Source organism: Rhinolophus ferrumequinum, chromosome 24 (genome assembly GCF_004115265.2).
Source record: "Rhinolophus ferrumequinum isolate MPI-CBG mRhiFer1 chromosome 24, mRhiFer1_v1.p, whole genome shotgun sequence".
Lineage (NCBI taxonomy): Eukaryota > Metazoa > Chordata > Mammalia > Chiroptera > Rhinolophidae > Rhinolophus > Rhinolophus ferrumequinum.
The window spans coordinates 14,164,635-14,294,958 of NC_046307.1; the positions used below are offsets into that span (position 1 = coordinate 14,164,635).

The 130,324-nt window shown below is 45.9% G+C and overlaps 9 protein-coding genes across 13 annotated transcripts; 2 read left to right on the forward strand and 7 right to left on the reverse strand.

The window, feature by feature from the left end:
• Positions 1-313: 313 nt before the first annotated feature.
• Positions 314-17,891, forward strand: PAIP2 (poly(A) binding protein interacting protein 2). The gene is made up of 4 exons (XM_033096114.1): positions 314-454; positions 12,925-13,088; positions 14,325-14,504; positions 16,879-17,891. Exons 2-4 carry the CDS (start codon positions 12,951-12,953, stop codon positions 16,933-16,935), a joined length of 375 nt encoding a protein of 124 aa, XP_032952005.1. The 5' UTR covers positions 314-454; positions 12,925-12,950; the 3' UTR covers positions 16,936-17,891.
• SLC23A1 (solute carrier family 23 member 1) lies at positions 17,891-29,935 on the reverse strand. 2 transcript variants are annotated; one of them, XM_033096111.1, is made up of 16 exons: positions 29,764-29,935; positions 28,596-28,657; positions 27,816-27,950; positions 27,200-27,357; positions 26,402-26,490; positions 26,175-26,242; positions 25,840-26,021; positions 25,587-25,707; positions 25,151-25,307; positions 24,683-24,830; positions 24,019-24,124; positions 23,657-23,786; positions 23,415-23,558; positions 22,827-22,922; positions 19,715-19,981; positions 17,891-17,992 (listed from the first exon to the last, which is right to left on the reverse strand). In XM_033096111.1, exons 1-15 carry the CDS (start codon positions 29,846-29,848, stop codon positions 19,734-19,736), a joined length of 1,929 nt encoding a protein of 642 aa, XP_032952002.1. In that variant the 5' UTR covers positions 29,849-29,935; the 3' UTR covers positions 17,891-17,992; positions 19,715-19,733. The 2 variants fall into 2 exon arrangements, with proteins under 2 accessions (XP_032952002.1, XP_032952003.1); XM_033096112.1 differs by lacking the exon at positions 29,764-29,935 and having other exon boundaries at positions 27,816-28,008; positions 28,596-28,674.
• A 1,259-nt stretch (positions 29,936-31,194) lies between these two features.
• Positions 31,195-33,241, reverse strand: MZB1 (marginal zone B and B1 cell specific protein). Its single transcript, XM_033096574.1, has 4 exons — positions 33,029-33,241; positions 32,118-32,242; positions 31,636-31,746; positions 31,195-31,539 (listed from the first exon to the last, which is right to left on the reverse strand). The coding sequence occupies exons 1-4, from the start codon at positions 33,203-33,205 to the stop codon at positions 31,383-31,385; spliced, it is 570 nt and encodes a 189-aa protein (XP_032952465.1). The 5' UTR covers positions 33,206-33,241; the 3' UTR covers positions 31,195-31,382.
• A 663-nt stretch (positions 33,242-33,904) lies between these two features.
• Positions 33,905-38,500, reverse strand: PROB1 (proline rich basic protein 1). The gene has a single exon (XM_033095626.1). It carries the CDS (start codon positions 38,445-38,447, stop codon positions 35,400-35,402), a length of 3,048 nt encoding a protein of 1,015 aa, XP_032951517.1. The 5' UTR covers positions 38,448-38,500; the 3' UTR covers positions 33,905-35,399.
• A 1,781-nt stretch (positions 38,501-40,281) lies between these two features.
• On the reverse strand, positions 40,282-45,816 carry SPATA24 (spermatogenesis associated 24). 3 transcript variants are annotated; one of them, XM_033096459.1, is made up of 6 exons: positions 45,655-45,816; positions 43,998-44,063; positions 43,638-43,768; positions 43,482-43,552; positions 40,604-40,706; positions 40,288-40,511 (listed from the first exon to the last, which is right to left on the reverse strand). In XM_033096459.1, the coding sequence occupies exons 1-6, from the start codon at positions 45,769-45,771 to the stop codon at positions 40,367-40,369; spliced, it is 633 nt and encodes a 210-aa protein (XP_032952350.1). In that variant the 5' UTR covers positions 45,772-45,816; the 3' UTR covers positions 40,288-40,366. The 3 variants fall into 3 exon arrangements, with proteins under 3 accessions (XP_032952352.1, XP_032952350.1, XP_032952351.1); XM_033096460.1 differs by having other exon boundaries at positions 40,334-40,496; XM_033096461.1 differs by lacking the exon at positions 43,998-44,063 and having other exon boundaries at positions 40,282-40,511.
• Positions 45,817-51,958: 6,142 nt separating this feature from the next.
• Positions 51,959-73,737, reverse strand: DNAJC18 (DnaJ heat shock protein family (Hsp40) member C18). Its single transcript, XM_033096752.1, has 8 exons — positions 73,600-73,737; positions 71,729-71,915; positions 66,487-66,632; positions 64,097-64,282; positions 63,263-63,372; positions 62,190-62,299; positions 60,165-60,337; positions 51,959-55,350 (listed from the first exon to the last, which is right to left on the reverse strand). Exons 1-8 carry the CDS (start codon positions 73,637-73,639, stop codon positions 55,226-55,228), a joined length of 1,077 nt encoding a protein of 358 aa, XP_032952643.1. The 5' UTR covers positions 73,640-73,737; the 3' UTR covers positions 51,959-55,225.
• A 5,373-nt stretch (positions 73,738-79,110) lies between these two features.
• ECSCR (endothelial cell surface expressed chemotaxis and apoptosis regulator) lies at positions 79,111-87,647 on the reverse strand. The gene is made up of 9 exons (XM_033096397.1): positions 87,211-87,647; positions 84,015-84,056; positions 83,424-83,483; positions 82,821-82,958; positions 81,151-81,264; positions 80,656-80,754; positions 80,401-80,437; positions 79,629-79,725; positions 79,111-79,455 (listed from the first exon to the last, which is right to left on the reverse strand). The coding sequence occupies exons 1-9, from the start codon at positions 87,566-87,568 to the stop codon at positions 79,447-79,449; spliced, it is 954 nt and encodes a 317-aa protein (XP_032952288.1). The 5' UTR covers positions 87,569-87,647; the 3' UTR covers positions 79,111-79,446.
• Positions 87,648-93,776: 6,129 nt separating this feature from the next.
• On the forward strand, positions 93,777-96,010 carry SMIM33 (small integral membrane protein 33). The gene is made up of 2 exons (XM_033095594.1): positions 93,777-93,919; positions 95,308-96,010. The coding sequence occupies exons 1-2, from the start codon at positions 93,911-93,913 to the stop codon at positions 95,683-95,685; spliced, it is 387 nt and encodes a 128-aa protein (XP_032951485.1). The 5' UTR covers positions 93,777-93,910; the 3' UTR covers positions 95,686-96,010.
• Positions 96,011-96,182: 172 nt separating this feature from the next.
• On the reverse strand, positions 96,183-102,906 carry STING1 (stimulator of interferon response cGAMP interactor 1). Of its 2 annotated transcripts, XM_033095595.1 has the most exons (8): positions 102,765-102,891; positions 102,261-102,360; positions 101,509-101,735; positions 101,202-101,385; positions 100,846-100,954; positions 99,734-99,972; positions 98,801-98,984; positions 96,188-98,250 (listed from the first exon to the last, which is right to left on the reverse strand). In XM_033095595.1, the coding sequence occupies exons 3-8, from the start codon at positions 101,733-101,735 to the stop codon at positions 98,057-98,059; spliced, it is 1,137 nt and encodes a 378-aa protein (XP_032951486.1). In that variant the 5' UTR covers positions 102,261-102,360; positions 102,765-102,891; the 3' UTR covers positions 96,188-98,056. The 2 variants fall into 2 exon arrangements, with proteins under 2 accessions (XP_032951488.1, XP_032951486.1); XM_033095597.1 differs by lacking the exon at positions 101,509-101,735 and having other exon boundaries at positions 96,183-98,250; positions 102,775-102,906.
• Positions 102,907-130,324: the final 27,418 nt, after the last annotated feature.

Genomic DNA, 130,324 nt, shown 5'->3' on the forward strand with positions numbered 1-130,324 from the left:
GACAACCATTGCTGTCTATGGGTCCGAGTCCGTGTATCTTGTCAGGGACTTCTTTGGTGCACAGCTTCCCATCATTCTTGAAAGATGAGCGGGTGTAGGGACACTGGCCCAGCCCCACTCTGGTCTCCCAGAGAGAATGCGACAGGATTCCCAGTATAACCCGCGGCCGCTAGGGTACACTGAAAGGGCCGTTACGCATGCACACTTGTGCCACCTGGCAGACGAGCACTTTGAGGTCGCGCGCTCTCTAGTGGCCTCGGACAGCAGCGCGTCTGAACGAGGGGGCGGGGCCGACGGCGGAAGTGAAGTCACTTCCGGCCTGGGGTGTTTGTTTGGACTGGAGAAGGGAGGCGGCGGGTGAAGCGCGCGTCGAGCGGGGGAGCGGCGCTGCCTGTGGAGATCCGCGGAGGACGACCAGGATTCGTTGGCTGCCGTCCCCGCTGCCGTGCACTGGGTGAGGGGTTACCTCGGGCGGAGCGGCGAGAAGGGTGCCACGGCCCAGGCGGTCGAGAGACAGCACCTCGACGGCTGAGGGGCCTAGAGGGTCCCCCGGGTTGTTGGCCATCTAGCCCCGTGAGGCCTTTATTCCCTGCCTCTTTCAGCCAAGTCTGAGAGATGAGCTTGGACCGATTTTGTTTCTTTATTCTCTGAGAAATGGCCGTCTTTTTTTTCTCATTGTCATTATTATTTATGATTTGGATCTCGCAGCACTTTATCCGGGTCCTCGGTGGCGCGCGAGGGTTGCCGGGATGGCACTTTCTCGCGTCACCCCCTCCCTCCAGTCCCTTCACACACACCCCTCCGGTACCCTTTTCCCTTGCCCCCTACTGCTGCCTCGGCAACAAAGCTCATTGTTTCTCCCCACTTTACGCTTGCGCGTCGCCACGCGCAGCTCCTGCTTGCTGCGCTTGCGCGCTCCTCCCGAAGCTGGGATGGGGAAGAGAAAGGGGCGGAGGGACTGGCGGAGGGAGCGTACTAGGGGCGCTTTCTGCAACCGACCATGGGCCTGTATCTTGCTGATTCCCTTTCTCCCGTTTCTTCGCTTTCCGATACCCGCCCCCCCGCCCTTTTTTAGTTATATTGCATCCCATGCTCCGGATAGGAGAGCCTTTGGGTTACTGGGAATCCCTACTTCCCAGGAGGGTTTTGAGCCAGATGAACTTGAAGGGTCCATCCAATTCACATTGTTTGATTCTGGTCACCTTACTTTTAATTTCTCTCTTTGTGCTTACTCCCCTCCCCACCACCAAAAATATATGGTTTGTGGTGATGGTTGTTTCTCAAAACCTTTGTTGAAGCAGTCAGCAATAATATTTTTTAGTGACTCCAAAAAAGAGACCTCTGCTTACTTTTGTTGTCCCTGCTTTTGCAGCCCCATCACCTCGCAGAAACCGCAAACTCTAGAAAGAATTTGGCTTTCATTTTTGCCGTGGGAGAAGGTCTAACAGCTGACGGCTTTTGGCATTTATTTTAACAAGACAAATTCCCATTTTGCGAGTGCTAATTTTGTTTTGTACCTCGGTGGCATGATTTTTCACAAATTGCATTTGAGCAGTTGGTCAGGTATTGGTTTGAGTTTTCTTTAAATAGCCTTTGAAATTTCATCTGCTGCAATTTATGACAGCAAATGAAATGAACAAAATGAAAGAAAATGATTTTTAATGCGACTCCCAGCGTTTGCTGTTTTGTGCTTGTTTCCGGTTATGAAAAAGGATATTTGGGTCATATTAGTCTGTCTATGCTTCTTGTTAATTGTGAACTTGGACATAACTTGTTTTCCCCAAATAAATGTATGACAAAAATAGGTAACTTTACAAAAGTTATAGCGCATTTATCTGTCTCTTCAAGGGATGGGAATTAGGCGATGGAGACTCACTAATGGTTAAAAGCTTGGAAGCTTGGCCGTTTTTATTATAGTATGTTGCATATTGTTCTTTAAGAGCTCAAATTGAGGTAGGTAATCTCTACCCTATTTGGGACAGAATGAGTTTATAGTAGGCTTCCCCACTCCCCCCAATAAGCATTCTGCACCTTATTCGGGTTTACCACTTTATGACTCTAGAGAGTGATGTTCCAGTTTTAATAGGAAATATAAACATTTATAAAATGCCCATTAGTTGTTTGCACAGCAACTTCGTGGATATTGTGCAAGATGAAAGAAGATGGAAAATAAAGCCCCTGCCCCTTTCCTTTTGTGCTTTTACATATTCTTATAATTTACAAACTATTTTCACATCCATTATCATAACAACCTTGAAATAGGCAGAGCAGGTTTTATCTTGCCCGTTTTGAAATTGAGGAAATAGAAGCTTGAGATGATTTTTCTTTTATTAGACACATACTTCTGTAGCACTTAAAAATGCCAGGTATTGTTCTAAATCCTTTTATAAGTATTTAATCTCCGTCCTGTCTCAGTGGTAAGTACTACCTACTAAAGACAGCAAGTGAGAGATGTGAAGTAGCTTGCCCAGTGTTACACAGCTAGTAAGAACTGGAACTCAATTCCATGTAGTCCAGAGATTATGCGCTCTTAACCATTATACCGTGCTGCCTGTGATTTAGTGACATGTCCAGGATCCTGTAGGTGGTTAGTAGCTATTTAGGATTTGAACCCAGTCCAAGATTAAAGTGACCCAAGTTACTGCCTTTGTGATCTGGACCACCCTGTTGCACAGGTGCCTTAATAGTTTTCATTTGATACAGCCTAAGGTTCAGCTCTAGTAATTCAATCTTTTTTCCCCTTAATTTTCTCATTGTTTAGAGCAGTTGCTGCCTGATAAGATAGCTACTAAGCAACTGTATCTATTGAACACTTGGAATGTGGCAGGTGCAACTGAAGAACTAAATTTTTAATTGTATTGAATTTTAGTTCATTTAAATTTAAATAGTCACATGTAGCTAGTGGTTACATTGGATGGTATGGTTTAGAGGTTTGAATTGCCCCTGCTGCTTATATTTTGTACCAGTTTTTATAAATAAGGATGGTGTTTCTGATGGGCTTTGGGTTTTTATCAGTAGTGATGATAGGCAGTGGTGAGCCATCCTTACTCTCACTTGATCACCTTGTTACAATAGCTGAGATTAGGGTATATAGTCTGGGATTTTTCTGTGACATCGTTTCACTCCTGTAGGTTTTTGGACATGTGATTTTTTTACCTAATACCTTGCTTTAACAACGTTTTAATTGCTCTAAATGTTTAATAAGCACTGAGATAGGTAATACTATTATGTGCCAGGGTCTCTGCTCAGCTACTATTCTCTGTTTTACAGATGGAGAACCTGAGACACAGGGGTTAAACAACTTGCCCATGAGGTCCAGAGCTCATGCTTTTAATCATTATTTTATACTGTAAAACATTAAAACAAAAAATTCAGTGCTGCTTACAAACTTCTGAGTGGAAAATAAGCTGTCTTTATCTTTTCTCACTAATTGCTAAAGAGACAGCTAGTGCGCTAAAATGTGTGTATATATATGTGAATAAGGTTAATGAGTCAGTTCAAAGTGGAATCCAGTGGAGTAAGAAAAGATGGTGTCTTTGGAGTCAGATTAATGAAAGAGACAGAAGAAAACTTTATTTGAATTTTAATGAGAATTCTTAAGAGGTGAAACTGAGGGGAAAGTTTCTAAAACTTAAAAAAGATTTCCATATTTTAAAATTTCATAGAGAATATAAAAGAACGGACACTGCTGGAAACCAGTATGTGTAAGAGGCATTTCAGGAGGGGGAAAAACAGATTTGAAAGTGCCAGGCAACATTAATAGTAAAAAAACTGCTCTCACCTAACCAAAATCTGGTGAAATTTCTGAATTTAAGTGTTAAGCTCTCATATTAGACTTTCAGCTAAATAGGATGTTTACCCAAAAAAAAGAAAATTAATTTTCTACAACATTGAAAGCTGAAGTATTTGTAGATAATTGACAGAAGTCTAAATCTGTCCAACTTAATTATTCAAATATAAAGGCAAAAGGCATTTAATATATGCATTGGCTTAGAAACAGATATTCTCAGGTAACCTATGGGAGAACTATTAAACCAAAACAGAGTTGTCAAGTTAGGGGAAGATGATGAATAAAAGAAACAATAATGAGCAATAAATCTTGTAAAACAGATGATAATGTGAATTATTAAGTGTTCAATTTTTAAATTCTTTAAAAAGATATATATATATATATATATATATATATATATATATATATATATATACACACACACACACACATACTGTAAGGGAAAACCTAATAGTGTAGGTCCAACCATGCTAAGTTATTTCCATAAAACTCAGGAGATGGTGTGGGGGAGGAAGCTGGTAATCAAATCATTCTAAAGGTCTTGCCTTGTCTGAGAGCAAGGACTGGGTTCGTATACTAAAGAAGGAAAAGTGTTTTGAACGTCTTGCATTGGTTAGGGGTGTACAGAGTTTTTTTTTAATTGACAGGAAAGTATTTAAATCTATTTAACCTCACAATAGATGTAAATAAATCATTATGCTTACACCTTAAACTTACACAGTGCTGATGTCAATTGTATCTCAAACGGGGTGGGGACTGCAATTCTCCGTAGTTTGTAAATCACAGAAAATAAATAAAATATTTTAAAAATCCATTTAAAATAGGAAAATAAACACTACAGAAATAGAATGTAAAAAGAAAATAAACATGAAATTACGATGGAAGACATAAAATCAAACATCAGTTATCAAAAATGTTAATTCCCTATGAGACAGGTTGTTTTGTGTCAAATAATTTAACTTATAGTAGAAGACTTGAATATATCACTTTCAGAATTCATTTTTGTACATAGAAATAGAAGTAACACTTTTTTCCCTTTAGGCTCAAAGAACTTTTGCAAAAATCAATTATAGATGTCTGCAACAAAACTCTAATAAATCCCAAAAAGTAAAGTTTTTTTCTGGCATTTTATAGCACAATAAAAGTAGATAGCACAACAAAAGTAGAAATCAGGGCATCAAAGATAAGCCAAAGAACTTTAACCACTTGGAAATTAAGAAAAATATTCCTCCAAGTCTGTAGCTCATTATAAATCAAATAATTTGTAATTACCTACAGTTGATAAGAACTATATTTTATATAAAAACTTCTAGGGAAAATTTATAGGTACAAAATTTTTATTAAGTCAAAGGTTGAAAATAAACATGTTTGTCAACTTGAAAAACAAAGCAACAAATAGGCTGAAATTAAAGAGAAAAGGAAAATAAAGTGAAAACTGACATTAATAAGTAGAAAAGATCAATAAAACAATGCAGGGGTTTTGTTTGTTAAAGTTGAAATTTTTAATAGGTAATTCATTCAAAACTCAAAAGATACGACAAAAATATCTCTTAGCCGCCTAGTTCTCCCTGTGGGTAACCAGTGTTCTCAGGTGTTTTTTTTCCAGATTTTTTTAATAGCTCTTATTGAACTATAATTCACAAACCATGCAATTTACCCATGTAAAGTGTACTGTATTTTTTAGTATATTCACACTTGTGCATCCATCACAACAGTCAATTTTAGAACATTTTCATTACCCGTAAAAAGAAACCACGTACCCTTTTGTTGTCATGCCATATGTGGTCTTTTGTGACTGACTTCTTTCACTTACCATAATGTTTTCATTGTTCATCAATTATATAACGTATTGAGTATTTTTTATTGTGTAATATTCCATTGTATAGACATACCACAGTGTATTTTTCCATTTGTCAGCTGGGGGACCTTTGGGTTGTATTCACCTTTTGGCTATTAAAATAATACTGCTATGAACAGTGTGTATAAGTTTTTGTGTAGATAAATATTTTCTAGCCATTCTAATGTGGTGTCTCATTGTGGTTTTGATTTACATTTCTCTGGTAGTTAATGATGATGAACATCTCTTCCTGTGGTTATTGGCCATTCGTACAAGGTGTGACCCAAAAACATGGGAATGTTTAAATAAAAAATGTATTCCAGTAAAAGACACATTGCCATTAATTTCCCTCAAAATACCCGCCCCCTTGCTTCGAACACACCTATCCCATCGTTCTTGCCACTTTCTGAAGCAGTTCTGGAAGTCCTCTTTTTGTTGAGTGTCTTCATCAAGGTATGGCTGCCTTGATGTCCTGAATCGATTTAAAACTTTTTCCTTCCACGGTCATTTTGACTTTGGAGAAGAGCCAGAAGCACAGTGCCAGGTCCGGTGAATAAGGTGGATGAGGACATACTGTAATGTTTTTATTTGACTGAAATTGCCATATCAGAAGCATTGTCATGATGTGGAAGATGAAGTAAAGACACTTATGAAAGAGGACTTCAGGAACTGCTTCAGAAAGTGGCAAGCACGATGGTGTAAGTGTGTTCAAAACAAGGGGAAGTATTTTGAGGGGGATTAATGGCAATGTGTCTTTTATTGTAATAAATTTTTTATTTAAATATTCACCATATTTTTCAGTCACACATCATCTGTCCTTTGGAGAACTGCCTATTCATTCAGGTCCTTTGCCCATTTTTAAATTGTATCGTTTGTGTTTTTATTATTGAGTTGTAATAGTTCTTTATATATTCTAGACACAAGTCTCTAATCAGATATGATTTGTTTTTTAGTTTCTTGTATGTCTTTTCAGAGATATTATGCTTTGTAAATTGTGAACACATACAGATCCCCCTTTTTTACATATATGAATTCATTACACTCACTGTTCTGCAAATTGCAAAGTTCAATTTTTTTTTTCCTAAGATAAATTCCTGGTAGGCCTAATCAAGAAAAAGGAATGTAAAATCAAATTTCCTACGAAACAGAAGAGATTAGAATAGTTACATAATGTGCAAATTACATTCTTTGTCATTTTATAACAAAATTGAAATTCTGGAGAAAATAAAATTTTAGTGAAATATAAATTACCATAATTAACAAAAGACGTAGAAAACCTGAACAGACCAATACAAAAAAACAAAATTAAAGCTTATTAAAGGTGTACTGGTTTAAATAGTACCAAGCCTGTATAAGTTTAGATTAATTTACCTTCAGGAATCACCTAGTTCTTGTAATTCAAACTATTCCTGAATGTAAGAATGGAAATTTTCTAGTTTATTTATGTTTGAAAGCTATTATCTCCAGGAGTCTAGCTTTCTGGGGTTGCAGTTATTTTCTTTGCTTTTCATTGTTGAAAAGCAGCTGCTTTTTCTTGTCACTTATTAAAAAATATATTTTTGTTGGATTTTTTTTTCTTTTTTGCTTTTAAGAATTCTTTGATATTCTGCGGTTTGACAATAATGTTTCTTGGTTTCTATCAACTTATCATACTTTGAGAATCTTAGGCTTCTTAAACATGTTGGTTGATATCTTTCATCAGATCTGGAATATTCAGATCCTGCCTCTGCCCCATTTTTTTCCTTCTTCTGGAACTTGGTAATTCTCACTCTGCCCCTTACATTACTTGAATCCTATGTTCTATCTTCTTGTCTTTGACGTTTTCTAGATAATCTTTATCTTCCATTTCTTCTGTTGTTTCTAATCTGCTTGAAAACCTATTACATTTTTATTTGTGTTGTGATTTTTATATATATCTAGAAATTTTCTCTCTTTCAATGCTATGCACTTTTTATACTTTGCTCCAAAGATATAGTCAAGCTTAATACGTAGTAATCATTTGTTTTGTTTATCGTCTATGTTACATAATCCCAATATTTGATGAAGTCTGGTATGTGTCTGATTATGCTTTCTGTAAAATGTGCTGTTTCTTGCTCATTGTGTCTTGTTTTCTCCTTCTGGGTTTTGTTCTCTTTAATCATTTACTGTTCATTGCCCCTAAAAAATTATTTGTGGAGGTCCCCAAGGCCTAGAATGAAGATGCCTTCATCCCAAGGAGTTTGACATTTGCTTTTACTAGGTACCGGCAGTAGGGACACTACCAGTTCCTGACCACTTCATACTCAGTTTGCGACTTGGGGTGTTCTGGACCTCCCAGGTGATGACTTTATTCCTTCTGTCCACAGTGGAACCAGCCATAGTCACTGGGTTTGTGTTCCCTCCCACCTTTTCCTCTTGATTTGCTTGATGAAGAGTGGGGGCTACTTTTTGTTTACCCTTACCTTGGACATAATAGCCCTTAATAGGGTCCCAGCTTAGAATGGGGAGTATTTTCTATCCATTTTTCCATTTTGAGTTCTGTGCCTCTTGCCCCATAGCGCATCCAAGGAGTCAACTCAAAGAAGCCTAAGGGTCAAAAGCCCTCAGCTCAAAGGCAGCTTCAGTGTTTAAAAGTTCCACTTTACTCTCTGAATTCTCACTTTACTTTTTTGTCAACACTTTAGTGTTTTTAAGGATTTCTGATAAAATATGTCCCTCCAACACTTCTAGTTTTCAATAGAAATACTGGTCCAAATAATATAGCCCACCATTATTGGTAAAAAGAAGTCCTGATATATTTGGTTTTAGGAATTAAAACAATTCCAAGTAAATAGATATACTGTCTTCCTGGCCAGAAGGCTTAATGTAAAAATATCCTGATTAAGTTGCAAAATATAATAAAATTCTAGTCAGATTATAATGGACAAAATTATTCTAAAGTTCATATGAAGAATAAATATTCAAGCTTTCGCCCCCAAAGAAAGATGGAGAAGGGAATTGTGCTACTAGATATTAAAACTTATTGACAGGCTACTGTAAACCCTCTAGTAACTTCTCATTTTAGTTATTGTAGTTTTCAACTCCAGAATTCCTATTTGGTTTCTTTTTTATAATTTCTCTCTGTTGACATTCTCTATTTGATGAAATATCATCCTTATGGTTTCCTTTAGTTCTTTGTTCATGGTTTCTTTTAGCTCTTTGAACAGATTCAAAATACCTGATTTAAAGCCTTTGTTTAATAAGTCCAATGTCTGAGACAGTTTCTAATTTTTTTTCCTGTGTATAGGTCATACTTTCCTATTTCTTTGCATGCCTCATAATTTTTATTGAAAACTGGACATTTTGAATATTATAATGTGGCAGCTCTGGAAATCAGATTCTCCCCTCTCCCCCGGGTTGTTGTTCTGCTTGTTGTAGTTTATGGCTTTTCTAAACTAATTTTGTAAAACTTTATAAATTTTTTTGTGTGTGGCCATTGAAGTCTGTTCCATTATCTTAGTGGTCAGCTAGTTATTTAAAAGAGATTTCCTTAAATACCTGTAAATAAAAAACAAAACTCTTCCAGTCTTTGCAGATGGGCTCTTGTGTGTGCTGAGGCACACCTTCAACACTCAGGCAGTTTACAACTCTTTCTTAGCCTTCCCTTTATGTGCAGAGCCTGACGGTCAGCCGGAGGTGAGAATATAGGGTCTTCTCAGGCCTTTTCTGAGGGCACTCCCAGCACTGGGCATAGGCATGGTGTAGGTTTCCTAGAATATGCAGGAGCTTTTCAAAGGAGCTTTTCAAAGCCCTTAGTCCCAAAGCATCTCCTCTTTACCAGCCTTTCCTCCTAGGCTTTCTGTTTTTCTGTTGTTTGCTCCAACTCTTATTTCTTGGCCCTAGGCAATATTGGCTATTACATTTGTCTCTGTTTTCAACATACGCCAATCAAACACTTTAAATCGTAAACTTTATGGTATTTGAACTGGTTTGGTATTCAATTTTAAAAATGGCAAACACACAAAGGACACACTATTAATAGTGTGTTCCAAGAACAGGCCATAGGAAAAAATTTTAAATCCAATACTTGATATTAGAACACCTTGTGTTCAATAATTTTTAATTTGTCAATGTTCTAAAAGTAAATGACCCTTACCCGTCTAGCTTTCACTTGACTGGCTGTAGCCAGAAATCTGGTCAGCAGTTGTTCCTTCCCTTAGCTGTATGAGATTAGTGCCGGGGCTCCAGTTCATTCTTTTTTGCTTCAGTTATGATTTGTTTCCCAAATATTGTTTGACAAAGTAATTTCATTTACTGTCCTTCATAGACTTTCACTAGGATTTATACCAAATCCACAGGTTGTTTGATGACATAACTGGCAAAAAGGTGGTCTCTAGGGCATTGTCAAATGCAGGGTTTGGGCCCTGTTTGCTAAGCAGTGTATGTTTTATTACTGGTTAGCATCAAACAAGGAGGGAGTCCCTTGGGATTCCCAGCCTGTAGAATTTGCTGAAGCAGATTTTTCATTGTTTTACACAAGCTTGTTCTCATAAAATGTGTGGGAACCACGTTTTAAAAAAACAAAAATTGCATGGAGTTGCTGGTTAGCTCAGTTGGTTAGAGCATGGTAACACCAAGGTTGCCAGTTCGATCCCCACATGGGCCACTGTGAGCTATGCCCTCCTTGAATTAATTAATTAGTTAAAAAAATAAAATAAATTAAAAAATTGCATTTATATATTGATCTATTGAAAGCATATTAAAAACAAGTTGGAAGTATTATAGTCAATGATATTGTAATAGCTACGCACAATGTCAGGGGTTTGTAGACTTGGGGGAGTTAATCACTTTGTGAAGGGTGTAAATATCTAATCATTATGTTGTTTTGTACACCTGAAACTAATAAAAAAATTTTTTATAAAGTTAGAAGTGTTTCTAGGTGGACATGTCTCACATAAAGAGTTGCTACTACTTTTCAATTGCATTTGAATATTGAATATCCTATACTCTACTAAATACGATTTTTGCTGTTTTTAACTGAGTGTAAGTCACTTGATAATATTGTGGTTTTTAACTGAGTATAAGTCACTTGATAATATCTGAAAGGTAGGATTTAATGGGTACAAATTGACATAGGATACATGTTGGGAAAATAATAATGAAAAGCTGTTATAAATTGGAGTGTCTTTGAACATAGTTTAATGATTGTTTCATACACTGAGTAAACAAAGTTCCATCTGATTGCAAAGCAGGATTGTTCCCTGCTTTTCTTAATATTGGGCTAATCTAAAATGTAATTCGTTTAAAGATGAGCATATAAATGTTTGATAGCCTGACATAAAAATGAGTAATTTTCTTTAGAGGAACTGATTGCTTTTTAGTCAGAACTTGTTATCAAAATAAAGGGTTTATTTCATCCAAGATTAATGATAAATAAAAATATCAAAGATACCCATTGTCTGTTTTCTGTCTTCGTCTGTTTTCACAGTGCCTCAAATTCCTAACCCAAATCATGTTTTCTTTCTACCCACACCCTAACACATAAATTTCAGAATCTGTCTCTGCTTCTTTCGTATATATACAGCAATAACTAGGGCAGAAGTGCTCAGTAATTTTTAGTTTGAGGACCTCTCCTCTTAACAACTAAAAATGTCACCACCAGATGCTATTGTCATAAGCATTCAGTATTTGAGAAAACACATGTATGTCATAATAGGACCCCTACCTGCAGTTTAGCCACTAAATTCATATTATATAAACAGCTCTGAATTTTTATTATACTATTTCCCCTTAAGGGTAAGTCCATAAAATGAATTTAAAGGGCCAGGCAACTCCCATAGAGCAAATCTCTCCCTGAACCTTAACCCAAGGAAAATACTATTTCTAGTAGGAGACTAGTTTCTGTGTTTTGCTTGATTTTGATAACTTCGGAGTAAGAAAGCCTGAAGAGGTTTTCTTTTTTTCTTTTTCTTTTTTTCCACTTTATCCTCATTTAGGTATGCTGTTTTCTTCCTTTAGCACAAGTCACACTACTGTTTGAATTTATGTACAAGTAACTTATGTTGTAGACCCGTTTTCAGCAGTTTCAGGCATAATGAATTGGTAGACTATTGTAGAATCTTAAATTTCATGCTTTGAACTTTTAGCCGGCAATATATCAGTTAGGTTAGATCATGTTATCACTTACAGGCATACCTCAGAGATACTGAAGTTTCATTTCCAGACCACAATAAAAGCACGTCTTGAAATAGAGCCAGGCATAAACTTTTTGCTGGTGGAGGGTCTTGCCTTCAGTTTGTAAAAAACCGCAACATCTGTGAAGCACAATAAAACGAGGTATGCCTGTATTGAGTGTAAGAAATCAGACCTACTGTATTAGATACTACTTTTACTCACATAAAAAGAGGTTAGGTGATACAGAGGTGGTTGTACAACATGATGAATGTACTAAAAAAAATTCATTGTACAAGGGGTAAATTCAGACGTTAAGGAGCTTGACATGGACCTAGAGATAAGCAAACACAGTGACCTTTGAACAACACAGGGTTTAGAGGCGCCCACCTTCCTTCCACACTAACTACATTCAGCCCTCTGCATACATGGATTCTCAGCCGCAGAGTTGACCCTTGAACAATGGAGGTTTGAACTGCGTTGGCCAATTAAACTGCAGTCAATTGAAAAAAACTGTGTATAAGTTTGAACCCATGTTGTTCAAGGGTCAACTGTACATGGAGTGGGCTACAAAGTTGAGACTGAGGAACTAAGCGGTTATTAAAAATTTGTTTTCACTTTGGGCTTTTTAATATTTTCTTAAAACAATTTGCTTTTTGTAAAATCACTTAAGTCTTGCAGGCCATCCATTTAAGCAATTAATTACCTTCACTGTTATCTGAAAACATTAGATGAATCTAAGCTGTTCTCAGCTGTTTTTGTTTGTTTGTTTGTTTGTTTGATTGGGGAACAGTATGTTTCTCCAGGGCCCATCAGCTCCAAATCATTGTCCTTCAGTCTAGTTGTGAAGGGCACAGCTCAGCTCCAAGTCCAGTCAGTTTTCAATCTTTGTTGCAGCGGGTGCAGCCCACCATCCCATGTGGGAATTGAACCAGCAACCTTGTTGAGAGCCTGCACTCTAACCAGTTGAGCCATCCAGCTGCCCTCAGCTGTTTTTTAGTTTTTTTTCCCCCTCTTCCGCTTCCCCCCCGCCCCACTCCGTTTATTAAACATTAAAATCATTTGGGGGGGAAAATGGAGACTTCTGATTGCTCAATGTATCATGTACGTAGTGGTAATAATTGCTCACTAAGAGAGAATGACTGATTAACTGTATTGTTCTTTTAAGGTTAAAAACTACAACTAACGCCAGCCATGAAAGATCCAAGTCGCAGCAGTACTAGCCCAAGCATCATCAATGAAGATGTGATTATTAACGGTCATTCTCACGAAGATGACAATCCATTTGCAGAGTACATGTGGATGGAAAATGAAGAGGAATTCAACAGACAAGTTAGTTTTGTGTACAGACATGTTCTTTTTCGTACCCCATGAGAGCCCTCAAATAATGTACTTGTCCCGAAATGTGTTTTTTATCTGGTCCCTCATACAGAGGGTGCCAAAAAAATGTATGCACATTTTAAGAAAGGAAAAACTATATTAAGATTACACTGATGGTAAACACTTTAAGCACCTCTTGTAATTGCAGAAATCAAATGTGACTCATACCCATCTTTTGTTATTGGTATATATTGAGTATTACAAGTTTAATACAGTTTTTTCCTTTCTTCAAATGTGTATACATTTTTTTGGCAATTTCTGTCTTTGAAATATATGAATGTATGTGCCACCACTCCTGTTTTACCTGGATGCTGATTACTACCAGGTTAGGGAGCTATTTTCATGGTTCCACCCCAGAGATTAAGCTTCAGGAGGACTAGGTAGAGCCTGGGAAACTTGTTTTTTAAAAGTTCCCAGATGGTTCCAGTGAGCAATCAGGTTTGGAAACTACTGCCCTAACACCAGTCATACTGCTCTGTTGCAGTGAAAGTCAGAATAAGAATCAAGAGCAGATGGGCACAAGCGCTAGGGTGCAGAATTGTTCTGTTTTTCACATTAGATTTTCTCAATCTAATCAGCCTCAAAAATCTGATATCGCTATTCTCTTTAGAGAATTCTCCTACATTGATAAATGTTGTCTTTTATTCCTGTACTTCTGGCATCTGTTCCCATCTTCCATCAGTTCCTCCCTGATTATGGCTTTGGTAATAAGTAGCCAGCTTGATTTTACCATACCAGTCAAGAATAGTCGAGGGTAAAACAGTGAAGTCTTATTTCAATGAGAGTCAGTTGGGTTTTTGTTTGTTTGTTTGTTTTTTAATTACCTGTATCCTGACCGACCCTCTAAAAATATTTTTCAGGCATTTTTGGTAGGCTTAGGGTTTTACAATTTTAAAGTATCACAAGTAATTCTGGCATGCATTCCTCAATGAGAGCACTCCTTTATTTGTTACTTCTTCCCCTGTACCCTCAATGGAAGAAAGTATATTCTGCTAAGACAAGTGAAGACTTAGCAAAACCCTAAACAGATCTTCTCAAGTCTTATGGTAAACATTTTCTTTCCTTAGGACACAAGCAGAAGAGGAAATACAACAGTATTTTTTTAAATGGTTCAAGATAATTTAAGCTGTTCTTAATGCTGTCTTACCAAGTATGCTATAAATTATCCTTTATTTATTATAAATCTAGATAGAAGAGGAGTTATGGGAAGAAGAATTTATTGAACGCTGTTTCCAGGAAATGCTGGAAGAGGAAGAAGAACATGAATGGTTCATTCCAGCACGAGATCTCCCACAAACTATGGACCAAATCCAAGACCAGTTTAATGACCTTGTCATCAGTGATGGCTCTTCTCTGGAAGATCTTGTGGTAAAAAGTTATTTTTCATCTTTTTTAAACCTAGCTCATCTTTCCCATAAGTGGAAAAGCCAGCAACCATCTGTTTAAGAAGAGTTCTACATCTCTTCCCCTTCAGAAATTGTACTGCTTTTTACTGTGGAAGCAGAGCCTCCCAGTCTCACTTATGACATGGAGTGACTTCTGGCCACACTCTGGAGTTAGTCTGAGACTAACCAACTTCTTTTCACTGCCTTTAGGTTTGGTAACTATGTTGCCCTAGGATATGTAAATGTCTTAAAGTATTGGGCCAAAAGACGTACACAGTATGTCTATGTGCCTATACTAAAGTAGCTTGATGGAGAGGTGTTGTTCTTCAATTTTGTCTTACACATTTGGTGAAATTTGCAAAATTTTATCTGAAAGGTAAAATTTTGGAGATTATTTTTTTCCTGAATTCAGGATTTTCATTAACTCCTTTTGGAACTATGATTTAATAAGGACTTTTACAAGCCCTTTGCAGAAAAGGAAAAAAACCTGTTTTCACTTTTAATTATCTGAGTGTCTCGTTGTATATTTGTAGTAAAAAGTTTTCTTAGGAATTGTGTGATAACTTAGCATCAGCACTAGAGTAGAAACTAATGAGTTCCTTCACTAAATTTAAGATAAAATAATTTAAAATCAGAATGTTAACCTGTCCATATTGACAGTCTAGTTGCTTCTACCAGGTCTCTGGAATTTACCCCTTAAACTCGGAAGTACTTTTTGCAGTTGTCTTCTATTCACTGTTCAGTGGTTTCCTAACCTGGCTGTGCATCATAATTACCTATGTAGCATTAAAAACAAAAAAAGTTCCTTAGCTACATCTCAGACCTACAGAATCAATCGTTGAGGCAAGTTTATTTTTAGAAAGTACTCCCAGAGGATACTGCCAGCCTGCCCTATTAGGCATTTGGAAATTATTCTTGTAAAGGACTGTATAGAAAACACTGAAATTTACATCGTGCTATAGTGTGTGTTGCAGTGAAGGACAGTAACCCACAGAGCAGATGTGTCATCTGAATAGTCTGTTGGGATATGCTTGCTATGGCTACATAAGTCACTCCACAAATCCTGATTGCTCTGATGAGTAAAGCCTTTTGCTAGGTATGATGTATAACTTAAATCTGGAACCAGTATAAATCCATTGTCTAGAAACTGGTTTTTTCAACTTGGTCTATTTGAGATTACTTTAATTCATTCTCATTATTTTGTAGCTGCCAAAGATTGCACATTCAGGAACACTGCTTTTTTTATTTAAACCTCACACTTTTGGGAGTGGGGGTTGACACAGTGTGAGGGATATAAATGATAAACGTCTAAGTATTACTTTGTCTTGTGCACTTGAAACTAATATAAATAAATAAATAAATAAAATTTTTAAAAAACCTCGCACTTTTAAAGTTTATATCTTTCCCTTGAGAGAAGGGAGACTGTCCTGTACAAAGAAATGGTGTGTATAGATGATGAAACTAAGATTAAAGTATTGCTCCAATATGTTGTTTAATGTGCTTTGGTCTTAAAGTAAGTGACACAGGGGACTCAGAATCAGTCTAAAAACCTGCCAGCATGCCTACATTTCCGGCCCTGGATTCCATCCTGGTTTCTTTTTGTCTTTTTCAACTTGCATTCCAAGATGCGGTAGAGGAAAATCTTCAGTTATTCCCTATATGCTGACATGTCTGCTTAGGAAAGTAAAGATTTAGAGATACAGAATAATCGTGGTACAAGTCTCAAAGACTCTTAGAACTTTAGCCCGTACTTCCCCAAACTGATGCAAAAATGGAGAGAAAGTGACTTTGCCAGGCTCACTTAGGAAGTTAGGAGGAGAACTGGGGTTCCAACTTAGGTCTTCTGACTTCCCATGTTTTCTTTTCCTATTATATACCATGCTTCCTGTGGGAATTAGAATACAGCAATTGTAGAAAGACAACTCTGTGTTTTCAGTAAGGATCATAAAGTAAAATTAATCCATAAACAATTCCTTGTTTAATATTTTAGCATACTATGAGACTTTAAAGAAAGTTAATATCATAGTTAAATGAACAGAATTCTTTGTTCTGTGACACCTGTTTTAGTTCATGTGAAGTTAGTGGGTTTCTAGTTACGCTTAAGTAAATTTAATTTCAATTCCTACTTTCTCTTTAGAAAGTTGATAACATTTGATACCATACAAATAGGTTACATCCGGTTTCTGCTTTCCCTGCCATAGATTTCTTAGGGTTAAGTTTGACAATCTGAGTTCTTGCTTTTTTATTTTTTGGAAGATGTTTTTGCATGTTGGTCTGGGTTGAATGCTTCTGAGTATCTGAAGCCATCTATTAATGAACTTGCTTTTTTTTTTTTTTTCCATGTACTTATTTTCCAGGTCAAGAGCAATCTGAATCCAAATGCAAAGGAGTTTGTTCCTGGGGTGAAGTACTAAAATATTTGAGTAGAACGGGGCCCTCTTTTGGTGGATGTAGCACAATTTCCACACTGTGAAGGCAGTATTAGAAGACTTAATTGTAAAAGCTCTCTCTTGTCACTGTGTTACACTTATGCATTGCCAAAGTTTTGTTAGTCTTGCATGCTTAATAAAAGTGCTGGGACTGTTATTATGTAAAAAGCTGTCAAACATTTACTGAAAATAGAATTGGCCCCATGGCTTGATGTGAAGACAGCGAGGAAAGAAGCACCAGTCAAGTTATGACAAAGCACCAAATTAAGAGACCTCTAAATCTTAGTGAATTTTCTTTTTTGAGGCTGAACTGGTCCCTTAGGGTTAATTAACACTTGTTAATGCCTAAACTTTTTTTAAATGAGTAAATTTAAATTAAATTCTGGTTGTTAAGCAAATTTCTCAGTTCAGACTTAAATTTGCATTTGTGCCCATCAAAAAGAATCTTCTGAGGAAGGCTTTAGTTAATTTGAAATAATACATTGTAGACAAGTATGTCTGGTTTCTGAGGTTACAAACTAGTGATCAGATTAGAACTAGTCCTGGCTTCTATGGTATGCTATCATGTGAGAAATACTGAATTCTCCTAATGTTACATCTGAGGAAGTATGTGATTTGAGAATTGCATCTTCCTGAGGAGTCAGTGCATCGTAGCTATGCCTGTGTGAAGTCTAACATTTGACCAATCCATAATCCAATTGAACTAAGAAATTGTACCGTGATTTGAGTGGTGCTTTTCCTTGCTTTGTTAACCATCACTACAATAGTCTGCAGCACAACTTTTCCTTTAACAAAGCTAGAACAGTTTTGGCTTCTTAAACTTCATATTTGGGTAGATTAAGCTGCCATACGTGTTCAGTGTGAATAGTGTTTAAGTTGAAAATATTGTAAAAAAATTATATTTTTTCAAAAATATTTAAAAAAATAAATAATAGTAGAACCGAGCTGATGGTTGTGTTTATTGGTGCTGAATGCAGACTCTCCAGTGGTGATACTCCAGTGTGGGCTCAGTGCCTCAGGACAACCCTGCTGGCAAGATGTGCTGAGAGAGCAGACTTTATTAGATCCCATTTTGTCAAGTATGTTGTTATGCAAGTATCTGTCCAAAATACAGCAGTCAAATAAACCCCATAGCTCCTTCCATAACCCATTTTGATCACCTCAGAATACAATGTGAGGGCAATTGTAGATATCCATGTTAAGAAACTTTGGCTGACCAATATAGTGGTAATCTTACTACTGTAACCTTAATTGGCTTCTACCCCTCACATTGCTGGTCTAATTGGACTGGTTTGCTATCTTCATTCATCTGGATCTTCCCCTTTTCCCCCTCACAAGCTTAGTTATAATATGTTTATGACTAATCTTTATTTGGGATAGGCTGTCGGTCAACAAGCAATTTCCCGGTTCCACACAATTCTGCCTCATGGCCCTACTCAGTTGTTGATAATGCCCTCTGTGCTTTTATTGAGCTTATTGGGCTCAAGATTAAGAAAGCCAGGTAATCAGTTCTTGCTCACCTTCTCCCTGGAGTGGGTGTGTGTGTGGGGGTGGGGGGCACCTGTGCCCCAGTGGTTTTTAATAGCTACTGCAACAAACTAATAAACAGGTTTTTAAAGAAACTCTAAAGCAGAGATGATCCTGCTTGGTTCTCGTTCTTTTTGGAGCCATGATACAACCAGTCCCCTTTGTTCTCTTAACAGCTCAGTATCACAAGTGGCACAGCAGGCTGCCAAATACACGAGGCTAACAGATCCTTTCTGAGCTCAGATGGGGGCAAATAAGTTCATTTCTACATACTGCCAAATTACCATAGTGCAGTATAATTAGAGATTATAAACTTAGGCATTGTAACCTAATGATTAAGAGCAAAGACTAGCCAGACTTCCTGGATGGGAATCCAGTGATCCTGGGGAAGTCACTTAACCTTTCTGTGACTTAGTTTCCACCTCTTTAAAATGTAATAACAGTATCTATTTCAGGATTGTGTAATTAATGTACATTAAACGCTTAAGATAGTCCCTGGCACATAGAAAGTTCTATTTAAGTGATTGTTGTTGTTATTGCTGTTAAGGAGTCATCTAGGCTAAACTCTCATTTTGTTGGAACTTTTCTTGTCTGTCTGAGGGAACATGCACATTAAAACTACTTTGATGTTTGGCTAGAGAGCCAGGCTTCTGCATTACAGGTAGAAATGGAAAGTTTCAGAGCATCGCTAACTCCATTTTGAAGTCCTTGAGATAAATGATCACCCCATCAGGGCCTCTTATGGCATAGTTTTAGGGTAACTGAAGTCATTCTGTTTTTGTTATGACGATTATTGAAACAAGGTATATGAGAGGATTTTTCCTGTTCTTGTGCTATGTCAGTATTTGTCAACCTTTTCCATGTCATAAAATGTTATTTGTTTAGCATACTGGAGTACAGAGGTGAAGCTGGCTGTCTGTGGCTGGAGTTTATGGCTCATGGGCTCCAGTTGATCCAGCTTCTGCCCAGATACCCAGAAGGCTAAAGGGATCATATGTCAGCATACTTGTAACCTCTCAGTGGCCCACTTGTTGGGAAGTTCTCTCACTATAAAATAGCTAAGGAGTTCTACTCAAAATCCATATATTGACTTTTTACCGTCTACCTTCCCTTTGAAGACACTCAAATAGGTCACAAAAACGGAAACTGAGTAGTTTGCTTTTTCTATGATTAAAGCATAAGAATGTTGTAATTTTTTTCAGCCCTCCCACAAGAGCCATAGACTAACATATCCTACCTTTCCTAGTAGTAATTTTTTAGACTTTGGTGCTCGCGGGCCCAGTGTCTCTACTTTCTGGAGTATCTTCTGGAACTGGAAGCTGGTCTTTTGACCTTGAAGAAAATCCTTTGAAGACTGGGCAAATAGGAATGTATTTCAGAAAGGCAATCCTTTTTACCACGTTCATCCCAATAGGGAAGTCATAGCTCTTGAGGCCAGTAGACATCTCACTGTTGGCGTGGGCTCCGGCTTTCCACTGGATCAGACCTCGTTCCTCTGGGCTCCCTGCAAGAGGGTAGTGGTGTCACTTAGCAGGTCCAGCCACCCTCTGTTACTTCCCCTTCCCATTACCTAGTCGGCAGGCAGACTTCTGGAATCGAGTGTCTTTTTTTTTCCTCCCCCCTTCTTCCGCCAGCTCTTGCTGCCTGCCGGCCACTCACGGTGGCACACAGTAGCCCATGGCAGTATTCCGCAGCCCACGCCAACCTTCAGCTGCTCACCGCAGCCCAGCTCCAGGGAGAGCTGTTCACAATCTTAGCTGTAGAGGGCGTAGCTCCCTGGCCCATGTGGGAATCGAGCCAGCGACCTCTGCATTAGGAACAGTGCTCCAACCACCTGAGCCACCGAGCCAGCCCCATCGAATGTTTTCATTCTCAAATATCTTCTGGTTCTAAAAAGTTGTTGAATCCATGATTTTCCAGCTCCTAACTTGACCAGAGCTCTAGGGAACCCTAGAGGATACTGGTTATAATTAGTATTTATTGCATATCTGCAGTGTGCCAGGCTCTACACTAAGTGCTTTAATTTTATTATCTCATTTCTTCAAAATACACCTTTAGTGGTGCGGCCGGTTAGCTCAATTGGTTAGAGCAAGGTGCTAATAACACCAAGATTGCTGGTTCGATCCCTGCATGGGCCAGTGTGAGCTGTGCCCTCCTTAAAAAAAAAAATACACCTTTAAGAGGTAGGTGTAAAGGCACTATTATACAAAATTTTATGATGAAGAAACAGGGACAAAGGTTAAGTAATTGTCATCTTACATCTTGAGTATGGGACTAGTCTGTGCTGGACTGATGGGCACCAAATAGTAAAACACTACTAATTAGTACTATTATGATTTCATATTTTGGAAATAAATTCTTGTTTTTATACTACAAATAATCAAGCTAAGTAAAGTCTTTGGTGATGGTAGGAATACACGAGATTTTTTACAGCTCGGGGAATTCGCTGTTAGGAAGTAGAGGAGGAGTGCATGATATTTGTGAGGTTTTCACAAGAGGGCTGGGGTTAACAAGACTGGCACAGTGTAAAGCTAGTGGCGAGAATAAGATTTCTACATGTTGGCAGCCCAGGCCAAACTGCTTTTAACCCAGTTGTATTTCCTGTCTTATGCTAGCATCTCCTCAAAACAAACTGTGACTTAACACTTTTTTGTTGTTCAGCCCTTTCAGTGTCTAACCCAGGGCCAAGTTGGTAAGTTGCTGTAGCATTTGGGGAACTAAATTGACTGGATGCGTAAAGGGAAAGAGTAAATGCAAAGTGGTATGTCAGCAAAGTGTGCCCCTCAGTTGTGTGAGTCCATGGTTAAGGACTGAGTTCTGAGCCAGCCAGACCTCGGTTTGAGTACAGGTTGTGTGACCTTAAGCAAATGATTTAACCACTCGGCTTCAGATTCCTCATCAATGCACTCTGAAGGACTGTTGAAGATTATGTGGCATAACATAAGATCCTTGGCAGAGATGGTTCCTGCAGGCAGTGGGTTGAAGGATGGGGATATGAGGAACTCAGTGAGAGTCTGAGACTGTTAACACCATCTCATTAGCTTAATCCATCTACTCAAATCACAGAGAAGCCCCTCAGTTTATAGCTGCCCACCTGATGCCCTCCATCTCCCCAGATTTCCTTGGCATTGAGGCTGCCAATTTCCTGTCTCAGGTCCACAGGATGGGCTGTTCTAGCCTCCAGCCCTGCTTCCTCTAAATGGGGAGAGGTGGGTACCATGATCGCGTACCACCCATCTGTTCAAGGAGTAGCTGCTACCAAGAGCTCCCTCATTATCTGTTGCTGTCTAAAATCCCTAAAAGTGCCAGGGATCCCTGGCCCTTCCCCGCCCGCACTCCAACCCACCAGCTGTGCACAGCCAACCTCTTTTTACTCCTGTGCTCTGAATAGACACTTGTATCGTCAAAGGGAAGCAAGTGGGGTCTATAGCTATGTTCAGCCTGATAAGTGGTGGGGAATGAAGGGCCATTGTCCTGCTACTCCCATCCCTCATCTCCCTGGACTGATGCAGTCTTTAGCCCCTGTCTCCACGGAGCTCTGTCTGATCTTCCAGTTACCCTGAAATCTGCCAGCAGAGGCAGGCAGTGTGCAATCCTGGGACACAGGCCATAGACTGCATCAGATGGACTTTGTTAAAATCCCAGATTTGCAACGTTTTAAATTTGCAAATATGACCTTCAGTGAGTCACTTAATTTCTCTGACTCTGTTTCCTCATACAAAATTGTATTGATAGTCTCCGCCTCACAGGATAGTTTCTGAGGATGAAATGAGATATTCAACTGTATGCCTGACCCATAGATGTTTGGTAAATGTTACTTACGCTTGATATTAGTTAGAGAATCTGGTAACATTTAGTTTTTATATATTTACTGGGCACATAAATGTGGTCCAGCAGGGAACATTCTCGGGGACCCTCACAAAATATCCTCCATAATTCCTGCAAAAAGCCCTAATAGCAAAGAGAAATATTAGGGACTCTTCCAGTAGCCAGTGCATATTAGGAGTGGGTTTTGCCAACAAACTGATCCTACATTTGTATCTGTCCTACTCTAAGAAAGCAAAGGCACCCCTCACCTTAGTGGCTATCAAGAAATGGAGAGGAAACAACTCACAGGGCCCAGAATGAGCCCTGACCCCACCCCTTCCAGACCTGTGAGGTATGTCTGTGTCTCTGGCCAGTGGACTCCCTCCAGCCAGTGGGCACTTCACCAGCCCATCTGTTCCTGCTTCTCCCTGCAGGGGCTGCATCACATCAGACCTGGCCACAGCTCTGGTTCAGGGGCCAGGTGTTGGAGTGCAGATGAGCCCAGCCTAGTTACGTGTTTCCCTCACAGGTCTGATCCATACCTGGCACTGTATTGTCCAATATGAAAGCGAGGCACCCACCCACAAACATCTCCGTGGTCAGCAGCACAGTCAGAATCTGGTCCATTTCAGGGATGCCTGTGGAATAGGCCAAGGGCCAATGGGTGTCATGGCCCCATCTGGAGAGCAGAGCACAGGGACATTCTCCCAACTTGTGGAGCTTGCTGACTTCCTTGAGCAGGTATGGAGCTGGCATGGTACAGACCTCGACTTTCAAGCCTGTCTGCACCTCTGTCTCACCTACCCTTGGATTCAAATCCAGTTTTGCCAGTTGCTCCTTGTCTTGGGACAAAATCATTTAAGCCTCACTTTCCTCATCTACGACATGGAGGTGATAATGGTATCTGTCTCGGGAAGCTGTTGTGAAAATTAAATGAGCACATGTAAAGCTCAATACCTGTCCACAGAAAGGACACCTGCGAATTAATTAGCCTCTCAGTTGCTGATTAACATCCAGAGCTGGGCAGGAATTATGGCTCTCGCTGTATGGAGCCTTTGAGGGAGGGGGCTGTGCTCAGAGTCGGGCCCACCATACCTCCCCCACCCCTGGTGACAGACAGGTGGGGGCACCTGTGTTGATGGCGCCGGGGTTGGACTCCAGGTAATTTGGCAGCGTGAGCCCGAAGAACATGGAAAATCCGAGCACGAAGAGGTTGCGGGAGGAGTTCATGTCCACGAACTGCAGATTGGACAGCCCCACGGCGGTAATCATGCCTGAGGGCGCAGGAGACCGCTGGAGGCGCTGCGCGGGCCGGGCGGGCTCCACTGCTCTGCGGCAGCGCTGAGACCCGGCGCTCGCGCGCGGCACTCACCGAATAGGGTGCAGAACATGCCTCCCAAGATGGGGTCAGGGAGCGAAGCGAAGAGGGCCGTGAATTTGCCAATGGTGCCCAGGACCAGCATGATGCCAGCACCGTACTGCACTACACGCCGGCTGCCGACCTGCCAGGGAGCCAGGGGGCGGGGCTAGAGCCAGGGGGCGGGGCCGAGAGGGTGAGTTCCAGGGGAGGGTGGGGCTTGGGACAAGAGCGAGACACAAATGAGCCAGGGCTTGATGCAAGGCAGGGCCTCTCAAAGAGGGTGAAACTGGGCCAAACTCGGGACTGGCTTGGGGCGGGGCGTGCAGCACAGGAGTGGGAGTGGGGTTCTGTGCTGCTCGGACTCGGCGCAGCACCTTGGTTATACCCAGGACGCCAATGTTGGGGCTGGACGAGGTGGACCCGTTGCCCGTGCCCAACAGCCCTGCGATAATGCAGCAGATGCCTTCGGTGAAGATACCCCTGTAAAGAAAGGGAGTGTGAGGGGTCGGGTTGTGGGGGTTGGTCCAACCTCAGCCCTGGCTTGTGTCCTCTCATCACCCTGGCCCAGCTGCTTGCCTTCTGGGGGCTATGAAAGCTGCAACTATCTGTCTGCAGTACTGCCCACTCCAGGCCAGAGGTAGGTCTGGGAACCAGGAGCTCAGGTCTGAGCACTAGTCCCATTACCACTTACTCCCTTAGGCAATTCTGGGCTTCAATTTCGTCATCTGTAAAATGGGAATAAGGGTACGTGTCTCACAGAGTCATTAGTGGATTGCATAAGAGAATGCACACTGACGACTAGGTACATGGAAGGTTGTCAATGACCGTGTAGTTTCCCTCAGACTTCATAATCTCCTCAGCTAGTCCCGACACAGACTGAATGATGAGAATATCCCCATTTCATAAGTAAGAAGAATGAGGTCTGGAGAGCATAGTGACTTGGCTTAGTCCACACTTTGGGACTCAACCTTGTCCCTACATTTGCTTCCTGAGTGGCCCCAGAGAGGATCAGATACTGGGGAGAGCAGATGGGCATACCTGTTGATAGCATGTACTGGAGGGGGTGGCGCACCAGCCAGGCGGGCACAAGCATAGTAATCTCCAATGGACTCAATGATGCCTGCCAGAGTGGCACTGAACATTCCCAGGACAGCAGCGGCAGTCACCGTGGGCAGGCCCCACTGACCTGGGTGGGGGTGGGGGGAGACAGGAGGATGGATGCCAGGCCCCTGGGTGAGCTGGGGAGTGGACTAGGCAGTTTTGGGGTGGGTGGGTGTGGATAAGGGGATCTCAAGCTAGGGTGGGAGCTGTACAGTTGTGGAGCTTATTTGGCATCACTCCGAGTCAAGAAGCTGGAGTGAGGCTTTGTCTGAGTTTACAGCACTCAGCCCAGCACACGATACAGAGGCAGCTAATGCTAGTTTTATCATCAGCTGGATTGGGATCAGCAGGGGCTTCATAGATGGTCTCAGTTAGAGGCAGAGTGGCCCAGGTAAGGTCACTCACATGGGTAGGGGATTCGGATCCAGGGTGCAATAGCCATGATGTCCCCTCGGGCATCTGTTCGTGCCTGGAAGCCATAGGCTGTAGGGTCTGTGGGCAGCACATCCGTCAGGGTCAGGACATAGCAGAGCAGCCACATGGTCATGATGGCCAGCACAATCTGAAGTGGGGAGGGGCGAGGGGCACACCAAGGGCGCTGGAGGTCGTGTTCCCAGCTAACCAGCCCCTACCTTAGCTCCAGCCCCAGCTCCAGCCTTTGCCCCAGGCCTAGATCCCAACCCCAACACCTGCTCCAGCCCCTGGCTGGGACCTCATCTCTATTCTGGCTCTACCAGTAGCACCCCTGCTGTTCCAGCCCTCGCCCCACCTTGACCCCCGACACAGGTCCAGCCCCTGCCCTAGGCCCAGCCCCAGCCCCAGCTGCGTGTCAGCAACTCACCGGAAACATCTTGAATATCTGGATGCGGAAGAGAGTGAGGCCCTTGCCCCAGCGGTAGACAGGCAGCAGGAAGGTGAGGTTGCGCAGGTACTGGGAGAAGAGGACGATCAGGAGAATGGAGCTGGGGGCAGAGGCACATGCGAGAGATGGCTGGTAGGCTGGGCTGGGAGCAGGAGCCAGGACTAAGGGGGAAGGACATGGAGGAGGTGAGGGGGCTGGGGCTGGGCAAAGATCAGTCCTGGTGCCCACTTACCAAGCTGAGATGCCCCAGTGGGAACCAGCTCTGTCACCAGCAGCTTGGAAGACAGAGAGACCAATAAGGGAGACAGTGGGGGTGACTGTGAGAGGCCCAATGTAGCTGAGCAGGGCCCCAGGCAGCCCCATCAGCCCGATCACCACTTCCACTGTGCTGGACACCATGATTGCACCCTGGACCTGGAAGAGCCAAGATCAATGTAGAAGCTATGATCTCTACATAAAAACACGCTCTTGGACCACCCCCTCGCATACCCCAATTCAGCAGTGGCTCTCACTCCCATCTAGTTCCCTCCTCAGGTACAGGTCTCTTCTACCCATGTGCAAGCCCACCTCTCGTATCCTTGGGTGCCAGATATGAGAGGTGTTCAGGGGCAGACTCCAGTTTCCGTAGATCTCCTCTGGGGGCAGAGATAGGGACACACACACATATGAACAGGGAACAGACACAGAGGGAGAGAAGATGCTGCCATGAATGCACCCTGGTGTCTGGAACAGTTGCCCAGACCTCCAGGTTCCTGGGCCCTCCTCTCCACCACAGACCCCAGAAGTGTGCCCACCTTCTGGGGGGCATTTCCATCTCTCCAGGGCCAGGATGGCTTTGGCTGGAACCAGAAATGCAAAGGCACTAGCCTGGAACAGCGGCAGCCTGGAAGGAGAAGCACAGAGCAGCAGAGTGGGGGGCAGGGGCAAGGAGACGGGAAGGGGGGAGGGGCATAGGGAGAGACAGAGAACCTCTCACAGGTACAGACACACAGAGGAGCAAGGGCAGACGCACAGCAGAGGGAAGGCATTGAGGCCACAGGCAGGAGTCTAACATTTTGGGGAACCAAGGAAAAAAACAAATGGAGAACCTAGCCCTACAACCCGCCCCTTTCCTTCTCAACACCAGCTCCTGCACTGTGAGGGGCCACATACACAGAAGTGGATAGCTCCATTCTTGATTCCAAGCTCCACTCACAACCTTCCTCCCTCCTCTCACCACATAAATAACCATGCTTTGGCCACCCTGGCCTAGGGCTGTATACACAGGGCAGGGTGTCCCCAGGAGGATGGACCATTGAAGAGGCCCACACAGGCCCAGGAAGCAGGGAAGCAGGTGGTCCTGATTACCCCAAGTAAGGCTTAATGAGGGGCACGGTCCCTTAAACCCACAGACTGCTCGTCTTTGAGGAGCACCAGGGGCCCAGGGCAGGATCCCAGCTGCCTGGCTCTAAGGCTGGCTCGGGAAAAGAAGCAACAGGTGGGGGCGGATAGCAGCTCTTTTTGTCCCATGAGTCCTCTGAGAGAGACCACCTGTTCTGCTGTGTGGACTGCTGTGGGGAGGGGGGCGGGAGAGGGGAGGCAGGGCAGCTCACCGGATGCCCAGTGTGGTCTGGATGAGGGTGGTGATGCCTACGCAGGTGAAGATGGTGCCAATGAGCTGGCTGACCATGTGTTGGTCACGGCCCACACACAGCGCCTCAGCCAGGAGGAAGGGCACAGCGATGGTGCCACTGAAGCATGTCAGGTAATGCTAGGAGGTGGGGGGAGTGCATGAGGCATGGCCCGTGGAGCTCAGAGGGAAACAGGGCCCCAAACAGTCCTCAAGCCTGCCTCAGTGGGCCTGTATCCATGCCACCCTTAGCAATGTACCCACCAGGACTGACTCTCCCATAGGGGATTCCAGAAGTCTACTGCTCACCTCTCTGGGGATTACTAATCTGCCCCCAAATAATTCCTGCGTCATCTGTGGAATGGGCCCTCTTCCCTGTCTCTGTCACTCTGCCGAGCAGGTGATACTTGCTCCCAGGCGGTTAATTCTCTCTCAGATCCCATAGAGCCTCTTCCCCACCCCTGTTTGGTGACAGTCACTGTAGGCTGACCTTAGGTTTCTCTTCCTGTTACCCAAGATAACCTTGGTGGCCAGGGAGGGGGCTGGGATCCCAGGGAGCCTACAGAGTGGTGGTGGGGAGTCCCTGGGGGGAAGCCCACCTGGAAGCCCAGCAGGATGCACAGGTACCAGGGTGGCACATCTTCGATCTTGTACAACATGTCAGACTTTGGCTCTGTAGGCAGGGGCACCGGTGGGTCCCTTGTGGAGGTCCCTGCTAAGCCCAGGGCCACATGCTGGGGACAGCAGAGAACAGTAACTCAGGGTGAAGTGTAGACAGTGGTAAAGTCGATTCTGTCACGGAATCAATCAGGTGCCTGAGTGGCCTGTCAGCTCCTCAGAATGGGGTCTGATTCTGGGGTCCTCACCTTCCTCATGGTTCATCTACCCAGCTGTCTCTTGGCCAGGCTATACCTGGCTCCCACTTCACACTGCTCTGTGCAGGGGTGAGTTCACTGTACTGGCCTCTGGAGTCCTCAGGACCTGGGCATTCTAGCCAAAGGAATGGGCCCCTAAGTCAGGAGGCCTAGGGGGACATCAGGAGAGGGGACCAAGAGGGCTGGAGACTGGACAAACCCTCTTGGGCCCACTCTGGTCCCACATCTGCCCTCTGGAAGTCCTTTGGGTGTTACTGCAGGGAAAGGGTAGTTTGGGCCCCTACTGGCCCCCAAGCTGGAGTCAGCCGGTCCTCAAGCTGAAGTCTTCTTCACCCCCACTGCCACCCCTATCCTATCCCCCAATTGCCGCGTTCAACCTGAGATGGTCAGTCTTGATCAAGTTCATCAGAAGCTTTGTCTCTGCCCTCCCAGGGAGAAGGTCTATGCAGTCCCTCCAGCCCCCACCCTGCCTGCCGCCACCCAGCTCCCACCCATCCCCAGCACCTGTGTCTGGCCCTCAGGTTCCTCCTGGGCCCTCATCGTTGGGGCATAGGTGTCAGCAGTTCCTGAGGAGAAGAGGGGATGGCTATACGAAGGCAAAGGAGGACTTTACTCCACATATCAGATACTGTTCGAAGTAAATCTGTAACCAGATCCCCAGCTCCAATCGCGATTGCGAAAACAAGATCCTGGGTGGAGGTAATGTATTAACTCTGGCCGTAGTGGAGTGGTAAAAGGCCGCCAAAGCCTCTGCCAGGTACACCTCCTGCACACACCTCAGCCTGGGCATGGGACCTGTTCTTGGCTTCTAAGAAAGGGCCATAGTAGGAGGTGAAGTGTAAACAGTCTTGGAAGATTACCAAGCCCTGGATGAGGAGTAGAAACAGGCACTTACTATGTCACCCTCTGAAGGAGGCTTTTCCGCACTGATTAATAACAAGTTAATCATTGTCATCATCATAAATACTCTCATTATCGAGAGATGACTGCATACCAGGCAATATATGCACTGTCACGTTTAACCCCAGATGCTGGGCGCTGTCAACCTCTTTTACAGCTGAGGAAACAGATTAGATGTGATGTGACCAAGTCCAAACAGGTAGCAAGATTGTAGAAAACCGTTCCTAAAATTCAGGCTGGCCTGAATTCCCACATGCTGTAAATCATATATTAAATGTGATGAGGCACTGCCGTCCCCACCACCGCGGCTCAGCCCTCAGCGTCCCTGAGGCACACAACAGATGAGCTGCTGGAGAAGAAGCTGCGAAGGCTGGCTCAGCCTCGCAAGTCCCTCATGTCAGGACGAGGATTGCCTTCCCCTCCTAGCCAGGACAGGCTACGTAATCTGTGGGACCCAGTGCAAAATAAGAATGCAGGGCTCCTGTTCCAAAAGGATGATGAATTTTAACACAGCAACAGCAGATCATTAAACCAAATGTGGAGTCTCTCTAAGCACTGGGCCCTGTGTGGCGGCATGTCACACAGCCCCAGAAGCCCAGTCTCTTTCCCTCCTGGCAGGTCCAGCCCAGCCTAGCCATGGGGCCTGGAGCTGGCTGAGAGGGCCTGGGAGGTGCCCAGGAACTGAGGCTCTTCAGCTGGTGGGGGCTGGACCTGCGGTCTCCGGTTCTGCTCCCCTCAGTGCTGCCCCAACCCCACCACCCCTAGGGCCCACCTACTCTGGGTTGCTCTGCCCAGGGCCAGGCCCTGCTCAGAGGGCCCACAGACAGCACCACTGTCCAGCTGGGCAGGAGCTTCATGCCACAGCCCTGAATCCGTCAGCCTGTCCAGCTTCCAGCCTGTTCCTCTGTCTGCCTGTCCTTTCCTCTCCCTTCTTGGCTTCTGCTTCCAGGTCCCCAAAGTTGTCTGACCAGTTCGAGGCTGTAGAGCTGCTTCTCAGCACTTTCCTCTCCACCCTCTCCTCCCCAGCACTCCTCAGGCAGAGCCCCACCCCTTCCACTCCCCTGGACATTCAATTCAACCCAAACCACACACTATACACAAAGACAAGGTTGCCCATGGTCTCAGGTGTAGTCACACAAAGGACCCACAACACGCAGACTCAGATACAGAGTCTCTAAATCACTCTACATAAACACAGGGCCATATCATGTTCTCTCAGCTCTGCACCTGAAACTGCCAAACCGCCAGTGGCTCAGCCGTTCCTTAAGCACTGGCTCCCCTCTAGGAGAGAACCTCCAGGTTCTCTCCTGGAGCCGGGGCAAGAGAGGAGGGGCATCACGCAGATCCGGAACAGGTGATGGAATGTAGGAGGCTGGGCTGCAGTTCAGCTCAGGGAAGCTAGAGTGGTCAGGGCATGTCTGGGATACCCTCGTTCCTCCGGCAATGACCTTCCCCCACCTCAACATCTGAATCCCCTCCCAGCCCCACCACTACTCAGCCTGGGACTTGTGCTGAGCCTCCTTTGTTGTCTAAGCCTTGGTTTCTGTGTGTGTCATCTGGGGATTAGAGTATCTGTTCTGTCCACCTCCCAGGGCTTCGGGGGATCAGAGAGATACTCATAAAGGAAACTGCAAGTTGTAATACCACCTGACTCCAGGTTCCCAGACCCAAGTGGGCCCCAAATAGGGCCCTTGTCTCTATTGCTAAAGGAAGAGCCCCAGGACAAAAGAATTTCTGGAGGGAGTAGAACTTAGAGCCAAGAGGCTGAATCGAGCCTTTTCCAAGAACCCTGCCCCATCCTGTCCCAGATGGGCATGCAGAGCCCAACTATGTCAGCTGGGGTCCGATACAGAATCTAGAAAGTGATCAGCCTCTGGGCGTAGACCCAGTGAGACTAGTGTTTTGGGAGGTGCCCCAATAGCACCATGTGGTCCAGTAGGTGTGTCCACAAGGTGGCCTGCTTCTGGAGGTTTCCATGGTTTTTCTTTCTCTCTCCTGACAGATCTGTGGTTTCACCGTTCTCATAACTGGATCCATATGTCTTTGACTGCTCGTTGACATTTCCAACCATGACAGATCTCATTTACCTCTGGAAAATTGTGAGGGTGTGTATTTGGCTCTCTAGGAGCGACATGAGCAGAAACACCAATGTCTGTCCTTTCAACCGCCAAGCACCTTTTGCAGAGAAGGAATGGAGGTCATTGGGTTTTATTTGAGTCCTGTGGGGAAGGCCTCCCCGCTCCTAGAGCTGGAGAAGGGAGGGAGAGTGACAACACAGAAGAGCAAGGCCTCTCTGCCCTGGGGCAGCCTGCAGAAAGGAATGGGGCAAATCCAGAAGCCCATCCTTCTCCCCTCTTCAGGGGCGACGACAAAGGGGAAAGCGGAGTTAGACTAGAGCTCTGCCCTTGTGACTGGTGCCTCTTCTGAGCAGGGCCCCTGGAAGCCTTCACACAGCAATGCCTTCAGAGCCCCTTGGCCTTGTTGGTGGGCTTCATAGATCTGGTCTTCTCCAAACTCCCCCAGGTAGTGCAAACACATCACGGAGAGCCTAGAGGAGCCCAGCAGGAGCCTCAGATCTGGCCAGCCTACAGGGGGCAGACTAAGGCTCCAAGGGCTCCATCCCACTCCCACCCTCCTGTCATACCTGGTGGGCCAGGGGCCCCCCGTGATCATCACACTGATGCTTGGCTCCTGCCCATTGCTAAGTCCTGGACCCGTGAGACGTTTTACCTGGTTCACTTCTCGGACTCCATAGCTGGAGGCAGTGGGGAGGAGAGCAACACAGCGTTAGTGAGAGCTCTGCCAGCAGGGGACTCATTTCCATAGGAAGCTGTGCACACCGGGCATTTGCTGAATGTAGCGCCCAGATTCTGATCTTCCCTTATGGAAAACTGAGGACCAGAGAGGGGAAGATCCTGGCCCACAATCACACAACGACCTTGTCCCCTGGCCACCTGCCCTTCTAGTTGCTCCCAGCTCCAGAGCTCAGAGTTGGTCCCAGCCTGTCCCCTACCTTGCACCAGAGCCCTAGTGGAGTGTGTGTGGAGTGTGAGTGTGAGAGTGGGAACCTCCACCCGACAGCCCTGCCCCTGGAGGAAGGAGGTGGGGACCAGATTTTCAACTCACTCTTGCCAGGTCTGGGAGCAGCTCCGGTCCAGGACGTCTGTGTATTCTGACTCACTCAGCTCCCGACGACCCCCAGAGTCTGGGGTATGAAGCTTGGCCTCTGCCTTTGCCAGATGTTGCCACATCTGGAACAAGGAGGGGCTAAGAGCCAGGGCTTTGGGATGGCTCGGTGTGGGGGAGGGGAGGATAGGAGCCTGGGTCTCTGGGGGAGAATGAGGTGACAGGGAGCCTTTTGAGCAGGAAGCACCTGTGAGGCAGGCTTCATGACCCTCTCCTAGGTTCCAAAGCTGGGACTGAGCCAGCTGAGGCAGGATTCACTTTCCTGGGGTGGGGTAGATGGATGGGAAATGCTGAGGTGGAAGGTTAGGCCTGGGCACTGGGGCCTCTACCCCAGTTTCTAAGTGTCCATCAGTGCATGCTATTTTAAACCACAAGAACAAGGAAAGAAAAAACTATATATACCCATCTTCAATGACACGTGTACTCATAGGCCCCTTCCCTCCCACCGATATACTCAGGCACGCTTGATAGGCTGTGTGTGAACTCAGACACACACATACTCATATACATGCACTTGGCACACATGCACACATACACCAGTGCTCCTCAGTCAGGTTTCAGGAAGGAGTCCAGACCTGAGGATGGGCCTGGAAAAGAAGGTGACTCCCTGGGGTCTCAAGGTACTGTGGGTTGTCCCAGATTGTTTGGTCTCTTTGGGCAGACAGATGGGTCAACTGAGGCTTGGAGGCTCTGGTGAGGTGAAGATGGCAATATCATGGAAGTCTGAGTCTAGCTGGATGACTGGGGGTGGGGGTTTGGGGCTCAAAGGCCAGTGGTACAATCTGAGGTAGATGGAGGGGTCTGGCTTGAGGAGGCGCCTGGGCAGGGGAACTGCTGGGGGAGGAACTCACCTGGTAGGAGACCGCCTTGCAGGCATCACAACGCAGATGAGCTGGCATATGAGCTGAATACTTCTCCTCATCATCCAGCTCTGGGGCAGTGGCTGTGAACGGGGCACTGTCCCCCAGGCCTTCTGGGATAGCCCAGGCTCCCAGCAACAGCAGTAGCAGCGGCAGTGACAGCCTCATGGTCCGTGGAGCAGCTCAGTGAGCATGGGCTGTGGCTGGGATGCAGGTGTACGCATGAGTGCAGCAGGGGCTGTCCCGGAAAACCTGACCCAGACCAATGGGGAAACGACACTTCACCCCTCTCATTTTCTCCCTTCCCCCAGGAAATGCCACGTGTGCACCTCCTCTAGTGGGACTGTGGTGCCAGCCAGCTCAGCTCCATTTCACAGATAGGGAACAATGAGGCAAGGAGAGGGCCTGAGCCTGGCAAGGACACATGTGGGCTAATACCTCCCACATCCTGGGATCAGGCCACGTGGCAGGCACCTTAGGGGAGGAGGTGGTTGGTAACTGTCATATTTATTCTACCCTTGAGGACACAAAGTCTTGAAGAGAAATGACAAATCCAAGGCCATACAGCTTGAGGGGCCTTGCTGATATTGGAACCCAAGCCTGATTGACCCCAAAGGCCACTGGCCAGTGGCCACCAGGAGGAATGAGGCCACAGGCATGGTTACTAGCCTAGGGCTCCCTCCTTGAGAAGCAAATTCACTGAGGCAGGGACAACCCAGTGTATAAAAGACATACATAATCTCCTCCCCTGAGCCCTAGGGTCCCCTTCCCCCCAAGGTTGTACCCAGGCATGGAAGGGTACTGACTGTGGGTTGTTAAGGGGCAATGGCAGTAAATCAGACACCTTACACCAGTTGTTCCATCCATCATAGCTCATTAGGGCAGTGATTTATTGCATACCAGGATGAGGTGAGGGGCCCAGGAGTGGCCTAGGGCCCTCAATGTTAGCAGATCACACGAGAAGATGTCCAGATTTTTCTAATTCATTGTTCTTCCAGTTATCTTCCGGTTGAAGACAGTGGGAAAAGAACTCGAAGGGACCTGGGCCCCCAGGGCCTCCCAGGGGCCTGGAACTTAAGGAAGGCATCAATCTCCATCCCTAACACTGCTTCTTCTTCCCCAAACTCATCATATCACATATCTGTCCAGCAAGGCCTAGACACTTCAAGCTCAGAACTACAGACTCACAGGCAGAATACCTCCCACCCCATGCATCTCCCTCTGCCCTCAGAAGCTCCTGGAATCTCAGGGCAACTGGAACACAGGCTCTGGGTCTTGTCCTTTCCTATGCTGTGACCAGCCTGCAGAACCAGCACCTCTTGGCATGGTTGCCACATCTGTTACTAGGGGAGTGGAGTCAGCTGAGGGCTCCAAGTCTCTCTGGCTTGCCCCACACAGGGGCATCCTTTCTATTGCCAGCCCAGACCCACCCTTCACCCCACCCAAAGGGGTCAAGAGTCTCCTCTGGGACAACAGCTCAATTTCCCCTGCTCATGAGTCCTTCCTGAGGTCTCACTTCATCTGCCCCCCACAATGGGTGGGAATGGCTGAAGCCCCCACTCCTGGTCCCAGGATGAGCCAGCTCAGCTCTGAGGACTTCGAGAAGCCAAGTCAGAGGCTGAGGTTAAGGGGAGAAGAATGGGTGAAGCTCCTGGCTGAGGACTATAGCCACCTCCCCCCAGCACTCCCACCACAAACCCCAGGCTGACTCTCCACAGCCTCTCCCATGTTACTTCCCTGCTCCATCTCCACCTGCTCTCCCTACAGATCCTTCTCAGACTCAGCCCGGCCTGGCTGCACTAGCCACTTCCCCCCACAGCCTCCCAGGTCAAGGTTCAGATCCTCTTCTAAAGAATAACAGATTTGATAGCCAGAGTCCTTCTCCCGCCATCCTGCTGGCGCTTGGCGCTCACTAGCCTGCTCCACCTCAGCTGGGCCCACCTTCAGGGAGGGACAGACAACTCACTACCTGAGGGGAGACCTATCCCCTGCTGCTCCCAATTTCTGCTGCCCCAACACCCCCTCAGGTCAGCTCCTGGGGAAAGTCCTGAGACATCTCACTTTTACATACACACACACAGACACATACACAGACAAACACACCACACTTCGCCCTGGGAATGCTTGGGAAAGGGGTATACAATTTTCTTGGGGAAGGAAGTACGCAGCCACTTCCTGAGCTCCAGCTCCATCAGCCCTGGGGTTCTCTGATACATTCTCTTAAGGTAACTTCCGTTCTGAAGACTGGATAAGATGGGTAAAAGTAAAAGGTGACAGAAGGAAAGAAGGGCAGGGGACTGGATGCCAGAACCTTCAAGGCCATTAACAGGCCCCAACATTATGGGGATCAGGCCCTGAGGCCTCACACAGGGAACAAGGAGCTCTTGCAGGGCTGGGTAGGACCCGAGCTTGTGGGTGGAGCACAGAGGAGCAGAGGAGGTGCGGGACTGGGGGTCCCACTCACAGGCAAGTAATACATCCCGTCCACGGGCCCTGCCTCAGAGGCCCAGGGTAGCTGGGTGCCGCTGAAGGCCGGAGGGCCCGGGGATGGAGGCAGTGAGAGGCCAGGGATAGGCCCATAGGAGGGCGGGAAGAGGCTGGGGCCCAAGGCCAGCGAGGTATAGACACGTCGGGGTGGCCCCAGGGGCGAGGGCGGCAGCAGCACCTCCACGTACTGCCCGCTCTCGGGGTCGAAGAGCAGCCTTAGCCGAGGCTGCCGCGGCGCTTCCACAAAGTAGTAGCGGCCGCTCTCGGGGTCCACCAGGACCTTCCCCGGGTGCGCGGCCCCGGGCGGCCTGCGCACCCCCTGGGAGGGGCCTTCCGCGGACCGGTCCATAGGAGGCGCTGAAGCAGCGCGGGGCTGGGGCGGGGCGGTTCTGCTCGCCAACGCCTGGGACTCCCGCGGGAGAGGAGACTGGACTGCAGTCGCAGGCTCGGGGGCCGATGGGGGCGTCTCCAACTTGGGTGCTATCCCAGGACTCAAGCTAGGGTGTTCCTGAGGGGAGCTGGGGCGGGATGATCCGGGTGGTTGGGCCCCTGCTGGCCCTATGGGCGACAGCTGGGGTAAAGTGCGAGCGCCGCCTAGAGGGCTGGTCCGACCCTCGCCGTCGGGGACAAGGCGCTGGGGCTCCGCAACCCTGTTCTCTCCTCCAGGACCGCGCACCAGGACTCGTCGGATTCCCTCCGGCTGGCGGCCCAAGGCCAGGGCACCAGGCAGGCGGATCTCAGTGCGCGCGAAGGGTTTCGCCGTGCTGTTCTCGGCCCTCCGCCGCAGGACCCCGTTGGGCTGCGAAGCGTCCCGGGGGACTGTTTTAGGGGACGGCTCTGGGGGCTCGTAGGGGTGCGACACGACGGGCAGAAAGTCCTTGAGATAAACGGAGGTGTAGTGAGCCGGGGCGGGGGTCCCCAGCGCCTGGAGCTCTAGCGTCTCAGATGCACCGCCCTCCTCCCGGCGGGGGTCCTCAAGAGGCGCAGGCCCTGAGCCTGGGGTTCCCGCAGGGAAGCTCGGCGCGTAGGTGGTCTTCACCATCTTGCGCACGTCGCGGGGCCGCGGAATAGCCACGCGCAGGCGTCCGGAGGCCGCTTCTCCAGGGCCCAAAGCTTCCGGGAGCGCACTGGCATCCACCGGGCCCACGAGGCGACTGAGGGGCAGCTCAGGTGCAACCACATCTGGCGACGGCTGACTGCCTCGGAAGGTAAGATCCGGCATCTCTCTCGTAGACCGACCCTGCGCCTCGGTTAGCTCTGGATTCCGGGGTGCAGGTGGCGTGGGCGGCACCAGCTTCTCCTGGCCTAGACCATTCAGAGCTTCCCGCGTAGAGACTATCGATGAGCCCGGTACTGTGGGATCCCACGTCTCTTGGGGCGATGGGCTCCACGTCTCAATAGGACGATTTGGAGCCTCCCAAGAGGACAAGGCCAGAGGTGATGGGCTCCTACTCCCCTGTATTGTATCCCCGACTACCGGATGCGGAACCTCCCACTGGGAAGGAGCTTCGGGGGATGGGCTTTTTGCCTTGGCAATACCCAGATTCCACTGGGAAAGGGTCGGAGGGGAAGGGCTTCTTCTGCTGACAGATTCCTCGACGATGGGCTCCTGATTTTCCCATGCGGAGGATACCTCGGGGAAGGACGGGCTACTCACCCTTGGAATAGCCCGATTCCACAGGGACAGGTTCTGGGCGGACGGGCAGTGAAAACCTCGTACTGTCCCATTTGGAGCTTGCCCCGGCGGGGACGGGTTCCTTGGCTTCACGGCCTTACTCAGAGCTTCCCAGGAGTCCCTGGACTCGAAAGGCGGACTCTGTGGCCTCAGGACGGTTTGACCCGGAGTTTCTCTTGGGAACCTAGTCTTGAGATCCTTATTGTGCGTCTCCTGGGTCTTCTCCCCTGACTGCAGGAAGATGCTGGAACTAACCGGACCCAGCGGCTCAGTCCCGGGCGCGGGCTTGTCGCGCCGAATCGCGCGTTCGCGGAGGCTGGGCCACGGTCGTGGGGCCCTAGCGGGGGCTGAACTATAATGCACGCGAGGTGGCCGAGACCGGGTATCTTCCTGGATCATTCGGGTACTGAGAGCTGTTTTCCGGGTCTCAGGCTCTGGCCGCTCCGTGAGCTCCGAGGTGACGCTGCTTGGGGCAGGGGCCGCGGGGCTCAGTTTTCTGGCCAGTGCGGTCTGCACGAGGCCTGCGGCGGCCTGCAGGCGGCCCAGAGACTCATCCAGGGAGCCGGTGCGCAGGAGCAGTCGGGGGCGCGGCGCGCCGGCCTCCCGTGGGGGACTCCGGTGCCGGGGGCGCAACTGGATCTGACGCTTGGGCACCGTCCGAGGCCTGGCGGGCGCGGCACGCTCCTCCAGTGCCACCTCCACACACTCGAACTGCGCTGGACTCGGACCACCGGGCCGCAGCTCCAGGTAAGTGGCCCAGCGGGAGCCACCGTCTGTGGCCTGGGGCTGCGATGCGGCGGGGGCGGGAGACGCGGGCCGAGGCGGAGAGAAGCTACGGAAAGTCCTCGCGGTGACCTGTTGCACCTCACTATCCGCCGAGTCCGAGGGGCTGAACAGGGCCCCGGCGCCGAAGATGACTTCCATCTCCCCCGACGGCAGCATGCGCAGCTGGGGCTGGGGTGGGCGCGAGCCCGGGCCTCGCGGGAAACCCGAGCCGGGCCGGAGCTGCTGGCGGCTATTCTGGGCGCTGACGGACAGGCAAGGCTGTGCGCCCGCCCCCAGCACAGAGGCCACCCGGGGCCAATTCGCCCGGCCCTCTACGACCGGCCCAATGTCTGGGGGCTCTGGAGAACCCGGAGCTGTGTGGTAGGAGCCTGACGAACTGGAGGAGTCCTGGCGCCGCGCGGGGGCCGCGGGCAGCTGAGCTGAGAGCCCGGGGAGGGCTGGCGGGGCGAGCGCGTTCAGCATGGTGGGCCCGGACGCCGCGCACTACCTCCCTCGCATCGCCTCCGCTGGTGCCGCGGGCGCCCGCACTGTCCCCGCCCCGCCCGCGGATGCCGTGGGATCACCGCTCCTTAAAGCGGCCGCGTCTACTCCCGAGCCAGCGGCGTTACCAGGAGAGACCTGGGTCCTGGGCCTTACCCTCCCAAGCCCCTTCTCAGGAGCTGGCTGGAGAGCCTGGGGTACTCAGGCTTTGGCTGACAGGAAGGTGAGGGGAAGACAGGTGTCCAACTTGGAGCCAGGAGCTAGGCCCACCCAACTCTTCTCATCACAGGTGAGGAAACTAAGGCTGCGTGGGGACCTGAGGTCAAGCACTATGGCGTGTGGATCAGAGTGAGCTGGGGAATCAGACCTTCAGGCCAAGGAGCTCAGGTCTCGTTAGCAATTTCATTTCCTTCTCAGCCCTCAGCACCTTTCCTTTCCACCACCGCAGGGCACCCCTCCTCCCTGGCCCTGTCATCCCATCCTGGCTGGAACTCATAAGAGTGCACCCATTTTCCTAAACCGTCATGCCACCATCTTTGATAAAGCAGCATAGATTGGAGGGCTCCCCCTATTCCAGAGTTGTGCTGTGGCCTCAGGAAGCTGCTGTCTCTGGCTGGACCCATTGCCTGTAGTGGGAGCCTATTAGAAGGGGCTGCAGTAAGCAACTCTTTTACAGGTTGCCTTGGCAACCAGAACAAACCCTGGATGCTGATGTGGGAGTCTTTTAGGAACCTTTGGGGTAGCAGTGATCCCCTCTTTAAAGTCCCTCTGAAGCAGAATCGAGTCCTGTGTCCCCTCAGGCACTCACAGGGCACTCATTCCAGCCCCCACCACCACCTCAGTGCTAGCCCTGGGGACAGGTGCTGGTGCAGAAGTAGATGCAGTCACCACCTGTCATTGTCCTGGGATAATGACAATGGGTATCATTTGCCCTTAAACTTCTGACTTCAAGGTCTTGCTATGACTCAGTCCCCAGTTGGCCTTGGAGCAAGAGCACAGGCCCCTCCTGTGCACTCCCCTTCACACTGACCCAGGGAAGGCTGGACTTGACAAATCTGACTCAGCCTCCCGAGTGTGTCCCCATGATCACCTACCCATCATCAGTGATGACTTCTGAGGGGATGAAGCCTGTCCATCACATCTACCCCTAATATTAGTGCAACGTCAGCAAGTCATAGCCCCACTCAGTTTTCCCACCTTAAAAATAGACATGGCATTGTCCCTTTTCCCTTCCTCCCATTGGTGAAGACTGATGAGCTTATGTTTGGGGGGGAAGTGTAAGAGGGTACACATGTGATTCCCAGGTATAACATTCTTGCTTTGTGATGGAAACTGATTTTCCAAATTTATTGTGGTCCTAGAACCCACTGTCTTTGAAGTCTTTGATAAGGGCCTCTCTCTTTCTGTCTCTCTCTCTCACTCACACACACACACACACACACACACACAACACAGCTTTTTATATAGGCAGGGATTAAATATTGAGTAAGAAGGGACAGAGCCTACTAGACAACAAAGTAGTTCTTCCCCTGAGCCACAACCCCTATACCCTCATGGACCCCCACTACTAACCAAGGTAGGGAGGGAAGTAGCAGGGTCTGGCGACTTGAGCAGCATCCATTTCCAAGCCCAGAAGTGGCCTGGAAGGTGGTGGTCCAAGGTCTGTCGACCACCCAGTCCCTGGTCATTTGATCCTCACTTAGGTCACCAGACCCAGGAAGCAGGTGGGGAGGAAGGAAGGAGTGCCTTCTACTTTACCCTGCCCCTTCCTGAGGAGTCAGGCCATTGGTGAGGCCTGATGGGGTACCCACAGGCATAAGAAGGATCGGGATGAGGACCCCCACAGCAGAGAAGGCAGAGGTCGGGCATTACAGCCAGAGAACAGAAAGGCGATAACCATTTTATTTTTCTCTGGGACTCTGGTGGCTCCGGGCCTGACGCGTCCCCGAGGCTTTCTTATGCTTCTGGTCCAGCACCTGGGCCATGTAGTTCTCCTGCTGCTTCTGGATCCGGAAGTCAGACATGTGATTCCTGCAACGGAGCCGGCTGGGCGTAGGCTAGGGACAGCCCAAGGTAGGGGCCAGAGGTCTGGCTCCCCACTTCCATCAACATCCCCCAGCCTGGCCCGGACCCCTCACCTGAAGATCTGTTTCTGCTGGCTGATAACTTGCTGCAATTCCTTAATCTCATTCTCTTTGCCATTAAGTATATCTTCTTGCTTTATAATGTGAGACTCAATTTCTGTGGGGGAGAGAGGTAGGGAGGAGGTGTTTCCATCCCACGGGCTCCTTCCTGAGTTAAGGCATTCCCTCATGGGTCTTTTCAGAACTCGGTGCCCCCCACCCAGAGGTTCTTCATGAGTAGTTGCTAATGCCTTAGTAAGAATGAGTTTATTATGGAGTCTTGATGGGGTGGTGAGGCTACAATGTCTGATGAATGTGTCGGTGACTTCACAACTCTATTCTGGACTAGATGACTCACATGAGGGCAGGCAAAGGCCCTTGGCGAGAGGTGGGCAGCCCTACCCAGAGGCAGGAGGATGAACGGCTTCTGGCCTCAACTCCTGCAGATCCTTATAGATATCACCTCTTGGGTGAGACCCTTTCTAGTCTAAAATTATAACCCTTCCCAATACTTCCTGTCCCTTTTCCCTGCTTCATTTTCCTCCTTGGCACTTAGAAGTATAATAACATACCACATATTTTACTCATTTGTCTTCTCTTCTACTAGTGTGTAAGGACAGGATTTTTGTTTTATTCACTGTTTTAACCCTAAGGCATAAAATAGTACCTGACATATAGTAGGTGCACAATAAATTTATTTGTGGAATGAATGAACAGGATGTCCCCTGGGGGGTTTAGGACTTAGAAACATCACCTAGTCAGTGATCTCAATCCAACCAGACCTACTGAGGGCCAACTGGATGCCCAACCCTGTGTAGGGTCCCTGCCCGCAAAGAGTCAGCTCCTGATAGGAGAGTTAAGACTCAGGAACTGATGAGAGAACAGAGCAAGGTGACATTCCATGAAGTTAATATTGGTGAGACAGTATTACCACTTTGGGCAAGTTGCCTCCTTTTTCAGACCTGTTTCCTCACCTGTAAAATGGGGATAAAGACAGTCCCTATTCCACAAGGGGAGGGGAGTACCCAGGGAAATTTGTGGTGGCAAAACTTATCCCCTAATTAAGTTGCTCATTAGATATCAGGATGATTTCTGTGACTTGGGTCAGAATCCAATGAGTCTGTAGGAATCTGGGATGCTTCACTTACATAACTATCCCTCTCTCAGGGAGCTCTGGAAAATTCTGATCCTCACAGAAAGAAAATCCCACTGCCTTTAAAGGTTGGACAAAGATGAACTAGAATACCAGCTCTGAAATTGCAAAAATGCTGGAGCATTTAAGGTTTCAGAAGAGACAATCTGGTAAAAAGTTAAGACACAGCATGGGAAAGAGGAGACATAGGTGAAGGAAGAGAAGGAACACATGAGCTCACTGGGTCATAGGACCAGGACAATCAAAACTCCTTCCGCAGGTCAATCAGCTAATCTAGACTAATTGTTTGTGAATTCTTTTGGGGAAAAAAACATCAGAAATTTGTGGAAATATTTTAAAACAAAAGAAAGTTAAAATAAATGGCGACTAATGAGAGAATAGTTAGAAAGCCCCTTGAAAAGATTAAGGAACTACGTAAGTAAAACCAAACTGAAACCACACAAGGGGAGGTGGCGCGGGGGAGGCTGGGGGAAGTTTCAGGTCATCAGAATTTGCTCAGGTGAGGGCTTGTGTCCTACTGAAGGGGTTCAGGACATTTTGGGGGGAGGCAGCCAGGCTCTGTCCCCCGACTTATACACACCTTGCACAGGCAGACGCAGAGCCCTGTGGCCTTGGCTGATCTCTAGGAAATGCATGTCTTCCTAGCACCACCAGGAAAGATCCCTAGGTTCTTTTTAGGGAAGTGGGGGGAATGTCCAGAGAGAAAGGAAGGACTAGGGAACAACCATGAGGCCTGTCAGCCCACCTGGACAGATCAAGATGGCAGCCTGCTGGCAACTTACAAGGGAGAGAGAAGCCTAGGTTGGAGGGCAGAGGGTGCCCAAGGCTCGGGGGCGGGGGGGGCGGCCATCAGGAAAAGACCCTGAACCTCTTTTGGTCTTGAGCTTTGGGCTCTGGCCTACTCAAAATCTGTAGCAGTGAATGAAGCAGAGGTTGCATGTGGAATTCATAGCCACTTCTTAAATTAAGTATGGGAAGTTTAGAATTCTGGGGAAGTGAAAGGGAGTCCTGAGGTCTAGGGATACTGGGTAGCTGACTGAAAGTGCCCCGCAACTCACAGCACCAATTGAGCCAGCAAAGGGACACAGCAATCTTCATGGAACCGAGTTGAAAATGAATGGCCCACAGACATATTTTACTTGGCCCATACAATAATTTTTAAATGTCTAAATTAGTTGCCAACACTAAAAAGTCAGAAAAGCTTCCACTAAAACCTGGCTTCCAGTTTCTTTTTTAAAGATCTGACAACAGGGGACCCCCATTCCCACAGCAGAGGCGCTAAGCCCTTGAGAGCGGGGCCTGGCTCTCCACATCACCACTGTCCCCACTCCTCCCTATTGGATCCCACACCTTGAAAATAAAGGTCAGCTCCCAAATAGGACTGTGCTTGCCATGTTGTTCCTCTTGTAACACAGTTATGAGTAAAGCACACTATTTCTAATATCCATCAAAAGTGGGATAACAAAAGGTGGACTAAGAAGGTTGTACGTTTCAAGAAAAATGGGAGCGAGCCTGTTCCTTTATGGCCATGAAGAATATTGTACATCAACTGCTTCCCTCATTTCCGTGGCCTGCCTGGTCCCTGAAGGCCTTTGCGAAGGTGTGGCCCACCTGGGCCTGCCTGTATCCTCAGCCGGGGACAGAAGTTGGGGTGAAACCCTGCCCTGCACGTGGGCACTAGGCTGTTAGGGAAGAATCCATGTATGTAAGCGTGGGAAGGAGCACGGGCCTCCCGCCTACCATTGCATTTGGTGATGAGCTGGTCCTTCTTGCTGGAATCTCGTAGGGCTCTGCTCTTGACAGTGGAGAGCCTGGGTGGAGAAGACAAGAAAGAGTGGGAAGACTGACAGGCAGACAGGATCCCCAGTCCTTCCCTCCATACCGAGGCTCACTCACGCGTTTTCAAAGGCCATCTTCTCTTTCTCCAGCTGTTTAGATAGCACCTCCACCTCTCCAAGGGCAAACTGCAATTTCTCCTCTTCCTTGGCCAGGAGGACCTTGGTCTTAGCATGGGCAGCTTTCTCTTCCTGTAGGAGCAGCAGCAGTGACCTCAGTACCCCAAGCCACCTTGGGTTTCCTAGGCTCCCTTAATCAGCTCCATGCTCAGAGGGCCACACAGAAGCCAGGGCACAGGAAGATTCTGTCCTCACTACTGGGGCTGGAGGCTCTCAGAGGCCAATACTCAAGGACTCTACTCAACCACAGGGATGCTGGGAAATAGGGTAAGATTAGGAGCCTGTATCGGCCATTACTTACCACCAGCTCCTTCTCCACTGCCTGGAACTCTTCTTTACTGACAAAATTTTCATCCTGGAGAACCATCTGTAACAGAGCCTGGCTCAGGGAGGGTCGGGGACGGGGGTGGGAAGGGTGTCCTCTAGGGACCAGGAGCAAGGATGGATAATGGGATGATGCTCAGGGCACCTAGGATAAGATTGGGGCCCTGGGAAGGGAGAATTAGGTTCCACGAGACTCACTGAGGCTCAACTCTAGGTCCTGCCCTCAAGAAGCAACCAGTCTCGTGGAGGACACAGCCCATAGTCAGCACTTCTAACACGGTGTGTGCTATAATGGAGAAGTACAAAGTGATGTCCAGAGGGGGGCCCCTGACCCAGCCTGGGGAAAGGTCAGAACTGCTTCTGAAGATGGGACATCAGATCAGACCTGAGACCTGATTGCTAGATAGGGGTGGGCCAAAAAAGGGGTGGAGAGAAGTGTTCCAGACAGTGAGAAAAAGGCCAGAGATGGAGCCTGCAATTAAAGTAGCCAAAAGGTAGAGCTGGTTACCTTCAGGGAATTGAAGGTAATTCAATGCCTAGAGCTGCATGCATACAGCTATTAGAGTGAGAAAGAAATGTAAAGTCGTCTTATTTCTGAGATGGAGGTATCTCCTGGCTTTCTAATCAAGATGGAAAACAAAAATCAGGGGCTGGCCCGGTGGCTCAGGCGGTTGGAGCTCCGTGCTCCTAACTCCTAACTCCAAAGGCTGCCGGTTCGATTCCCACATGGGCCAGTGGGCTCTCAACCACAAGGTTGCCAGTTCGATTCCTCGACTCCCGCAAGGGATGGTGGGCTGTGTCCCCTGCAACTAGCAACGGCAACTGGACCTGGAGCTGAGCTGTGCCCTCCACAACTAAGACTGAAAGGACAACAACTTGAAGCTGAACGGCACCCTCCACAACTAAGACTGAAAGGACAGCAACTTGAAGCTGAACGGCACCCTCCACAACTAAGACTGAAAGGACAGCAACTTGACTTGGGGAAAAAAAAAAAGTCCTGCAAGTACACACTGTTCCCCAATAAAGTCCTGTTCCCCGTCCCCAGTAAAATCTTAAAAAAAACCCAAAACAAAACAAAACCAGAAAAACCATGAACTCCACCTGGCCAGGATTCTACCATACCTGTCCAGATAATCTGTGGCTCCACTGCTTTGCACCCATGAACTGGGGTTTGATTGAGAAAGCAGAAATCAAAAGCAAAGGGACATAAAAAGTCCTTAAGTTGTGGTATGCAAAGGCCAACTCTGTGCTTACTGCACTCAGTGCGGCACTGCATTAGGCACTGGGAAGGGAATGTCCCTAACAGAAAAGATGTTATAGTTTCTCTGCCCCCATGCAAGGGCCTTGGAAAGTCAATGAAGTCATCTCCAATTACAAACGGGGAAACTGAGGCGCAGTGAATAGATGGGGATATATCTACCAGGCTCTGCACAACCAGGCGGAGTAGAGAACAATTTGATTTTGATTAAAATTCCCTGGTAAATATTCATGAGATCCTGCCCCTTTTTGGTTCCACCTCCAGTCATAACACGAGGCCCCGCCTTCTGATTACGCCATTGGCAATGTGCTTTCTGCACGCCCCGCCCATTTAAGCATCCAGTTCGATCTCAACCCCAGCTCTTCTGGCTGCATACCACGTTCCTCAGTTGGTGGATCAGATCCTCCTGAGACTCAATAACGTCCCGCAGTTGATCGAAGGCGAGACACACCGACCCTGACCCCCCCTGCGACCACCCAACGGGCGTCGCCATCTTTCGCTCCCGCCAGCTCGTTGGAAATGGCTGCCGCTGGGTGGCTCACCACGTCGCCAATGAGAATGCGACGCCACAGAGCACCCTGGCAACCGGGGGCGGAGACTTCCTTTGTTAGCAGAGATGGGGCCCTCTTAAAGGAGCCGTAGGGGGAATTTAACAACGCTTAGGAATTTAAGTTTATAGAGAATTTACACACCTATTTTATCTTGTGTTTCTCACCAGTCCTGAGGAGCAGGCAGTTCCCGGCTCATACTTCCTTTAAGGGCCAGCGAACAGGCAACACTCAGGCACCCGCCCTCAGCCTTCTCCCAGGGCTGTAAAACAGTGAAGCAAGTGCCTTCTAAGGCATCACCTGCATCTTTAGCTTCACGTGTCTCTTCCTCCCACCCTAATCTCTAAATTTCCTTCAGGGTGTGCGAATCCAGCCTCTTGTGATCTCTCTTCCTCCAAGAACAAACTTAATACTTGGGGGACATGAGCCTAAGCAATGAAGGGAGGCTCAAGAATAGAAAAGGAGAGTGATCTCGCCCAAGATAACAGTCCTCATACACTGGTATTAAGCTCTGGGCAGCTACACTGGAGTCAAAGTGTGACCAGGTCAGGGTGCTGGGGAGGGCCCTGAAGAGCCTGATGAGATTAGGAGAACTGAAGTGGGACCTGAAGGAGACTTCTAAAAAGGAGATGGGGAAGGATAAGGTGATTACACATCTTCACCAAATCCCCATTGAGGGTTTTTTTGAAACCCAAAGAATATAAGCTTGGGGACTATCAGAGCTAATAATGATCAAGTATTCACTATTTCATGACACCATTATGCCATATTAGTAGTATTTCACGTGATCCTCATAATAACCTTGGGAAGTAGGATTTAATATCCCCATTTTCCTGATGAGGAAATGCAGGTTCTATGGGAGTGAACAACTTGCCCAAGGTCACCCAAGCTACTAAGCCTCCAAACAGGGTTTTTTTTTTTTTTTTTTTTTTTTTAACAGGACTTTATTGGGGAACAGTGTGTACTTCCAGGATTTTTTCCAAGTCAAGTTGTAGTCCTTTCAATCTTAGTTGTGGAGGGTGTGGTTCAGCTTCAAGTTATTGTCCTTTCAGTCTTAGTTGTGGAGGGCGCAGCTCAGCTCCAGGTCCAGCTGCCGTTGCTAGTTGCAGGGGGCGCAGCCCACCATCCCTTGCGGGACTCGAGGAATTGAACTGGCAACCTTGTGGTTGAGAGCCCACTGGCCCATGTGGGAATCGAACCGGCAGCCTTCGGAGTCAGGAGCACGGAGCTCTAACCGCCTGAGCCACCGGGCCGGCCCCAAACAGGGTTTTGACGTGGGCAGTTTGATTCCAGAGTCCATGTTCTTAACCAGGAACATTTTTGTTGACCATAATGGATACTTAAAGTTATGGAAATTGATACCCCCAGGCAGGTAATGACTATATTAAGGAGTTAGCCAAAAAATGTTATTAGTGACCAGGAAGGGAAGCTGAAAGATTAGGTAAGCCACTCAGGCTGCTCCCCATAGCTCCCTCCTTAGGGGCCTGTTTTTCAGCGGGATGGTGTGGTCTGACAAACGTGGCCACTCCTGTGGGTCTCCCTTGTTTTATTTTTCCTTTTTTTTTATTTTTTTATTTTTTTATTTTATTGGGAACAGTGTGTTTTTCCAGGACTTATCAGCTCCAGGTCAAGTCGTTGTTTTCAGTCTAGTTGTGGAGGGTGCAGCTCACTGGCCCATGTGGTAATCGAACTGGCGACCTTGGTGTTATGAGCACTACGCTCTAACCACTGAGCCAACTGGCCGCCCCTTTCCTTGTTTCTTGTGTCTGTTCTCATGTCCTTGAGGGCAAGGCCATTTCTGTTGGCCAATCTTAAAGGGTCCTGAACAGTACAGGTCAGTAGGACTTCTGTGGTGGAAATGCTCTACACCTGCACTGTCCAGCACTGCAGCCACTGGCCACAGGTGGGCTACTCAGCACTTGAAATGTTGCTCATGTGACTGATGAATTGCTTTTTAAATTTTTACAAATTTTGATTAGTTACAATTTGCATTTAAATAGCCTTATGTGGCTAGTGGCTGCAGTATTGGACAGTGTGGGCCTGGAGGATGCTGTATCTATCAGTTGTGTGCCTTAGCACCGTGCCTTCCTGGAACTTCGTCTGTCAAGTGTGAATGTTCACCTGAATCACCCTGGACAAAGCTGCACATTCCTCTGGGGCATCGATCCCTGAATCTTCCCCTTGAACTGTATCGCCTCTCTAAGGTTTTGTGAGGTGCTGCTCAATATCCCTTGCCATGCGACATTCACTAGAATAGGCTGCCTTGTTCATTTCAGGCAGAACCCAGTTCCTTGGGGATGTGAGGTCATGAGCAAGAGAGAACCCTGGGTCTTGGTCCTCACCCTGCATACCAGCATGGACATAAGGGATGGGTACCCTGGTCGGGGACTGCCACAGATTTCTACTCTCTCTGTCAATAAACACTATGGGTTTCTGGCCAGTCAGGGCTCAGTGGGGCTTGAGATGACAGGACATCACAATAGCTCTGTGATCCTGCCCCAGGAACGCCACTTTTCTGCCGAGTTGTTGTCCTGGCCATCTATTGCTGTATAACACACCACCCAAATTTTACAGCTTAAAAAATTTTTTTCATTTTCCTCAGGAATCTTCAATTTGGGCAAGGTTCAAGAGTGAAAGCTTATCTCTGCTCTATGTAGTATCAGCTGGGATGATTGGTGGGGGGAGGAAAGGCTAGAAGTTCCACTACCAAGATGACTCAGTCATGTAAAAGGCAAGGTGATGCTGTCAGGTAGGAACTCATCTGAGGCTGAGGACCAAAGGTCTTGTTCCTTTCCATGGACTGCTCGGGCTTTCTCATAGCGTGGTGACTGGGTTCAAGAGAAAGTATCCAAAGTGATAGGAAAGAGACGATGCCAGTTTTTTAAGGCCTGGGCCTAAAAAGCAGCATAGTCTAATTTCTGCTTATTCTACTGGTCAAGGAGTCAGAGTCCAGCTTCAAGGAGAGGGTACGAATCCCACATTTTTTTTTTTAAAGATTTTATTGGGAAAGGGGAATAGTGTATATTTCCAGGACTTTATTGGGGAACAGTGTGTTTTTCCCAGGATCCATCAGCTCCAAGTCAAGTTGTTGTCATTCAATCTTAGTTGTGGAAGGCGCAGCTCAGCTCCAAGTTCAGTCGCCGTTTTCAATCTAGTTGAGGGAGGCACAGCCCACCATTCCATGCGGGAGTCGAACTTTTTTTTTTTTAAGTGTTTTTCCCAGGATCCATCAACTCCAAGTCAAGTAGTTGTTTCCATCTAGTTGTGGAGGACGCAGCTCACAGTGGCCCATGTGGGGTTCAAACCAGCAACCTTGTTGTTAAGAGCACCTTGCTCTAACCCTGAGCCAACCTGCCGGCCCCACATCCCACATTTTGATGGGAGTAGTTTCCAAGAAGTTGGGCTGCAATTCCAGAGGAAGTCCTGACAGATGGCATGTCATTCCCTTCAGGGTTCAGCTCAGATAAAACCAGACTGGAACTCAGTCGAGTGGGGGAGACAGACCATAATCAAATAAACACAAATAAATCTCAAATTAAGTCTATTCAGATAGCATTATCACCATGGCAGGTGCCCAGAAAGAAAGGAATGAGTACTTTAAAGGGAGGCTTAGCTCCATCTGGGGTGTCAGGGAAGATTTCTGTGAGGAAGTGATGTGTGAGCTGAAACCTAGTAGGCACTTAGCAAATGGGGATGGGCCGGGTAAATGGGGAAAGGTTCCAGAAAGGAGGACCAGTATACAAAGTCCCTGGGGCAAAAGGGGTTGGCAGAGTGTAGTAATTAAAAGGCTAGTATGGCAGAAAAGAAAAAAGATCTACCGGGCAAACAGAGGTAGAGTCTTGTTAAGCTTTAGGCCATGCTAAGGACTTTGGTGATTTTTATTCTGGGGACAAAAGAAGTTATTGAAACATTTTAAGCAAGAGGGTGACATGATATTTTGCTTTGAAAAGATCTCTCTGGTTGTAGCAAGGTGGGCAGATTGGAGAGACTAGTTATACTTGTGAGGCTACTGCAGTAGTTTTTTATCAAAGGAAGTGGATGGTAGTTTGGGAATCAGATGGTTTCAGAGTTGATAAAGAGAGTAGATGGATTTAGGATGTTCTGGAGGTAAAACTGTTCGGGCTTAACAATGATGGGGGGATGTGGGAAAAAGGGAGCCAAGGTGTTTTGGTTGTGTACTGCTGCAAACAAACTACCACAAAATGTAATTAACGGCTTAAAACAGCAACCATTTTACTATTTGCTCTGATTTTGCAACTTGAAGAGAACTTGGTGGAGCAGATCATTTCTGCTCTGCCTATCAACTGGCATAAACAGCTAAGGTGTCTGGATTCTCAGTTCCTGCTGCCAGCTTGGTTCTCCTCTGTATACCTTCTTTATGTGGCTAGCTTAGTGGTCTCAGGTTAGTTGGTATAACATGACACCTGGCTAAACTGGAAGCTTCTAGTTTTGCCACATCCTATGGATTAAAGGTCAAAGGCCAGCCCAGATCAGAAAGAGGGACTAGCCAAGGGCATGAATGTTAGGTGTGGTCCATTGGAGGACTCCAAATCAAGTCTACTGCACAAAGTTTCCTGGGTTTCTGACTTTTGTACTTGGATGGATAGTGCTTCTATTCATTGAAATAGGAGTACTTAGTGTTGCTTTCATCTCCTCCATTAAAAAAAAAATTCACTGTCCTCTAGGAAGGGTGATTGTATTTCAGATCTCTTCATCAGTTGCTTTAACAGATCCCTCATACTGGATAAAATTCCTTTGTTATATATTCCCAAGTTCCCCTTCGTCTCCCCTTTGGCATTCACCCCACTCGGGAACATTTTCTAAAGATGGGTTCCCCATAAGATTTGACCTCCAGGAAACTTGGTGATGGGTCTCACATGCTCCTGACCCCCATCCCAAAAACTCAGCTCACCTGGGACATAGTGAATTCTCCATCTTTGTTGAATTGAATCTCATCGCAGTCTTTTTCCAAATGAGAGGGTTTATTATGACCAGTTGGGCTCTGGAGGACCCAACTGAACCATTTTTAAACCCAAATTTTCCTAAATGTGGGCCATTGGGAACAAAGCCAGCAAGGAACTGGGATAACACCTGATTTCAGATGCTCAGTAGTTTTGATCTGTACACTGGCTATAATATGCTGTAGTTGCAGTTATCTGATAGAAAACAAATACAGAATTGGTGATGCCACCAATGCTATTTATTGTTCTAAACACCAATAATTCCACTGATGGATGAGGGAAGACTGGAACAGAGGTCAATAGCTTCTCTAGTCTTCAGTGGCTCCGAGGGAGTCAGGCAATATGCAGTGCCCAGTGTTACCATAGACTCAGAGTCTGCTTGCCTGCGGGCATCAAGGCCGAAAAAAAAAAAAAAGACACAAGCAGGAGTTTGCAGCAAAGAAAGTAAAGGTTTATTTAGGGAGTTGGCACCTGTGTTCGTCACCCATCGGGTGAGTCCACAGAGGGCGGTGGTGATTTTGTCTGGCGAGTGATTATCACTCTGGACTGGGGTACGGGGTCCACAGGCACCAATCCCAGAGACACAGGCGAGCCTGTGCTCTCAAAAACCTGACTCTCTGATGGCTTCTGGTAGCCAGGTTATAAAAGAGAAAAATTACTAATCATGGTTACTATGGGAGTTGGGATTGTGGGCTGTACTGATTGGTCGGGGCTAAGGCAGGGAGCAATTGATCATGGCTTCAGGTCCTGGTGTCAGTCATGGCCTTGTTTAGTCTGGGCTCCAGGGGATGCGATCCATGGTCATGAGTCTGGAGCTGAAACATAACTGAGGCTAACACGTTATCTTTATTCAACTAAAACCTTATTCTGATTTGAGGTTTGGTTATTGTATCTTGATCATGGTTGATAGACCTGAAGCCTTATTCTTGAGTTTGACACTGACCAGAACCTAAAGTCCTAAAGGCTTAATGCTTAAAAAGAGTGGATCTACAGTACATGTGCAGTAGGGGGGTCCGGGGGAAAGAATGCAGGTGAGTTATAGTTCTCTCAGGCTACACAAAGCTAACTTGGACTAAAGCAGAATGAATGCTGAAGAAGTTCACGTGCGGTTCCACAAGGATGCTATGGGCAAAGGTAAAAGAACAAAGGAAAAACATAAAGCAGTTTTTTATATAAAATCATTTAATTTCTTTCTCTGTTAAAATACACTCAGTCCAGATGCAGTAGATCAAGTGACCAGATTTTTCAGGGTTTACACTTCACCCAGAGCTGATTCCATTTATGTCAAACCTGGCTCTGGTCACAGAACATTCACATCTTTAATTCCAAATACTGAGTGGGATGCAAATGATGTAATCAGTATCTAACACATGGGTATATAGTTACTTGGTGGTCACTGCACGAGGTATCAACAATGCAGGGTCAAAAAATATGTATAGTAACTTGGCCCTTTCCCAAAACAAATATATCAGGAAACTAAGCTTACACCTAAATGAATCTAAAATAAATACGAATTAAGTGCTAGCTCCTGTGAGGAACAGTGCATGCAGAGACTACTTGCATGTGTTGGCCAGTTGGAACAGAAAGCTTCTGGAATCCCGGCAGTGCCTCCTTCCAGAACCAGTCCTGAGTGTGAGGATGGAAATGAGAAGAACACATAGCTTGGCCAGGCTGCTGGACCCCCTGTTCCAGTGAGATTTGGAGCTCAGTGTAATTTCTAATAGTTCCCAATAGGAAGCATAGCAATGGCATTTTCCCTCGGGTCACTTCTTCCAAGCTGGAGGTGATCAAGGAAGTTCAGAAGTTTTCTGGTTTGAGATGAACCCCAGAGTTGCTAATCTGGGGGCACGGATTCCTTCAAGCTGCAGTGTTCTTTGTGGTGAGGCTTTTCATGCTTCCCTCCTCACTGCTGATCCTGCAGTGCAGAAAGCACTTTCATTCTAATGACTGAGAGCTTCAGTTTCCACTTGAGCCTCAAGCCCCATTTCTCAGCCCCACTCCGATATCACGCCTCCGATTTGTACTGACGTTCATAGATACAGTCTAGAGCTGCAGCCAAGTTCTGACAGCAAGAAAAAGCCTTACCACAAGAGTTTATATATGACCAGGAAACCTTCCAAAGGATGTAGGCAAGAGGAAGACGCTTATTTTTTACCACCATGCAGACAACCCATCTAAAATATAACCCAGGAAATTATAGTTTAACAATATTCTGGTCCATACCAAATAGATTAAACTATCCTTCAACCGAATGCAAATACCGTTCCCTTGAGGAAAACAAGATGTGAATGTTGTGGTCTATTAGGTAATAAATAAAACAGTACCATCAGTGCTACAAAAACAGACAATAGACCTGACATTTATTGGAGTTAGTTAGTATTGCCTCTATTTACTATCATCACAGATAACTCATGTCTGCCATGAAATCCATAAAATATGTCACTACACTATTCATGGGCAGCTAGAGCAGGGTCTTTTAACTTGTCAAGTCAGTTTAATTATGGCCCATTTTCTAGCAGGGGCTGGGGAGAGGAGAGCTTTGATTTTTATGTACACAGGAAAATCTTCCAGTCTGTCTGGCTCACAGGCACATTTTACCATGTAAATCCCCTCAGTCACTCAGAGGGGATCAAGGAAGCCCCCAAAACCCTGGAGGATAGACATGGGTGGGCAGCAAATCTCGCTATCTCTGGAGCTGCTCCCCCACTCCATAGCTGAGTAGTTGTCCCCTACCAGCCACCAAAGCCCCACTCTTTACCTCTGGACGCATATCCTGACCTGTAGAATGCCCACATGTTGAATCATGCTAGACACATCTGCCTGAATCATGGCTATGCATCCAAAGGAGAAATTCTACTTTGGAAATCAGTTTTCATGTAGACTCTCCTTCCAACAGGAACTTTACTTCCATTCTGAGAAAAATATGGAGTGTAGACTACAGTCACCAGTAGGTGACTCTCCTTCCAGGTTCAGTTTCATGACAATCTGGGCCACTCAATCCTGGTAGCTCGTCTTTGCAGGAAGGCCCAGAACCACATGGTCCAGGTAACAACTTATGCCCTTTCTTGTCACCAGTGGGAAGGGCTGCCTGTCTTTGAGGGACCTCATGTTTTGTATACAGAATTGGTGTAGGGAGGGGCTTGCTTTCTAAAGACCAGGAAAGTGTCCTGAGTGGATGCAGGACTGCCATAGAAAGGATACAGGGTCACAGGGCCGGGGGGCCAGGGGTATCCTTGGGAAATATTCTGCTTTACCAACCTGGCCAGAATCGTCTGAGAATTGGGGATGATCTCACACTTTCTACCTGATAATCAGCCTAGCATCTAGCTCTGCCATTACCAGTGTGTGACCCAGGTCAACCATTCATCCTATCTGGGCGCATGTTCTCATTCATAGAAGCAGGGATAAGATGTCTACTTCGCAGAGCTGTGAGGAGACTAACATAAGAAAATATATGTGAGAGCCCCTGCTTCACGCTAGGCACTCAATAAATGTTGACTACATGAAAAAGCATCTCATATCACAAACTACAGGGCGCCGGGTTAGACAGTGACTGCTGGGGCCAACTCCAGACCCTCATAGCCCGGTTGGCTGGCAGTTCTTCTTCTTAGGGCTGACCCCTGTACCTCTGTGGGGTGTAGGGACTAGCTAATGTGGGCGGCTGAAAAGGGAAATGACAAAAAGAACATTCTCTGGGTTCTCTGATGGACTGGTGAACTTGCACTAATTATTACATTTTACCTTCAGCCCTGGCCCCTGCTTCCTTCTTCTAAATTGTCCATTGAATTGTTCCACTCAATAGCTTTTAATTTCTGGACCCTCTGCAAGGGAGAGAGGAAGTAAAAGAAACTGAAATCAGGCAGTTTGCTAATGCTAGTAACTCTGAATACAGATCAGGCAAACAGAAAACTATTGATTATAATAGCTTACATTTCTGCACATTCGCCTTAGAACATGGAACTAGGAGTAGGAACATGTTCCAAAGGCAGAATCCTAGGGGAGGTGACAGCTCTCATGAAGGGAGAGGTATAATTCTTGGTGCACGTCGTAAACAACGAGTATTAAGCTGCTTTGGCTATGCCTAGGAATGACGGGGTATTGAGACTTACGTAAAGAAGGGAAGAAAGAAAACATGGATGTGCTCTGGGATGGCCTACATTCCTAGAGGCAGGGCAGGTGTGGAGCAGGGGGGTTGAATCCAATGCTTTGCCATTAATTCAACTTAGATGAACTGTTCCTGACCCCTGGAGCCGATGCCAAGGAAGAAGTCTGTGATGACAAGTATGGCTCCATGCTCAAGTGCCTTCAACGCTGCCCACCAAACAAAGTTAGCAAATTGTAAAATGTTCATTTACTAATATTGTATTATAAAATGGAATTAGGAACATAAATAGTAATAAGTAGCAAAACCCCAACCCTGTGTAGGACTATCATCCTCTCAGCCACCTCTGCGTAGGCCAATAAGTTTGGAAAGTTTTTCACAGTTTTCAAGTTTCAGCGACTCTGCTTTCTGTTTCAGTCGTTCATCTCTGTATAATCCTGCCAAATTTGTTAACTCCGACTCTGAAAGATAAAAGAGGTAACCGATGAATCAAGAGTTGAGCTCCTTTGCTTCAGTTCAACATTTCTAGACTCAAAGCTCCTTTATTTAATGCTTTTTCTTTCAATTAAATTTAAGGAACTCATTTATTCAAGAAACACGTATCAGGCAGCTACACCAGGTGCTAAGGATTAAAGGACACCTGTGGTCCTGGGGTCCTACACTATCTGCGCTCTATTCTAAAAGCACCAGCCTTATTTAGTTCTTATCAATAGAACATTTGGCACCAGACTTAGGAAGCCCCGCACATGTGCAGTAAGAGGAGACTGTTCCACAGTCTTCCTACGAATGGTATTCAGATGGCAGTTGGGAAAGAATGGAGTCCAATCGCCTGTTCCCGTCATCCGAAACAAAGACAGCTGCTTCCTTCTTTCCCGTGTTGCTGGATCATAGCTCATACATGCTACGTGACACAGAGCCTACTTCCGGTGGGTATGCCTTCCGCAGAAGGCCAAGTTGCTGGCGGCTTTCTTCATTCCCTTCCCACATGTGGGGTCCTTAACTCAAAGGCCAAAGGTAGCTGGGCTCTTTTAAAAGTGGTTATCTGGATCCGGTGACCTTTGTCTCCTTGACTAAATGAATTTCATTCTCTCTTCATGGTGGAGACGATCATTCTATTTTTAACCAGAATGTAATCTCTGCTGTCTTCCCCGACTCAACGCCGGTTGGCTGCCTCTATTTTTTATTCTTCTGTAAAGTTTCAGGGACAGTCTTAGGGGGGAAGGCCTGACAAGCACCTCCAGAGACGTGTTGTGTATGCTTGGATGGGCTGTGTGGCTTCTGAAAGCCTCCGACAGCCGGCAGCAACTCGTTGTTTAAAGGACCATACTTGTGAAAATGCTATTTTAATCATTTAGAAACGTGTCTACTTGTTCTTAATCATCTTGCTGACAGATTTTGTTTCTCTTGGTGGAATGAGAGGCACCTGTCAGATTAATCACCAAACTGCCTGGAAACGAACTAAAATGGGGACAATGGGCATGGGTTTCTGAATACGTTTCTGTCAACACAAAGCACTGTCTGGCATTTCTGCTCACAATGATTCTATTTACACCAAGTAAGGCCCAAAGTGCAGATTAAGTGCAGGACTCGAGGGTGAGGGGTGGGTATGCATGAAAACGCTCCCTCTACAATGGGGGCTCAGAGCCTGCGCCCTAGCCCAGCAGTTGCTTGGCAAGCAGCAGGTCTCCTAGGCTCCAGAACAATGTGCTCTCTTCTCTTGGCATGGGTGCCTGCAGTGCCTGCTAGCCAGAGCTGGCCTTGGCACGGTCATCCTTGCAGGGGACGGGACTTCATGGAGGATCATGTGCCACACCCCAGTGAAAGCCCTCTGCTCCTGTGTCCTACCCAGTGTCCCACTAACTCCATTTCTCTGGCCCCTTTGGCATGTGAGAAAGCTGTGCAGGAGGCCTCGACAAAATCAGTTTATCCCTTTGGTCCTCTGGAATCATAGTTATGGATCAGATTCTGTGGCTTTGCTTTTCCTTGAAATGATTTCTTTAGGGTTGTTTTTTTTTTTTTCCTTCTCATTCTTTTATTTTATTTTTTTATTTCTTTAGGTTTTTTTTTTTTTTTTTGCTTACCAAGCTTATCTTAATGCCTCATTGACTGAAATCTCATTCCAGAAAACATTAAGGATAGTGATTCTTACTATTTTCTACATTGAAGACCACTGTAATAAGCTGATGAAAGATAACTGCACATATATTAATGCTTTTCTCAAAATATAACATTGCTTTTCATAAAGTTCATTGAAACCAGGTTTCAATGCTCTAGAGACTGAGACCCCTGCTTCCGAGCAATGACCTTGCACAAGGTCACTATTTCAAGGAACCGTGGCCCACACCTCCATGACCATGCTTAGAGAAACTTCTTTCCCAACTGCCAATGAATCCTTTTGCTCTTCAGTAAAGCAAAAGGTTAACTCAATGAAAATGTTACTTTTGACAAGTTCTGTTAATATTCAATAACTTCTAAGAGAAAAAAAAAATCTTTGGGAGGGCAGGATCCAGAGAACATCTTTTCTTCTTTGCAAAATGTTTCTTTTGCCCTGATTTCCACTATAACAAATAGACAGAGAATTGAGCTTTCAAGGTAAACTGACTCAGGCAAATTGTCAAGAGAAGCAAGTCCCAGAGCCTCTCCCAAGAACACTGCACAAAAGCCCGGTTCAGAGTCTTGACATTCGTAAGACCCCAACAGATCCCAGCACCCGTACGATCCAGCCCCATGAGACAGTGCTGCATCTGGTCTAGCAAGGCCTGGACTCCCCCAGGTACTAGGCACTTACTGTGTGCCAGGCACCTTGCTAAGCGTTATACCCATACCATCTTCTATAATCCAACAACCTTTCTAGAAGGAAGTGCATTTATCCCCATTTCAAAGTTTAAGCTTCTACCCACTCTGCTACCCTGCTCAAGGCCATGGAAAGAAGTGCTCCTCTGTCAGGCAGGGCGAGGATCCCAGCTTAGCTCGCCAGGCCCAGCTGCCCATTACTTTTCTCCAGCCCAGCCCACTTTCCCTGGCATCAGGTTTATTATCTAGATGTAGCTAGGAAGGCGAAAACAGGGCAATTAGTGTTCATAGGAAGGGATCACTCACAGAAGCTCACACACAATAAGCATTCTAAGGAAGAGCAGAGAAAAGAAATGAACAAAAGATTTTGAAAGACAATAGCTAACTTTGCTAAAATCAGTTTCCATTCGGTATTGTGCCAAGAGTGAACTTTGTTCTCAAGTGGGTTTATTTTTACAACCTCCAAGTGCTAAATTTAACCTTGTTGGCTGCACTTGCTGTTGGATCCGGAGGGCAGATGCTGCTTGTTCTCAAATGGCACTTGGGTTGTGTGGAGGCTCCGGGCAGCCACCATCCTTAAATGCCAGAAATAGACTTTTAAGGGGTGTGTGCTGATAACCCACCATTTGGAACTTGTGGGTACATGCACCAAGTTTACTCACTGGATTTTTATTTATACCTGGAGAGTGCCAAAGCCCTGAAACTAGGCCTCATGGGGATGGGACATAAGCCACATTAGGTGCAATCCTTACCATGAGCTCTTTGCATAGTTCTAGTGGGGGTATGTGTGTGGGTGGGTGTGTGTCTGAAGAATGTGAAATGCAGATCATACAGTTCTTGTAGAAGGCAACAAATTCAAAACCCTCCCAGTGGCCAAAACAACGGGGGACTTTTAGGACACACACTGTGGCCTTTACCTGATTTGAATCCACGAATATACTGCCTTTTAGTCTAAGGCCTTTATCTTGCTCCAAATTCTTTCCTAATTTTTGCAAACTTACAAAACCTAGTTTAACATGCGGTAGTGTACTTCCAATAAAAAAGCGACTTCCTCCTCCTGCTTAATTCCCTTTACACCCCAGAGCCCTTGCCCACCACGCTCCTAATGCACCCGAGAGTTCAGGTGGGCTTTGCCCTACAGAAGTAGAGAGCAGGGAGAAGGCCGCCAAGGGCTCGGGTTAGGACAGTAACCCTGCTCTGTGATTACTAATCCTCAGCATTTCCATTGTTTCCCAGTCCTGAGAATCCTCTCTTCAAAAGATTTGTTGAGCACCTGTTCTGAGGCAAGAACTACGCCAGGTGCCTGGGACACAAAAGTCCTCAGACATGGTTGTTCTCCTCAGAGAGCCCACAGTCCAGCACAGAGACTGACACGTAGCTATAGAACACTAACTGCGAGAGCAGTACTGTGTTAGCTGGGTGGACAAAGTGCTTTAGGAACACACAGGAAGGCGAGATTAATTTAGGTGGGGGTTGGGATATGCGATGGGTCAGCAGCTTAGCAGCACTGTGACTGAAGAGCTAATTTTATAAGACACTTTTAGTTGTTTAATAATACCCAGTAATAAGGTTTTTAAAATGCATTAGAGTTTGCTTTTTAAAAGTTACCAAAGCCAAGTTTTATAAGATACAGTTTCTAATGGTGTGTGTGCATATGTGCGTGTGTGTGTGTGTGTGTGTGGAATTCAGTGGCATGAAAGGTGAACATATTGGCTGAGACACAGCGCTACCCTTGCTACCAGGACTCCCGATTAACACTCACTGGAACTGAAAGCCATGTGGCAGACACTTGGCTTACAGTTCCCCCTTTAATGTTACCCCCATTGTCTCCAGAGAAGGAAACAGAGTGGAAGGCCTATTCACACCCACCCATGCTGAAGGGGCAGACCAGGGAGGGTGACTTTTGTTCAGTGTGGTCAAAACCAACTGGATAGGAAGGGAGGGACACAGGACTCAAAACCAACAACCTACAAACCTCTGGTCTGGCTCAAAAAGTTAGACTGGATCAATCAGATTTTCCTCTAGGAAAATGTGAAATTAGGAAATTGGACCAAACCAGCAAGCAATTAAAACTTACAGAGGAAGCTTGTGATATAGAAGGGAGCCAATGACTGGTGGGGTTGGGGAAGTTGGAAGAGGTAGCAACCAAAACAAAGCATAGAAAGTAAGGTTATGAAGGAGGAGAGCTTGAAGAAGCAAAGGAAGGCAGCTGGCAGAGAGGCAGAGACTCAGAGACAGATAGACAGGCAACTAGTGCTGCCTGCCTAAGTTCCTAAGATTTCCAAGTCCTGACCACATGTGTCCTGTCAATAAACTTTCCTTTTTCTTTTTTCTTTTTTTTGTAGTATCCTGAATGGGCCTCTGTCCTCCCTCTGTTCACATAAACATGTGCGACTCCAGCGAGGAGACGAGGGATCGGGAAGCTGGGGACGCCAAGTTGGAAGCACGACCACCAGCTAAAAGCCCTTTTACAGCATCTTACTTTGTTGTTTCTCCTTCCAACAACTCGTCTGTATGTAATCAATGTAATCCTTCTCTATCGTCTTCTCCAGGTCACGCAGAGATGCTCCCCTGTAGGCCTTGTCAAAGTTTTTATCCACAAAGTAAGGCACCTGCAGGTTCTGGGTTTCTCTAGAAATGGTGTAGCCCAGGGCCCTGAAACAGGGAGAGAGAGGCTCAGGTAAGCTTCTTATGTGTTAACACTGGCCGCACATATATCATGATCACAAGCACGTCTCTTCATTGGGGAGATGAAGATAACATTTTCTGATGCACTTAACATTTATTATTTCCCTAGCAAAGCAGTAAGTATAATGTCATAATTGCTATTCTTTGAGCATGTTCATACTGTGGATTAGGCCTCAGCACAGTTACTTTATTCTCTTAAAGGATTCACCTGTCTTACTCTGCTTTTTATGCTAAAAGTAGAACGCTAATGCTTAAAAAAACAATTTGTATATTGTGTGGGACCTGGCATAGAGTAGGCTATTGGTAAATGCTGGGTGAATGAACTGATTGTCACAGGAAACTATTTGTACAGGACCAGAAGGCTTATACCAACCTAGCATCAATCCTTAGGACACTATAATAAGTACTTCACACATAGCTGCTAAGTGAGAACTGCAAAAAAACTCAGACAAGAGATTTCAGTGATGCTTCCTAGCTAACTCTCTGTGGGTCTAAGATGTCCAGTGGTATCTGTGGCTCAGAAACATTGACATGTCTGGGTTAACTAAAGTCTAACCATACGGAAGTATAGAAGGGAGCTCAAATTCAAGTTAGAACAATGTGACAGCAATGTGCAAAATGCAAGCTGATTTATTCCAACTGGACAAATTGCATCTCAAATGAGTTACACTTGACCTCTTTCCAGGCTTCTCCTTTGATTTCTCGACTTAAGTATCTTGCTGAATTTCTAAGAGCTCAGGCTATGATTGCTACCACCTTCCTCTGGGAAGCTGTTAGCAGGTTCCTTACTGCCACCACTGGCCTGACAAGAAAGGACGTAGCAGGAGCAGATGGAAGAACTTAGGAAGTCAGGAAATAGGAGGATCAGGCCAGTGTGAACTGATAGCAACAACCTCTCTCTGAGTCTGATTTCTTCTCTGTAAAATAAAGATATTGACCTAGAATGAGAGGCTTCAGGGATCACCAACAAAGACTCTTCCTGTTATATTTGCCCCATGGACTCCATATTTTGTAAGGTTTCTATCTACTAAACTATAATAAAGAGTAATGACTAATTTCTCATTATTAATTTAAAAAATAATGATTCTTAAACTTGAGTGTGGACCAGAATAATCTGGAGGGCTTGTTAAAACTCAAATTGCTGGTGCTCATCCTCCGACTTTCTGATTCAGTAGATATGGAGCGAGGCCTAAGGATTTGCATTTCTAACATGTTGCCATTTGATGGTGATGATGCTGGTCTGGAGACCAAACTTTGAGAATTGAATTAATTGGAGAAATAAAAACATTCCCATCAGAGGTCATAAACTACAGACATTACAATGAATTTCTATATTTTTAGCTGAAGCAAAGAAATGTGATACTATGGCTTGACTATGTAGCCTTATCATGAATAAATGTCCTCTTCTTGCAATTTCTTAAATTGAAAATAATCACTGGACCTCGGTTACTATGTTCCCTGACCTACAGATCCAGCGATACTATCACAATCTCAATAAGATCCTTTCTAACTCTAACGTAGAGTGATAAGGATTTAATCTGAACCTGGAGTTATTCTATTAATCCTGCAGCAACTAGTTGTTGCCGCTCTGCAACTGACCAGATGATGTCGCTGTAGAACAAAACAACTCGTATCCTGAGGACACCGGAAACTGCCCACATTAGTTTTGAGTCTGCACTGTTACTATTCAGCTGTTCCTTTAAACGCAAAATTAGTGTTTTCTACAACAAAAGGTGAAATGAAATGTTAGTAAGGTATGGGCAAAACCTGAAAGTCTTTCACCCTTCAGATTGTTAAGATTTATAAATATTTGACTTACGATTTGTAGAATAGACTATACGGGGGGTTAGCAGCTAGCAGCTGAGTAATGACAGATATAATCACAATCACAAGAACTGGAAGTAACTGAATAAATGCAGAATAAGTAGTCTGAAAAAGAGAAAAGTATTTGGTGTAAGTGTTCTTCATCAATATAAAGCTTATAGAAAACAGGATTGTTTTCCCAACGAAAATACAAATTACCAATACAGTGCACAAAGCCCCAGGCTTTTCTGAAAGGCTGTACTTTCTGCTGAGAAGTACCAAACGACTCTGTTCTCTCTGCTGAGAAAGCTGAAGGAGGCCCGCCCACAACCAGGATTGACACCTAGTAATTCTCCCGCAGCCCCCTCCACCCCCTGCATCCGGTGAAGCAGACGCCTCTGGATGAGCCTCATGGACTCTCACAGGACCATGTTAGTATTATGCAACTTTGTTGTTTTGATCACAGCTGAACAGACTCGGAGACATCTAACCCTAGCAGGAAATAATCACATTCTCCCCCGCTAGGAATTTGGGATTGAAATTCATCACTGTTCACTGCTCGGCAGTCACTAGAAGAAAGGACACATACTCTTAGGCACTGCGGACTGGCCATTTGCAAGGAGAAGTAGAACAAGCCAGACTGCAGGGAGGTGGAAAAACTGGAGACAATCTGGCCTCAACTAGTCATGGGGAGCACAGCTGTATGGGTGCCTGACCACCCCTGTTCCTGATTCTCATCTGCCCTGAGGTCCAGCTGCGCTTCCTGCTTCGAGCTCCATGAGACCCCCTTGATCCCTTACCTTAACCCCCTTTTAGTTCTGAATATTTTGAAGCGGGTTCCTTTTTTATTCAGTCAAGAAACCTTGATCAAGACAGCCCACAGGGGAACTGATTTACTGAGACAGCCATCAAAGAAGGGGGGGTTACCATTCTGGCCTATTTGGGCCCATTACCCAGCTCTTCTGCTACTGCCTCAACTTAACTAAAGCTCATTTTAGTAACGTATTTCAGGTTGAACTTCTAAAACCAGACACCATAAAGGCTACTCAGTACAAGTGTTTATGAGCAGCAGTTCTGTCCTTCTGGTACCTGAGGTTTTTCTTCTTCTTCCTCCTTCCGTGTCTGCATCTTCTCATGTCGGTGCCGCTGGCGGTAATATTGGGTATCATCGGTCACATTTGAAAACATATGAATATTTCCTGGAAAAGAAAGAAAAACCCTTAGTATGTGATGTGGCAGACATTCTTTCATTGCCTTTTCCAAGGTCCTTCTCTGAGGACAGAGTATTGTGCCATCTTACCCCGTAGGAAAATAAAGCAGTAGGTACGCCAGGTGAACTAGCTGGAAATAGAATGTGTTAGCTCTCCTGCCTTTATTTAAATAGTTCTTTGTAATCAGTGAGTGAGAGAGCCCCAAAAAGCTAGTAAAGAAAGTTTTTGGGCCATGAGTCCTCTCTGACATGCTCATGTTTGTTTCCTTGCCCGATATCAGCTTATGTCTCTAGTATCTTTAATAGCAATTCATAAAATTCAACTTACTTTCTAGGCATTTAATTACCCCAACTTCAACTCTCTGGGGGTACTTTTCTAATTTTTATCTTTACATAGCTGCTATTTTGCAATAATGATAATAATAGGCATTTTGTTACTTATTTATAAAGCACTTAAAAATATCTAATCTTCACAGCAGCCCTGTGAGGTAGGTATCATAATCCCCATTTTTCACGTGAGGAAACAGAATAAGAGAGACGAAGTGGTTTGGTCAGAATCATGCACAGTTGGAGGCTAAAGACTTGCCTCAAATCTCAGGTACCTGATTCCAAATTCTTGCTGTTTCCACCATACCATGTCCCTCTATTCAAATCCTCAAATAGGAGCTTGCTGATACATACATATTTTTAAATGATAATTTTGTAATACTAACCTGTAGGAAAATGTCCTCCAAAGAAGACGTTGAATAGCTCTTCTGGAGTGATGTCAGCTTCAAAGTCCCTGTAATAATTATCAGGTCTGGCTCGAGGGGCAGTGAAAGTCACCTGTTCATCTCCATATTCATCATAGCGGAGTCTCTTGTCAGGATTGCTCAGGACTGCAAAGGCATTTCCTATCGCTGCAACGAAAACCAAAAAGCATCTGAGTACATTACTGTCTTTGCTATATAGCTCCAGGTAGCAGCAATGAAGAGCCCAGAGCTGATTAGTGCTAGATAGCTTCACAGGAGCCCAAGGGAGGTGCCTGGGCCCAGAAAGTTCATCAGAGTGCTTGCCCTTGAAATTTTCCATGATCGAATTTTTACAGCCAGAAACAACACTGGATTCAAGATGAACTAAGAACTACTGCTCTCTTTTATCAAATATGTGTTCTTATTTCACTTGAGAGCAATAGTTTATGGTTGGAAACAGTTCATACATAAATAGTGGTGGTCTAACTTGAAGTCTAGAAACAATCACCTGAATAAAATAATCAGTAAAATTGTTGCTTGGCTAAAAGCAAAGCCCTCACTCATCACAATCTTATTTCAGCTTCCTTTAGAAAATAGTCTTTATAGAGATTAAGAAATGTATCTCCAGTGTCTCAGTGAGAGCTCAGAGACTGAATAGATTATATACGCTTACCATGACCGCTCCTCCCTATTGGTCCAATTTCATTTAAACATACAATCTGTACCTGCAATCAAAAAAACCTCAAAAGAAAATCTTTTAAGACATTCTCACCCCCTACCTCCGACTCGTCAACACTATCAGAAACACAGTCAGAAAGAGCATTTCTTTACGATTCTTCCAGCTAGGGAATTGTATTAAATGTTTACAGCAATAAAACAGCTAAGCAGAAAAAAACAAAAAAACTTGAAGTTGCTCAAACATTCACATCCCTTGAAATCTGGCAGATTTATCAGAGAGAAGGCATTAGTCTGTGAGATCTCTTACATGAAAATATAAAGAGAATGTGGGTTATCTATTTGTTTCCTTGTAGAAACTGTAGGGAGAACTAGATTCACAATGGAACATCAACAAAAGTATATTGTCCTCTGAGGTAAATGTTGACTTTTTAAAATTTCTCAGATTTATCAATTTTTACTTTTTGTTTTGAAAAATTTCAAATCTATATAGCATTTTGCCATATTGCTTTCCTTAACTCTGTACATACATACAAACATATATATGATATATATACATTTCTTTTGCTGAACCATTTGAAAGTGGGCCGCAGATATAATGACACTTCACCCCTAAATATTTCAGCATATAGCTCCTAAAAAGAAAGACATTCTCCTACATGATCACAATACCATTATTGCAGCTAAGAAAATGAACATCAATTCATTGTTACCCAGTAAATCCATGCAAGGTTCATGTATTGTATTTGGTTTTATGTTCTTTTAGTTTCTTTTAATCTAGAACAGTCTCCTCACCTTTTCATTATATTGAATTTTTTGAGAGTAAGTCAGTGTTCTTTGTAGAATGTCCCATATTTTGATCGTTTCCTCATTATTAAATTCAAGTCAAACATTTTGGCAGGAATACCACATAGGTGCTATATCAAATAAGGTTAGGTTATTCCAATATTTGGGGATGGTAAGTTGGATCAATTGGTTAAAGTGATGACAGCTAGATATCTCCATTATAGAGGAATTTTTCCCCTTTGTAATCAATAAATATCCTAGGGGGTGATACTTTGACATCATATGAATATCCTATTCAACAATAAGCTATCACCCAACAGTTTTAGCACCCATTGGTAATCCTTGCCTGAATCACTCACTGACTTAACTGGTGGTGAAGCTCTTAAGTAAGATTTTTATTTATGCATTGGGTCCAAAATGTTTTTAAAAATATATTTCTGAAAGTATCATGGAAATTCATGGAAGAAAGATTTGATCTATAACTGTATTTATGCTTTTTATACACAGAGGTTTCATGAACAAAGAGTTCCACAGTCAAAGAAGTTTGGGAATGCTGTCTAGGTCCGACTTGCTAGCAGCCCCCGGCCTGTAAGTTCCACAAAAAGAATCATGTCTGTTTTATTCACGGTGGCACCTGGCACCTAGATCTTCAATCAGTATTTGCTGAATCAATGAAATGGATGAATGGTTCCAAAAGGTGTCACAGAGAAACCAAATATTTTTTCCAAAAGAAATTAAGGTAAGTGAATGAAGACAGGAGGGACCTATGCAGGTGATCACTACTGAAGAGGTGTGGCAGGAAAAAAAAAAGACACTGCGTGTGGCCTTATAACACAATTACAGGGGAGGCTGCAAACTTATGACCAAATATCATAAGGAGGGCAGAATTAAGCATCAGTTCAGGATCAGACCTTTGAAAGCATCTGTTGCTCCAGGAGCACAGTTCTTGTCAGGGTGAAATTTCAGGGCGAGTTTTCGGTAAGCTTTCTTAAGCTCTTCATCACTGGCATTTCGAGAAACTCCCAGAATCTCATAGTAATTTCTGCATTTCTTAATCCTAAAAACACACATCAGAAATACGTATGTTTACAAAGGCCCCTTTTGTTCAATTCACTGCAAAATAGTACATCGATACTTCCTCCAATCTGTGAGCCCCAAAATAAACCTCAAAGGAAAGAGCTGAACACATTAATGAAACTTTCAAAGTTATTAACAATGTCCTCCTCCCACCGAGAGCTTAATGCCTTTCAAAGTATTTTTACATTGAATATTTTATTCTTTCTATAGCCCCGCAAGTGGATAGAACAAGTATGCTAATCCTTACCATCAAGGTGCAGGCTAATGTCCTGGGAGTTGAACCATCATAGTAAGCTGGAAGAAACATCTAACCACCCTATTTGTTCCATCTCTCTCTCTCTCTCTCTTCCTTATGGCTATCTTTTTAAACTTTGTTTTTAAAAGTTAAATGTACACATAGTATAAGATGTATATATTATTAAAAATATCCAACAGTACTAAACTACATACAGTGAAAACTCTTCCTGCTTCCACATTGCCTGTCCCCAGTCTCCCGCTGTTAGTTTTCTGTGAATCCTATGTATAGTGTGAGTATATGTACAGAGAGCTCTCTATTTTTTTATTACCTAAATGGCAGCTTTTTGGTAATTAAAATCACCTTTCTAAATTATAATCACCATTCTACATCTTGCCTTTTTTTTTTCTTAAAACTAACAATTTATCTCAGAGGTTAAGCCATAGCATATAGAGATGAGAAGTAAAGGACAATAGTTTAGACTAGAGTGACAGTTCTAAACTTTTGATTTCAGAAATTTTTTATACTGTTAAAAATTATTGAAGACCCCCCAAAGAGTTTTTGTTTATATGAGTTATGTCTGTGAATATTTACCATACTAAAAATGAAAAAACAAATTTAAAACACAGTGATGAGATAATTACATATTGGGTAGGCTCTCAAAAACTCCACTGTACACTCAGGAGAGAAAGAGAGTGAAAAAAGGCAAATGATGTGTTCGTATTATTATGAAAATAGTTTTAAACTTGCAGATTCTAGAAAGGGTCTTAGGGTTCCCAAACGACACTTTGAGAATTGCCGGACTAGAGCATGAACTCTGGGGTCAAAATGTCTTAGTTGGGATCTGATCTTGCTGTATACTTAACCTCTGTGCCTCAGTGCTGTCTTCTGAAATGGGCTAACAATGATAACTATCAAGTTGGTGCAAAAGTAACTGCGGTTTAAAAGGTTGAAAATAATTGCAAAAACCGCAATCACAACCTAATATATCTCACAGGGCTGTTATGATTTTTTTGTTATTAGTTTCAGGTGTACAAAACAATGTAATAGTTAGAAATTTACACCCCTCACAAAGTGATAACCCCCCTCCCCTAATCTACTACCCCTCTGACATCGTATATGGCTGTTACAGTTCCATTGACTCTATCCCCTATGCTGTACTCCACATAGAGCTGTTATGATTAAATAAAGTATTCATCCAAGTTGCTTGATGGCATCTGACACTACATAAATACTGCCTATTATTATACATCTATTATACAGTTTTATATTACATAGTATTATATTATTATTACAATATTATAAAGCTGTACATTATTGCATTTTATGGATGTGTATACATCCCCTACTGATGGGCATTTACAATGGCTCCAGTCTGCTACTACACAATTCAGTTAGGCAGGCAGCAGCCCAGAGTCTTGTTGAAGAGTTTACAGTTAGTCAGGAACACAGGTTGGGCTATAATGCGGGGTCTAGAATGTCAGTCAGGGCCCTTCCTCCAGAGCTGCCCATGGGGATCCTTTGGATCCGAGCCGTTTCCAATCCCTGCTTCCATGGTAGGCACTCCTCTGCCTCTCTCTCTTTTTTTAATAAATGTACTTGTTTAATAACAGGCTTTATTGAGCTCTAATTCACATATGACAAAGTCCTCTCTTTTAAATGTACAACTCAGTGGTTTTTTAGTATGTTCACAGGGTTGTGCACCCATCACCGCTATCTATTCCAGAACATTTTCATTACCCCATAAAGAAACCCCATACTCATTTGCAGTCATTCCTATTCTCCCATTCTCCAGCCCCTGGCAACCACTAATCTACTTTCTGTCTCTATAAATTTATCTATTCTGGACATTTCATATGAAAGGAATCATACAACATGTGGTCTTTTGTCTCTGGCTTCATTCATTAGTGTAATATTCAAGGTTCATTCATGTTGTGCATGTATCAATATTTCATTCCTTTTTATTATTGAAAAGTATTCATTGTATGCAGACCCCATTTTGTTTATCCGTTCATCAGTTAATGAATTTCTGGGTTGTTTCCATCTTTGGGCTATTATAAATAAAGCTATATGAACATTCATATACAAGCTTTTGTGTCGAAGTATGTTTTTCTTTCTCTTAGTATATACCTAGGAGTGGATTGCTAGGTCATATGCTACTTTTAACCGTCTGAAGAACTGCCATACTGTTTTCCAAACTGCCTGCACCATTTTACATTCCTACAAGCAATATTCAAGGATTCCAATTTCTCTGTGTCTTCATCAATACTTATTATTGTCCAGCTTTTTTATTATAGCCATCCTAATGCATTGGTGTGAGATGGTATGGTATCTCACTGTCGTTTTTATTTACATTTCCTAATGACTAATGATACTGAGCAACTTCTCATGTACTTATTGGCCATTTGTATATCTATCTTCTTTAGAGGAATACCTGTTCAAATCCTGTGCCCATTTTTCAATTAGATTATTTGTCTTTTTATTGTTGAGTTGTAAGTACTTTATATGTTCTAGATACAAGTCCCTTATCAGATATGAAATTTAAAAATATTTTCTATACAAGTCCCTTATCAGATATGAAATTTAAAAATATTTTCTCCTGTACTATGGTTTGATTTTTCACTTTTTTGATGGTATCTTTGAAACACAAAGTTTTAAATTTTGAAGAAGTGTAACTTACTATTTTTTATTTTGTTGCTTGTGCTTTGGGTGTCATATCCAGAAATCATTGTCTAATCCAATGTCCTAGAGACTTACATTTATGTTTTCTTCTAAGAGTTTTAGCTCTTTTATTTAGGTCTTATATTGTCTTTGGGTTAATTTGTGTATATTTTTGAGGAAGTTTTGTAGTTTTCAATGTACAACCTTACGTTTTTGTCAAATTTATTCCTAAGCATTTTATTCGAAGCATTTAATAACTTTTTTGATGGTGTAATAAGTGAAATGTTTCTTTTCCATTTTTGGATTGTTCATTGCTAGTATATAGAAAACCAATGCTTTTTGTATATTGATCTTGTATTTTGCATCTTTGATGAACTCATTTATTAGTTCTAATAGCATGCGTGTGTGTGTGTGTGTGTGTGTGTGTGTATTCCTTAGGATTTTCTATACTAGATTATATCATTTGTGAATACAGTTTTACTTTCTCTTTCCAATTTAGATGGCTTCTACTTCTTTCTCTCACCTCATTGCCCTGGCTTGAACCTCTAGTACAATGTTGAATAGAAGCGGCGAGACTGAACATACTTGTCTTGTTCTTGTCCTGTGTTCTGTTCCTATCTTGGAAAGCATGCAATTATTCACCATTAAGTATGTTAGCTGTGGAATTTTTATAGACAGATTTCATCAGGTTGAGGAAGTTCCCTTCTATTCCTACTGTGTTGAGTGTTACCATTAAAGAGTATTGGATTTTGTTAAATGCTTCTTTTGCATCTATTAAAATGATCATGTGGCTTTTGTCCTTTATTCTATTAATATGATTACATTGATTGATTTTCATTGGTTAAACAACTTTGCATTCCTGGGATAAATCCCTCTTGGTCAAGGTATATAATCCCTTTTTATATGTTTTTATATGTTGCTAGAATCTATATCCATAAGGGATATTGATTGATAGTTTAGTGTTCTTGTGATATCTTTGTCTGGTTTTGGTTACAGGATTAACACTGGCCTCATAGAATGAGTTGGAAAGTGTTCCCTTCTCTTGTATTTTTTTGTAATTAATTGTGAAGGATTAGTTAATTCTTCATCAGATATTTAATAGAATTCATCGTGAAGCTATCCTAGCCTGGCCTTTTCTTTGTGGGAAGTTTTGTGATTATTAATTCAATCTCTTTATTTGTTGTAGGTCTATATGATTTTCTATTTCTTCTTGAATCAGTTTCAGTAGTTTGTATCTGTCTAGGAATTTGTCCATTTCATCTAGGTTATCTAGTTTGTTGACATACAATTGTTCATAGTATTCTCTTACAATCCTTATTATTCTTGTAAAATTGGTAGTGATATCCCCACTTTCGTTCCTGATTTTAGTTGAGTATTCTTTTCTCCTTGGTTAGTCTAGGTAAAGGTTTATCAATTTTGTTGATTTTCAAAAAACCAATTTTGGGTTTTGTTGAGTTTCTCTTGCTTTTCTATATTCTAGTTCATTTATTTCCACACTATATTATTTCCTTCATACTGCTTGTTTGGATTTAGTTTGCTTTTCTTTTTCTAGTTTGTTAACGTGGAATATTAGGTTATTGATTTGAGATCTTATTAAAAAATATATGAACACTTACAGCTATAAATTTCCTTTTAAGTATTGCTTTCGCTGTGTCCCATATATTTCAGTATGTTGTTTTCATTTTCACTCATCTCAAAGTATTTTCTAATTTTCCTTGTGATTTCTTCTGTGACCTATTTGTTAATTTAGGAATATGTTGTTTAATTTTCACATTTGTGAATTTCACAAATGTCCTTCTGTTGTTGATTTTCAAGAACATACACTGTATGATTTTAATCGTTTTAAATTTATTGAGGTTTGTTTTATAGCCTAAAATATGGTCTATCTGAGAATATTCCATGTATACTTGTGGAGAATGTGTATTCTGCTGTTTTGGAGTAGAATGTTGTATAGATGTCTGTTATATTTAGTTGATTTTTCTTGCCTCTCTTGCAGTAGAAGTAGGGCAGCTAACTTGAGATTATACCTTAATACTCCACTTTCACCTAGTCTTGCCTCTGAGGCCAAGAAGCTATTGTGCTTCAACAACAATAATAATAAGCACTCAATACTTATATAGCACATTGTCTGTGCCAGGCACCTACATAAAATCATTCAATTAATCCCACCACAAGCTCACCTTTGTACCCCAAGCAGCTGTTCCTCCGTATAAGTGGCACTCCCCTCACCCTGCCGGATCTGATTCCGCTCATTCTCAGACTTCTTTTCCTTTTGCGCCTTCATGCAATTACAGCAACCACAGGGGTCATGACTTTCAGGAGGTCTGTCTTCTGGGTATTTGTTTCTTCTAATTGCATCAATGTAAGCTGGAAAGCAACAGCCCCTCCATTAGGCCTCAGTCTGCCTGCAAATCAACTTTGCTACTTGTCTTAGCTATCTGGGAGGCTGCTACCAGGCGAGCCAGTGAGTGTGAGGGCCAGACTACTGACCTCATGCCGACTTTTAAGCATCCATACAAAACTAAACAAACATCTTCCTTCAGCAAATATGGAGGCAACCACGAACAACTTAAAATGCCATAAACATGAAGTATAATAATGTCTACGATACCTGCAGTGGTTGGTCAGTCAGCAAATAATTTTGACTTGGAACCAGAAAAGGGGCTCAAGAGGCATCTGCCCGATATCTTGCCTTTAGTGCAGTGTAGGGAAGCCTCCTTCTCTGTGGTCCATGGTCAGAAGTAACATAGCTCATAAAATAATATTTTTGTTGCAATGCCTCCCACCACTAAGATTGAAAGTAGAGGTGAATTCAATTCTTTTAAACTAACAGTTATAGAACTAATATGTACAAGACATTTGCTTAACTAGATCAAGGAGATGTACAGGTAAGACCTACTCCTGACCACAAAGAGGTTATAGTTTAAAGGGAGAAGATTCAATTAATCATAATGCCTACAAAATGTAAAGAGGGCCATAGCAATCAAGTTAAAGAAGGCAGAGAACTCATGCCCTATCTGGAGGATATGGAAAAGGCTGTAAAAACATCTTTCTTCTGCTTAACACCACTGAGTGACTATCCACTGCTACTTGTCCAAATTTCTTATCATGGACCCAGGCTGCCTGTCTAGCCTCATCTCTTACCATATGCTCTTTTGCAGTCTATAAGAATGCTTGAGCCACACCAAACTCCTTTCAAATCAGCAATGCTTTTTATTTTCTCTGTGCCTTTGCAAATGCTATTCCTTCTGCCTGGGACATTCTTCCGCTAAGTCAGCCTAACTCCAGCGCTTCCTTTATGTCATCAAATGTAATACGTTCTCTGTGAGGCCTCCTCTGACGCCCAGACTGTTGGGTGCTTCCCAAACCTATGACCTTGCTGTATTTAGCCCAGGCATTATTGGCCCTGTTTTGTAATTGTCTGTTTACCTGTCAGACTCCCTCAGTGAACTGAGAGTTCTGTGATCTCAGAGGCCCACGTCTGTCAAATCCCTGCTGCAGGATCAGCATAATGCAGGGTACATAATAGGTACTGGATCAATATTCTGTCTGACTGTTGGATGGAAAAGGCCGGCCTATCCATCCTGATACGGGCTGCAGGGATTAGACCAAATCGAGACCGAGGACCAGGCGGCCCAGTTTGGAGGTGAGGATAAGGGCCGAGAAAGGAAGCTGCGGGAGACCAGCGGAGCATCACCCCGCTGACCCTCGGGGCCACCCAGGCGCGGGCGGGGCCTGATTGCCGCGGGGGCCCTGGGCGGGGCACGGGCCGGGGCGGGGCTGGGGGCCGGAGGCAACCAGTCGTCACGGATGACTCGGTTCTCGGCGGGTTCCACTACTTAAGCCAGGGCTCCTGGTTTCTGGATCCCGGCCCCTGCCCTGGGTGGTCCCCCACCTCGTCCAGAACCCTACTCAGGCTCAGCATCTTCTCATAGGCCTCCATCCTTCACCTCCGGCTCAGGATCTCAGCCCTCGAGCACCTTCAAGAGCCCTATTCCTGATCTCTCCCGAACCTCGCCCTCTCCGACCCTCTGGCCAGGATCTGGTATACCTTCCGTCCAGCGCTCCCCGCTGCCCAGAGTTGCTGCCATATCGGTCGGTTGCTAGTCAGCAGATCAGCCGAGACTCCCCCTCGCCTGAGGCTGAAAGATATGGGGACGAGAAGCGCGGGGCATGCTGGTTATTGTAGTCGAACCCATAGGAGCTGCGAGACAGTAGGACTACAACTCCCGCCAGGCTCCCTGCGAGGGGGCCCTCGGAGATGCAGCGGAGTAAGGGGTCGACACTGAAAGCGAGGGCTGTGAAGGTGCGTTATTGGTAGTTAGTTGACCGCTCCGCGGCCAGTGGCTCACAGCAGGAAACTGTGGCCCCTGTGAGCCTCACTTTTCCTCATCTGTAGAATGGGGAGAGTGGCTTCGGCCCAGCTTAACACGGGGGACGTTCAAGGAGGTGCTATGAGATCCTGCTTGGCAAAGGTTTTGAAAACTGTGGGCTAGAGGGTGACAGTGTAACTTTTTCTCCTCAAGATATCGTTTTAAAATATACGCTAATGCCTATTGGAGATTCAGACACAGGTTTTGGGGATGCCAAATCCAACCCTGGGAACTTAAGAGCCACCAAAAGTAGAAAAGGGTGGTAGATTTATGTAGTTAGAGGGCAGTCAGGGTATGCCCCAGCTCTTCAGGACAGAGTAATTCGAAGGACCATTAGAAGTCAGGAGTAGAGAAAGAAGACAAAGGCAGGCACACATTGGAACCGATATTAGAGCCCCTATCTTTGCTGTTCCTTATCCTTCATCCTATCCTATTCCAGAGCCCTCTGAGACTTTTCTCCTCTCTTCTACCCCCGTCGTTTCCTTGGCCCATTCCCTTCTTTTCTGAAGGACCGGGACTTAGGAGATTAGTAAAAAGGAAATGAAATATTCCTGCTCAGATTTGCATGGAAACTTTTAGCAAAGAATAAAAGCAATTCTTCCGAGGTGGATGGGTACAGTGTCCTTACTGACTCATGCATGCAGGTGAGTTCAGATGGCCAGAGACCAGGTCTGCAAAAGTGGAAAATGATCATGTTCATCCCCAAACAAAAATTTACCTGGAATTCATTGAACTCTTAGCCAGGAATCAGTTATGTCATTTATGGTATCAACCAGTAACTACTTAGGCAGCTGGGATAGGGAGATGTACAGCCCTAGACACAAATTCAAAGGGTACAAACCTTTCGTGATGTGCAGTTCTATCCCTTCCCTTTATTCATGGTCTTGGGAGAAATGAGCGTCAGTGAACTCACAGAAGGCTGGGTCTTGGGCCAGCCCGGTGGCTCAGGCGGTTGGAGCTCAGTGCTCCTAACGCCGAAGGCTGCCGGTTCGATTCCCACATGGGCCAGTGCTAGATGGCTCAGTTGGTTGGAGCGCGAGCACGGGCTCTCAACCACAAGATTGCCAGACAAGGTTGCCGGTTCGACTCCTCGAGTCCCGCAAGAGATGGTGGGCTGCGCCCCCTGCAACTAACAACAGAAACTGGACCTGGAGCTTAGTTTCCACAACTAAGATGGAAAGGACAACAACTTGACTTGGAAAAAGTCTTGGAAGTGCACACTGTTCCCCAATAAAGCCCTGTTCCCCTTAAAAAAAAAAGAAAAAGAAAACGCCCACTTTAAAAAAAAAAAGAAGAAGAAGAAGGCTGGGTCTTGAAGAAGCCACTTGTGCTCTGCAGACGAGGGACCTGATCAGAGACATCCACTAGGTGGTTTTGGAAGACCAGACAGACTGCTCTGGAAGATGGACAAGGAAAGGTGGGGTGCATCTTGCAGTCCAAGGGCACAGGGCTAAGGTCTGGAGATACTCAGAGAAGTTATAGTACTGTGAAGTTAGAGGTATCAGGTTGAGAGTGTGAGTGCTAGAGCACTGTAGGGGGTAAATGGATTGAAAAGGGGTACTATGAATTATGGGGCTACTTAGGAATAGAGTCCAGGGTCAAGAACACTGGACAAGATTTAAGAAACTGGGACCTCTTGGAAGTGTCTGGTACCTCAACAACCTTTCTCATAATCCTCTGAAACCTCACTTCCTGTTTCTTTTCTAGATGACTCATTTATTCCTAGATCAGTAAAAAAAAAATGATTCACCATTGCAGTCTTCTCAGATATTGCCATACAAATGTGTCTTTCCGCTCATTAACACTTCTGGATGAATTTTTCTATGACTAGCACCAGGACTAATTTAGAACTCCAAACCTCAACGTTTAGAACACTTCTGTGCCAGTTTTTGTTTAAGCACACCAACCATTCAACAAAAATATTTCTACTGTCAAATTCAATCTCTGTGCTTGGTAAAAGAGGAAGGTGTGGGCTCAAAGGGTTCAGGATGGCAGTGTCAAGAGAAAGTAACCAGCAGGAAGAGTGAGAGAGCAACTAGGAAGAAAATAAGGGAAGGGCAATTGGGATCTCTGAGGCAGTTCTCAAAGGTAAGGAGGTAGGTGTAGAAAGAAGTTCATAGAAAGAAGTTCAAAGAAGTGAGAAAGGACATCCACAAATCCAGGTGGAGACACTACTGAGCAAAGCCTGTTTTCCAGCAGATTCAAATAGAATTAAGTAGTACTAGCTTGGCTCTGGGAAATTGTGTGCAGGAACTAGGCCAAAGAGGCCTGCCATGATTCTTTTGTTCATTGAACATTTTACCAAGAGCCAGCCTCAGATCTCTGTGAGTTTTCTCTACTTACCCTTAGAAATACTTGTTGAACTGTAGTGAATTTTTGCTGATGGTACTGAGGTTTGCTGTGTGCCCTATATGACTGAGATGCTGCCCCATCCAGCCCTAGAAGAAATACAGAGTAAATGATCCCTTTGTCCGACTGGGCCTCTGTACCTGAACTGGTTTACTGGTTGCCCTCCCATAGATGGGGGGAGAAGGGAGAGGACACACTACGGCAACCACCCTAAGCCCACCACCTGTTCCTGCTTTGGGGCTATGTAGTCCTGTGTTAGAATAGGGAGGAAGCTGTCTTATAAGTGGCCACTATCCTGTTGTCTAGACATCAAGGAAGAGAGAAGGCTGCACTCAGATTTCCTGTCAGGTGGAGTCTGGTATTTGCATAAATAGTAGGATCCTCCAGCAGAACTCCCTCTCATATAGGTTGCTAGAGAGCAGAATTAACATTAAGTGAATTCATCCTGGACCCCTTCCCAAAGGCTAGTTATTCAGCAACTGGGCAATGAACATGGCTAATGTGGGACTGCGGTGTCAGTTTCAGGGTAAAAGCCTTTCTAGTTCATATTAATACCAGTTTACCCCCTCTCCCTCACATATAAATACCGATGAGCAACAGCTCATATTTGCAGGACATTGTCCAGAGTCAGGGGGAGTTTGTGGCCTTATAATGGAGACGCCAGCTGAGTTACCTAGAATGAAACTCATATCTTGACCTAATTAGCCCAGTTTGATAAGCAGCTGAGCTAAGTTTCCCTGGCAGTCAGAATAACAACTGAAACAGAATCCGGTATTTCAAGACATTGTTACGTCACCTGGACAGTTCTATCCCAATGATGGCGTTTTGTACTGGAACTGGCTAGGAAGTCATGTGCTTTTTGCAGCGTGCCTTAAGTAATACATATCTGAACTATTTTTTAGAAATGCTGTAGTATCGCTGCCATAGGTTAGATACTACAGGAAACAGACTCCAAGACTCAGATTTGAAGCTTTATTGGTGAGTGCTCCTGGGAATAACAACTCTGAGGCAAAGGGAAGCAGGATTGGGGCAGAGGGAGAAACTGAGGCAAGACATCCAGATCTTCATCCCCACCCCCATCCCCACCAACCAGTCATCAACCAGCTATGACCCCTCAGCTGCCAACACTCCCAGCAGCTGGGAAACAGGTGCCTTGATCCTGAAGTGGGACTCCCCATTTTCTGCTACAATTGTCAACTAGCACTTTTACTTCTCAAGTATCTCCACATTTACTATACCATACCTACCAAGTAGCCTGTGAGGTAGACAGGGCCAGGTAGGGCTCATTCTTCCCTTTATTCACATTAATACACAGGGACAGCTAAATCCAGAGAATGTAAAAGACTTGCCCAGAGTCACCTAAGATTTGTCTCTGGCTCCCACCCAAAACGATCTTTACTTAAAAGATTGTGTTCTTTTTTCCTACATCTAGAGTTTACAGAACTGTAGAATATAAGAACCAGAAAAGACAGTGAAGGCACGTAGTCCAGCCACCTCTCTAAAAGTAAGAAAACAGGCTCAGAGGTGGGAAGTGATTTCGCCAAAATCAAGCTGCGAGTCTGTGGCAGAGCTCAGCAGTGTGACTAGATTTCCTGCACTCAGGAGCCAGTGTTCATGGCCTCAGATGTGCTGGGTACAATGTACCACATAGGAGCTACAGATATGAGCAGGTCATATGCCCTGCCCTAGAGGATTTTAGAATCCAGTGGGATTCTTCAGTCCACTTGAAGAATCCAGTGGGATTCTTCAGTCCATTCAAGGAGAGAATGAAACGTTTTTTTTTTTTTACTGGAAATGGTGTTTAATCATAATTAAGTAGTTCACATGAGCAGCCTCCATGGTTAAGCCGTCATTGAGGTCCTTGGGCTCCAGGCCGCTAGCCGAGCCTCCTGGTGGTCGAGCGGCCCAGAGCCCCCCAGTGCAGTTTCAGCTGAGGCTGGGCCGAGAGAATGAAACTTTTTGTTCTAGGCTTTCTCTCCTATATCACCTTGCAGAGTCTAAATCCAGAAGAAAATAGCATATAGTGTGTCAGAATGGGTAATCTGTGTTCTAAACTACCCACTAGCAGATGCTTATAAACACTCCATGCAGACATACACAGATGACTCTTCCATAGAGTCTCCCCAACCAAGATTCGTTTCCAAACCAGTGTCATGGGAGAGATTACTAAGAAACAGATAACTGTTTTCTTTTCCACCTTCTCTTCAAATGACTTTACATTAGGTTGGTGCAAAAGTAATTGCGGTTTTTGCAATTATTTTTAACCTTTTAAGCCGCAATTACTTTTGCACCAACCTAATAGTACTTGTAATCCTTTATTCTTTTTCTAGGATGCAAAGATAATGGCTACATGGGGTAAAGTGAGGGGGTTTTTGGTTTATGAAGTCACAGACCAATCCTCGCTCCAGACCTTCCCAGTGTTATTTCCAAGCTAGGACCACAGTGAGGCATGTCTACCCTGGGGCAGGCAGAGGACATTTGCCCTTAGCGTCTTCAGCTCTCACCACTGGAGTTTCCTATCAGAATGCATTGTGCTTCCTGTTCTCACTCTCCAGATTTAAAACTTCTTTACTGGTGACAGTTGGTCACTGTTTACAGCTCCTTTTTCTCTCCCCTCTATTAGAGTGGTTAGTCAGTCACCTATTCCCTACTTAATAAACCAGGTAAACCAAGGCAGACCTGACAAAAATTCCTCCCCACCTCCCAGGCCTCTCAGAGAGCTCCCCAAAGGGGCAGAAATTTGCGTGCATGCCTTGCCTACGAAATGAGGCCCCACACTGCTAGAACATTGTTAAGAAATGCACATAAGACCATAGACCTTAAAGGAAATGAGACTGCCAGCCAGAAAATAATTTTAATGCAAAGTAGAAAGGACCAATCCACTTTGTCATTTTCCTTACTCTTGCTCTGTAGACTCCTCTTTCCTGTGACTCTGAGAAGGTGGGAGGAGCAGGCCATGTTTCTAGAGTGGCTGTCCATATGGAAAAGAGTCTCTCATATTGGTAGTTTGCTCCCAGATCTGGAGGAATGCTAGTGTCCTTTAGATCTGGGAGTAGATGTGAAACAATAAAATAATTTATATGTGGTCCATCGCCTCTACTGATCCCGTCACCTTCCTTTTTACAGTCACAGGGCAGCTGTGTCATCCTCGGACTCGTTCGGATCCAAGGTTGCTTTTAAAGAACCTGCAAAATAAATACATAATGAGGCAGGGTGAACTTCTTGGGAATGGTAGATAGAATAGGGAAGAGAAGTGCCTGGGTCTTTGAAAGTATCTCCTTTCTGGTTAAAGAACAAAAAAGAGCCTGAAGGGAGGAGGAGGAGGGAGAAAGGGAGGAAGAAACCAGGTAAAATGTACCTTCTCTGCCGAAGGGCTTCCTTTGCTGTTATTCATGTTGATATTTTTCATGGAGATGAGGGTGATGCTGTCTTTCTCTCCATTGGCTGTGGAGCAGCTAGGAGTAGGAAGGGAACGTGGGTTATGGAGAGGAGGCGTGAGAGGGCAATTTGGGGGGACGGGGAGGGTTAAAGAACTGTGGGGAGGGGTTGTTTAAATTTAGACCTTTTTTCAATAAACTTATATTTTGGTGGTGAACCATAATGAAATGAGAGTGTGCTTTGAGGTCCAAAAGACTTGTATTTAAATCTTCATTCTATTACCTACTACTTGTGTGATCTTGACCAGGTTACAACATCTCTTAAGTCTCAATTTTTAAATGTATAAAATGTAGTAATATCTGCCTTGAAGAATTGCTCTAAGAATTTGAGATAACATTACAAAATATCTACCACAGGGCTTGACACATAGACGGTATTCAATAAGTGGTTCCTTAAATAAGTATCTTCTTATTTAAAGGGTGTATTAGAATCTGAATTCCTACACTTTTCATGAGGGATTGGGGCTGAAGAGTTCCAGTCCATTTCCGGTCACCTGATTGCTTTGTTTCAGGCCCGCCCCTGTCCTGCCCACTCACAACCATGGACTCAGTGGAGGCTGTCAGGATTCTGTGTGTGTGTGTGTGTGTGTGTGTGTGTGCGCGTGCAGAAGGCATGAAGTGTTGGTTCCCTCTCGGAGTGGGGGACTGAGAGGTTAGATAGATGATTTCTACTTACACTTCTGACAGTCTTACCTTTCAGATAGCCCTGAACTCCCAGGTTTCTGGGGATCTGTAAAATTCCAAAGGCACAGATTGGGAGTCACAAGGTGTAACTCAGAAGCTCAACTTGCCCCTCCAAGCCCACCCAAGTGGACCCTCCCATTTTATCTAGCGGTGCTGATGTGCCTTTCCTTCCCTCAACTCCAGGCTGAGTGTCAGTCCTAGAATCTAGCTCTGGGTCCCTCAGCAAAGAGGGGCAAAGGGGAAGCCTGGGGCTCAGGCCTGTACCTTCAGATTCCTTGTTCTTCTGACACTTAAACCTCAGGCTGACCACGCTGACCAGGACGATCACCACGACCACCAGGATGACGATGAAGCTGATGACACCTGAACAGGGGAAAGGATGGAGTGAAGGGGAGGCAGAGGAGGGGACAAAAGGGGCTAAGAGGAGTTCCAATTCTACTCAGCTAAGTACTGTGTCGCCAGGCTCCAGAGCAAAGTGAATTCCCCTTCTCTGCTGAATGAATGAGCTCTCAGCCTGCTGCCCTGGCCAGAGTAGGCTTCACAGCCCTGCCCAGTCCTCCCACGAGAACATGGAACCCAGCAGAGCCCAGAAGAACTGACTGGAGAGTCAGTTCTTTCCCACCAGAGTCTTCTTCATCAGCAAACCCCTCTGAGAACAAATGGATGAGATTTGAATTTGTTTTCCTGGACCGAGAGCCCAAGTCAGTTCAGGGGTGGGGTCCGCTGCCATACCCTACCTTCTCCACCCCACCCTCTTACCAAATGCAGCCACAGTGAGCACCGTCTCTGATGTAGGGCTGGGCAGGACGGTTGAGTCTTCTCTAGTCCTCAGGCTCATGGTGGCTGATTTGGGAGTAACATTTTGAGAGGTGTCTAAAATGGAGTGGAGATGAGTACATCAGTGAAGGAACTGACACAGCCTATGAGAGACAGCTAGTTCCCCTCCTTCTTCCCCAGGTAAAGGACAGCAGACAGAGCTCATGCCCTACAGAAAAGACTTCTTCCCTGCCCCTCCTACCAGATTCTGTGAGGATGGGTGTTGGAAGTGCGTAATGTGGGATCACGTGGCTAACATTGCTGGTTGCTCATGTTACTACTAGTTCCAGAGTTTTCCAGAAAGTTTAGGATGCTGCCCTCATTATGCTCTTCCCACCAATCCCTTGGAGCCCAGAGGAAAGGAATTTAGGGTACAGAGATAGGGAGCCAGACTAAGCAAGGTAGAGCCATCTGTGTTTTGCCAAGGATCGAAGTGAGAGAAGGAAGGACACCAGATGTTTGTCCCCAGTCACTGATCTAATGAGCCAGGCTGCCAGCTAAAGGGCACAAGTTTCTGGCCCTCTTAAAAAGTGGCATGGTCACCGATCTCTTCCCCTTTTCAGCTCGTACTACAGGCTTGCGTGCTGTTCCATTTTGTTGTCCTCACTGCCCGTGCCCCCCCCCACCCGGCCTTCCCAAATATGTCTGGGAGTGTAAAAAAAATCTCAGAGCCAAGGGATAGGATGAGAGAAAGGGTCAGGTTGTTCTTCGTTGTGAGCATAGACAGGACATACCCCCTCCTGTGCTGCCACTGCCACTGCTGCTGCCGCTGCTTGGGACACCTGTGCCCGTGTCATGAAACAGCAGGGCCAAGATGGAGGGTATCCACCCCTGCCCAGCTCTCCTCCCAGGATGCTGGGTGAAGGCCAGCCTGCCCTGAGAAGTGTGTAGCCCTTTCCCCACCTTTTCTGCCTTCCTTTCCATCATTTTGGGTTCTACTTAAACCTCCCTTTCCTGCTTGATGCCTTTGTCAGTCCTGAGTCGAGACTCTACCTTCATTGTGACCAGGCCCAAATCCCTGTCTCTGCTCTCTACTAAACCTCTTATTCTCTCCCAAACCAGGGAGCCGCTGATGTGGATCCTGGCCATAAGACCCCTCATTGTAGGTGTGGGGACAGAGTCCCAGAGAGCAGTTTCCAGGCTCTCGGCCTCACGTGGAAAGGTGCTGGCTCGGGTAGTAGATGGCCATCAGCTGTGACTAGTTGGCCATCAGCTGTTACCGGTTAGCCATTAGCCCCTGATATAACTGCCGTGGCTGAGCTAGCAAGCACGGATTGTGGATTGCGTATTGCAGAGAGGAGGATTGCAGTTAGCAAGTGAGGTTGGTTGACAGAGAAGCAGACGGCAGACTGCGGATCGTGTGGCTTCTGCTTCCTGTGTCTCCAAACCAGCCGCCATTGAGAATATAGTGGTATGACTCCCCTATCTATGGCTCCGTGGGTGTTCCTTTTTGGCCTCACCATGTCCTGCATTCTTATGTGGGAAGTGGGATCAGAGACCCCGCATGACATCCTGCATGACAGAAGGGCAGGACCTGGGTCCCCTGAAGAGGAGAAGAAGGAACCCAGCCAGACATGACCCAGTGTATTTCACTGCCAGCCCCAGGTACTCACCAAGTCCCGATGTGTGCTGTTGTGGCTGTAACTGAGTCAGGTCCAGCAAGGACGGGGTTTGATCATCCACAGCGCGTGACCTCGGTGACGTGGGTTTACTGGCTACTATGGGGACCTGTGAAGTCTTCTCTGGAACAGCTTTGGATTAGGAAGCATGTGTCAGCCTGCTTAGGGCCTCAGCCAGCATGTACAAGGGAGGGCTCTTTTAGTCCAAAATTTTCCTTTTCATTCCTACTTTTAATTCCAGAAGAAGCCATCTTCTCTTTCACCTCTGGGCCTTTACCTGTGCAGTTCCCTCTGCTTGGAATACATCCTACCACCATCCACCCCACAGTTTTCATCTGTTAACTCCTTGGTGGGGCCTCAGCTTTGGATCTCACTCACTCTGGGATGTCCTCTCTGGTCCCCAAGTCTGAGTGGCTGACATTTGCCTGAGCTCCCACAACACCTTACGCTTCTGCCTATCACAGGCCTCTCACTCTGCTTTGTAATTGTCAAGGTGAGGTCCTATTCACTTGTCTGTATTCTCCTTTCGAGCAGAAACTGTCTGCTTCCTCGCTGGGCCCTCCCTGGATGGCATTTGTAGTCTGAGTGGCAGAGTACCTGGGGTCCTGGCGCTAGATGGAGGCCTTGGGCTACTTGGCTCTGAGGAAGGGCTGTCTCCTGCAAGGACAGAGACAGAGGGGGAGCTGGAGGTAGGACAGGTTTGGTGACACCACACTTCCCGCACATATGACAACCCTTGGGCTCTAAGCAAATCTGAAGGGCTGGGCAGGGGGCTGGGTGGCAGGCAGGGACTGGCCCCTTGGCAACCACACATACTCACCTGTGTTGGGAGAAGTTGGCTCTGCGGTCAGACTGAGACTGAAGGATTCTCAAACATATCATGTGAGGCTGAGGGTCTGCTGCCTCCTATTGCTCTGTCTCCTTCTCCTTCCCTATGGCTGATGTTTTCTAGTCTTTCTTCCTACCCCACCCCCCACCCTCAACCATTCATTTCTCTCTTCTTTCAAGGCATGGTAGACTGGGCCAAGCTGAAAAAGGTCCTTAGATGAGCTCAGCTTTAGATGTCCTGAGAGCTCTGCCCCAGCCCTAATCACCTGAGATCAGTACAAAACAAGCCTAGAGTTCCTCTTCCCCTCCTTAAGCTCCCAGACCTAAATGCTGGAGGAGGCCCTGTGTGTTTGGTCTTACCTTGAGGGTAAGAGGGCTGGGGTGTGAGCTGGCAGTTGTGGCCTGCAAGAGAAGGCGAAACACTCAGACTAGCTCGGTGAATCTACTGCCCAGTGCAGAGGCAACAGAAGAACCCGAGCCTTTTGGTTTTCCAAGCCTCCTGTGCCGACAAAGAACTCAAGGCGCTGGCTTCCTCTGAGGCTGTGACTGAAGAGCACCATCACCACCACCTCATGATTCAGTGTCCCAGAGTCCTTTCCTGTTTTTTCGACCCCACATGGTTTTTATAGCAACCTGATACAAGGACAGGGGAAGGTTCTTTCAAACTAGTGATATGTCCAAGGACAGAACTCGTCAAGGGCCTGTCAAGCCTACACAAGGACTCCAGGTCTCTAGGCTAACGTTGTCACCACACTACCATTGAGCCATCCATTTTCCCCTGTGAATATTGTCATCCTGGTCCTGCCCCAAGGGAATGCGGTAGAAAGATATGGTGAAAAAGATGGAGTTAGGGGTCAGGGTTGGCATCTGGGCTATCTCTCTGCCCTCCTCCAGCTGGAGATAGGGGCCTACACAAGAAGTGAGTTCTGAGGTACATACAGGAGGCAGGGAAGCTCTAGAACGAGTGACCAATCTATTCTCACAGGCAGAGGCTACTCAGAAATGCTCATTGTTGGCCAAACCCAGGGAGAAGTCAGTTACTAGAAGACCTCAGTGAGGAGCCCTCATTAGATTTTTTTGTAAGTACGTGTATATGTGTACCAGCCTCTACGCAGATGTGTGTGTGTGTTTGTATGCCCATCTACTGTATGTGTCCCCTGTGTGTGTGGGACCTCAAAGGTCAGGTTGTGTTTGCTCATTTTCCACAATGAAATCATTCTTGAAACCTGTGAACAATGTGGAAGGAAAACAAGGCGGGGAAGTGGAGCCGCCCAGCTGGGTTCCCGTCCCTCCACTCTAGTAGGGACTGCAGCCACTGTTCTGGTCCTCCTGCTCCCTGGGCCCCTCATCATCAGGGAAGCACCAAGCCCAGGTCTGGGTAAACAGAGGCGGCTGGGGGCCAGGCACCCGCCCAGCCTGTGGCAGCCAACTGGTCTGTTTATTTTCCCTAGCCACTGCCTTCCTCCATGGGGCTATCACTTGGATAGTACGGAATTAATTGTTTCCAAGCCCAAGCTTGCCCAAACCCTGGACCATGATTTTCCAGGAAAACCCCATTCCCTGGTTGGGTGGAGTTAAGGGGAGTTAAAACTTATAGGGGGGCCCCAGGTTAGAGAGAACTCTTTCCAGCTGGGGAATGATCTTTTCAATTCAAGTTATATCCTGAAAACTTCTGTCAGTCATTGATCGAGGACACCTAACATACCGTCTAAGCTCTATAAGGTTATATAACTTCAATTTTTAGTGGGAAGGCACAGCACTGCCTTCCCTCATTTATCTAGAAACAAAACTAGTAAACTAGTGTCTTGAAAGGAGTTCCAAAGTCACAAGCTCAAGTCCTAGTGGCCTGCTCTTTGTCTCCTGCCCCCTTCCCCTACCAGAACTTTTTGTCACCAGTATATTTCTCTGTGAGTAGAGGAGGGATGCAGGGAGCGTGTGATTTCTACAGACCAGGTGCGTCTGACCACTGGACACGCAGACATTCGAAGAACACTGCCTCTGGGATTTCTTATTTTCCTGTCTCCCCTCCCTAATCCCCACCTGCTTCATTTCCGGCTAGCCTCTTTCTCCTCCCCCTACACCACTACCACCTTGTTTTCCTCAGCAGCATAGTTCAGTAATTAAAATCATGGATCTTGGACTCTGATAGGCTTGAGTTCAAGTCCTGACTCTTATCACTTACTGACCTGGGCCTTAGTTTTCTCTTCTTTAAAATGCAAGTGATTTTTGTACCACGTACGTGGTTGTGAGGAAAAGAAAACACAGTGCCTGATAGATAGTCCATGCTCAATAAATGCTATACAATTTTGCCCCATTCTCTCAAATCCTCCAAGTCTCAAGTCTGTCCTGATATTGTGTATCTGCAGTCAAGTCCCTTTGTGGGTGTAAATATCCTCAAAAGGATTCCTCAGTCCACCGAAATTAAGGAGATAGTAAGTGCTTTGAGATATTGGAATGAGGGGTTAGGAAACTCAAGCAGTGTGCGTGGCTTAGGTAGAATTTACACAGGTCATCACCAGTCCTGGCACTTGCCTGGAACATGACAGTGGGTAAAGAAGCTGGGAGAAGCCTAGGCCTGAAAATGTGACCTCATGAGTCTTACCTTTTAATCTCGGCCATTTCTGCAGTTTCTACAACAGCCTAGTCCCCCAGCCCCAGATCAAATGTGTGACTATCCTCAGGAAAGGGGAGGTGGGATGGGCTTTTATAGAAATGTCTGACCCCTCCAGGAGACAGACTTCTGGTAATCAGGCGCGCTCACCCACTACCAAAAATGTGCCATCCTCCCTCCATATCTGAGCACTCTTGCACTCTCTCATGCTGCTTTGAGCCACAGGTTCATGAGTCTTCCACAGAGGACTCCAGGAGGGTGAGTTGGGGGCAGGGCAAGGATGATCGAAGGGAAGTTGCTGCCCTGTGAGTCAGAATCTCCTGGATTTCTCATGGTTCCCAGCAACTGTTCCCTAATTAGAGGAACCCTTATGAGCTGCTTCTCAACTTCTCAGCTAGCACAGCCCAGTCTGAGAGGTGTGGTTTCCATGTGTCTCCTCTGGAAGTCATCTCTTCTAGGCCCTTGGGTAAGGATGCTGTGTACATCCTCTTTGTATCTAACCTGAATCCCTCTTGCTGTGATTTGAGCTTCAAGTCAGTCTTTGGAATTCCCAGGTTGTTACTCCCACGTGAAAGAAGAAAAAAACGATCACCTGTAAAGCCCAAGGTGCAGACAATTTTGTGCTAGAACACCCTGGAAGGAGCTTCCGGGGCTCAATCTTATTACCAAGACAGTCACTTTCCACATTTCCGGAGGCCAGCCTCTATGGAAGCCCCAGTTCACCCTGGAAATTTTCCCACAAGAAAAGTTTAGCCTATTTTACCCTGGCCTGGTGATGACCACCTCCCGATCCAACTGATCCCTTTCATGGAAAGGCTCTGGAATTTCCCTTGGACGCAGCCCTGAATGGAGAGCGTATGTGGTGTGTGTCCCGAAGAAGGGACAGGCCCAGGACTGCCAGTCGGGGAGAAGAACTGCTGTAGGAGAGTAGCCAGTGCCTCTTACCTTGGAGTAGGAGGAAACTGAGAATCGCCCAGCACAGCTGCGTCGCTCCCACAGTCCCCATGTCAGCTGGGTCTGTGCCGGGCAGACAGCTGCTCCCTGAAGGCTCTGTCCATAGTGGAGAAGAGAGAGGGAGTGCTTGGGCGGGGAGGGGGTGGGGTCTGGCTCTCCAGGAGCTTCCTGTCAAAGAATAGAAGGAAACAGATTGGGACTGGCTCCAGGGGCCCTGCTCAGCCGGACAGCCCAGATGAGGATGTAAGGCTGAAACATCAGCGCCTGTGCCCAGGGCTGGGGGTGGGGGGTGGGGCTCCACATGGCTGGGCCACTGTGGTCTCTTCCAGGGCCTATTCACTAAGACCATTGATGGCAACCTCGCCCCTGCCCCTTCTTTTCCCCTCCAAAGGGTCCATCGGGTCCCGCCATACACCACCCAGAGATTTTCCTGGACTGTAACTCTAGTCCCTCCCCAGACTGTTTTAGACCATGATTGAGCCCTAAAGCTCAACCCACCAGCCGCCCATGCTCTGTAGGCTCTGAATTCTCCACATTCCTCTTCCTCCTCAGGGCTCCCAATGCAAATGGGACTCCCAGCATCTTACATTATTGTTATTCTTAATAGAAAACCAAGAGGACCACATTCCAAGCATCTCTCCCGCGCCCCAACATTGGAGTCAGGCCGTCCTTATGCTCCAGCAGCACCTATCCCACAATACGCTCTCCTGCAGACACAGGACAGCACTGTCACTTTTTCAGTATCCCGAGGACCTGGCACAGTGCTTGACATATAGCAGGGCCTCGGCACATATTTACTGAACTAAACTCAAAAGGTTTAAGAACAGAGAAATGTTACACACAATCCTCTTTAATATAATTATTATCATTCTTGTAGATTTCCTTCCACCCTGTAATAATATGCATATATATACATACACATATATATGCAATCATTTTATGATTGGTATCCTTTTCTCGGATTTCATTTTTTAATAAATATTTTATTTTGAAGCAATCACAAATATACAGAAAACTTGGAAGTACATTGAACAGAACTTTCTTTCCTTGAACCATTTGAGAGTAAATTGCCAACAGAATGCCCCATCACCCCCAAATACTTTAGTGTGTGTTTCCTACAAATAAGGACAGTCTCTTACATAATCACAATACAGCCATCAAAACTAGGAAATTAATATTAATATAGTAATACCATCTAATTCCATTCAAATTTTGACAATTGTCCCAATAACGTCCTTTATAGCAAAAGGGTCCAGTCTAGAATTACTCATTGCATGTGTCTTTAGTCTTCTTCAATCTGGGACTGTTCCTCAGTCTTTCCTTGACTTTCATGACCTTGACATTTGTAAAGGTTACAGTCCAGTTATTTTGTAGAGTCTCCCCCATGGGGGTTTGTCAGACATTTCCTTATGATTAGATTTAGGTCATGCATCTTTTCCAGGAATGTCACATACGCAATGCTCTGTCCCTTTCTTTGCATTCTGTCAACTGGCGCATGATTTTGATTGGTTCCATTGCTGAGGATGGTCACTGGATCACGTGCTTAAATGAATGCTAATGTATTAGTTTCCTGTGGCTGCATGCAAATTACCATAAACTGGTGATGTAAAACAACAGAGGTGTATTCTCTCACAGTTCTAGAGGCCAAAAGTCAAAATCAAGGTATTGCATGCTCCCTCCGAAGGCTCTAGGGGAACAGCCCTGCCTTGCCTCTTCCAGCTACTGGTGGCTGTTGGGCATTTCTTGGCTTCCTTAGCTTGTAGCTGTATCACTTCAATCTCTGTCTCTGTCTTCATGTCTCCTGCTCCTCTGAGTGTCTCTTCCAAGGACACTTGTCATTGAATCTAGTGCCCAGATGGATAACCCAGGACGACCTCCTCACTCCAAGATCCTTAACTTAGTTACATCAGCAAAGACTCTTTTTCCAAGTAAGGTGACCTTCACACAGGTTCTCAGGATTAAGATGTCGACCTAACTTTTTGGAGACCACCATTCAACCACTATAACCAGCCTTTTCCATTTTACGGTTACTCTTTTTCCCTTTGTAATTAATAAGTATTTTGTGGGGAGATGCTTTGAAACTATGTGAATATTACATGTAACAATCATTTTATTTTGATGCTCAAGTCACCCCCATTTTGGTCACTGGGAGCTCCTTCAGGCTGGCTTCTGTGTCCATTTGACATGTCTCCATCATTCTTTGAGCACTTCCTTACTTTCTGGCCTAACGAGATGTTCCAGGTTCATCTTGTGCTTTACCTGTTCCAGCCCTGGAATCAGCTATTTTTCCAAGGACCCCTAGATCCTTTCGGTGGCAAATAGTATTTAGAAACTGAGGTCTAAGTGGTGGGTGTGTTCATTGCTACAAGGGGGTGGCTACTCCAAGGCCCTTCTCTGAAATCTGGCTCCTATTGTCCTTATTTAATCACTCCCCTTGTAACCAAGTTCCCATCTCTGCTGCCACCCTCGCCTCACAGATTCCTTCCACTCCCACTCAGGCTCTGGCCCTCCATGCTGGGCCATCCCCCAACATATGGATGCCTTCCTCCCTCCTCACTTGGGCTCCGACACCCTGCATTTCGGCCACTGTGGCTCCCCCCAACCCCACAGGCACATTGCTTACCTTGTTCTGCCTTACTATTAGGACCGAATTATTCCAGAAGGGAAAGGGAGGAGAAGAAGAAACCTGCCTCCTTACTTTCAAATCATAAGCATTTTCTGGTGGCTCACAGATTCACAGTGATCATTTTTCATGGCAGCTTATGTACTATTCTGTAGTCTATTTAATCATCTTTCTGTTTTGAACATTTAAGCTACTTCCAGTTTTTCCTTTTATGACTGATTCTGCCGTGAATAGCTATACGCCTATCACATTGCAGTTTTAGCCATTCTAACAGGTGTGTGGCTTTTTTTTTTTTATTGGGGAATATTGGGGAACAGTGTGTTTTTCCAGGACCCATCAGCTCCATGTCAAGTCACTGTTTTCAGTCTAGTTGTAGAGGGCTCAGCTCACTGACCAATGTGGGAATTGAATCGGCGACCCTGGTGTTATGAGCGCCATGCTCTAACCACTGGGCAAACCGGCCACCCTGTGTTGTTTTTAACAGCTTTATTGACATATAATTCACATCCTGCTATAGGCTGAAGGTTTGTGTCCCACCAAAATGCATATGTTGAAATCCTAACTCCCAAGGTGATGGTATTAGGAAGTGGAGCCTTTGGGAGGTGCTTAGGTGATGAAGGCAAAGCCGTCATGATTAGGATTAGTGCCCTTATAAAAGAGGTGCCAGAGAGCTAGCTAGTCCGTTCTGCCACGTGAGGACACAGTGAGAAGGTACTATCTGTGAACCAGGAAGTGAGCTCTCATCAGACACCAGATCTGCTGGTGACTTGAGGTTGGACTTCCCAGCCTCCAGAACTGTGAGAAATGAATTTCTGTTGTTTATAAGCCACGCAGTTTATGGTAGTAATATAGTAACCCAAGTAGACTAAGACACATACTGTACAATTTATCCATTCAAAGTGTACAATTTGGGGCCGCCCCGGTGGCTCAGGCGGTTAGAGCTCCGTGAGCCTAACTCCAAAGGCTGCCGGTTCGATTCCCACATGGGCCAGTGGGTTCTCAACCACAAGGTTGCCGGTTCAACTCCTCCAGTCCCGCAAGGGATGGTGGGGTGCGCCCCCTGCAGCTAGAAAAGGCAACTGGAACTGGAGCTGAGCTGCGCCCTCCACAACTAAGATTGAAAGGACAACAACTCAACTTGGAAAAAAGTCCTAGAAGTACACACTCTTCCCCAATAAAGTCCTGTTCCCCTTCCCCAATTAAAAAAAAATATCTTTTAGAAAAAAAAGTGTACAATTCAATGGCTTTTAGTATATTCAGAGACTTGTGTAGCCATCATCACAATAATTATAGAACATTATCTTACCCCACAAACATAACGCACATCCCGTACAGACCTATAGCTTGTAATAAGAATGCTGGAAATAGGGTGTAGCTGAGATGGGCAGCCCTTGCTCTGGGCTTACTCCAGTGACCCAAAGCTTAAGATGAGCCCCAGAAGTCAGCCAGCCCTCAGACTTCCCTATCATGGCGACTTCCCACTGACCTGTTCAGAATGTCACCACAACTCCTTCTCCTTCAGCTCCCTCCGCAGACTCCTAAGCCTGGCTGCCTTCAGTGGGGACAGAGTGAGGGAAGAAGGGCTGCTCCTTGCCCTACTTTGGCCGACAGGGCCACTTCCACCTCCCCTGGGGAGTTGGAAAACAGAAGTGTCTCCAGTGTATAGAACGGAGTCAGGGGCCTCCCGCTCGGAGGGATGATGGTAGGGAGGACTTCCATCTTTTCATCTTTGGTCCTAGTGCTCAGAGCTTGAAAGCCAAGACGTTTCTTCTCTGTGAAAGAAAAGCATGTTCTTAATCATTTTAGCCCCCGAACCCATCTAAGAGGCTCCATGACAACAGAAAGCCAAAAAGAGACAGAGGAAGTGAGTCCTCCACATCCAGAGCTGCTTCTCCATGGCTCAGAAGTGCCCTCCCCACAGGTGAAGGATTCTCCTTACCTGCCGCAGGACTAAGGACAGAATAGGGTAGGGTGGGGCTTGTCCAGGTTCCGGTTCTATTCAGCAAACTCTTTTTTTTTTTTTTTAAAGATTTTATTGGGGTAGGGGAACAGGACTTTATTGGGGAACAGTGTGCACCTCCAGGACTTCTTTCCAAGTCAAGTTGTTGTCCTTTCAATCTTAGTTGTGGAGGGCGCAGCTCAGCTCCAGGTCCAGTTGCCGTTGCTAGTTGCAGGGGGTGCAGCCCACCATCCCTTGCAGTAGTCAAACCGGCAACCTTGTGGTTGAGAGCCCACTGGCCCATGTGGGAATAGAACCGGCAGCCTTCGGAGCCAGGAGCATGGAGCTCTAACCGCCTGAGCCACCGGGCCGGCCCCTCAGCAAACTCTTGTCCAGCATCTGCATGTAGTACCAGGCACTGTGATAGACTCTGGGACACACACGGGAATGCCCTGATGGGGTTCACAGGCTAGGAAGAAAAATGAGCCCCTACACACCTGTAACATAAGACAGTGTGACAAATGCCATGAACGAGGTAAGAAACATACTGCTACAGAGCTTAAGGAAAAGAGAAATCTATTTCAGTGTTAAATCTATTTCAGGGCTAAAGAATACATTCAAGTGATGCTTAAACTATGCCATAAAAGATGGTTAATGTTTAGATTGTGGGAATGGGGGAAGGGCAGTTCACAAAGGTGAGCATGGAGATGGGAAAGCGAGGGAAGGCTGATAATAGTGTGCTCCCAGAAATTCCGCCCCCTTATCCTTTCTGAAGCCCTTGTGGAGATAGATCCAGGATTGACGAGGGAGGCAAAAGGAAGAACTAACCTTCAGAAAGATCAGAAACTGGGGTTTTGGACTCGGGGACTGGAGCCCGAGTAGTGCTGTCTGTGAGCACAATGGGACATGTGTCTTGAAGAGACAGGAGGCAAACAGTAGTGGCTGAAGCTCTGGACTATGGCAGAATCTAGATTCCCTCTGGCTGAGGTCTAACTGATCCAAGGTGGGAGGTGGAGAATGACTGGAGACTTTGATCACGTTGGGAGGGCCCAGCCTCCTAGCTGGCTTCAAGGCCAGCAGCCACTGTCTCACTCCAGTGACCTGGGCTTAAGTGAACTTGGAGGTCTGAATGGGGTTCCTGAATGTCAGGGTGTGGAGCAGCTGCGAGCAAAAGAATCAGGATCAAGACTGGGAGAGGGAGTTGCTGGAGGTCTCCTGGTCTCCAGACTGGAATGGAGGGTAATGCATGCACAACAAGGGATAGAATGAGGGATGTCTGGTCCCATGGAGTCAGTTGGGACCAAAAATTGTCCTTTATAAATTGTCTCCAGAGAGAGGAGAGACTGGTGAGCACTTTTTGTGACTTGGACACATTAAAGTACACACATTCTCAAATGAAGTTATATTCAGACAAATGCAAAGAGATATACAGAATTCATATTTGTAAAAATCAAAGAACAAAAACCCCAAAGAGAAAAGAATGTCTTGCATGGGAATGGTAAACATCAAATTCAACAAGATGGTTATCCCTGAGTTGGGAAGGAGGGGAGAGATCAGAAATGGGGCTTCTATTTTATTTGTAATATTTTAGTTCTTAAAATTTTTTGAAATACATGTGACAGACTATTAAAATGGACAGAGCTGGTAGTTGGGCCAGAGAGATTTAGTATATTAATATACTCTACACTTTACAGTGTGTTTGAGATACTGCATTTAAAAACAAACAAAAAAAAAAATCAAAGGACTGTACTTCAGGAAATCAGTTGGGGTGGGGAGTCAGCATGTCCTGGTGGGGGGCAGGCCAGGGTGGGGACAATGCCCAAATGTGTGGGACCAGGTGAAGGAGGGGTGGACAGGCAGACCCAGGCTGCTGAAGATGGCAGGGGGCATGAAAGGAAGTGCCAAGGAGTAAGATCAAGATATTATCAGAGTTGGCCCCAGGGTAGTCCGGATGTTCAAGGAAGTGAAAGCGCGGGAGAGCAATGAGGGTGTGTGTGCAGAGGGTGTGTGCCCCGTGAGCTCCACAGACGTGGCAGCTCCGGGTAGGGGCCGAGCTGGGCTGGCAGGCTCTCCCTTGCCCCTGCTGGCCACCAGTCCTGAGGGAGTCTTGCGCTGCCACCCATGGGACAATGCACCAGGTAGACTCTCCACTCACCCCCTCCTGCCAATCTGGCCTGACTCCCTGCAGGGGCCCCTGTCCTTTCACCACCTTCTGCTTCCCTTTTCCCTTCCACATCCGGAGCTGCTTCTCCACTCCCTGCCCCGGAGGTCTGTGGTCTGGGCCCCAGAGAGCTTTAGACTTGTCATGTGGCAGGGGTAATGGGCTTTCCACATGTGAAAGGACTTGTGTTGAGGATGGGATGGGGTGGACAGTGTGACTGAGAGACTAAAGGGAATCGATTTGTTCTGAACAACTTTTCCTACCCCAAATGCCTACCTATAGGAAGGGCCAAGCTGAGGGCTTAGAGTTAGAGGAAGGGCTCCACCCCAGACGGTCTGCTTCTGATGGTCCATCTGGGTGCAATGAGGCTAGGGAGAAAAAGTTTCCTGAGCCTGTGATGACCTTGCCAGCTCTGAGGTTTATTATTTGGAGGTTTGCTACCTTCACAGCAACCCCCCTAAGCCCACACTTCTTAGCAGGGTGGAGACAGACAGAGGTAGGGATCCTGACCTCCAGTTTTAGGCAGAAGAGCACTGGGACGACGCTGAAAGAGGTAGAGGCTGCCATGGCGTCTCCTCAATTCATCCTGGGCAAAGTCAGGGATCCACAGTGGGCATCCCCTTCCTTCCGGGCCCCCGAGCCTAATCCTGAGACCTGGGGAGATGTTACAGATAAGGTATCCCCCTTGCCTCCCTCCAAGCTTCTGGGGTTCCTGTCTCCTCTTCCTCCCCCCAGGGTACCACCCCTCCACCTTCCATGTGAGTAGTGGGAACCTAGAATGTTGAACACAATGATGCCCTTTACCCAGGACTTGAAGAAGCGGCTGCTTGCTCACTGCTCACTGCCCAGGATGTGGGACAGCGGCCCATAGTGTGCTAAGAGTCCCGATGCAGGACACAGGATCTATTTAGGAATTTCGATGGAGACCTAGGAAGAGAGGGCGGCGGGAGGGGATTTGCAAGGCCAAACTATAGGCCAGACTGTAAGGAAGTCCCTTTCTGAACAACTTTGCCTCCCTACCTCTGTTTCTTTTTCCTCTGTCTCTACCTCTCCATATCTGTCTTCACTGCTGTCTCATTATCTCTTTTCTTCCCCTTTTTCTCTTTCTCTTTGTCTCTGTATCCCCGTCTATCTTTTTCTGTTCCTTTTCTCTGTTGCTATGTGTATCTATCTGTGTTTATCTGTCTCTCTCCATGTCTTTATTTAAATAAATACTCTGTCTTTATTTTTGTCTCTGCTCCTCTCTGCCTCTGAGACTCTCTGTCTCTCTTTCAGGTCCCTTTGGGTGTCTATCTCTCTCTATTTTGGTCTTTTTCTGTGTGTAAATGCCCATGTCACCTTCTCTCTCTGCCACTCTCCTCGCAGGCTGGCCACTATCCCTGGCTTTCTCCAGCTGTGAACGGCTCAGCGGAGCAGGAAGCCCGGAGGGTGCTGGGCAGGGCCTGGGACCCACCTCCAGGGGTCGGGCTGCCCCTGCTCACTGTCATCATAGCTGTCTATGTCCTGCTGGCAGTATGTATTGTATTGGTGGTCCACTTTGGTCCAAGGCTACACCGGGGACATGCCACTCTCCCCACAGAGCCTCCAGCCCCAAAGCTGGAGGGCGGCATCTACCTCATCCAATGGCGAGTGCTGGGCCCCCAGGACAGTCAGGAAGACACCCAGCAGGGCCCTCCTGTCCCTGGCTCCTGTCTTGTGCCAGATGGGCCTGGGCTCAGCATCGATGAAGTCACATATCTCTAAGAGGGAGACTCTGGAGAGTTGGCCTGAGCTGGCTCAGAACAAGAAACTGGACAGAGAATTAGGACAAAAGCAAACTGGGGCCTGGGTATCAGAGCTTTGGAGGTGCGCGCATGGACTAAGCTGGAGCTGCCCTCTCAACAGAATGTAGAGAAAGCCCTGTGGTGGACAGGAGAAATAAAAGAAGCTTGAGGGCCCTGCCCAGACACACGCTGCTCTGAGCATTCCCAGGGCCCAAGACCGCCCTTGCAAAGCTGCTCGCTCTTCTTCAGGGACCACTAGACCCCTGAACAACGTCGTTGGAGTCCCTACCCCTCTTTCCACCCCAATCTCCTCTCCTTTGGGTGCCAAGGTAAGTTCAGCTTGGAAATTCCACCGTGCACCCTACCCTCGTGCAGGGATGTCAGAGGACCCTTGTTGAGGCCCCACGGCCCCCAGGTCCTCTGAGGCCAACCAGGAAGAACCAAGGCAAAAAACGCAGGGCTCTGCCTTCCCTGGGACTCAGGAAGGGAAGGAAAATCTGTTGCCCTTCACTGATTGGCGGACATCCCTTTGGTTGTCAGCTCCCCCAATTGTTTGGAATGGTCCCCACTATCTTGGGGGTCACTCTGCCTTGCCTCCCCATGGTGGGATGGGGTTCATCTGTGGGCCTGCAGATAGTATACCATTCACTCCTCATAAGACCTTGGGAAGAGGAGCCACTGTGACCCCCATTTTAGAGTTGGGGATATCAAGACACCCAGGTGGACACATGTACTAAGTGGGGAGCAGAATATGAACCGGGGCCGTCAGACTCCACAGTCTGAGCACCATGTTGGGGGCTGGATAGGTAGGGAAAGTCATGTTGGGGAGACCCTTTATTCTGGGCTGGTTTCTAAATATAGGAGTGACTGGTGTGATGGAGGGTCCTCAGGCCTTGGGGACAGAAGAGCTGGGACAGCTGGGGAGAGGAGGGCACTGTTTCCCCCTTCACTCTGTTGGCTCCGTCATCCTTAGGTTCCTTCCGCCAAATATGTGTCTGTGTGTGGAGCTTTTCTCCACCTTTCTGAGTACAGTCGTGCTGTACTCAGAAATGTATATTGAGCATTTGTGATAACAAAGATGGAAGTCAGAGAGCAAGTCCTGCGTGGAACTGGTAGAAATGGCTGCCTCCCCTCCCAGATGGGGACAATTTTGCCACCACAGTGCTGTTTTAGTGGCTCAGTTCTAACAGTAATGGCGTGAGGTATGGCAGGTGGCTGGCTATGTTGTCCAAGTTTCCCCAGGGTATGTCCCACTTCCTCACACAAACCCTTTTCGCCCCTTATCCCTCTTCAGGCTCTCTCATCAGTGACCTTTGAGCAGCCCCTTGCCAAAGATGCAGCTGTGTACCCCTCATGGCATCTGTGCGCTCCCTTAGGCAGCCCCTGGTCCCTCCCCAGCCCTCAAACCTCCCACTGGAGATAGGGCACTGAAAGGGCAGATGGAGTGAGGGGTGCTGCCCAGCTCTCTGCCCTCATCAGCCCACATTGAAATGATATCCATCCACTGTCCTGTATTAGGATGAGGAGGGGGTGTAGGAAAGTACGTCTATGCAAGCCGATTTGGACATCGAAGATGATAAATGCCAATTGCTGTATCAGTCAGAGTCCGCGTGGAAAAAGATGGCACACTCAAGCGTGTAATCTGAGGCATGTTTAAAAAGGGTACCATTTAGAAAGGGCAGGTGTAAGGAAGCTGAAAGTGAGAATTACTAATTTAGGGTGAGCATCGGTGTGTAGCCAATACCAGTGCTGGACCTGAAGCGGGCAGGGGAAGAAGCAGTTCAGGGAACCTAGAGAGAGAGACAGAGTTCCTGAGAGGGTTTGGTCAAGAGATGCAGAGAGCCAACAATGACCTTGACACCACAGGGAAGGACTGGGGGAATAAATACTCCAACCTCACCCTCCTCCTTCCCTCCATCCTCCCTATCGGTCTCCCCATTGACCAAACATGATCAGAAGCCAGTGAACAAGGGAGCTTATTGATGCCATCCAGGGCAGAGGAGGTGGATAGGGGTGGAGAGCAGGTCTGAAGGGTCCAATGGGAGACACCGGGCATGTCCCTTAAGTTCACCTAGCATTTCGAGTTTACAGGAAATTTCCAGACAGTCAGAGTCCTCACAACAACCCTGTGAGATAGGTAAGGCAACGATATGACCCCATTTCATAGATGAGGACAATGAGGCTCAGAGAAATGAAACAACTTGCCCAAGATCATAGGACTCATCTTGAAATGTCAAGACAAGAGTCCTCCTATGGGAGAAATGGCTCTGCTAGGCATCCAGCTGCTAAAGAAAGCCCCCAATCCAGAGTCTTGGGGATCACTGGAGGTTCAGACAAGGTGACCCTGGGCTTCAGAAGACATCTGTGCGGAGTGGGAGAGGCTGATCCATGCCACTGATGAGGAGCTGGGGCTCTTTGTCTAGCGTGGAAGATTCCAGCACCCCCGAGGACCCCATGGTACCCACAGTCACCTCCTCCTTTTCCTCCTGCTTCAGGTGCTTGAGAATCTCCTGTGACAGGGAGAAGCTGCTTCCCTCTGCAGCATCTGGAATGGGGGGAAGGTAGGGAGGAAGTTAGGTAAGGACCTCACACATTTGCACTCCAACGCTGGCCAGATCCTCCAACTCTCCCTCCTCCTACCTCCCTGGGCTCCATCCTCATCCCAGCCACTGAAGTTAGTTTCATGGAGCAAGAAGTGGTTTTAGAGACAGTGGAATTCCACCGTCTCACTTTTACACATAATGCTCAGAAAGGGACCCAAGGTCACACAGTGAGGGAGTGGCAGAGCTGAGGCTGCAGCCTTTTAGTTCCTGGCCTGGGACTCTTCTGCTTTCTCTGGCATCCCTAGATGAAGTGAGAGGCCCCTGGAGCCCACCTCATCACACTCCACCCAGGACCATAGCCAAAGACCTCAGAGCAATCAAGTGTCCCAAGGTGAGGAAGTGGGACCTGTCTCAGGAGAGGAAAGGGCATGGCTTGAATGCCCTGACCACTTGGGAAGGCCCAAGGCATGGTGCTGCCATATCTCCTTCTGACCCCCTGAGAGACCATTGGGACCCCTGACTACTCCTGCCTCCAGACTATCAACCCCTTACCCAGGTAGACAATGAGGCGACAGTACTGAGACTCAGGAACATCTGCCAGGATATCCCCGAGTGTCTGGCAGAAGAGTTTGGCCTGCTCAAGCCGCTCCTCCCGGCTAAAGCCAGCTCGGCTATCCTGTGACATGGCAAACAGGGTCTGCAAGGGGGTGGCGTACTCCAGGACACAGGTGCCTACCTGGAGGAGGTGAGAGGAAAACCAGACTAAACCAGGGGTCAGGCAGACAGACTCTGTCCCCCTGTGCCAACATGGGGTCCCATTCCCTCAGTCTGTGGAGATGGAGTGCTAGGAGGTGCCACCCTGATGGGGTCTGTGCTGTCTGGTTGGCCTTTGCCTCTGACACCCCACACCTCAAAACGGCCAGGGCTGCACTGAATTTACCCTTCACAGATCGTCCTCCTAAAATTCCAGGGCAAGGCCTACCGAGCTAGGCTGTCAACTGCTCCAGGCTGTCAACATCTGGGGTCTGGGCTTTGGGTTCAACCCTGGTCTGGTTCCCCCACCAACCCATGTGAAATCTGTCAGATGTTCTCACAGCCATCATCTAGGGCAGCTTTATGGTTAAGAGCATGGTATACTCAGGTTGAAATCGTCCGCTTTCTCCCTGTTCCGTTTCTCTGAGTCTCAGTTTCTTCACCTGTAAAGTAGAGGTCATAACACTCCCTACCCCACAGGGTGGCGGTGAGGATTCATGGATGTGGTCAAATGAAGCACCTAGAATAGCATCTGGCACGTGCAAGTGCTCAATAAATGTTACCGATCATCGTCCTAATTTAGTACTGAATCTTGCCCAGCCCTGGGACCTAGTGGGGAAACTGAGGCTCAGAGAAGAGCAGCAAAGTTTTATCAGTGCTTGGCCAGAGTCTGAAGTTCTGGGGCTCTGGGCCTGACCCTCCCCAGCAAGGCCCACCTCCCTGCACACTCACCGGCTTCCCGTTCTCCAGAATCTCATAGATACTGTTGGTGTACACCCGGCCCTTGATGCCAGCACGGTCAGCGCTTTGCTTGGGTAGCTCATGGAGGAAGCGAATGTTGGGGTCGGCCACACTCAGGTCATCAGGCACCCCACAGTCCAAGGGGAGGAGGATGTACAGCTTATGGACCCCTGTGCCCCGTACCGTGTTGTTGTGGCGCTGATTATAAGTGTGGATCCGGGCCTGGAGCCCTGGGGTAGAGAGGCCCAAGAAGTCATTCCCATTAACCCTGTCTCCCACCTGGGTCATTGGTCCCCTCAATGTGTAGCTACAAGAGAACCGAACATCCAGTCCCCTCGCATTGTCTAGAAGGGCAGGAGGGGCAGAACATCCAGGAACCCTCCCCAACCCTCCACCTACTCTACCACCCCTTGCTCCCCTCATTTGTTCTTGGTCCAGATTTCTGTCAGCTCCCCTCCTTTCCACCACAGCTTTCAGGGCTCTGAGAGGCAGGCAGAACCCTGGAAAGTGACATTCCCAGCATACCCTAGTGCACTGAGTCAAGCCTCCCGCTCGAGCTGTTTCCTAGCAGAAGCCACAGTGTCAAGGGAAAGCAGCAATGAGATATGGGAGAACCCCAGCCTTGGCCAACAAGTCGGAAGAATGAGACACAACACAATGGTTCATAATGGAGCGATCAAGGGCCCAGGCTCTGGACGGACCTGGGTTCAAATCCTGTTTCCTCTCACTAAGCTGTAGTTTGGACAAGTCACTTTACCTCTCAGAACCACAATTTTCTCATCTCATAAGCAGGGATGATGATTATCCCTTTCTCATAGGATGTGAATTAAAAGAGAAAATGAACAAGACGGGCACACGGCATGCAGTCAATATTTACTGAAAGAATTCATGGGTGACCTTGGACAAGTCACTTAATATTTCTTCCTGTCAACTAGGCATAATGGTAACATTCTTCATGCCTACAGGATTGCTTTGGGAATCAAATTTGTTAGACATGAAAATACATTGAAAAATATGAGTAGTGAATTCTGCAGACACAAGAGGCTATGTGTTTTATGGTCTGTCTTGTAGATCTAGAAATGGGGACATAGAAGATGGCCTACCTGGCAGGATCAGCCGCAGGTACCCAATATAATATGACCATGCCAGCCCATGGGCCACGTTGAAGTTCCCTTGTTCACAGACTGTAGAGACCACAGCTGGGGCCAGGCCCTGTGGACAGCAGGGTGGGGTTGGGGAGGCTCCAGGAAGGACCAGAGCCCTCCTCCAATAATATTTCCCAACCTGATGCTGATTTGCTCCCTTCTCTGCCATTGCTGACCCCACTGTTCCAGGACATTATAGGCTCCACTCCAAGAACCGACCTCTAAACTAGTCCCACTCCTAATACTGAGCTCAGAGTAGGTCACACTAGCTACAGTGTCCACTTGACCACACCCTCTACTTCCCTCCGTCATACCTGGAGGTCCAGGAGGATATTCAGTGCCTGGGAGAGGCCCAGGAGGGCAACTATCCAGGCGAAGGGCAGGCTAGCTGTGTTTGGGAGGAAGGTGTAGCAATAGCAGGACAGCAGCAGCAGTACCCCGCAGCGGATGGGGCAACCCAGGCAGGCCCGAAAAGCCCTCCAGTAGCTGCCCTGGTACCTGCAGGTGACAGCAGAGCCCCAGCTCAGCTCAACCAGGGCCATTCAAGAAGGGACAAGGCTGGGGGTCAAGGGAGTGAAACATGCTGAGTGACTAATCACCCTGGGTACTGCAGGGAGTCACCTGGAGTGGACGTGACGTATCTCCTCAGCCAGACTGCAGAGCCCCTTGAACAGCAGTCCCAGTTGCTCGGAGGCCAGGTGGAGCACCAGCCACCTGAGAATGTGGTCTGCCGGCTCCCCCAACTCCCACAGGGCTGCCAGGCAGGTACTCAGCAGGACAAAGGCTGCCTTCTTGGCCCTGTGACCCCTAGGTCGCGGGATGGATGGATGTAGGCTGGAGTGGGGCATCTGTAGGTACCAAAAAATCCATGGCCATGCTCCTCTTACTCTCCTATCACTCCAGGACTGAGGCCCTGGCTGGGCCCCTTCCCCTGAGCTGTCCCTGACCCTGATGCCCAGCCATACCCAGAGGATGGTCTTGGAGACATTTGGGGGACAGACTGGGCATACAGCACCCAGAGCTCCAGTCCAGGAGAGATTGTGGAGGACAGAGCAGGTGAAAAAGTGTATGCACCCACACATACAAGTATACACCCCACCCAACCCCAGGGAGGCCACAGATGCGGTGAAGAAAGAAGGCAGTGATTGTCCCAGACCCAGACCTGAAAGTGTCCTATGAGGTACCACTCACCGAGGGACCCTTGGGGACTGGGCTTCTCTCTCCCCAAAATCCGCCCCAGGAAGGATCTTAGTCAGCAAAGCTGAAAACCGCAGTTCAGGCGGTGGGAGCAGGGCAACCAGAAGGCTGTCACCCACCTCTGGGTCCCCAGGGGCCTCAGCCTCAGACTGTGACTGGGCTGCTCCCCATCCTACCTTCTACTCCCAGACCGAAGGCTGTTTCTGGAAGACGACAGGAAGAGAAGGGCCGGCGCAATGACTCCCAGTGACCAAAGGCAGCCTCTCTGGGTGCAGCCTGAAAATGAAGAATTGAAAACAATAAAGCGTTTTCCCCAGCACTCCAGCCCTGGCATTTCATCAGACTGCAGCTTAGAGTGAGCAGGGGGAGGTGGGTATTTCCTCACTCCTCTGGAGGGAAGAAGAGCCCTCCCCACAAGGCCCTGGTGAGTCACGTCCCAGTCGGGGCATGTGGTGGGGGGGGAGCTCCATTGCCATTTGCTACAGTAAAGTGTAAAGCTACAGTAAAGTGTAAAGCTACAGTAAAGTGTAAAGCTACAGTAAAGTGTAAAGCTACAGTAAAGTGTAAAGCCACAGTACAGTGTAAAGCTAAGGGTGTTCAGAAACTTCCTGACACTGCCCCTGAACCACAACCTGAACACCAGCTTCTGCTGAAGCCCCCACAATTAAACACACTCTTACCGGTACCCACGTGTGACTCCACAAACCCAGCCTAAGGCAGCACACACTACATCATGCTGCCCTGCCTGATCTTGTTTTGATTTCCACATTCAGAGTTTCTTTTTCTGAAGACTGTGATGTCAGGAGGGAGGCGGGGAAATCAATAGTTATTTCTTGTAGCAGCCTTTAGAGTAAAGGGCTTGATAGGAGCAGGAAGCCCAAAGGAGAATGTGGGCGTTGCGCTTTCCACAGGAAGTGACCGTGACTCTGACTTCTCAGAGAGAATCTGGTAGTTCCAGGCAGAAAAGCAGTCGTATGAGTAATAATAATAATTTTTTAAAAGTGCTTACCATGCTCCAGACATTATGCTAAGTGTGATGCATGTTATTTTACTTAATCCACTCAGTTACCCTGTCAGACAGGCATAATACTATCCCCGCTTTCCACATGGGCAATCTGAGGCTCGGTAAAGTGGATTAACTTGCCCCAGGTCCCACAGCTAGTAAATGAGGGAGGGGAGACTTGAAGCCAAGTGGGTTGCTCCAAAGCAAGAGTGGATGGTGCCAGGACCTGATTTCATGTTTACAATTTCTCCTGGAATGGGGAGTGTCTCTGGCCACTCCCTGGCAACTTGAGAAGCTGTTTCAATTTGAGGATGGGGAAGGCATGCAGAGTGGGATTGGGGGACACCCACAGAGCAGCAGCAGTTCATTCCTGCCCAGGTCAGACGGTCCTTGCCTTGACCCTTCCTCACTTCACAACCAGACACAAGAAGACAAACCCCCTTCATAGATGCCAGTGGCCACCCAGCAGCAGCAGCAAGGCTTCCTGAAAACTCTCTTGGTTTTGAAAATCATTTCCTAAGAATGGAGGGAATTCCCTACATTTTTCTCTCCACTACAATTGGCTCCCGAAAAGGCCCGCTCAGGTGGGCAAGGTCTCAGCTGCTTCAAAAACAAAGAAAGTCAATGTTGCAAAAGGGAAGACCTGAGCAGAGTCCTGGAGGGGTGGGCAGCCCCACACCTGCCCCACGGTCCAGCTGTGTCAAGCAGCCTCCGGCCTCCAGGGTCCTGCCCAGCTGTGTAGCATCAACTCCCCTGGGTGGGACCGTGGCTGCCAGCTCTGCTGCTCCATACTGGTTGTCATTTCTTCTGAAACTTGTTCTTCACTCCCTGCTCCCTTCTCCTGGAGGAAGATCCTCTATTTTATAGGCCAAGTTGGCACTATGCAGCAGAAGTCTTAAAAAACACACATAATCATGAGCCTAGCAATCCACTTCTAGGAATCCTTCTTAAAGAAATCGCCCTACGTGCATCTTAGTGGAGTGGACTCCCATGGTCTCCTCTGCAAATGGACTCTGTGACCTGGACCCCACCCCCTGTGATCTCGCCCCAAGGCCTGCGAGAGGTTTCCCCTGAGGCTCCCACCAGCCCACAAGCAAAACGATGGCAGCCATCCCTTCCAGCAGCTCCCCTGTGGTCATGCATGATTACTAACTGGGTTCCACTTCCAGAAACAGCTCCTGTGGAAGTGCCAAGAATCCCAGGGAGGCCATCCCCCACCTCCCAGGTCTCCCCAAGGCCGACCCTGGTCACTGGTGGACGAACTTCTTTTTCGGGAGGTCTACTCTCCCGTTCATGACCATGATATTGGAGTACCCAGAACACTCAAAAGCTCTCCCAGGTCTCAAGTAGCACGATCACCTGTGACCTGCCTGGCTTGGGAAGCCATGAGGAAGCAGCCGGGAGGCAGCCTGGCAAAGCCGACATCATCCTGAGTGCCCACGCCAGCCGCCTCATAGACTAGGCAGGCTGCAGCAAGCAGAAACAGTTGGGTTCTTTAATATCAAAACAGCAAAACATCAAAAAGGAAATTGAAAGAGCCTCCCTCTTTACTATGCAAGCCACCCCCAAGCCTTCTGTGTGCTTTGCACCAAGTAAAAAATAAATGCCAAGTGGCCAGCAAAAAAAGAAAGACTCAGACAAGAGCACAAAGATACCCATTTTTCAGATGTTTGTGGCAGTGTTGCTCACACCAGTGAAAAACTAAAAGATATCTAAATGCCCAACAATTGGAGACTAGTTCATTAAATAAACTGTGGTTTACCTTACAGCAAAATGTTAGGCAGTCCCTAAAAACGATGATGTAATTTTGTATTATTGACTCTTAAATATGCTTATTATATGTTTCTTAAGGGAGAAAAGCAGTGTACAAAACAGTATAACTGCATTTAAAAAACATGCATTGCATGAATAATGGTCGGGAAGGATACATGACAAAATGCTAACAATGATTACTCTGTGCAGTGGCAATACAGGTGATTTTTAGTATTGTTTCCCTTTTTGCTCATTATGTTGTCCAGGGTTTCTTTTCCCGACATTGAACATATATTGGTTGTTTACTGCGTAGAGTTTGCTGTAAAGAGAAAAACTCCTAACTTTGCCTCATCCTTGGGGCCTTGGGGACAGGGCTGCTGGCGAATGTGTCAGGCTAGGCCCTGTTGTCATGACAGCTGCAGCTGGGCTGGGGCAATGCGTATTGTACAGTTGTACAAGTAGGTAATTAACTACAGATGTGGTGAGGGCTGTGAAGAATGCATTCCTGTTCCTGCTCTAAGGAGACATGAAATACCCAAGTCCAGGGTTCCTGAAGGAGAGCCATTTAAGCCAAGTTTGGAAGGAGCAAGGGAGGGGAAGGGAGGATGTGAGTTTAGAACATTCTGAAAGAGCTGCACATATAAAAGCCCTGTGGTGGGAGGAAACTTGGTCTGTGGAAGAACAGAGAAATGGCTGATGTGACTGGGGCAGGGAAGCCTGTTGGGAGTCTACATTAGTTTCCTAGGGCTGTTGCAAGAAAGTACAATAAATGTGGTGGCTTAAAACAACAGAAATGTATTCTCTAACAGTTCTGGAGATTAGAAGTCTGAAATCAAAGTGTTGGCAGGGCCACGTTTTCTCTGAAGCTTCTAGGAAAGCATTCTTCCTTGCTTCTTCCAGCTTCTGGTAGCCCCAGGAATTCCTTGGCTTGCAGCTGCAGCACTTCAGTCTCTGCTTCCATCACAGGGCATTCTTTAACTTGTCTGTCTCAATCTTCAGATGGTTTCCTCTTCTTATAAGGACACCAGTCACATTGGACTGGGGCCCACGCTGATGATTTCATCTTAACCCAATTACATCTGCAAAGACACTATCTCCAAATAAAGTCACATTCACAAGTACTGGGGGGTTAGGACTTCACCATATCTTTTTAGGGGACATAATCCAACCCAGAAGAAAGTCAGTGGTGTAAGACGGGCACTCAAGAGTGGGTTAGAGCCCTGTTAGCTGTGAATAGGGCCCCAGGTCCTGCAGAGTGTCAAGACAGGTCACGCATGGGATTGTCCTCAACACTCAGACAGACCAGCTCTTCCAGACTGACCATCTGGCATCCAAGGAGGAAGCTAAGGGCCACAGAGGGAAGTTAGTCCCAAGTTCCAGCTGCTGGCCTCACATACTGTTGCCCTCAGGCTAATGCCACTGAGTGGCACTCCCTGGTAGTTGCTTCTTCCCTTCAGACACCCCAGAAATGCTGGTCTGGGCCAGCTCTCATTTCTATTTCCAGCTCCCAAGGGTCATCCCTGAAATTCGCCATCAGTGTTCCTGGGAGAAAGAGAAACCTCTAGCACTCATTCAGCGGATACTGGGTCTGCGACAGAGTGTGCGTGGGGTAGGGAGACCTATGGCCTCTAAGAAACCAGCCTTTTGCCCAACTACCCCTTTCATGTTTAAAGGTCCTTAAAACTCACGTGCAAAGGTCCCTGAATCTTGCTAGGACAGGGACATGGGGGGTGGATTTTAATATCAGTTGACCATGGTATAATTTCATTGCACCCTCTGAAGCCAACTCGTGTATCATGGTCTTTCCTGGACAGGATGATATCCTAGTAGATATGATAGAGAAAGAGGAGCCAGATGATGCATGACTGGGGGTAGGAAAGCACAGCTGGTGAACTACTGTATCTTCAGGGCATGAATAACAGGCCTATATCCCCCTGGGCGGTGGTATCCAGCAGGGTGGGGAGATCTACAGTTGTTGTTTTTTTGATGGTTTTGGTAACAGCTTTATTGAGTAATTCACACACCGTAAAACTCACCTATTTTAAATGAACAATTCAGTGGTTTTTAGAATATTCACACAGTTGTGCAACTATCACCACAATCAATTTTAGAACATTTCCATCACTTCAAAAAGGAAGTCTGTAGCCATCACACCTCAACCACCCTCACCTCCACTCCACTCCCAGGCAACCACTAGTCTACTTTCTGTCTCTATGGATTTGCCTATTCTGGACAATTCCTATACATGGAATCATATAATACGTGATTGTCTGTCTTCTCATGTTATCATGTGAGCAACCACCACAAATGGTAGTGTAACACTAGATTTACTGACACGGAGTTTTATAGTATATTTTTAAGACAGATCTAGTTACAAAATAGTCCATATGAAATAAACCATGGTGCCTTCATTCAATGAAATACTCAAGCTCTTTAGAAAATGAGACAGCTCCTTATATGCTGATATGGAAATATGAGAGAGATATAATAAGGGGAAAGAGCAAGCTGCAGGACAATGAGTGTGGAAACACAAGGGTAGATATGCACAAAGGTTTGTACTGTGGTGAAAGCAATTTCCTTCAGGAAGTTGAACTCAGTGGCTGAGAGCAAGTGAGACAGGTAGACACTTTTTTTTTTTTTAATTGGGGAAGGGGAACAGGACTTTATTGGGGAACAGTGTGTACTTCCAGGACTTTTCCCAAGTCAAGTTGTTGTTCTTTCATTCTTAGTTGTGGAGGGTGCAGCTCAGCTCCAAGTCCAGTTGCCGTTGTTAGTTGGAGGGGGCACAGCCCACCATCCCTTGTGGGAGTCGAACCGGCAACCTTGTGGTTGAGAGCCTGTGCTCCAACCGACTGAGCCATCCGGGAGGCAGCTCAGCTCAAGGTGCTGTGTTCAATCTTAGTTGCAGGGGGCGCAGCCCAGAGTTGAACCAGCAACCTTATGGTTGAGAGCCCACTGGCCCATGTGGGAATCGAACCGGCAGCCTTCGGAGTTAGGAGCACAAGCTCTAACCACCTGAGCCACCGGGCCAGCCCCCAGGTAGACACTTTTAACTGCATATCTTTTTGTGCTTTCATACCTTTTAAATGTTGTAGTGTGTGCATTATTACATATTCAAACATTAAATAAAATAGTAATAAACCACAGTATGTATATTATGATACCATTTTATTTCTTAAAGTATGTACCGGGGTTGCCAAAAAATGTCTACAAGTGGACACTTTGGTCAGCGTTGCTCAAGCAGTAGTTCACTGTAATCAGAAGTGTCTGGGCGCTGATGGTAACCACTCTGAACACCTCTTGTAACTGCAGAAGTCAAACGTGATTTGTATTCGTCTTTTGTTGTCGGTATATATTGAGTATTACAATTTTAATACTGTTTTCCTTTCTTAAAATGTGTATACATTTTTTGGGCACCATATATATGCATTTGCATGAGAAAAACTCTGGTTGTAAATACAACAAAATATTCATATTCATGAAAGGGAGTTTAGGGTATCTGGAGGTTTAAAAAAATATCCACAAATTCTTTGATACTCCTCCCTTCAAATGGTTGAACTTAATTCCCCTCCCAAGTATAGGACTAACTAGATCATAAAAGCTTTGTGGCTTCTTTGTTCTCTTTCTTGGATCACTTGCTCTTGCTCTGGGGACAGGCAGCTGCCATGTCATAACACACTAAAGCAGCTATGGAGAAGTCCAAGTGGCGAGCTACAATGCTTCCTGCCAACAGTCAGAAACATTTTGCCAAGTGTACAAATCAGCCCCCTTGTAAGTGAAGCCCCAGCCCCAGTCAAGCCTTCACATGACTGCAGCTCTGGGTGACACCATGACTGCAATCTCATGAGAAACCCAGTTAAGCCGCTCCAAAATTCCTGAATCTGAGAAACTGTGAGAGAATAAATGTTTATTGTTTGAAGCTACTGAGTTTTGGGGGTAAATTTGTTACACAGCAATAAATATAATAATACAAGTTCATTTTAGATTTTCATTTTGTTTATTGTATTTGTAAATTTTTATTAAAATTAATGCATACTGTTTGTATAATTAATACTGAGAAAAAAGGAAATGAGCGGGAGAACAATGGAAATACAGCTCCGTCTGAGGTTCATTCACTCAGCTGTGTGATCCCTAGATGGGGACACTCTGGCCTCTTAACAGTTAGCATGAAGAATCTTTGAGGGCTCTAGAGAACCACAAGTGCACTGTAAGATGCCATCAAAAGGCTGCTGCCTTCCTAGGCTGTGTTTGTGGAAATGTAGTATCTGTATCAAAGGAGATGACCTCGTGATTCCCCCAGGCTCCACGTCAGATTACCCCAGGCCTTGAACACTGGTGTCCAGAAGCTGCTGAAGGGCCTAAAGATGCCTCTCTCTTCTTTTTGGGCCCCTTGCCTCACTGCTCCTTCTTTAGTTGTGCACTTCAGCAAGACTGGGCCTTGTCAGCACCCCAGATACTCTAGGCTCTCTGTGACTGTCTGGATGCTCTTCCTGTCCCTTAAACACCAACCCTCCCCATGATGCTGCATTTCCCAAAGAGCAAAACTCAGGGGACCAGCAAAACTCTCCCAGTTTTTTTTTTTAACCCTTTGATATTTGACCAGCATTGAAATTGCTCACCTTTTGCCTGACCATGGGGAGACCTCCCCAGGAAGTCTTGGTAGGCCCCATGCTGGTAAGGGCCTTGCCTCCTGCTCCCATGTCAGCCCAAATCTCTCCTATGTGGCCTTATGCATGCTTTATTGTTACTGCAGTTTTGGTTATTGATTGCGTGAATAGACTAAAAGCCTTGGGAGAACCGGCATCAGCCTTGCTTGCTTTCTGCTGTGACTGCAAGGCCTGACATGCGGGAAATGCTCTGTATTCATGAATAATGAATAAACAAACTCAGGGGAATTGAGCAATCTCTTCAAGTGTCTGAAGGGCTGCATGGGGCAGAAGAGTCTTTCTCTTGTGTGTGACCACAGAAGGCAAAAGTAGGACAAAGGTCAAAATGAGTGCCAAATTCTGGTTTTTAAGTCCTTACAATAATATAGGTTGCCTGTGAAGAAGTGAGCTGTGGTTATCAAAGGCGTTTACAAGAAGCCCGGTGGGCTTTCTGTGAGGGACGAACTACAGAGAGGATTCCAGGCTGGACAGAGGTTGTGAGTTCCCAAGGTTCCAGGCAAGCTGGGATGTTGAGGAAGTCAAGAGGGTGTTTTTTTGGTGAGGGAGGGGCGAGGAAGTAGATTTATTTTTTTCTCAAGGAACTTACTTCTGATTTAGGCTGGCTGAGCAGAGCTGGTCTAGTTTACCCATCCACACTTTCCCATCTCAGCTCATTTTCTGACCTGTAAGAGGCCATGTGGCTGGCACTGGTGACACCTGGTGGCCAGTTGGACTAGGACAGAGGCAGTTCCACCACCTATCTGTCTATTGTTTCATGGCTGTATCCCAGCGCCTAGTACAAGGCTTGGAACATTGAATGAATGAATGAGTGAATGAGTGAATGAATCCATGCATGCTTGCATGAATGAATGAATGAATGAATGAATGAATGAATGCAGACTGTAAAGAAGAGGAGAAAAAAGAGATGCTGTCTTTCTGGGCCTGAGACCTAACCAAAGGGTCCAACTAGGACTGTAGGAGGGGGCCAGACAATTCACCCACTTAGGGGTACACAGACAGAAGGGCCTCTGCTCTCCTGCCTCCCTTCTCTGTGTCTGCCCTGTGTCCTAGGGGAACCTGTGAAGTGGGGGAGGGGGCTATTTTTGGAAAAGGCTTAAGTTAATTAAAAGCTGCTCCTGCATTGAGCTTAATTGTGCTCTGGAGTTATGAATAGAGACCCATGGGCTTGGTTGGAAGTGCCTAAGTAAGTCTCCTTTCTAAGTGAGGACACTGAGTCAAGAGATGGTAAGAACCGGCCTAAGGTGCCACAGCCACACTACAGCACAGCCAGGACTCCCAGCTCCAGTTCCTTAGGTTAAATCATAGCATTTGACCACCTAAGATAGAAGAAACACAGAGGAAAGGAGTAGCAGGTATGGAGCCTAGAGGAGGAAGTACAAGCACCTTAGCCGGGCAAGCAGGGCTTACCCATCACTTAGTGACACCCCTAGAATGCGCCTTTCCTTCCAACTGAATAGCTGCAATGACATCTGCCCCAAACCGAATATGCATCCCCTCCCAACTCACCCAGAGCCCTCCTGTCAATCACTATGCTTTATACCCATCCCTTCAACTGTAAGGATCAAGTTAACCTCCCTGAGCCTCAGTTTCCTAATCTTCAAAGGGATTGTTTGAGGTGTGTGAGAGAGACTACATGTCAAGTGCTTAGAACAGTGTTTAGCACCTGATAAGCATTCATTAAGAATCATCACTTTGTGAGGGGTGTAAATGTCTAATCGTTATGTTGTTTTGTACACCTGAAACTAATTAAAAAAAATTCATAGCTGCTATTATTGTTGCTATGGTAATTAAGACCCAATTAAAGTCCTTCCCACAACCCCCAACCAGATGGAGACATCCTTGAGGGCTGAGGGCAGAGTTCCTTGACTCTGTACCCAGAGAAGAAGTCTGTGTTAACTCTAGAGGGCATCTACTGGCTGGTTTCCCTTAGTGCCTTCCCTGTGGGCTGGGTGGGGGGGCGGAGGCCGACCCTGCTGTCAGAGCCTGGCTTTCCAACTCTCATTCCTTAAGGCTGTAATGAGTCATTTGTCTGGACTGAGCTTGGGATTTCTCTGATGAGTCAAAATACAAAGAGAGACAAGGTGCTACTGGAGTACACAGAGGCCATCCCCAGCTGCCCTACATGGGATACAGAGGTCTCTAAACAGCCAGCAGAGGGGCAGCGATAGGTCCATGAGGCCACAACGAAGGAAGCTGATATATAGGCAGATTCTCCTGGGCATCCTTGGGGGGTAGTAAGCCCCTAAACCAGATCCGTATGGATGGTAGCTTGAGGGGAACTAGAAGGATCCACTATCCCCCAGTCACGCCCTCGCCTCCATCCTCATGGCTGGCTTATTCTGGGTTGTTCTTCTCTCTCAGACAGGTCCTAGAGTTGCCTTGAGCTTGGAGTATGCCCAGATATTCATTAATTTGATATTCAACAAGTGTTTATTTTTTAATTTTTATTAAATGTATTGGGGTTAGTAAAAGTATATAGGTTTCAAGTGTACAATTCTATAATACATCATCTATATATTGCATTGTGTGTTCACCACCCACAGTCAGTTCTCCTTCCATCACCATATATTTGACCCTCGCAATAAATATTTATTGAGCCCCTTCTCTGTGCTAGTCTTCTTGCCATAGGAGCTTACATTCTGCCTGGGGAGACAAAAATAGCAGGAGACAGGTAAAACTCCACTTCATCAGTGCTGTTTTAGGAGTAAGCCCAGGGCTTGGGGAGAGCAGGAGAGAGGTGAACTTTCAATTCAATCTGAAGAAAATGAAGAAGGGAAGAGAGCCCTGGTATTTTTGAGGAACTGCAAAAAGTGGGTCTCAACTCCAAGAGCCTTGTCAAACATGGGAGCTACTCCCAGAGATTCTGATTCAGTGGGCCTGGGGTGGGGACCCGGAATCTCTGCACACTTAACAACCTCCACCAGTGATTTTGACGCAGTGGGACTGTGGCTCAACATGTGAGGGATGCATTATGAAAGATGAGGTCGCAGGGGTCAGGCTGTAAAAGGCTGGTGGGTCCCATGGAGGAGTTTGATCTTTATACCAAAGGACTCAGAAGGCCACTGAAGAGTGTTCCTCCTGAGAACAGGATCCTTACAAAGATCCCTTCTCTAGCTGCAGTGTAGAAAATAGGTTGAAGAGGACGGACTGCTGGGTGCCTGAGTGGATGTTGGCCTGAATTAAGAAAGAGGCAGTGGGGACAGAGAAGTGGCTGGATTTGGGAGAGGATGGGGGCATGGGAACATCCTCTGGACCCGGGAATGCCCTGGCTGAGAGATAAGGGAAGGGAGGAAGCCAGAGGGTAAGGGAACAGGTGGCAAGGAACCGAAACCTGGTGAGGGCGGTCAGAGGAGTGTGAAGAGGGGAGGAAGGGATCCAATGTGGACCTGAGGGGTCTGAGAGGAACTGACCCCTGTGGGGGCTGAGACTGTTGCCTGAGGACACAGGCTGTGGGTGAGGAAGATACTGCACGTCCGGGACCCCAGAGTCCGGAGGCCCCACACTCGGCGTGCGTGCTGAGTCCACAGCTGGACGGAGACTAAAGAGGCCCAGACAGCAGCTGAGTGCATACCCTTCCTCTGTACCTTTAGTGACTCGCCCCGGCGGCTGCCATTCCCGGCATGCCGCCTGGCGGTGACCTCATGGGGGCTCGGGTGCCAAGGCCCCGGCCTCCGCTAGATGGCACTGCTCCCAGCAGTCCACCAGGGCTTCGCCCGCAGGCCTGCTCCTGCTCCAGCGCTGCTTGGGTGCATGTCCCGATCTGTCCTGCGGGTATGGTCAGCCCCTCGGAGCTTGGGCCACTGGCTGGCTGGTTCTGGGCCCATCTCTGCGCTTTTGCCCGGGCAGTCTGTAGTTTTGCACGTTTCTCTGGATGCTCAAGTCAGAAACCTGGGCACCATCCCTGAGAGCGCTCTGATCCTCACACCCACATCCAGGCAGTAATGGAGTCTGGTTGTCCTGGCTCCCGACCAGTTCCAGAACGCTTCCCTGCCCTCTCTCAGACCTGTTAGCCTGATGATGAAAAAAATAGACTCCAGGATCAACTCCTATCTGTGACTTTGAGGAAACAATCTTCCCATGCTCGTTTTCTTTAAAAATCGATGGAAATAATACTGTGTCACGCGGGGTGTCATGCCGGGGTCTCAGCTCCTGCTCCCCACACAACACAGGCTATGGTGAGGCCAAAAAGGAACACCCACGGAGCCATAGGTAGGGGAGTCATACCAGTATAGTCTCACTGGAGGCTGGATTCACACGATGTGAGACCTGCTGTTCGCTTTTCTGCCAACCGACAGACTCTCTGACTTCCCTCGACTCTCCTCCACTCCCCAACGTAGCCGCGGCAGTTATATTAGTGGCCAATGGCTCAATGGTTACAGCTGACGGCCAACTAGCCACAGCTGACAGCCATCTACTACCAGAGCCAGCACCCCTCCACGTGAGGCTGAGAGCCTGGAAACTGCTCTCTGAGGCTCTGTCCCCACATACTGTTTCAGAAGATTGTTGGGAGGACTAAATGAAATAATCTTGCTTACTATAAAGTAAGTAGTCAATATCAGCTATAATAAACAAATAAATAAATAAATACCAGTTATTGTAACGCTTCTCTCTGTGTTGCTGGCGTGTATTTACTGGCCCAAACTCTTCAAAGGCTTCTGAATGCCCTCAGGATCCAGTCCAAACCTTTAGCTTGGCCTGCAAAGCCTTTTCAGTCTCATTTCCTGTCATTTCCCATCTCTTCCTCCCCAACACCCTTTGTTGGCTTTGTCATAAACTCCTTTGTGTCATAGACTCCTTTGTACCCTTTTCCCATTTTCTCTACCTGCCAAAACTCTCTTCACCATTTGAGACCCATCTCAAAAGCCTCCTGTCAAATACCCACCGGAGTTTTAAGATACCCAGAACTAACAGTATCAGAAACAAAATGGAAACACTAAGGAACAATATATTCCAATTATAAATATGCTTGAGCACTCTGTGCTTAGTTTTAGGCACAAAAATGGCTGGAGAGGATATTAGAAGAGGATGAGGGAGAAAGAAAGAAAAAGCTTCCCCCCCTCCACCTTATCCCACCAGGTGCCGAGACCCTGAGGTCACCTCCCCAGGAATGAGTTCAGGTCTCCAGACAGAACTGGCTTATAGGTTATTGAAGGCAGGTGCTACACACCCATTTGAGCAGTTTTCCAGCTGTGGGAATGGGTGCCACCGAGTAACGTGTCCATTGGCATCTGGTGCCCTGAAAACCAGAGGCAAGCACATGTGAGGAAGTCAGCCAGATCTGAGGCCATACAAGCTGCTGGAGGGTCTGAGCTGATAGCTTCTGTGGGGAATCTAGACCCTAGCAGACCCCTGTAAATAACCCAATATACCCACGCCTATGCACAAAGGCCCCCAACCAGGTCATCCAAAGCTTTCGCTCAACTGGGCCAATTAACAGAGGTGAGGGGCACAGAATGTAAAACTCCTTCCCAATCGTCTCAATCCTTCCCCAGTACTTATCGATGTGTGTGCCATACGTTGGGCTGGGCAATGCTGGATAGATGGGACAGATAGAACAATATTATTCTTGCCCTCTTGTCACTCACAGTCTAGTGGGGGAAATGAGTATACCACGAGGACAAGATGTGATGAGTGGTATAAGAGGATAGAGTGAACTAAGGGCAGGCAGTGTAGTGCAGTGATTAGAGGCCTCGACTGGCCTTGGATGGTACTATAAAAGTGCTAGTGCCACACAAGACATGTAGGGAGTGATCAAAAATATTTACCGGATGCTATTTTCCCCAGAGCCTAGAGAAGATGAAAAGCTCTAGTGTCCAGCTCATCCTGTCAGCTTTCTTCAGGCTCCCCAACAAGTGTGAACTATCCCCCATTAAATCTCTGTAGTTATCCTTCACAGTTCCCCTAAGCAGAGATGAGCACCCTCCGGACACCACACACAAAGCGTCTAGATTCGTCCTGAATAGAGGAGTGGGGAGGTTAATGAGAGAAAGACTGGGGGAGGGGCTGCCACATCTAGAGGAGGTAGCTTAGGCTTTTGGGTGCCTAACACCAAGGGGCCCATGTGGTGGAAGGGGGCCCTAGGGGTCTTGTTTTGGAAGCCTTTTGCGAGAATAAGAAAGCGAGAGTTATCCATATCAAAGAGGGAGAAGGCGCTCCCAGCTTTCCATGGCACTGCTTGGGTCATGCCCTCAACTCTCAAGATCATCAAAGACACAACTGTTGATGCCAAGGGTAACAGAAAGGGGACTACAGAATGTTTGGCTCTTCTTTCTTGCTAGTGCTTTTCTTTTCACCCAAACTTTTAGACCTGCTGGGGCTTCTTACTCTGGAGTTTATTGGCCACAGGGAGACAGGAATCCATCCACGGGCTAAACACCAAGCCAGTCAAAGGCCATCGACTGCTATTTCTACCCAAGTTCTGCCCCCCTTCGTTACAGAATAAATATGTGCTCAACTGCAAATAAATTAGAAACCACAGATGTGCAACAAAGAACAAACATTTTATATACTGTAATGTTTCCTCAAAAATATAAAAAGGTAAATAAAATACATTCTGAACATTTGCTCCTGTCATTAAAACCTTCTGGGGCAGAATTTGTAGTGCCTGTAGATTCTTATGTGGGAGAAATGTGTGTGTGCGTGTGTGTGTCCAGTCTCCTATCATTAGACGTGGAGGTTATTTCTGTTTAAAAATAACATTGAGAGGCCCACCCTTATAACTAAATTCTTGCTAGTCTCCTTAGTTATTTCAAGATACGTTTCTAGATGAGGACTTGCTGGGTCAAAGGGACCACGCTTTTGACTATATTGCCAAAATACAATGGGCCAGATTGAGTGTCTGATTTTAGGAGTCAAATTAGGAGATAAAGCTGCTGGGAGGTAGAAAGGGGTGGGCAGGAAGAGAAGCCAGCCTGGGTTTGCAGCTATTTCTAGGGAGCCCTGGGAAGTAAAACTAAAAAGTAACCATAGAAATAACTAGTAAGCAGCCCCCAAATCCAGCTTCCCTGCATGTGTCCCCAGTTCCCCACCCCCCAGGGTCTCCTAAAGATGGGAAACCTAGCCCTGGGGAGTGGGGGACTAGGGGATGAGAGATTATCTCCACTGGGGGCCAATGGTGCTAAACTGATGACCTAAACCATTCTGTTCTTCCTCAGCATTTAATTTTGTGCTAAATGATTTACAGTCCTGATGTAATTGAATTCTCACCAAAGCTGAGGACATAGGTATTATCTTCATTCCCAATTTATGGATAAGGACAATGAGACACAAAGGAACTAAGATACTAAGCTTTCCACCTCCCCTGCTGGGTGGGCTGTCTTCTTTGGATCCAGACTTGGTCACTCTGGGAAGAAGGAACTTGACAAAAGAGGGTTGAAGCTTTGCCTGGCCACCTCCCAACCTTCTCCAGGAGCTGACCCTAGGATGAGGGAGACTTCCACTGAGCCCCTTCCCTCACTGGTGACCTTTGACCTTTGAGGGGGTTGTCTAGCCTCAGAAAGGATGGAGGGGGTGGCTGGACTGGGAGGGACTGGGGAGCTAACCTGTGACCCCAGAAGGGTCTTGAATAACTGGAGGGACAATGATTGATGAAGGAGGTTTTGAAAATCCCAGTGGGTGGCCTGGAGGTGACAGAAGAGCCTGGAAAAATCTGATGTGGGGAGGTCAAGGGAAGCTGAAGTACCAGCCAGGGGGGGATGGACGGGCTTGGAAGTGCAGCGCCCTGGAGGTAGAAAGCACTGGTTTCAGAGTCCCAGTGTGGGCTTTCAGGGCCAGCCCCCACCCATACCCCCTACCCTGCCCTTTTCTTGCCTTGTCACTTTGAGCTGTTAGGGACCCTCAGTCTTCTTTTTCAAGTCTGAAACAGTATCTTTCTCCCAGAACAGTTGTGAGGGGTTTTGGTTACCACATGTTGAAGTCTTGAGCACGGTAAGTGCTCCATAACAAGAAGCCATTGTTATGCATTACTTGGCCACCTCTGGAGGCTCAGCCTAGACTTCTCCACAGGGTGTGTGTCGGGGGAGTGGAATCAAAGGAGGCCAGAGGATCCTGAATGTGAAAGCCCCTTAGGAGGCTCCAAGGCTCCATACCAGGAAGGCTTTTATGATGATTATTAAGCCCGAGGCAGGGGCCCAATACCAAACTTGGCCCAGTCATCCCCACCCCCTCCTTCTCTGGAAGGGGTCATCAGTTCCCCTGGGGCCTTGACAGGAGAAGCACACAGATCTGGGTGGAAATAGGCGCAAAAAGCCACAAACGGAAACTGGACCAGGTGCAAAGTTTTCTACCCTCCCCCATGCCAGCAGATAGCACCTGGATCTTCAGTGATAGGTGCTGGGCAAAGAAAGAATGAGACGTGGCACTAACCCCCCATGCCACCTTCTCTCCCCACAGTTTGACAGATTGCCTGGAACAAGGGGAACAAAAGAAAAGCTGCAGAGGGCCTAAAAATGACTTCCCCTCACTACGAAACTTACGGGAATGAGCTGAACCTGCAGGACAGGGGTTAAGATTAGACTGCAAGTGGATTTTATTTACTTACTGACAGCAGTGTTAAGTGAGCTGCTTATTGAGAGGTTAGAAACCTTCCGTTGGTGATCAGTAAGAATAACTGCTTGGTTAGGTGCCTGGTGCTTGAGGGGAACCAAAGTTTTGCCACGCGCCAAGTATATCTTTTGGGATATTGATTTTAAACTGGTTCTTCAGAAACAAAAGACTCGGTAAGAATCTTTGACCCTCCCCTTGACCGCCTAAAATAATTCAGATAGAAACACTGCTTCAGAAGCAAAGGTGCATGTTGTACCTTAGCATATATGAATTAGCACATATGTGACACAGGAAGAAATCTAGCAAAGCCTGTTTCCCTCTGTCTCATTGTTTCTGGATGGCCCAGCAAGAATTTGTTTACCATATGTTTGCTTTCTCCTACCTGTGAATTACCTGCTTCTCTGTCCAGAATGGCCTATAAGCCTCAACTGCCCGATGTATTTCGGGTCTCGTATCTTCTGACATGCCAACATGTTCATCCATAATAAGCTTTGTACATTTTCTGCTGTTAATCTGTCTCTATTAATTTAATATTAGCCCAGCTAGAAGAACTTAGAAGGCAGGAGGAAAATTATTTATTTTATGCTCCCACATGCTCTTCATATATTAGTTCACCAATACCTACAATAATATCCCATTGGGTAAGTGTTATCATTATCCTTATTTTACAGGTGAAGAAACTGCCTCAGAGTTGGGGAAGCCACTTGCCCAGTATTATTCAGCAAAGTAAATGGCAGTGCCAGAACCTCCATCCAGTGGGCAACTCTGCCTCTTGCGCCCAGCCTTCAGGGAGAGGCTGAGTAGGCCCAATTTAGAGCCTCCCACAATGCCTTTCAAGGATTCCTGTATTTAATTTATAGTCTCTGGCCACCTAGGGATGTCAATCACTGGCTATCATGGGTTGGGGGCTTCCAGTAAGTTACGAAAAGGGCTCAAACCCCTCAGAGCAGAAGTCTGTAGCGTCCTCTCGTCAAGGCCAGAGGCCTTCCTCAGAAAGGGAACCCTCTTGTGTGGGATTCTCACCCATGGCAGCAGGGATGAGGGAAGCGGTAAATGTACAGATATTGCCATTCATTCTTGAGCTTATAATTCTCACACCTGGGAGTCCCAGGAGTCTACATCCCATTTTTACAAATGTAGAAACCAAGCTTTAGAAAGACACACGCATGCATGCAAGTCTCTGAGCAAGAAATACAAGTGGCCAAAAAGCATATGAAAAGCCATGCCTGACTTCATTTGTGATGAGGGATGTCTTTGGATGTGGAGAAACAGGGGGTCTCATGCACTGTTGGTGGCAGATGTAAATCTTACAACCTCCTTAACAAAACAGTCTGGTAATATCTGTTGAAAATTTAAATTTGCATATTCTTTCACCCAGCAATAATATATTTAGGAATTTATCCTACAAATGTGCTAAAAATTAACCTTAATTTAGATATCCTTCAATAGGGGATTAGTTAAATAAACTATGGAACAATCCTTATTATGAAATACTCCATAGTCTTTAAAAACAAGAGTGTAGTCCTGTATGTAACACTGTGCCCTGTCTGAATTTCTGACCCATGATATCCATAAACAGTAAATTCTTGTTTTACACCACTGAATTTTGAAGTCATTTGTTACACAGCCATAGTAACTGGAACGCTGCATATGAGCTCTACGAGGGCTGCAACTTTACCTACTTGACACCCTGGAGTTAGCATGGGGGCTAGCATCGAGTAACTGCTCAGTGAATGTTTGTTGAATCAGAGAACGTAATTCTCTCCCGTATTCTCTATCAAATAACTGATACAATTGGTTAAGGGCTAAAGATGCCCCTTTGCAGAGGCCATTTACATTTTAGAAAGGAAATTTTGACTTCTAGGAATGAAACTCAAGGTGGAGATTCAGGTTAGGTAAGGGTGTGGATCACCGAGGGGACCCCACACACTGATACACACATTTTTGGCTTCCTGTCTGGCTTCAGTGTCAGCAGCTGACCACGCTGATCTTACTCTGGCCACTCTGAGTGTGATAGGCCTCCGTTCAGCTACCCATTCCCAAGGGCCTGGCAGTATTTGGAGTGACCTGGTACTCCCAAAGGGCAATTTGGTTGCAGGCTCTGATCTACAAGATGACAAAGAGGCCTTTTGGGGAAAACTGGAAGAGCTAGAACAGAACAGATGCTTGCCCTGGAATTTTTGAACCATGGACATTAGTGCAAGGGAAAGGGAGGCCACAACCATTTCCCTGGATTCTTAGGCCTCTGTGCACACTTTTCCTCTGCCTGGAAAGGCAGCCCTTCTTCAGCAGGCCTGGTTACCTCTTACCTGTAATTCAGGTTTCAAATGAGATGTCTTCCCTTCCAAGACTCCTTCTCTGAACCCCACAATCTGGATAGGACCCCTCCTTTGTGCTACACAGCCCCCTTTCTCTATCCCTAACAAAGCCGTAGGTTCCTCATCTGGAAACTTTACTTATCTGTAAACTAAAAATAGTATCGACCTCACAGGATAATTGGGAGGATTTAAATGAGACAAAGCTGAAAGTCAGTGTTCAGTAGAAATGATAATTGTTGTTTCTGCTGTTGTTATAGGGTTTATTCTAGAGAATCATAATTTTCTATGTATCATGGTCCTGCTTGCCCATGATCACCTTTAGGTCAGTCTTATTCATTGTATCCCTAGACCCAGGCGTGATTCTTGAAATGAATGATACTCAACCGTTCATTCATTCATTGAAAAAGTAATTATTGATCCATCACCTGATATGTGTCAGGCATAGAGCAGGTGTTATTAAGAGCTCAGGAACTATTTGTTGAAAGAATGACAGAAAATTGAGATACTCTTGAGAAGATCATCCTCCATTTCAGTAAGTGGTAGGATTAAGAATCTCCACTCGGGCCGACCCGTTGGCTCAGGCGGTTAGAGCTCCATGCTCCTAACCCCGAAGGCTGCCGGTTTGATTCCCACATGGGCCAGTGGGCTCTCAACCACGAGGTTGCCAGTTCGATTACTTGAGTCCCGAGTCCCACAAGGGATGGTGGGCTGCGCCCTCTGCAACTAGCAACAGCAACTGGACCTGGAGCTGAGCTGCGCCCTCCACAACTAAGACCGAAAGGACAACAACTTGAAGCTGAACGGCACCCTCCACAACTAAGATTGAAAGCACAACAACTTGACTTAGAAAAAAAGTCCTGGAAGTACACACTGTTCCCCAATAAAGTCCTGTTCCCCTTCCCCAATAAAATCTTTAAAAAAAAAAAAAAGAATCTCCACTCTTTCCCAATGTTAAATATTCAGTGGGTGGATATCTCACAGCCTTTGCACTTTGACCTTCCTTCTCAAACACACTTGAAGCCAATAGAACGCCTTGGCTACAGAAGTGGAGAAACATAGCTCAGTGGGCAAGAGCACAATCTCTGGAGTCAGAAACACCCAGACCCAATCCCAGTTGTTAGGCGCGGCCAGAGGAATCCAGAGGAATGATTTGCGGGAGACCAAGATTGGTCTATTAGAATTTATTTGGTGTGTTTGAGCTGCGGGAGGTCAGGCTAGAGTAGAGGGAAAAGACCATAACCTCTCGGAACAAAGAGGGGTATGGAGTTTTATAGGAGGGGACAAATGAGACTGTTCCCCCTTCAATGCTACAGGGGGTTTTCGTTGACAAAGGGTTTCAGGTCATGACCAAGCCCTCCAGCTCCACACCCTGGCCCCAAGTAGCAGTCAGGACTGCCCAGGTCCACCCAGGCTGGCAGATCACAGGCCCCTAGGAGATAAAGCAAGACAGGATCAAGACAAGATGGCTTTTAAGATAATGTTTCTGCTCCTGGCCTAAATACTGCTTAACACCAGTCACATGACTTCATAGATTTGTGGCCTTGGGCATGTTACTAAACTTCCCTCAGCCTCACTCCTCATCTATAACTTGAGGAACAAAAGAGTATAGAGGTAATGATCTACTAAATTGCTGAAGCAGAGTGTCTGGCATACTTGTTAAGTGTTCAATAAATTAGATTATTAAGGTTCTTGTTGGAAGAGAAGGAGGGTGTGAGATGGGAGTAAAAGCTTTACTATCTTTATGTCTCTCTGCAGGGGATTTTTCAGGACAGGATTGAGATACCATAATCAAGGGACTGTTGCTCCATTGGGTTGCTTCAGCATGGCCAGAGGATAGAGGCTGATGAAGGTCACGGGGAGATCAGCTGGACTTTAGGACAAATTCTATGTGCCCTTGGGCAGGATCAAGTACTCTGTCTCTAACCTGTTTAGCCTTAGCTAGTATTTGGCTGTTTGAATGAAGATGGCATGTATAGTTACTGAAGTCAAAATGGCAAGTTTGGTATAATATTTTTTATGTATATAAAAAAGGATTAATATTTTTTCATATAAGAAAAGCTCTTACAAATAATGGCAATTCACAAAATTAAAAAATACAATTGACCAATAAATACACGAAAAGTTGTCCAACTCACTAATTAAATAAGTACAAATGAAAACAATTTTCACCTTGCAGATTGGCAAAGAATAAAAGGACTAAAGACAAATAATACAATTTAAAAATGGGTGAAGGACTTGAATAGATATATCGCCAAAGAAAATATACAAATAGCCAATAAGCACATAAAAAGATGTCAACATCAGGGAAATATAAATGAAAACCACAATGAGATACCACTTTACACCTCCTAGGATGGCTATAATAAACAAACAAACAAACAAATAAGTAAATGTTAGTGAGAATGTGGAGAAATTGGAATCCTCATACATTGCTTGTGGGAATGTAAAATGATACAGATGTTTTGAAAAAAGTTTGTCAGTTTCTCAGAATGTTAAACATGGAATTTTCATAAGACACAGAAATTCTTCTCTAGATATCTACTCAGGAGAAATGAAAATACAAGTCTACACACAGACTTGCGGTATTGTGCACAATAGCCAAAAAGTGGAAATACCATTTGGGGTATTTATCAATCAACTGATAAATGCATAACAAAATGGAATACTATTTATCAATAAAAAGGAACAAAATAGTGATATATACTACATGGATGAGCTTCAAAAACATTATGCTCAGTAAAAGAATCCAGGCACAAAAGAATACATATTGTATAATTTGATTTATATGAAATGTCCAGGAAAGGCAAATCCATAGAAACAGGAAGTAGATATTAGTAGTTACCTAGAGCTGGGAGTGGGACTGAGAAGTCACTATAAATGGGATGAAAAAAATATTGTAAAATTAGCTTGTGGTGATGGTTGCATAACTATAAATACATATACAAAAAAAATCATTGACCTGTACACTTGAGTGAATGAGTGAACTTGATGGCATACAAGTCACATTTCAATAAGACTTTTTTTTTTTTAAAAAAGAAAAGGATTGTTAATGACCAGTATATTATTAGAAGTGTTGAAAAATAGTTAACCGCAAGAATTTTCCACGAGAACAATCTCTTCATATATACAAAAATCTAAAACATGCACATTCTTTGACCTAGCAGTTTCACTTCTAGGAATTTATTCTAAGTAAATAGTTAATTTGTACAAGGATAATTCCTGCAGCCTTGTTTAGAATATTGAATATTTGGAAACAATCCAATGTCCTCTAACAAGGAATTGGTTAATAAACACAGAAGGCTGTACAGCTCTTAAAGAGTATGAAGTAGATTTCCATCTATTGACATGGAAATGTGTTTATGGATACATATTTTTATCATTATGGAAATTTTTCAAAACATATAAAGGTAGACAGAATAGATTATAATGAGCCCTCACACATCCATCACCCAGCTTCAACAATTACTACATGGGAAGTCTTGTTTCGTTTGTGCCTCTACCTGCTTATTTCTTGTAGTATTTTTAAGCAAATCCCAGATATCATTTCATCTGTAAATATTTCAGTATGTACCTCTGAAAGAGACAGTCTCTATTAAAAAAATAATATTATCACACGACTACCCAGTAGTAATAAATCTTTAATATCCTCACATATCTAGTCGGTGTTCAAATTTCCAGTTGTATCATACATTTCATTATTATTATTTATTTTATTTCTTTTTGTTATTTTTTTTTTTAAGGAGGGCACAGTGCACAGTGGCCCATGCGAGCATTGGAACCAGCAACCTTGGTGTTGTCAGCTTCATGCTCCAACCAACTGAGCTAACAAGCCACCCCATAAATTTCATTTTTAATAGTTAGTTTGAATCAGAATATAAATAGGATTTATACATTGTGATTGATTGATATACTTTTTAAATATTTTAGCAGTTTTATTAATAGTGTATGTATATAATCATATACATTTCACTCATTTTTAAAGAGCATGATTTAATAGATTTTAGTATATTTGCAGAGTTTTACATCCATCACCACAATCAATTTTAGGACACTTTCATCCCCCTAAAATAACCAGCTTTTGGTGTGGTTCTTAAGTATCTTTTGATTTATGTTTCTTCCATTTCTGTGTGTGTGTGTGTGTGTGTGTGTGTGTGTGTGTGAGAGAGAGAGAGAGAGAGAGAGAGAGAGAGAGAGAGAGAGAGAGAGAGAGAGAGAGGACTTCCTTGTAATTTACTTGCTGAAGAAACTGTGTTGTTTGTCACGTAGTTTCTCACAATCTGGATTTTGCTGGTTGCATTTCCAAGGCATGTTCTTGATATGCTTTCCTTTGTATTTCCTGGTACCTCATAGTTGGATGTAGAGATCTGATGGCAAGACTGCTTCATAGTTGGTGTGGTATATTGCTAGCAGAAGGCACATAGTGTCTGGTTGTCCCTTTCTAAAAAGTTAACAGCATTTATGCTCCATGCCTCAATCAGTTAATTCATCAGAGGTTGTAAAATGCTGATGTTCTACAATTCCTTCTTAAACTATTAGCCAGAATACTTCTATAAAGAGAAACTTACCCACTTACTATTTTGTTAACCAGCGGCATGATATAGTTTGATAAACAAAAGTACATTAGAGAACATTTATGTTTATAGCAGCATTATTCACAATAGCCAAAAGGTAGAAGCAACCGAAGTGTCCATCGACAAATGAATGGATACATATACAACGGAATATTACTGAGCCGTAAAAAGGAAGGGAATGTGACACATCTACAACATGGATGAACCTTGAGGCATTAAGTGAAATAAGCTGGCACAAAAAGACAAATACTGCGTGATTCCTCTAATCTGAGCTATCTAGAGTAGTCAAATTCATAGAGACAGAAAGCACAATGGTGGTTGTCAGGGGTTGGGGGTGGAGGGAATGGGGACTTATTGTTTAATGGGTACCAAGTTTCAGCTTTGAAAGATGAAAAATTTCTGTGGCTAGATGGTGGTAATGGTTGTACAACAACAATGTAAATGTACTTAATGCCACCTGAACTATACACTTAAAAATGGTTAAAATTGGGGCTACCGGATGGCTCAGTTGGATAGAGTGCGAGCTCTGAACAGGGCTGCCAGTTCACGTCCCACATGGGCCAGTGAGCTGCACCCTCCACAACTAAATTGAAGACATCCAGCTGCCACCGAGCCCCTGGAGGGGTGGCCGGATGGCTCAATTGATTAGAGCATGAGCTTTTAACAATAAGGTTGTGGGTTCAATTCCCACATGGGATAGTGGGCTGCGCCCCTTGCAACTAAGATTGAGAATGGATAATGACTTGACTTGGAGCTGCTGGGCCCTGGAGAAACACACTGTTCCCCAATATTCCCTAATAAAAAAAAACCTTTTAATGGTTAAAATGGCAAATTTTTGTCATGTACATTTTACCACAATTTAAAACATTCTTTAAAGTACGTTACAGAATAGAATACCATACAGCAAGGAACAAATGTTCACACACAGAACTTATATAGATCTCAAGGGCATTATGCTAAGTGAGGAAAGCCCATCTCAAACGATCACATACTGCATGATTCCATTGATATAACATTCTCAAAATGGCAAAATGATAGAAATGGAAAATAGATTAGTAATTTCCAGGGGTTAGAGACCTGTTGGGGTGAAGGGGTGGTAGATGTGACTGTAAAGAGGTACCATGAAGGAGATTTCTGTGGTAATGGAATAGTTGTATATCTTGATTGGGGTGGTGGTTACAGGAACCTGCATATATGATAAATGACATTAAACTATATACATTGTACCAACATCAATTTCCTGGTTTTGATACTGTGTTATAATTATGTAAGATGCAACCGTGGGGGGGAACTGGATGAAGGGCACCCCAGAACTTTGTGTGGTATTTTTGCTGCTTCCTGTGAATTTATAAATATTTCAAAAATAAAGCTTAAAACAGTACATTTGTAGAAACTTCTATGTAGTATGAGTCCAGCTATGTAAAAAAAAATTAAAATAGCAGGTATTATTTATTATCTTCATTTTCTACTTGAGAAAACTGATGTCCAGGTTAAGGGTTGATTGTCAAAGTCAGCCTGTATTCTTAACGACTTCGTCATCCCCTAAGTATATTTATATACACAATATTTGTATTGAGGTTACAGATAATTTGTTATGGTGGTTATTCCTAGGAAGGTTGAATTAGGGAAAAGCCTATAGAGCTTGAGTTTTCAGTTCTATAGGCTTCTGTATTGTTTGACTCATTTACAACAAACATATTATTTTTATAATCAGATAAAATATTAAAGAAATTTTCATTTTGGGAGAGAAAAGGTAAAGCTAGTGAGGCACCCCCTCTTCCATGTCCCAATGGGGGTTCTGGATTATCTTACATTAGTCACAACATTATTTTGGAAGACAAATGTTGGCAGGTGGTCCCCAGCCTCTCTTAGGATGTCCCTCTTTCCCCACCCTATTTCATGGTCATCTCTTTGGTTATTCGGCTTCCTTTAGGCCAGCCATCCCTCTAAATCCGTGTGGGTACTGGATTACACGTGAGGCTGGCTGCAGAGGAAGGATGCTGTTCCGGTTGGTCCCGGCCCCACCCTGACAGAGGGCCGCAGCTGCTTCTGCGGCGACATCGGGGGACCAGACGCAGCCGAAAGCTGTAGGGAGGGGCAGGGCTGCAGAGGCTGCTTTTTCACTCGCATCTGACGCTTCTCAAAACCAGCCCCGCCTCTCAGGTCCCCCGTGCCTGTTTCCCATTGGCTCACTTATATTGGAACAAGAACCTTTCCCCAGGAAAGCTTCTAGGGCATCGGTAAAAATAGACGTTTTAAAATGTGATAGCGTTCTCGCGGAGCTTGGCCGTCAAAATCCCAATTCTTTCTCGAGAGCAATGCGAATGTTACAAGCTGATGAGACCATAGCATTCAAGTTCGTCTGTTTTCTAGTTTAAACAAGATCGACTTCAACCAAAAGTTCAATTTCCTTTATGTAAATTAGAGGGAAATTAGCAATACCATGATCTGGACTGGACACAATTTGCCTGAAGCGTTTGGAATGTTCTCACTTCATCTTCTTTACCCATGGAGAGGGCGGGAAGGCAGAATGCCCTTAAAATCAGTGGAATGCTTTAGGTACCCCATAAAAGACAAAAGACTTTTTTACTATTTCTTTTTTTGTTGTTTTTAATAACAAAAACAAATCACCCTTATTGTTTTAAAATGAAAATATTGTAGGATTATGTAAAGCAAAATGTGAAAGAACCTTCCCTCACTTTCCTCATGCAATTCCACAGGGATAATTAAGCTGTTAAAAATTTGGTCTTCATCTGTTTAAATCTTTTTCTATGTACGTTCTATACATATACACATAGGCATAGACACACACACACACCCCACAAGAATTTCATGAAGACAAAAGAAACATTTATTGAGATATAACTTAGGATAAATTGTGAAAATCTTAAGTGTACAGGTTCATGGATTTACATATGTGTATACATCATTGATACTTTTTAACCCACAAAAATGGAATCATACCAACCATATTTCACTGCAGTTGCTTTTTATTTTAATCTCAACAATATTGTGATAGTTTTTCCACATGCGACATATGGATCTAATTCATTCTTTTCATGATTACATAGTGTTCTGTAGTATGAATTACAGTACTCTAATTTACCTTTCCCAATTGAGGAATAGTTAGGCTGTGTCCAATTTTTTGCTATTACATGTTATTAGATTTTAAAACTTTTATTTTTTCTTTATGTAAAAATAATACATAATACATTATTTTTAAAACATTCAACATTTCATAAATGTATGGTTTAGAAAGCAAAAGTCCTTCATAATCCCCGCTGATAGCCACCAAATACAGATGTTAATCTATGCATGTACCACATATATCATTTATATTATGTAGTGTCTACACACTATTGAAAACACAAATTGTGTTATACTATACGTCTTGTTTACTGCTGAAGCCATTGGATTTTAAATTCTAGGTCCTTGCCTTTTCCCAGTAGTGAAGAGGCTGGACCCTTTTAAGCTATAGATTAAGAGAGACCCACAAGTATCTGAGAACCAACAAGTCCTCAGAAATAGGGACATGACTCTGCTCTGCCACCTAGACTGCCTCATTGTCCTTAGACCTTCCCTCTCCTCCCCCAGGGCAACACCCCTGGCTTTCTCTCTAAGGGTTCCCTGCTCCTCTGGAACTCAGAGTCCTTTTCTGTTTTTATCTTTACCTATTCCCTCCCAGACTCCACACATAGGCGACTTGTCCACATCCTTTGCTATGTAAGCCTCTTTCACAGATAGGCAAAATCCTTTATTAAGAGCAGGCTTAATAACTGACAGTAACATTTTAAAATTGTATAATCTTTCCCTTTGAGTAATACCAATAACAGATTTGGTGGACAACTTGTATATGCACAGCCTTCCATTCAACTGTTCCTTGTCTGCCCACCTCTTCTCCAGGATACAGAGGGAGGTTGGCGGACTGTCTTTAGATTGAATGGCCAGGCTGTTTGGTATTCAGGCTGAAAGTCCCCAAATTACGGCCACATGGAACATGGGCTGAGCCTTCAGGAAGCCATCGACCCTTTGCTGAGGCGCACTCATCCCAGGCACAAGGTCCATGGGAAAAGCAGTAGTTGAGGGCTCTGAGAACCCAAAACAGGACACCAATCCCAGCTTCGCAGGGACTGAGGTTGTCGACTTACCCCAAGGGCAAATGGTTGGCTGGAACCAATCTTTTAAAATACTGCTTTTCTTAGAAAAATTATCATCATCATCATCATAGCTAATATTTAATGAGCACTCCTTCAGGCCAGGAACTTTATGCATACCTTTTGTTACTTACTCTCACAATCCTATGAAGATGCTGACATTATTATCCCTGTTTTACTGAAGAGAAAAACGGAGTTTCAAGAGGTCAAGAAATTGTGCAAACGTCACACTATGACTAAATAGCAGCATAGGGCTCAAACCCACTGACTGCAAAGTCCTGGTTCTAAACCACCATGTCGCTTATCACATGACCTCTCAGCACCACTGACCTCCGTAAAGAAAGAATCACAGGTGTGGACTACCATCTCCTTCTTTCCAACTATTTCACCAGGAGGAAGTCCACATTTGCATAATGATATCCTCTCCAAGGACAGAGGGGGGATGGATTTCCCCTTCCTATTATATTTGGAACCACTCTACACTGGGTTTAGACTGTAGTTCTGCAACAAAGTCTTAGAATACCATCGAGGGTTTTTGTTTGTTTGTTTGTGTTTTTTTTTTAAAGGGAGCTGCTACCTTACCCAATAACTTATAAGTATAAAGGAGGCTTTTTTGAGCTACTCATTATTCAGCCAGTCATTCATGAACTCATTCAACAAGTGTCTTTCATATGCCAGACATTGGGGATTAAAAGGAGGAACAAAAAAGAGACAACATCTTTGCTCTCCAGAAACTGATGGTCTATTGAATGAGACAGTTGTCCAACCATTACATTACAGTGTGATCAATCTCTGATGGTAGAACTCTAATATAAAGGCTCCTAACCTAGTCTGAGTTTCTGAAAGATGACTTTTAGGCCAAAATCATGCTGCCAACAAACGTAAGAAAGTGTTATACGTAGCAAAGCTAGGGTCCGTTCTGCATTTAGCAATTTCTATGCAGTAGGGCATGGATATGGGACTGGACCCCAACAATAGAGTAAGTGCTGGTAGGCATAATAGAGTATATACTCCAAATCATATATAACAAGAGAGAGTGGCAAAAAAGAAAGAGAGAGAAAAAGAGAGAGAGAGAGAGAGAGAGAGAGAGAAGCTATACAAAAAGAATGTAAAATCGAGTACAATTCCCTTGGTAAACAATTCCTTTGTTCTGATTTTTGACCATGAAAAAATGAGCTACTTCAAACTCACAAAGCCTAGTGTTTGTTTTTGTTTTTAATTTATTGGGGTG

What these genes read in the sequence shown, in the direction of transcription:
- PAIP2 (XM_033096114.1), top strand. Translation starts at nt 12,951, where the DNA reads ATGAAAGATCCAAGTCGCAGCAGTACTAGCCCAAGCATCATCAATGAA. An exon ending in AAGAGGAATTCAACAGACAA is followed by an intron (nt 13,089 to 14,324) that starts GTTAGTTTTGTG and finishes TTATAAATCTAG; the next exon opens with ATAGAAGAGGAGTTATGGGA. An exon ending in CTTCTCTGGAAGATCTTGTG is followed by an intron (nt 14,505 to 16,878) that starts GTAAAAAGTTAT and finishes CTTATTTTCCAG; the next exon opens with GTCAAGAGCAATCTGAATCC.
- SLC23A1 (XM_033096111.1), bottom strand. Translation starts at nt 29,848, where the DNA reads ATGAAGCTCCTGCCCAGCTGGACAGTGGTGCTGTCTGTGGGCCCTCTG. An exon ending in ATGGAAATGCCCCCCAGAAG is followed by an intron (nt 26,243 to 26,401) that starts GTGGGCACACTT and finishes CTCTGCCCCCAG; the next exon opens with AGGAGATCTACGGAAACTGG. An exon ending in CCAGTACATGCTATCAACAG is followed by an intron (nt 24,125 to 24,682) that starts GTATGCCCATCT and finishes CTTTCTTTACAG; the next exon opens with GGGTATCTTCACCGAAGGCA.
- MZB1 (XM_033096574.1), bottom strand. Translation starts at nt 33,205, where the DNA reads ATGAGGCTGTCACTGCCGCTGCTACTGCTGTTGCTGGGAGCCTGGGCT. An exon ending in TGCTCCCAGACCTGGCAAGA is followed by an intron (nt 31,747 to 32,117) that starts GTGAGTTGAAAA and finishes CACTGCCTCCAG; the next exon opens with CTATGGAGTCCGAGAAGTGA. An exon ending in GGGGGCCCCTGGCCCACCAG is followed by an intron (nt 31,540 to 31,635) that starts GTATGACAGGAG and finishes GGGCTCCTCTAG; the next exon opens with GCTCTCCGTGATGTGTTTGC.
- PROB1 (XM_033095626.1), bottom strand. Translation starts at nt 38,447, where the DNA reads ATGCTGAACGCGCTCGCCCCGCCAGCCCTCCCCGGGCTCTCAGCTCAG.
- SPATA24 (XM_033096459.1), bottom strand. Translation starts at nt 45,771, where the DNA reads ATGGCGACGCCCGTTGGGTGGTCGCAGGGGGGGTCAGGGTCGGTGTGT. An exon ending in AAGATGGCCTTTGAAAACGC is followed by an intron (nt 43,553 to 43,637) that starts GTGAGTGAGCCT and finishes TTCTCCACCCAG; the next exon opens with GCTCTCCACTGTCAAGAGCA. An exon ending in CAGCAGAAACAGATCTTCAG is followed by an intron (nt 40,512 to 40,603) that starts GTGAGGGGTCCG and finishes GCCTACGCCCAG; the next exon opens with CCGGCTCCGTTGCAGGAATC.
- DNAJC18 (XM_033096752.1), bottom strand. Translation starts at nt 73,639, where the DNA reads ATGGCAGCAACTCTGGGCAGCGGGGAGCGCTGGACGGAAG. An exon ending in AGCAACAGATGCTTTCAAAG is followed by an intron (nt 64,283 to 66,486) that starts GTCTGATCCTGA and finishes TTTTCGTTGCAG; the next exon opens with CGATAGGAAATGCCTTTGCA. An exon ending in TTGGAAGGAGAAACAACAAA is followed by an intron (nt 55,351 to 60,164) that starts GTAAGATGCTGT and finishes TTTATCTTTCAG; the next exon opens with AGTCGGAGTTAACAAATTTG.
- ECSCR (XM_033096397.1), bottom strand. Translation starts at nt 87,568, where the DNA reads ATGGTCTTAGTGAATAGGCCCTGGAAGAGACCACAGTGGCCCAGCCAT. An exon ending in ATCTAGCGCCAGGACCCCAG is followed by an intron (nt 82,959 to 83,423) that starts GTACTCTGCCAC and finishes CCTAATCCAAAG; the next exon opens with CTGTTCCAGAGAAGACTTCA. An exon ending in ACAGCACACATCGGGACTTG is followed by an intron (nt 81,265 to 82,820) that starts GTGAGTACCTGG and finishes ACTCCATTTTAG; the next exon opens with ACACCTCTCAAAATGTTACT.
- STING1 (XM_033095595.1), bottom strand. Translation starts at nt 101,735, where the DNA reads ATGCCCCACTCCAGCCTACATCCATCCATCCCGCGACCTAGGGGTCAC. An exon ending in ATATCCTCCTGGACCTCCAG is followed by an intron (nt 100,955 to 101,201) that starts GTATGACGGAGG and finishes TGCTGTCCACAG; the next exon opens with GGCCTGGCCCCAGCTGTGGT. An exon ending in CCTGCGGCTGATCCTGCCAG is followed by an intron (nt 99,973 to 100,845) that starts GTAGGCCATCTT and finishes TCTCTACCCCAG; the next exon opens with GGCTCCAGGCCCGGATCCAC.